This window comes from Zea mays, chromosome 5 (assembly GCF_902167145.1).
Source record: "Zea mays cultivar B73 chromosome 5, Zm-B73-REFERENCE-NAM-5.0, whole genome shotgun sequence".
In the NCBI taxonomy this organism is placed as follows: domain Eukaryota; kingdom Viridiplantae; phylum Streptophyta; class Magnoliopsida; order Poales; family Poaceae; genus Zea; species Zea mays.
The window spans coordinates 200,270,195-200,414,373 of record NC_050100.1 but is presented as its reverse complement, the minus strand read 5'-3'; positions in this window follow the sequence as shown (position 1 = coordinate 200,414,373).

Here is a 144,179-nt window from a genome sequence, read left to right as displayed (position 1 = left end):
TTGGATTTCTGGTGGAGACCATTTCTTGGACAAAAATCCGTAGGTGTTAGCCTCCGGTATTATTGAAAATGGTCGTTCATGGCTATTTTCTACAAAAATGGGGGTTGTGTGGCCATTTATCATCGACCAGTGGCTCGTACACATCACCCCACATATGTTTCCTTGCCATAGAACACATTCTTGGATTTCTGGTGGAGACTGTTTATTGGTCAAAAATCTGCAGGTGTTAACCTTCGGTATTATTGAAAATGGTCGTTCATGGCTATTTTCGACAAAAATGGGGGTTGTGTGGCCATTGATCATCGACTAGAGGCTCGTACACCTCACCCCACATATGTTTCCTTGCCATAGATCACATTCTTGGATTTCTGGTGGAGACCATTTCTTGGACAAAAATCCGTAGGTGTTAGCCTCCGGTATTATTGAAAATGGTCGTTCGTGGCTATTTTCGACAAAAATGGGGGATGTGTGGCCATTGAACATCGACCAGAGGCTCCTACACCTCACCCCACATATGTTTCGTTTCCATAGATCACATTCTTGGATTTTTGGTGGAGACCATTTCTTGGTCAAAAATCCGTAGGTGTTAGCTTTTGGTATTATTGAAAATGGTCGTTCGTGGCTATTTTCGACAAAAATGGGGGATGTGTGGCCATTGATCATCGACCAGAGGCTCGTACACCTCACCCCACATATGTTTCCTTGCCATAGATCACATTCTTGGATTTCTGGTGGAGACCATTTCTTGGTCAAAAATCCGTAGGTGTTAGCCTTCGGTATTATTGAAAATGGTCCTTCATGGCTATTTTCGATAAAAATGGGGGTTGTGTGGCCATTGATCATCGACCAGAGGCTCGTACACCTCACCCCGCATATGTTTCCTTGCCATAGATCGCATTCTTGGATTTCTGGTGGAGACCATTTCTTGGTCAAAAATCCGTACGTGTTAGCCTTCGGTATTATTGAAAATGGTCGTTCATGGCTATTTTCGATAAAAATGGCGGTTGTGTGGCCATTGATCATCGACGAGAGGCTCATACACCTCACCTCGCATATGTTTCCTTGCCATAGGTCACATTCTTGGATTTTTGGTGGAGACGATTTCTTGGTCAAAAATCTGTAGGTGTTAGCCTTCGGTATTATTGAAAATAGTCGTTCATGGCTATTTTCGATAAAAATGGGGGTTGTGTGGCCATTTATCATCGACCAAAGGCTCGTACACCTCACCCCACATATGTTTGCTTGCCATGGATCACATTCTTGGATTTCTGGTGGAGACCATTTCTTGGACAAAAATCCGTAGGTGTTAGCCTCTGGTATTATTGAAAATGGTCGTTCATGGCTAATTTCGACAAAAATGGGGGTTGTGTGGCCATTTAACATCGACCAGTGGCTCGTACACATCACCCCAAATATGTTTCCTTGCCATAGAACTCATTCTTAGATTTCTGGTGGAGACCATTCCTTGGTCAAAAATCTGCAGGTGTTAACCTTCGGTATTATTGAAAATGGTTTGTTCATGGCTATTTTCGACAAAAATGGGGGTTGTGTGGCCATTGATCATCGACCAGAGGCTCGTACACCTCACCCCACATATGTTTCCTTGCCATAGATCACATTCTTGGATTTCTGGAGGAGACCATTTCTTGGTCAGAAATCTGTAGGTGTTTGCCTTCGGTATTATTGAAAATGGTCGTTCGTGGCTATTTTCGACAAAAATGGGGGTTGTGTGGCCATTTATCATCGACCAGAAGCTCGTACACCTCACCCCACATATGTTTCCTTGCCATAGATCACATTCTTGGATTTCTGGTGGAGACCATTTCTTGGTCAAAAATCCGTAGGTGTTAGCCTTCGGTATTATTGAAAATGGTTGTTCGTGGCTATTTTCGACAAAATGGGGGTTGTGTGGCCATTGATCATCGACCAGAGGCTCGTACACCTCACCCCACATATGTTTCCTTGCGATAGATCACATTCTTGGATTTCTGGTGGAGACCATTTCTTGGTCAAAAATCTGTACGTGTTAGCCTTCTGTATTATTGAAAATGGTCGTTCATGGCTATTTTCGATAAAAATGGCGGTTGTGTGCCCATTGATCATTGACGAGAGGCTCATACACCTCACCTCGCATATGTTTCCTTGCCATAGTTCACATTCTTGGATTTTTGGTGGAGACGATTTCTTGGTCAAAAATTTGTAGGTGATAGCCTTCGGTATTATTGAAAATAGTCGTTCATGGCTATTTTCGACAAAAATGGGGGTTGTGTGGCCATGTATCATCGACCAAAGGCTCATACACCTCACCCCACATATGTTTGCTTGCCATGGATCACATTCTTGGATTTCTAGTGGAGACCATTACTTGGACAAAAATCCGTAGGTGTTAGCCTCCGGTATTATTGAAAATGGTCGTTCATGGCTATTTTCGACAAAAATGGGGGTTGTGTGGCCATTTATCATCGACCAGTGGCTCGTACACATCAGCCCACATATGTTTCCTTGCCATAGAACACATTCTTAGATTTCTGGTGGAGACCATTTCTTGGTCAAAAATCTGCAGGTGTCAACCTTCGGTATTATTGAAAATGGTCGTTCATGGCTATTTTCGACAAAAATGGGGGTTGTGTGGCCATTGATCATCGACCAGAGGCTCGTACACCTCACCCCACATATGATTCCTTGCCATATATCACATTCTTGGATTTCTGGTAGAGACCATTTCTTGGTCAAAAATCCGTAGGTGTTAGCCTTCGGTATTATTGAAAATGGTCCTTCATGGCTATTTTCGATAAAAATGGGGGTTGTGTGGCCATTGATCATCGACCAGAGGCTCATACACCTCACCCCGCATATGTTTCCTTGCCATAGATCACATTCTTGGATTTCTGGTGGAGACCATTTCTTGGTCAAAAATCCGTAGGTGTTAGCCTTCGGTATTATTGAAAATAGTCGTTCATGGCTATTTTCGATAAAAATGGCGGTTGTGTGGCCATTGATCATCGACGAGAGGCTCATACACCTCACCTCGCATATGTTTCCTTGCCATAGGTCACATTCTTGGATTTTTGGTGGAGACGATTTCTTGGTCAAAAATCTGTAGGTGTTAGCCTTCGGTATTATTGAAAATAGTCGTTCATGGCTATTTTCGACAAAAATGGGGGTTGTGTGGCCATTTATCATCGACCAAAGGCTCGTACACCTCACCCCACATATGTTTGCTTGCCATGGATCACATTCTTGGATTTCTGGTGGAGACCATTTCTTGGACAAAAATCCGTAGGTGTTAGCCTCCGGTATTATTGAAAATGGTCGTTCATGGCTAATTTCGACAAAAATGGGGGTTGTGTGGCCATTTATCATCGACCAGTGGCTCGTACACATCACCCCACATATGTTTCCTTGCCATAGAATACATTCTTAGATTTCTGGTGGAGACCATTTCTTGGTCAAAAATCTGCAGGTGTTAACCTTCGGTATTATTGAAAATGGTTTGTTCATGGCTATTTTCGACAAAAATGGGGGTTTTGTGGCCATTGATCATCGACCAGAGGCTCGTACACCTCACCCCACATATGTTTCCTTGCCATAGATCACATTCTTGGATTTCTGGAGGAGACCATTTCTTGGTCAGAAATCTGTAGGTGTTAGCCTTCGGTATTATTGAAAATGGTCGTTCGTGGCTATTTTCGACAAAAATGGGGGTTGTGTGGCCATTTATCATCGACCAGAAGCTCGTACACCTCACCCCACATATGTTTCCTTGCCATAGATCACATTCTTGGATTTCTGGTGGATACCATTTCTTGGTCAAAAATCCGTAGGTGTTAGCCTTCGGTATTATTGAAAATGGTTGTTCGTGGCTATTTTCGAGATAATGGGGGTTGTGTGGCCATTGATCATCGACCAGAGGCTCATACACCTCACCCCACATATGTTTCCTTGCGATAGATCACATTCTTGGATTTCTGGTGGAGACCATTTCTTGGTCAAAAATCTGTACGTGTTAGCCTTCGGTATTATTGAAAATGGTCGTTCATGGCTATTTTCGATAAAAATGGCGGTTGTGTGGCCATTGATCATCGACGAGAGGCTCATACACCTCACCTCGCATATGTTTCCTTGCCATAGGTCACATTCTTGGATTTTTGGTGGAGACGATTTCTTGGTCAAAAATGGGTAGGTGATAGCCTTCGGTATTATTGAAAATAGTCGTTCATGGCTATTTTCGACAAAAATGGGGGTTGTGTGGCCATGTATCATCGACCAAAGGCTCATACACCTCACCCCACATATGTTTTCTTGCCATGGATCACATTCTTGGATTTCTAGTGGAGACCATTACTTGGACAAAAATCCGTAGGTGTTAGCCTCCGGTATTATTGAAAATGGTCGTTCATGGCTATTTTCGACAAAAATGGGGGTTGTGTGGCCATTTATCATCGACCAGTGGCTCGTACACATCAGCCCACATATGTTTCCTTGCCATAGAACACATTCTTAGATTTATGGTGGAGACCATTTCTTGGTCAAAAATCTGTAGGTGTCAACCTTCGGTATTATTGAAAATGGTCGTTCATGGCTATTTTCGACAAAAATGGGGGTTGTGTGGCCATTGATCATCGACCAGAGGCTCGTACACCTCACCCCACATATGTTTCCTTGCCATATATCACATTCTTGGATTTCTGGTGGAGACCATTTCTTGGTCAAAAATCCGTAGGTGTTAGCCTTCGGTATTATTGAAAATGGTCCTTCATGGCTATTTTCGATAAAAATGGGGGTTGTGTGGCCATTGATCATCGACCAGAGGCTCATACACCTCACCCCGCATATGTTTCCTTGCCATAGATCACATTATTGGATTTCTGGTGGAGACCATTTCTTGGTCAAAAATCCGTAGGTGTTAGCCTTCGGTATTATTGAAAATAGTCGTTCATGGCTATTTTCGATAAAAATGGCGGTTGTGTGGCCATTGATCATCGACGAGAGGCTCATACACCTCACCTCGCATATGTTTCCTTGCCATAGGTCACATTCTTGGATTTTTGGTGGAGACGATTTCTTGGTCAAAAATCTGTAGATGTTAGCCTTCGGTATTATTGAAAATAGTCGTTCATGGCTATTTTCGACAAAAATGGGGGTTGTGTGGCCATTTATCATCGACCAAAGGCTCGTACACCTCACCCCACATATGTTTGCTTGCCATGGATCACATTCTTGGATTTCTGGTGGAGACCATTTCTTGGACAAAAAATCCGTAGGTGTTAGCCTCTGGTATTATTGAAAATGGTCGTTCATGGCTAATTTCGACAAAAATGGGGGTGGTGTGGCCATTTATCATCGACCAGTGGCTCGTACACATCACCCCACATATGTTTCCTTGCCATAGAACACATTCTTAGATTTCTGGTGGAGACCATTTCTTGGTCAAAAATCTGCAGGTGTTAACCTTCGGTATTATTGAAAATGGTCGTTCATGGCTATTTTCGACAAAATGGGGGTTGTGTGGCCATTGATCATCGACCAGAGGCTCGTACACCTCACCCCACATATGTTTCCTTGCCATAGATCACATTCTTGGATTTCTGGTGGAGACCATTTCTTGGTCAGAAATCTGTAGGTGTTAGCCTTCGGTATTATTGAAAATGGTCGTTCGTGGCTATTTTCGACAAAAATGGGGGTTGTGTGGCCATTTATCATCGACCAGAAGCTCGTACACCTCACCCCACATATCTTTCCTTGCCATAGATCACATTCTTGGATTTCTGGTGGAGACCATTTCTTGGTCAAAAATCCGTAGGTGTTAGCCTTCGGTATTATTGAAAATGGTTGTTCGTGGCTATTTTCGACAAAATGGGGGTTGTGTGGCCATTGATCATCGACCAGAGGCTCGTACACCTCACCCCACATATGTTTCCTTGCGATAGATCACATTCTTGGATTTCTGGTGGAGACCATTTCGTGGTCAAAAATCCGTACGTGTTAGCCTTCGGTATTATTGAAAATGGTCGTTCATGGCTATTTTCGATAAAAATGGCGGTTGTGTGGCCATTGATCATCGACGAGAGGCTCATACACCTCACCTCGCATATGTTTCCTTGCCATAGGTCACATTCTTGGATTTTTGGTGCAGACGATTTCTTGGTCAAAAATCTGTAGGTGTTAGCCTTCGGTATTATTGAAAATAGTCGTTCATGGCTATTTTCGACAAAAAATGGGGGTTGTGTGGCCATGTATCATCGACCAAAGGCTCATACACCTCACCCCACATATGTTTGCTTGCCATGGATCACATTCTTGGATTTCTAGTGGAGACCATTTCTTGGACAAAAATCCGTAGGTGTTAGCCTCCTGTATTATTGAAAATGGTCGTTCATGGCTATTTTCAACAAAAATGGGGGTTGTGTGGCCATTTATCATCGACCAGTGGCTCGTACACATCAGCCCACATATGTTTCCTTGCCATAGAACACATTCTTAGATTTCTGGTGGAGACCATTTCTTTGTCAAAAATCTGCAGGTGTCAACCTTCGGTATTATTGAAAATGGTCGTTCATGGCTATTTTCGACAAAATGGGGGTTGTGTGGCCATTGATCATCGACCAGAGGCTCGTACACCTCACCCCACATATGTTTCCTTGACATAGATTACATTCTTGGATTTCTGGTGGAGACCATTTCTTGGTCAAAAATCCGTAGGTGTTAGCCTCCGGTATTATTGAAAATGGTCGTTCATGGCTATTTTCGACAAAAATGGGGGTTGTGTGGCCATTTTTCATCGACCAGTGGCTCGTACACCTCACCCCACATATGTTTCCTTGCCATAGAACACGTTCTTGGATTTCTGGTGGAGACCATTTTTGGTCAAAAATCCGCAGGTGTTAGCCTTTGGTATTATTGAAAATGGTCGTTCATGGCTATTTTCGACAAAAATGGGGGTTGTGTGGCCATTGATCATCGACCAGAGGCTCATACTCCTCACCCCACATATGTTTCCTTGCCATAGATCACATTCTTTGATTTCTGGTGGAGACCATTTCTTGGTCAAAAATCTGTAGGTGTTAGCCTTCGGTATTATTGAAAATGGTCGTTCGTGGCTATTTTCGACAAAAATGGGGGTTGTGTGGCCATTGATAATCGACCAGAGGCTCGTACACCTCACCGCACATATGTTTCCTTGCCATAGATCACATTCTTCGATTTCTGGTGGAGACAATTTCTTGGTCAAAAATCCGTAGGTGTTAGCCTTCGGTATTATTGAAAATGGTTCTTCGTGGCTATTTTCGACAAAAATGGGGGTTGTGTGGCCATTGATCATCGACCAGAGGCTCGTACACCTCACCCCACATATGTTTCCTTGCCATAGATCACATTCTTGGATTTCTGGTGGAGACAATTTCTTTGTTAAAAATCTGTAGGTGTTAGCCTTCGGTATTATTGAAAATGGTTCTTCGTGGTTATTTTCGACAAAAATGGGGGTTGTGTGGCCATTGATCATCGACCAGAGGCTCGTACACCTCACCCCACATATGTTTCCTTGCCATAGATCACATTCTTGGATTTCTGGTGGAGACCATTTCTTGGTCAAAAATCCGTAGGTGTTAGCCATCGGTATTATTGAAAATGGTCGTTCATGGCTATTTTCGATAAAAATGGGGGTTGTGTGGCCATTGATCATCGACTAGAGGCTCATACACCTCACCCCGCATATGTTTCCTTGCCATAGATCACATTCTTGGATTTTTGGTGGAGACGATTTCTTGGTCAAAAATCCGTAGGTGTTACCCTTCGGTATTATTGAAAATAGTCGTTCATGGCTATTTTCGACAAAAATGGGGGTTGTGTGGCCACTTATCATCGACCAAAGGCTCGTACACCTCACCCCACATATGTTTCCTTGCCATGGATCACATTCTTGGATTTCTGGTGGAGACCATTTCTTGGTCAAAAATCCATAGGTGTTAGCCTCCGGTATTATTGAAAATGGTCGTTCATGGCTATTTTCGACAAAAATGGGGGTTGTGTGGCCATTTTTCATCGACCAGTGGCTCGTACACCTCACCCCACATATGTTTATTTGCCATAGAACACATTCTTGGATTTCTGGTGGAGACCATTTCTTGGTCAAAAATCCGCAGGTGTTAGCCTTTGGTGTTATTGAAAATGGTCGTTCATGGCTATTTTCGACAAAAATGGGGGTTGTGTGGCCATTGATCATCGACCAGAGGCTCATACACCTCACCCCACATATGTTTCCTTGCCATAGATCACATTCTTTGATTTCTGGTGGAGACCATTTCTTGGTCAAAAATCCGTAGGTGTTAGCCTTCGGTATTATTGAAAATGGTTCTTCGTGGCTATTTTCGACAAAAATGGGGGTTTTGTGGCCATTGATCATCGACCAGAGGCTCGTACACCTCACCCCACATATGTTTCCTTGCCATAGATCACATTCTTGGATTTCTGGTGGAGACCATTTCTTGGTCAAAAATCCATAGGTGTTAGCCATCGGTATTATTGAAAATGGTCGTTCATGGCTATTTTCGATAAAAATGGGGGTTGTGTGGCCATTGATCATCGACCAGAGGTTCGTACACCTCACCCCGCATATGTTTCCTTGCCATAGATCACATTCTTGGATTTTTGGTGGAGACGATTTCTTGGTCAAAAATCCGTAGGTGTTACCCATCGGTATTATTGAAATTAGTCGTTCATGGCTATTTTCGACAAAAATGGGGGTTGTGTGGGCATTTATCATCGACCAAAGGCTCGTACACCTCACCCCACATATGTTTCCTTGCCATGGATCACATTCTTGGATTTCTGGTGGAGACCATTTCTTGGTCAAAAATCCGTAGGTGTTAGCCTCCGGTATTATTGAAAATGGTCGTTCATGGCTATTTTCGACAAAAATGGGGGTTGTGTGGCCATTTTTCATCGACCAATGGCTCGTACACCTCACCCCACATATGTTTCCTCGCCATAGAACACGTTCTTGGATTTCTGGTGGAGACCATTTCTTGGTCAAAAATCCGCAGTTGTTAGCCTTTGGTATTATTGAAAATGGTCATTCATGGCTATTTTTGACAAAAATGGGGGTTGCGTGGCCATTGATCATCGACCAGAGGCTCGTACACCTCACCCCACATATGTTTCCTTGCCACAGATCACATTCTTGGATTTCTGGTGGAGACCATTTCTTGGTCAAAAATCCGTAGTTGTTAGCCTCCGATATTATTGAAAATGGTCGTTCATGGCTATTTTCGACAAAAATGGGGGTTGTGCGGCCATTTTTCATCGACCAGTGGCTCGTACACCTCACCCCACATATGTTTCCTTGCCATAGAACACGTTCTTGGATTTCTGGTGGAGACCATTTCTTGGTCAAAAATCTGCAGGTGTTAGCCTTTTGTATTATTGAAAATGGTCATTCATGGCTATTTTCGACAAAAATGCGGGTTGGGTGGCCATTGATCATCGACCAGAGGCTCGTACACCTCACCCCACATATGTTTCCTTGTGATAGATCAGATTCTTGGATTTCTAGTGTAGACCATTTTTTGGTCAAAAATTCGTACGTGTTAGCCTTCGGTATTATTGAAAATGGTCGTTCATGGCTATTTTTGACAAAAATGGGGGTTGTATGGCCATTGATCATCGACCAGAGGCTCGTACACCTCACCCCAAATATGTTTCCTTGCCATAGATCACATTCTTTGATTTCTGGTGGAGACCATTTCTTGGTCAAAAATCTGTAGGTGTTAGCCTTCGGTATTATTGAAAATGGTCGTCATTCGTGGCTATTTTCGACAAAAAAGGGGGTTGTGTGGCCATTGATCATCGACCAGAGGCTCGTACACCTCACCCCACATATGTTTCCTTGCCATATATCACATTCTTGGATTTCTGGTGGAGACAATTTCTTGGTCAAAAATCCGTAGGTGTTAGCCTTCGGTATTATTGAAAATGGTTCTTCTTGGCTATTTTCGACAAAAATGGGGGTTGTGTGGCCATTGATCATCGACCAGTGGCTCGTACACCTCACCCCACATATGTTTCCTTGCCATAGATCACATTCTTGGATTTCTGGTGGAGACCATTTCTTGGTCAAAAATCCGTAGGTGTTAGCCATCGGTATTATTGAAAATGGTCGTTCATGGCTATTTTTGATAAAAATGGGGGTTGTGTGGCCATTGATCATTGACCAGAGGCTCATACACCTCACTCAGCATATGTTTCCTTTCCATAGATCACATTCTTGGATTTTTGGTGGAGACGATTTCTTGGTCAAAAATCCGTAGGTGTTAGCCTTCGGTATTATTGAAAATAGTCGTTCATGGCTATTTTCGACAAAAATGGGGGTTGTGTGGCCATTTATCATCGACCAAAGGCTCATACACCTCACCCCACATATGTTTCCGTGCCATGGATCGCATTCTTGGATTTCTGGTGGAGACCATTTCTTGGTCAAAAATCCGTAGGTGTTAGCCATCGGTATTATTGGAAATGGTCATTCATGGCTATTTTCGATAAAAATGTGGGTTGTGTGGCCATTGATCATCGACCAGAGGCTCGTACACCTCACCCCACATATGTTTCCTTGCCATAGATCACATTCTTGGATTTTTGGTGGAGACGATTTCTTGGTCAAAAATCCGTAGGTGTTACCCATCGATATTATTGAAATTAGTCGTTCATGGCTATTTTCGACAAAAATGGGGGTTGTGTGGCCATTTATCATCGACCAAAGGCTCGTACACCTCACCCCACATATGTTTCCTTGCCATGGATCACATTCTTGGATTTCTGGTGGAGACCATTTCTTGGTCAAAAATCCGTAGGTGTTAGCCTCCGGTATTATTGAAAATGGTCGTTCATGGCTATTTTCGACAAAAATGGGGGTTGTGTGGCCATTTTTCATCGACCAATGGCTCGTACACCTCACCCCACATATGTTTCCTTGCCATAGAACACGTTCTTGGATTTCTGGTGGAGACCATTTCTTGGTCAAAAATCCGCAGGTGTTAGCCTTTGGTATTATTGAAAATGGTCATTCTTGGCTATTTTCGACAAAAATGGGGTTGTGTGGCCATTGATCATCAACCAGAGGCTCGTACACCTCACCCCACATATGTTTCCTTGCCATAGAACACATTCTTGGATTTCTGGTGGAGACCATTTCTTGGTCAAAAATTCGTAGGTGTTAACCTTCGGTATTATTGAAAATGGTCGTTCATGGCTATTTTCGACAAAAATGGTGGTTGTGTGGCCATTGATCAATGACTAGAGCCTCGTACACCTCACCCCACATATGTTTCCTTGCCATAGATCACATTCTTGGATTTCTGGTGGAGACCAATTCTTGGTCAAAAATCCGTAGGTGTTAGCCTTCGGTATTATTGAAAATGGTCATTCGTGGCTATTTTCGACAAAAATGGGGGTTGTGTGGCCATTGATCATCGACCAGAGGCTCGTAAACCCCACCCCACATATGTTTCCTTGCCATAGATCACATTCTTGGATTTCTGGTGGAGACCATTTCTTGGTCAAAAATCAGTACGTGTTAACCTTCGGTATTATTGAAAATGGTCATTCATGGCTATTTTCGACAAAATGGGGGTTGTCTGGCAATTGATCATCGACCAGAGGCTCGTACACCTCACCCCACATATGTTTCCTTGCCATAGATCACATTCTTGGATTTCTGGTGGAGACCAATTCTTGGGAAAAAATCCGAATGTGTTAGCCTTCGGTATTATTCAAAATGGTCATTCATCGCTGTTTTTTAAAAAATGGGGGTTGTGTGGCCATTGACCTTCGACCAGAGGCTCATACACCTCACTACACATATGTTTCCTTGCCATAGATCACATTCTTGGATTTATGGTGGAGACCATTTCTTGGTCAAAAATCCGTAGGTGTTAGCCTTCAGTGTCATTGAAAATGGTCGTTCATGACTATTTTCGACAAAAATGAGGGTTGTGTGGCCATTGATCATCGACCAGAGGCTCGTAAACCCCACCCCACATATGTTTCCTTGCCATAGATCACATTCTTGGATTTCTGGTGGGGACCATTTCTTGGTAAAGAATCAATACGTGTTAGCCTTCGGTATTATTGAAAATGGTCGTTCATGGCTATTTTCGACAAAAATGGGGGTTGTGTGGCCATTGATCATTGACCAGAGGTTCGTACACCTCACCCCACATATGTTTACTTGTGATAGATCACATTCTTGTATTTCTAGTGGAGACCATTTCTTGGTCAAAAATCCGTACGTGTTAGCCTTCATTTTTATTGAAAATGGTCATTCATGGCTGTTTTCGATAAAAATGGGGGTTGTGTGGCCATTGATCATCAACCAGAGGCTCGTACACCTCACCCCACATATGTTTCCTTGCCATAGAACACATTCTTGGATTTCTGGTGGAGACCATTTCTTGGTCAAAAATTCGTAGGTGTTAGCCTTCGGTATTATTGAAAATGGTCGTTCATGGCTATTTTCGACAAAAATGGTGGTTGTGTGGCCATTGATCAATGACTAGAGCCTCGTACACCTCACCCCACATATGTTTCCTTGCCATAGATCACATTCTTGGATTTCTGGTGGAGACCAATTCTTGGTCAAAAATCCGTAGGTGTTAGCCTTCGGTATTATTGAAAATGGTCATTCGTGGCTATTTTCGACAAAAATGGGGGTTGTGTGGCCATTGATCATCGACCAGAGGCTCGTAAACCCCACCCCACATATGTTTCCTTGCCATAGATCACATTCTTGGATTTCTGGTGGAGACCATTTCTTGGTCAAAAATCAGTACGTGTTAACCTTCGGTATTATTGAAAATGGTCATTCATGGCTATTTTCGACAAAATGGGGATTGTCTGGCAATTGATCATCGACCAGAGGCTCGTACACCTCACCCCACATATGTTTCCTTGCCATAGATCACATTCTTGGATTTCTGGTGGAGACCAATTCTTGGGAAAAAATCCGAATGTGTTAGCCTTCGGTATTATTGAAAATGGTCATTCATGGCTGTTTTTTAAAAAATGGGGGTTGTGTGGCCATTGACCTTCGACCAGAGGCTCATACACCTCACTACACATATGTTTCCTTGCCATAGATCACATTCTTGGATTTATGGTGGAGACCATTTCTTGGTCAAAAATCCGTAGGTGTTAGCCTTCAGTGTCATTGAAAATGGTCGTTCATGACTATTTTCGACAAAAATGAGGGTTGTGTGGCCATTGATCATCGACCAGAGGCTCGTAAACCCCACCCCACATATGTTTCCTTGCCATAGATCACATTCTTGGATTTATGGTGGGGACCATTTCTTGGTAAAAAATCAATAGGTGTTAGCCTTCGGTATTATTGAAAATGGTCGTTCATGGCTATTTTCGACAAAAATGGGGGTTGTGTGGCCATTGATCATTGACCAGAGGTTCGTACACCTCACCCCACATATGTTTACTTGTGATAGATCACATTCTTGTATTTCTAGTGGAGACCATTTCTTGGTCAAAAATCCGTACGTGTTAGCCTTCATTTTTATTGAAAATGGTCATTCATGGCTGTTTTTGATAAAAATGGGGGTTGTGTGGCCATTTATCATCGACTAGAAGCTCGTACACCTCACCCCACATATGTTTCCTTGCCATAGATCAAATTCTTCGATTTCTAGTGGAGACGATTTCTTGGTCAAAAATCCGTAGGTGTTAGCCTTCGGTATTATTGAAAATAGTCGTTCATGGCTGTTTTCGACAAAAATGGGGGTTGTGTGGCCATTGATCATCGACCAGAGGCTCGTACACCTCACCCCACATATGTTTCCTTGCCATGGATCACATTCTTGGATTTCTGGTGGAGACCATTTCTTGGTAAAAAATCTGTAGGTGTTAGCCTCCGGTAATATTGAAAATGGTCGTTCATGGCGATTTTCGACAAAAATGGGGGTTGTGTGGCCATTTATCATCAACCAGAGGCTCATACACCTCACCCCACATATGTTTCCTTGCCATAGAACACATTCTTGGATTTTTGGTGGAGACCATTTCTTGGTCAAAAATTCGTAGGTGTTAGCCTTCGGTATTATTGAAAATTGTCGTTCATGGCTATTTTCGACAAAAATGGTGGTTGTGTGGCCATTGATCATTTACTAGAGCCTCGTACACCTCACCCCACATATGTTTCCTTGCCATAGATCACATTCTTGGATTTCTGGTGGAGACCAATTCTTGGTCAAAAATCCGTAGGTGTTAGCCTTCGGTATTATTGAAAATGGTCATTCGTGGCTATTTTCGACAAAAATGGGGGTTGTGTGGCCATTGATCATCGACCAGAGGCTCGTAAATCCCACCCCACATATGTTTCCTTGCCATAGATCACATTCTTGGATTTCTGGTGGAGACCATTTCTTGGTCAAAAATCAGTACGTGTTAACCTTCGGTATTATTGAAAATGGTCGTTCATGGCTATTTTTGACAAAATGGGGGTTGTCTGGCAATTGATCATCGACCAGAGGCTCGTACACCTCACCCCACATATGTTTCCTTGCCATAGATCACATTCTTGGATTTCTGGTGGAGACCAATTCTTGGGAAAAAATCCGAATGTGTTAGCCTTCGGTATTATTGAAAATGGTCATTCATGGCTGTTTTTTTAAAAATGGGGGGTGTGTGGCCATTGACCTTCGACTAGAGGCTCATACACCTCACTACACATATGTTTCCTTGCCATAGATAACATTCTTGGATTTATGGTGGAGACCATTTCTTGGTCAAAATTCCGTAGGTGTTAGCCTTCAGTGTCATTGAAAATGGTCGTTCATGACTATTTTCGACAAAAATGAGGGTTGTGTGGCCATTGATCATCGACCAGAGGCTCGTAAACCCAACCCCACATATGTTTCCTTGCCATAGATCACATTCTTGGATTTCTGGTGGGGACCATTTCTTGGTAAAAAATCAATAGGTGTTAGCCTTCGGTATTATTGAAAATGGTCATTCATGGCTATTTTCGACAAAAATGGGGGTTGTGTGGCCATTGATCATTGACCAGAGGTTCGTACACCTCACCCCACATATGTTTACTTGTGATAGATCACATTCTTGTATTTCTAGTGGAGACCATTTCTTGGTCAAAAATCCGTACGTGTTAGCCTTCATTTTTATTGAAAATGGTCATTCATGGCTGTTTTTGATAAAAATGGGGGTTGTGTGGCCATTTATCATCGACTAGAGGCTCGTACACCTCACCCCACATATGTTTCCTTGCCATAGATCAAATTCTTCGATTTCTAGTGGAGACGATTTCTTGGTCAAAAATCCGTAGGTGTTAGCCTTCGGTATTATTGAAAATAGTTGTTCATGGCTGTTTTCGACAAAAATGGGGGTTGTGTGGCCATTGATCATCGACCAGAGGCTCGTACACCTCACCCCACATATGTTTCCTTGCCATGGATCACATTCTTGGATTTCTGGTGGAGACCATTTCTTGGTAAAAAATCTGTAGGTGTTAGCCTCCGGTAATATTGAAAATGGTCGTTCATGGCGATTTTCGACAAAAATGGGGGTTGTGTGGCCATTTATCATCAACTAGAGGCTCATACACCTCACCCCACATATGTTTCCTTGCCATAGAACACATTCTTGGATTTTTGGTGGAGACCATTTCTTGGTCAAAAATTCGTAGGTGTTAGCCTTCGGTATTATTGAAAATTGTCGTTCATGGCTATTTTCGACAAAAATGGTGGTTGTGTGGCCATTGATCATTTACTAGAGCCTCGTACACCTCACCCCACATATGTTTCCTTGCCATAGATCACATTCTTGGATTTCTGGTGGAGACCAATTCTTGGTCAAAAATCCGTAGGTGTTAGCCTTCGGTATTATTGAAAATGGTCATTCGTGGCTATTTTCGACAAAAATGGGGGTTGTGTGGCCATTGATCATCGACCAGAGGCTCGTAAACCCCACCCCACATATGTTTCCTTGCCATAGATCACATTCTTGGATTTCTGGTGGAGACCATTTCTTGGTCAAAAATCAGTACGTGTTAACCTTCGGTATTATTGAAAATGGTCGTTCATGGCTATTTTCGACAAAATGGGGGTTGTCTGGCAATTGATCATCGACCAGAGGCTCATACACCTCACCCCACATATGTTTCCTTGCCATAGATCACATTCTTGGATTTCTGGTGGAGACCATTTCTTGGGCAAAAATCCGAATGTGTTAGCCTTCGGTATTATTGAAAATGGTCATTCATGGCTGTTTTTTAAAAAATGGGGGTTGTGTGGCCATTGACCTTCGACCAGAGGCTCATATACCTCACTACACATATGTTTCCTTGCCATGGATCACATTCTTGGATTTCTGGTAGAGACCATTTCTTTGGCAAAAATCCGAATGTGTTAGCCTTCGGTATTATTGATAATGGTCATTCATGGCTATTTTCGACAAAAATGGGGGTTGTGTGGCCATTGATCTTCGACCAGAAGCTCATACACCTCACTACACATATGTTTCCTTGCCATAGATCACATTCTTGGATTTATGGTGGAGACCATTTGTTGGTCAAATATCCGTATGTGTTAGCCTCCAGTGTCATTGAAAATGGTCGTTCACGGCTATTTTCGACAAAAATGGGTGTTGAGTGGCCATTGATCATCGACTAGAGGCTCGTACACCTCACCCCACATATGTTTCCTTGTGATAGATCACATTCTTGGATTTCTAGTTGAGACCATTTCTTGGACAAAAATCCGTACGTGTTAGCCTTCGGTATTATTGAAAATGGTCGTTCCTGGCTATTTTCGATAAAAATGGGGGTTGTGTGGCCATTGATCATCGACCAGAGGCTCGTACACCTCACCCCACATATGTTTCCTTGCCATAGATCACATTCTTGGATTTCTAGTGGAGACCATTTCTTGGTCAAAAATCTCTACGTGTTAGCCTTCGGTATTATTGAAAATGGTCATTCATGGCTATTTTCGACAAAAATTGGGTTTGTGTGGCCATTGATCATCGACCAGAGGCTTGTAAACCTCACCCCACATATGTTTCCTTGCCATAGATCACATTCTTTGATTTTTGGTGGAGACCATTTATTGGTAAAAAATACGTAGGTGTTAGCCTTCGGTATTATTGAAAATGGTCGTTCATGGATATTTTCGACAAAAATGGGGGTTGTGTGGCCTTCGATCATTGACCAAAGGCTTGTACACCTCACCCGACATATGTTTCCTTGCCATAGATCACATTCTTGGATTTATGGTGGAGACCATTTCTTGGTCAAAAATCCGTAGGTGTTAGCCTTCGGAATTATTGAAAATGTTCGTTCATGGCTATTTTCGACAAAAATGGGGGTTGTGTGGCCATTGATCATCGACCAGAGGCTCGTACACCTCGCCGCACATATGTTTCCTTGCCATAGATCACATTCTTGGATTTCTGGTGGAGACGATTTCTTGGTCAAAAATCCGTAGGTGTTAGCCTTCAGTATTATTGAAAATGGCCATTCATGGCTATTTTTGACAAAAATGGGGGTTGTGTGGCCATTGATCATCGACCAGAGGCTCGTACACCTCACCCCACATATGTTTCCTTGCCATAGATCACATTCTTCGGTTTCTTGTGGAGACCATTTCTCGGTCGAAAATCCGTACGTGTTAGCCTTCGGTATTATTGAAAATGTTCGTTCATGGCTATTTTCGACAAAAATGGGGGTTGTGTGGACATTGATCATCGACCAGAGGCTCGTACACCTCACCCCACATATGTTTCCTTGCCATAGATCATATTCTTGGATTTCTTGTGGAGACCATTGCTTGGTTAAAAATCCGTACGTGTTAACCTTCGGTATTATTGAAAATGGTCGTTCATGGCTATTTTCGACAAAATGAGGGTTGTGTGGCCATTGATCATCGACCAGAGGCTCGTACACCTCACCCCACATATGTTTCCATGCCATAGATCACATTCTTGGATTTCTGGTGGAGACCATTTCTTTGCCAAAAATCCGAATGTGTTAGCCTTCGGTATTTTTGAAAATGGTCATTCATGGCTATTTTCGACAAAAATGGGGATTGTGTGGCCATTGATCTTCGACCAGAGGCTCATACACCTCACTACACATATGTTTTTTGCCATAGATCACATTCTTGGATTTATGGTGGAGACCATTTCTTGGTCAAAAATTCGTATGTGTTAGCCTCTAGAGTCATTGAAAATGGTCGTTCATGGCTATTTTCGACAAAAATGGGGGTTGTGTGGCCATTGATCATCGACCAAAGGCTCGTACACCTCACCCCACATATGTTTCCTTGTGATAGATCACATTCTAGGATTTCTAGTGGAGACCATTTCTTGGACAAAAATCTGTACGTGTTAGCCTTCGGTATTATTGAAAATGGTCGTTCATGGCTATTTTCGACAAAAATGGGGGTTGTGTGGCCATTGATCATCGACCAGAGGCTCGTACACCTCACCCCACATATGTTTCCTTGCCATAGATCACATTCTTGGATTTCTGGTGGAGACCATTTCTTGGTCAAAAATCCATAGGTTAGCCTTCGGTATTATTGAAAATGGCCATTCATCGCTATTTTTGACAAAAATGGGGGTTGTGTGGCCATTGATCATCGACCAGAGGCTCGTACACCTCACCCCACATATGTTTCCTTGCCATAGATCATATCCTTGGATTTCTGGTGGAGACCATTTCTTGGCCAAAAATCCGTACGTGTTAACCTTCGGTATTATTGAAAATGGTCGTTCATGGCTATTTTCGACAAAATGAGGGTTGTGTGGCCATTGATCATAGACCGGAGGTTCGTACCCTCACCCCAAATATGTTTCCTTGCCATAGATCACATTCTTCGATTTCTGGTGGAGACCATTTCTTGGGCAAAAATCCGAATGTGTTAGCCTTCGGTATTATTGAAAATGGTCATTCATGGCTATTTTCGACAAAAATGGGGGTTGTGTGGCCATTGATCTTCGACCAGAGGCTCATACAACTCACTACACATATGTTTCCTTGTCATAGATCACATTCTTGGATTTATGGTGGAGACCATTTCTTGGTCAAAAATTCGTATGTGTTAGCCTTCAGTGTCATTGAAAATGGTCGTTCATAGGAATTTTCGACAAAAATGGGGGTTGTGTGGCCATTGATCATCGACCAGAGGCTCGTACACATCACCCACATATGTTTCCTTGTGATAGATCAGATTCTTGGATTTCTAGTGTAGACCATTTTTTGGTCAAAAATTCGTACGTGTTAGCCTTCGGTATTATTGAAAATGGTCGTTCATGGCTATTTTCGACAAAAATGGGGGTTGTGTGGCCATTGATCATCGACCAGAGGCTCGTACACCTCACTCCACATATGTTTCCTTGCCATAGATCACATTCTTGGATTTCTGGTGGAGACGATTTCTTGGTCAAAAATCCGTAGGTGTTAGCCTTCGGTATTATTGAAATGGTCATTCATGGCTATTTTCGACAAAAATGGGGGTTGTGTGGCCATTGATCATCGACCAGAGGCTCGTACACCTCACCCCACATATGTTTCATTTCCACATATCACATTCTTGGATTTCTGGTGGAGACCATTTCTCGGTCAAAAATCCGTAGGTGTTAGCCTTCGGTATTATTGAAAATGGTCGTTCATTGTTATTTTTGACAAAAATGGGGGTTGTGTGGCCATTGATCATCGACCAGAGGCTCGTACACCTCACCCACATATGTTTCCTTGTGATAGATCAGATTCTTGGATTTCTAGTGGAGACCATTTCTTGGTCAAAAATCCGTACGTGTTAGCCTTCGGTATTATTGAAAATGGTCGTTCATGGCTATTTTCGACAAAAATGGGGGTTGTGTGGCCATTGATCATCGACCAGAGGATCGTACACCTCACCCCACATATGTTTCCTTGCCATAGATCACATTCTTGGATTTCTAGTGGAGACCATTTCTTGGTCAAAAATCCGTAGGTGTTAGCCTTCGGCATTATTGAAAATGGTCGTTCATGGCTATTTTCGACAAAAATGGGGGTTGTGTGGCCATTGATCATCGACCAGAGGCTTGTACACCTCACCCCACATATGTTTCCTTTCCATAGATCACATTCGCGGATTTCTGGTGGAGACCATTTCTTGGTCAAAATTCCATACGTGTTAGCCTTCGATATTATTGAAAATGGTCGTTCATGGCTATTTTCGACAAAAATGGGGGTTGTGTGGCCACTGATCATCGACCAGAGGCTCGTACACCTCACCCCACATATGTTTCCTGGCCATAGATCACATTCTTGGATTTATGGTGGAGACCGTTTCTTGGTCAAAAATCTGTAGGTGCTAGCCATCAGAATTATTGAAATGGTCGTTCATGGCTATTTTCGACAAAAATGGGGGTTGTGTGGCCATTTATCATCGACCAGAGGCTCGTACACCTCACCCACATATGTTTCCTTGCCATAGATCACATTCTTGGATTTCTGGTGGAGACCATTTCTTGGTCAAAAATCCGTACGTGTTAGCCTTCGGTATTGTAACGCCCTGAATTTGGGGGTAGAATTTTTTTCTTCTTTTCTCTCACCAAATTTGGGCGTTACTCTCTTTTCTCTTCCTGTTTCGCTCCTTCTTCCTAATTTCAAACAAGTATAGTGATGGGTGTCCGTGTCGTGTACAAATCAAAACCTAAGTGTCATGGGTGTTGCATCATGCCAAAGCACATTTCTTTGTCCGATGTCGAGTGTTCGTCTCGTTCCGTTTCAGATTTTGGTTTGCGATTTAATTCCGTTTGATGGTCGTGCGTGTCGCGGGTTTCGATCCGCGAAGTGGCCCAACCCAACCCAACCCAACCCAACCCAGCCCGGCCCGGTCTGGCCCGGCCCAGCCCTGCGCGCCCTTGGCGCCCCACACCCCCCCATGCGCCTACTCCTCCTCTCCCTCTCTCATTTGGATTTCCCGCGCAGCAACCTCTCCTTTTTCCACCTCTCTCTCCCTTCCCATGGTGCCCTAGGATTTGGAGTCGAGATCGCTGGAATTGGAGTCCCGTAGGTGAGTTTTTCCCTCCCCTTCCCTTTTCTCTCTCCCTCCCCCTCCCCTTTCTTTTTTTCTCTTTCTTTTCCTGGTCGCGCGCGCCCACCCAAGCCCTAGCGCTGCGCCGCCCTGGCCCCCGCGCCGCCTCGGCTCGCGCGCCCTCGCTCTGCGCGCTCGGCGAGCCGCGCCGCCACCCCGCCCCCCGCTGCCTCGGCCCGCGCGCCCGGCGAGCCGCGCCACCACCCCCCCCCCCCCGCGTCCGGCCGAGCCCCTGCCCCGGCGAACCCCGCGCCCTGGCCGCGCGCCGACGGCCGCGTCGCGCGCCCCGTGCCCCGCGCCCTCGGCCGAGCCCCTGCCCGCGCCCGTGTCCCGGCGACTCGCGTCCCGCGCGCCTGCGCAGTTCGCGTGCCCTCGGCACGCGTAGCGCGCCCTCGCGCGTGCGACCTTAGTCGCACTGCGCTTAACCCCGTTTTAATCGATGCTAAATTGTGTAGTCGACGTGCTGCGTCGCGCGCTTCGTCGCACGACGATTCAATTTAAGTTCATATTTATCAATGTGTTGCGTCGCGTATTTCGTCGCGCGACGACTCAATTTAAATTTGTGTTTATTAATATGCTTCGTCGCGCGACGATTCGTTTAGTTTATATTTATTAAAGTGTCGTGTCGCACGCTTCGTCGCGCGACGATCTATTTTAATTTCAGGTTGTTTAAGGTGCGATGTCTCGCGTCCAGACGCGCGACGTTCCACTTTATACTCAGCTCTGTTGGCGTATGTTGTCGTGCGCTTCGTCGCGCGATGCTTAACGTCTCTTTATAATTAGTGCAAGTGTCTCGTGGTGCACTCTGTCGCGCGGCGAGTCATTTACTTCTTAATTCAATCTAAATGTCGTGTCATATGTCTCGACGTGCGACCACTCCCTTTCATTCGTCTTCAATTGTTTATAATAATTAAATGTGGAACTTGACTTTACTTTAGGCTAAAACGTAGTATCCAAATTAATTCCTTTCCATTAAGCGAGTAGTTTGATTTATAATCTTGTAACGTGGTCGTTTCTCGACTGTCTTTTTCTCTTTCTCTCTTAGCCTTAATTGCGAACCCGCGTGGAACGTCTGTTTATTTACTGCATTCTATTGTATGGCGTATTGTTCTTTTGTATTAAATGTGTGGATGTATGTGTGTTTGCGCTCGCATAGAGAACGATCCGGTTGAAGAACCCGAAGAACTCGCAGGAGAAACCCCTGAGCAGTAGTCGGTTGGTGGAGGCAAGTGTGCCTTGACCTATCTTTGTCCTATTCATTCTTTAATTCACCTCCCGCATTGCACATTTATACCTAAGGATTGACTAGCTTTTGTTATCCATATCCTTGTTTACCTATTTGGGTTGGATTATTATTGCTTAGTCTTATGCTATTGCTCAACTCTAAACAATGAACATGATGAGAATGATCAATGATACGTTGTTTTCCCCCTTCTTATTATGAAGTTACACTTGTGGCCTTTAAGGGGGCTCGAGCGGTTTCTCGAGTGCCTCTCCGTAAGGACCTGTTCGTTGGATGACCGCCCGGGAAAACAGTGCAACCCTGAGGGTGGAATGGGGTGCCCTTAGCTGAATAATTACAGGATCCGGGGTGTAGTTCGCTTAGCCGTTGTGCCGTCAATGGGGCTCGGTATATGCGGCTCGCTCTGCCAAGTTTGGGTTCGCCCCTTGGGGAGGAGTGTGGTGCATTTAGGAAACCTAACGGGCGGCTACAGCCCCGGGAATCTTTGTAAAGGCTACGTAGTGATGCCCTGCTAGGCCACCTAGGTAGTGGTCAATGGGGAGTAGCTCTCTCCGGGCAGAAAGGGAATCACGGCTTGTGGGTAAAGTGCACAACCTCTGCAGAGTGTTTGAAAACTGATATATCAGCCGTGCTCGCGGTTTTGAGCGACCAAGGGAGCTCCAGTGATTAGTGGTACTTGATCAGAGATGTTCGGATTGCAGGTGGCAATGAGATTGATGGTTCTTGGTATTGACTCTGGTAATGGTAAGTGGTACTCTTTCCGTTTGGAAAGGAGTACGTTTGGGTTAATAACGTGGGTTAATCCTAAAACTTGGCTTTCTCTACTAGTAATAATAATCTGACCAACTAAAAGCAACTGCTTGACTTATCCCCCACATAAAGCTAGTCCACTACAACTAGACAGGACACTTGCTGAGTATGTTGATGTGTACTCACCCTTGCTCTACACACCAAACCCCCCCATCCCCAGGTTGTCAGCATTGCAACCCCTGCTCAGGAGAAGGTGAAGCCGTTGAAGGAGACTTCCAGGAGTTCCAAGACTACGACGAGTTCTAGGCGTGGGTTAGCGGCAACCCCTAGTCGGCTGCCTGTGATGGCCGCATTTATCTACGTTTCTTTTCCGCACTTTGATTTATTGTAAAGACTGTGTGGATGTCTCATACTTATGATGTAATCGACTATTATTCCCTTTTTTAATACTATTTGAGCACTGTGTGATGATGTCCATGTTATGTAACTGCTGTGTACGTGAATTGCTGATCCTAGCACGTACATGGTTCGCATTCGGTTTGCCTTCTAAAACCGGGTGTGACATAAGTGGTATCAAAGCCCGTGCTGACTGTAGGACCACTAACCTAGAGTAGAATGGTCGTTCTAAGGATTATAGACCTCTGTCCCTGCCTTGACTTTTGTATCCCTTCAAAAGTTGGTCATATCGACCAAAACCTATGTTCTACTGTATATTATACCTTGCTGAAAATTGTGTTTTATTCTAATCCTTCATTTGTTTATGGTTCATTACTTGCTAGTCATACTAGTTTTGTTCTCACTCTTTTGCTTGCGGTGTCTTTTGTAGATGGCTCGTCTTAGACACACCGCACGGAAGTCTGTCATCCCCTTCTTACCCTCTCGTCTCGCGAAGCGTCCGCTTCGCCGTCCCGTGGCCGATCAGTCCAGTCACATGGAGAGGCTGCACCACCGCTTGCATGAGGAGCAGGAGCGTCGACGACAGGAGCAGCAGGGCTCTTCTTTCTCGCTCCAGCAGGAGATAGAGTCTGTGAGGAGCTGCTCCCCTGTGCTTCCCCTGGAGGCGCCCCCAGCACCACCACTGGACGCCCCAGCCTCTGGAGTAGCTGCTGGAGGAGACCCGGACGATGGAGGTGGCGACGACAGCTCGAGCCACGACACCGACTTTTCTGCTGACCAGGAGCCGGAAGGATGGGTTGCTCGACCCATCACTCACGACGCTGCTCGCGGGTGTCACTTCCACGATGCGCTCGACACCCTGCTACGTCGGGCACTTAACCGGCGTACTTGGTCTATCGAGTATCGCTGTGTGGTCTACCAGCATAGTCGCGGAGTCTACCCGGACCGCTGGGAGGCGACCTGCTTGGTGCGCCGTCCGGAGAACAGTCTCCAGGGTGCTGAGGTCTGCTCAGAGCACTATTCCATCTCTGAGCGGGACTCAGCTGAGGCGGCCATGCAAGATGCCGCACGGCGTGCGCTTTCGCACTACTGCTCAGTTCTCGGCGGGGTAGCTGACGGTCTCAACCTGAAGTTTTACCCCCGCCGTCCATCTGGCAGCATAGGAGGCGTGATTGTCTCACCTGTTGGTGAGGACAATCCTAGGTTGAGCAGCACAGTCAACCTAGCCGCCGTGCTAAACACGGAGCTGGACCATGCGCTAGACGAGCTGAGTAGGGCTCGTGCTGAGATCGCCCTGCTGCAGGCTGAGCGCGCGGAACGTCGTCACCTGGATGATGGTTCCTCCACTCCCGTCGGGACTCAACACCCGTACCGCTCACCTCGGCGTGGACGCCAGTCTTATGACAATCCCGACTGCAAGACCAAGATAAATCTAGAACCATAGATCGTTAGAGTCGGATCTTGTCATTAATACGAAATATATACGTAGTAGCTACAGTCCTATCGTTGGTCTCGCTCTTAGTTAGTCTTAGTTAGACATGATAGTTTGCTATATCCTGTGCATTTATGTTTGTCATGATGAACTTTGTTTGGTTTGGACCTTTGTAATGACTGTCACCAGAGTGCGGGTATCCTCTGCATTTTGGTTTACCTGTTATGTTAATGGAGTTAGTTATCTAGTTGGGAAGCATTTTATTCCACTTTCCTCTTTATCTAAGAAGCTGTGTTGGTCTGTGTTGGAGATCAGTGAAGATGCTCATCTGGTCAGGGTTGTTGAAGAATTATATACTCTTTTCTTATGCTGCAAGATTTGCAAGATTAGTTCTGATGTGTGATTGCATTCTGCAGATGTCAGAGAACAGGCGCAGAGGAGGAAGGCGTGCTCAGCAGGAGCAAGCCGCTAAGCAGGATGAGGTGCCTCAGCAACAGCAACTGCCGCCCCCACCCCCGATGTCCATCGAGCAGATGTTCCTGATGCAGACTCAGGCAGTTCAAGCCATCGGTCAGACTCTGGCCGCCATTCAGCAGCAGCAACAGCAGCAGGCCCCACCTCAGCCTTAGATGCCTCAGATGCCCAGGGACAAGCGTGCTGAATTCATGAGAGGTTATCCACCAACGTTTGCTCATTATTCTGACCCCATGGATGCTGAAGACTGGCTGCGCACTATGGAGCGGGTGTTGCATACCGCTCAGTGTGACGACAGTGAGAAAGTCATGTATGGTCCCCGTCTGTTTAGAGGAGCAACTCAGTCATGGTGGGAGTCTTATCTCGCCACCCATGCCAACCCCGACACCATCACCTGGGAAGAGTTCAGAGGTAGCTTTCGTCAGTACCATGTTCCTGCAGGTCTGATGACAGTGAAGAAGGAGGAGTTCCTGGCCCTCAAGCAAGGGTCATCGTCTGTTAGCGAGTACCGGGACAGGTTTCTGCAGTTGTCTCGCTATGCTCCTGAAGATGTCAACACCGACGCCAAGCGACAGTATCGTTTCCTGAGAGGCTTGGTCGACCCTTTTCAGTACCAACTGATGAATCATACCTTCCCGACATTCCAGCACCTGATTGACAGGGCAATCATGACAGAGAGGAAGCATAAGGAGATGGAGGATCGTAAGCGCAAGATAAGTGGACCCCAGCCTGGAAGCGGCAATCGTCCTCGTTTCTCAGGCAATCAACCTCAGCAGTTCAAGCAGAACCAGCGTCCAACTCAGCATCAGCAGTTCCAAAGGCAGTATCCTCAGCACCAGTATCAGAATCGTCAGTACAATCAGTCAGGAGGAGGTTAGTTCCAGAGGCAGAATCAGCAGGCACCTTGTCTTCCTGCCCTAGCACCCCAGCAGAACAGTCAGGCAGCACCAGCTCAGGTCGGAAATAGAGCATGTTTCCACTTTGGAGAGCAAGGCCATTGGGTGATGTAATGTTCGAAGAAGGCAGCCCAGCAGCAGTCAGGCCCCAATGCCCCAGCAATGCAGAATGGGTCTCAGCCTGGAGCAGGCAACCGCTCTCAGCCGCGTTATAATCATGGGAGACTGAATCACTTGGAGGCTGAAGCAGTTCAGGAGACCCCCGACATGATAGTAGGTATGTTCCCAGTCGACTCTCATATTGCAGAAGTGTTATTTGATACTGGAGCAACACATTATTTCATTACTGCATCATGGGTAAAAGCACATAATCTTCCAATTACTACCATGTCAACCCCCATTCAAATTGACTCAGCTGGTGGTAGAATTCGAGCCGATAGCATTTGTTTGAATGTATGTGTGGAAATAAGGGGGATAGTGTTTCCCGCTAACCTCATAGTAATGGGTACTCAGGGAATAGATGTCATCCTAGGGATGAATTGGCTAGATAAGTATCAGGCAGTTATCAGTTGTGATAAGAGGACAATTAAGTTGGTGTCCCCACTAGGAGAGGAAGTGGTGACCAAGTTAGTCCCGCCTGAGCCGAAGAAAGGAAGTTGTTATCAGATGGCTGTGGATAGCAGTGAAGCGGACCCAATTGAGAGTATCAAGGTTGTGTTCGAGTTCCCAGATGTGTTTCCAAAGGATCTACCAGGTATGCCACTAGAACTGAAAGTTGAGTACGCTATAGAGCTTCTTCCTGGAACCGCCCCTATCTTTAAGAGAGCTTACAGATTATCTGGACCAGAGTTGGTTGAGCTTAAGAAGCAGATTGATGAGCTGTCAGAGAAAGGTTACATCCGGCCAAGCACCTCGCCTTGGGCCGCCCCTGTCCTATTTGTGGAGAAGAAAGATGGCACCAAAAGGATGTGTATCAATTATCGAGCTCTGAATGAAGTCACAATTAAGAACAAGTACCCCTTGCCAAGAATAGAAGATCTGTTCGACCAGTTGAGAGGAGCCAGTGTGTTCTCCAAGATTGATCTGAGGTCAGGTTATCATCAGCTCAGGATTCGATCTTTGGACATTCCGAAGACGACATTCATTAACAAGTATGAGTTGTATGAGTTCACTGTGATGTCTTTCGGTCTAACAAATGCACCAGCCTTCTTTATGAACTTGATGAACAGTGTATTCATGGATTATCTTGATAAGTTTGTGGTTGTATTTATTAATGACATTCTAATATACTCTCAAAGCGAAGAAGAGCATGCGGACCATTTGAGGATGGTATTGCAAAGATTGCGAGAGCACCAGTTGTATGCAAAGTTGAGCACATGCGAGTTCTGGATCAGTGAAGTCCTGTTCTTGGGTCATATAATCAACAAAGAAGGATTGGATGTGGATCCGAAGAAAGTGGCAGACATTCTGAACTGGAAAGCGCCAACTGATGCCCGAGGAATCAAGAGTTTCATTGGAATGGCCAGATATTATCGGCGATTCATTGAAGGGTTTTCGAAGATTGCGAAACCAATGACAGCGTTGTTAGGCAAAAAAGTTCAGTTCAAGTGGACCCAGAAATGTCAAGAGGCCTTCGAAGCGCTGAAAGAGAAGTTGACTACAGTGCCTGTCTTAGTCTTGCCTGATGCGCACAAGCCCTTCTCGGTGTATTGTGATGCTTGTTACACTGGTTTGGGATGTGTGTTGATGCAAGAGGGAAGAGTTGTGGCTTACCCGTCCCGACAGCTGAAAATTCATGAGAAGAATTACCCAATCCATGATCTAGAGTTGGCAGCAGTGGTTCACGCACTGAAGACATGGAGGCACTATCTGTATGGACAGAAATGTGATGTTTACACAGATCACAAGAGTCTGAAGTACATATTCACTCAGTCAGAGTTGAATATGAGGCAGCGAAGATGGTTAGAGCTGATCAAAGACTATGAGTTGGAGATCCATTACCATCCAGGCAAAGCGAACGTAGTGGCAGATGCTTTGAGCAGGAAGAGTCAAGTCAATCTTATGGTCGCTCGTCCGATGCCTTATGAGTTGGCCAAGAAGTTTGACAGGTTGAGTCTCGGATTTCTGAACAATTCGCGAGGAGTCACAATTGAGTTGGAACCTACCTTGGAGCGGGAAATCAAAGAAGCGCAGAAGAACGATGAGAAGATCGATGAGATCCGGCGACTGATTCTAGATGGCAGAGGCAAAGATTTTCGAGAAGATGCAGAAGGTGTGATATGGTTCAAAGACCGCTTGTGTGTTCCCAATGTCCAGTCTATTCGGAAGTTGATCCTCAAGGAAGCTCATGAGACAGCCTATTCGATTCACCCTGGTAGTGAGAAGATGTATCAGGATCTGAAGAAGAAATTCTGGTGGTACGGAATGAAGAGGGAAATCGCAGAGCATGTGGCTATGTGCGATAGTTGTCGAAGGATCAAGGCAGAGCACCAGAGACCAGCCGGATTGTTGCAACCATTGCAAATTCCTCATTGGAAATGGGATGAAATCGGCATGGATTTCATAGTCGGATTGCCTCGCACTCGAGCCGGCTACGATTCCATTTGGGTAGTGGTGGACCGCTTAACCAAGTCAGCCCATTTCATACCCGTCAAGACCAACTACAGCAGTGCAGTATTGGCAGAGTTGTACATGTCTCGGATCGTCTGTCTTCACGGTGTGCCAAAGAAGATAGTGTCAGACCGAGGAACGCAGTTCACCTCTCATTTCTGGCATTAGTTGCATGAAGCCTTGGGCACACATCTGAATTTCAGTTCAGCGTATCATCCGCAGACAGATGGCCGGACCGAAAGGACCAATCAAATTCTTGAAGACATGTTGAGAGCCTGTGCTTTGCAAGATCAGTCCGGATGGGACAAGCGATTGCCTTATGTTCTCCTATAACAACAGTTATCAGGCCAGCTTGAAGATGTCACCTTTTCAGGCGCTCTATGGGAGGAGTTGTAGAACTCCGTTGCAATGGGATCAGCCTGGAGAGAAGCAAGTGTTTGGGCCAGATATTCTGCTTGAAGCTGAAGAGAACATCAAGATGGTTCGAGAGAATCTGAAGACAGCGCAATCAAGGCAGCGAAGCTATGCAGACACAAGAAGAAGAGAGCTGAGTTTCGAGGTTGGAGATTTCGTCTATCTGAAGGTGTCACCGATCAGAGGAGTCAGAAGATTCGGAGTCAAAGGTAAGCTAGCACCCCGCTACATTGGTCCGTATCAGATTCTCGCAAGGCGTGGAGAAGTGGCCTATCAGCTCAGTCTGCCACAAAATTTGTCTGTTGTGCATGATGTCTTTCATGTGTCTCAGTTGAAGAAGTGTCTGCGAGTGCCAGAAGAGCAATTGCCAGTTGAAGGTCTTGAAGTCCAGGAGGACTTGACCTACGTTGAGAAGCCAACGCAAATCCTTGAGATGGCAGACAGAGTCACCCGAAGGAAGACCATCAGAATGTGCAAGGTCAGATGGAATCATCACTCAGAGGAAGAAGCAAATTGGGAGCGCGAAGACGATCTGAAGGCTAATTACCCTGAGCTCTTTGCTAGCCAACCCTGAATCTCGAGGGCGAGATTCTTTTAAGGGGGATAGGTTTGTAACGCCCTGAATTTGGGGGTAGATTTTTTTTCTTCTTTTCTCTCACCAAATTCGGGCGTTACTCTCTTTTCTCTTCCTGGTTCGCTCCTTCTTCCTAATTTCAAACCAGTATAGTGACGGGTGTCCGTGTCGTGTACAAATCAAAACCTAAGTGCCATGGGTGTTGCATCATGCCGAAGCGCATTTCTTTGTCCGATGTCGCGTGTTCGTCTCGTTCCGTTTCGGATTTCTGTTCGCGATTTAGTTCCGTTTGATGGTCGTGCGAGTCGCAGGTTTCGATCCGCGAAGTGGCCCAACCCAATCCAACCCAACCCAACCCAGCCCAGCCCTGCGCGCCCCTGGCGCCCCACACTCCCCCCCATGCGCCTACTCCTCCTCTCCCTCTCTCATTTGGATTTCCCGCGTAGCAATCTCTCCTTCTTCCACCTCTCTCTCCCTCCCCATGGTGCCCTAGGGTTCGGAGTCGAGATCGCCAGAATTGGAGTCCCGTAGGTGAGTTTTTCCCTCCCCTTCCCTTTTCTCTCTCCCTCCCCCTCCCCTTTCTTTTTTTTCTCTTTCTCTTTCTTTTCCTGGTCGCGCGCGCCCACCCGAGCCCTAGCGCCGCGCCGCCCTGGCCCCCGCGCCGCCTTGGCTCGCGCGCCCCCCGCCGCCTCTGCCCGCGCGCCCGCGCCCGGCGAGCCGCGCCGCCACCCCCGCCCCCCGCCGCCTCGGCCCGCGCCCTGCGCGCCCAGCGAGCCACGCCGCCACCCCGCCCCCGCCGCCTCGGCCCACGTCCCGGCGCCCCGGTGAGCTCCCGCGGTCGCGCCCTCGCCGTCCCGGCGGCCCGCGCCCGGCCGCGCCCTCCCTGTCTCGCGCGCCGGCGAGCCCGGCCGCGCCCTTCCCGCACCCTGCGTGCCCCAGCGAGCCCCCCCCCCCCCCCCCCCCCCCCCGCGTCCGGCCGAGCCCCTGCCCCGGCGAACCCCACGCCCTGGTAGCGCGCCGACGGCCGTGTCGCGTGCCCCGTGCCCTCGGTCGAGCCCCTGCCCGTGTCCCGGCGACTCGCGTCCCGTGCGCCTGCGCAGTTCGTGTGCCCTCGGCACGCGTAGCGCGCCCTCGCGCGTGCGACTGTAGTCGCACTGCGCTTAACCCCGTTTTAATCGATGCTAAATTGTGTAGTCGACGTGCTGCGTCGTGCGCTTCGTCGCACGACGATTCAATTTAAGTTCATATTTATCAATGAAGCGCGCGACGACTCAATTTAAATTTGTGTTTATTAATATGCTTCGTCTCGCGACGATTCATTTAGTTTATATTTATTAAAGTGTCGTGTCGCGCGCTTCGTCGCGCGACGATCTATTTTAATTTCAGGTTGTTTAAGGTGCGATGTCGCGCGTCCAGACGCGCGATGTTCCACTTTAAACTCAGCTCTGTTGGCGTATGTCGTCGTGCGCTTCGTCGCGCGATGCTTAACGTCTCTTTATATTTAGTGCAAGTGTCTCGTGGTGCACTCTGTCGCGCAGCGAGTCGTTTACTTCTTAATTCAATCTAAATGTCGTATCATATGTCTCGACGTGCGACCACTCGCTTTCATTCGTCTTCAATTGTTTATAATAATTAAATGTGGAACTTGACTTTACTTTAGGCTAAAACGTAGTATCCAACTTAATTCCTTTCCATTAAGCGAGTAGTTTGATTTATAATCTTGTAACGTGATCGTTTCTCGACTGTCTTTTTCTCTTTCTCTCTTAGCCTTAATTGCGAACCCGCGTGGAACGTCTGTTTATTTACTGCATTCTATTGTATGGCGTATTGTTCTTTTGTATTAAATGTGTGGATGTATGTGTGTTTGCGCTCGCATAGAGAACGATACGGTTGAAGAACCCGAAGAACTCGCAGGAGAAACCCCTGAGCAGCAGTCGGTTGGTGGAGGCAAGTGTCCCTTGACCTATCTTTGTCCTATTCATTCTTTAATTCACCTCCCGCATTGCACATTTATACCTAAGGATTGACTAGCATTTGTTATCCATATCCTTGTTTACCTATTTGGGTTGGATTATTATTGCTTAGTCTTATGCTATTGCTCAACTCTAAACAATGAACATGATGAGAATGATCAATGATACGCTGTTTTCCCCCTTCTTATTATGAAGTTACACTTGTGGCCTTTAAGGGGGCTCGAGCGGTTTCTCGAGTGCCTCTCCGTAAGGACCTGTTCGTTGGATGACCGCTTGGGAAAATAGTGCAACCATGAGGGTGGAATGGGGTGCCCTTAGCTGAATAATTAGAGGATCCGGGGTGTAGTTCGCTTAGCCGTTGTGCCGTCAATGGGGCTTGGTGTATGCGGCTCGCTCTGCCAAGTTTGGGTTCGCCCCTTGGGGAGGAGTGCGGTGCATTTAGGAAACCTAACGGGCGGCTACAACCCCGGGGAATCTTTGTAAAGGCTACGTAGTGATGCCCTGCTAGGCCACCTAGGTAGTGGTCAATGGGGAGTAGCTCTCTCCGGGCAGAAAGGGAATCACGGCTTTTGGGTAAAGTGCACAACCTCTACAGAGTGTTTGAAAACTGATATATCAGCCGTGCTCGCGGTTATGAGCGGCCAAGGGAGCTCCAGTGATTAGTTGTACTTGATCAGAGATGTTCGGATTGAAGGTGGCAATGAGATTGATGGTTCTTGGTATTGACTCTGGTAATGGTAAGTGGTACTCTTTCCGTTTGGAAAGGAGTACGTTTGGGTTAATAACGTGGGTTAATCCTAAAACTTGGCTTTCTCTACTAGTAATAATAATCTGACCAACTAAAAGCAACTGCTTGACTTATCCCCCACATAATGCTAGTCCACTACAACCAGACAGGACACTTGCTGAGTATGTTGATGTGTACTCACCCTTGCTCTACACACCAAACCCCCCCCCATCCCCAGGTTGTCAGCATTGCAACCCCTTCTCAGGAGAAGGCGAAGCCGTGGAAAGAGACTTCCAGGAATTCCAAGACTACGACGAGTTCTAGGCGTGGGTTAGCGGCAACCCCCAGTCGGCTGCCTGTGATGGCCGCGTTTATCTACGTTTCTTTTCCGCACTTTGATTTATTGTAAAGAATATGTGGATGTCTCAGACTTATGATGTAATCGACTATTATTCCCTTTTTTAATACTATTTGAGCACTGTGTGATGATGTCCATGTTATGTAACTGCTGTGTACGTGAATTGCTGATCCTAGCACGTACATGGTTCGCATTCGGTTTGCCTTCTAAAACCGGGTGTGACAGGTATTATGCAAAATGGTCATTCATGGCTCTTTCCAACAAAAATGGGGGTTGTGTGGCCATTGATCATCAACCAGAGGCTCATAAAACCTCACCCCACATATGTTTCCTTGCCATAGATCACATTCTTTGATTTTTGGTGGAGACCATTTCTTGGTCAAAAATCCGAATGTGCTAGCCTTCGGTATTATTGAAAATGGTCGTTCATGCCTATTTTCGACAAAAATGGGGGTTGTGTGGCCATTGATATTCGACCAGAGGCTCGTAAACCTCACTACACATATGTTTCATTGCCATAGATCACATTCTTGGATTTATGGTGGAGACCATTTCTTGGTCAAAAATCCGTAGGTGTTAGCCTTCGGTATCATTGAAAATGGTCATTCATGGCTATTTTCGACAAAAATGGGGGTTGTGTGGCCATTGATCATCGACCAGAGGCTCGTACACCTCACACCAAATATGTTTCATTGCCATAGATCACATTCTTGGATTTCTGGTGGAGACCATTTCTTGGTCAAAAATCCGTAGGTGTTAGCCTTCGGTATTATTGAAAATGGTCGTTCATGGCTATTTTTGACAAAAATGGGGGTTGTGTGGCCATTGATCATCGACTAGAGGCTCGTACACCTCACCCCACATATGTTTCCTTGCCATAGATCACATTCTTGGATTTCTGGTGGAGACCAATTCTTGGTCAAAAATCTATACGTGTTAGCCTTCGGAATTATTGAAAATGGTCGTTCATGGCTATTTTCGAACAAAATGGGGGTTGTGTGGCCATTGATCATCGACCAGAGGCTCGTACACCTCACCCCACATATGTTTCCTTGCCATAGATCACATTCTTGGATTTCTAGTGGAGACCGTTTCTTGGTCAAAAATCCGTAGGTGTTAGCCTTCGGTATTATTGAAAATGGTCGTTCATGGCTATTTTCGACAAAAATGGGGGTTGTGTGGCCATTGATCATCGACCAAAGGCTCGTACCCCTCACCCACATATGTTTCCTAGCCATAGATCACATTCTTGGATTTCTGGTGGAGACCATTTCTTGGTCAAAAATCCGTAGGTGTTAGCCTTCGGTATTATTGAAAATGGTCGTTCATGTCTATTTTCAACAAAAATGGGGGCTGTGTGGCCATTGATTTTCGACTAGAGACTCGTTCACCTCACCCCACATATGTTTCCTTGCCATATATCACATTCTTGGATTTCTGGTGGAGACCATTTGTTAGTCAAAAGTCCGTACGTGTTAGCCTTCAGTATTATTGAAAATGGTCGTTCATGGATATTTTCAACAAAATGGGGGTTGTGTGGCCACTGATGATCGACCAGAGGCTCGTACACCTCACCCCACATATGTTTCTTTGCCTTAGATCACATTCTTGGATTTCTAGTGGTGACCATTTCTTGGTCAAAAATCCGTAGGTGTTAGCCTTCGGAATTATTGAAAATGGTCGTTATGGCTATTTTCGACAAAAATGGGGGTTGTGTGGCCATTGATCATCGACAAGAGGCTCGTACACCTCACCCCACATATGTTTCCTTGTGGTAGATGACATTCTTGGATTTCTAGTGGAGACCATTTCTTGGTCAAAAATACGTACGTGTTAGCCTTCGGTATTATTGAAAACTGTCGTTCACGGCCATTTTCGACAAAAATGGGGGTTATGTGGCCATTGATCATCGACCAGAGGCTCGTACACCTCACCCCACATATGTTTCCTTGCCATAGTTCACATTCTTGGATTTCTGGTGGAGACGATTTCCTGGTCAAAAATCCGTAGGTGTTAGCCTTCGGTATTATTGAAAATGGTCGTATTGGCTATTTTCGACAAAAATACGGGGTTGTGTGGCCATTGATCATCGACTTGAGGCTCGTACACCTCACCCCACATATTTTTCCTTGCCATAGATCATATTCTTGGATTTCTGGTGGAGACCATTTCTTGGTCAAAAATCCGTACGTGTTAACCTTCGGTATTATTGAAAATGGTCGTTCATGGCTATTTTCGACAAAATTGGGGTTGTGTGGCCATTGATCATCGACCAGAGGCTCGTACACCTCACCCCACATATGTTTCCTTGCCATAGATCACATTCTTGGATTTCTGGTGGAGACCATTTCTTGGGCAAAAATCCGAATGTGTTAGCCTTCGGTAATATTGAAAATGGTCATTCATGGCTATTTTTAACAAAAATGGGGGTTGTGTGGCCATTGATCTTCGACCAGAGGCTCATACACCTCACTACACATATGTTTCCTTGCTATTGATCACATTCTTGGATTTATGGTGTAGACCATTTCTTGGTCAAAAATCCGTAGGTGTTAGCCTTCAGTGTCATTGAAAATGGTCATTCATGGCTATTTTCGACAAAAATGGGGGTTGTGTGGCCATTGATCATCGACCAAAGGCTCGTACACCTCACCCCACATATGTTTCCTTGTGATAGATCACATTCTTGAATTTCTAGTGGAGACAATTTCTTGGTCAAAAATCCGTACGTGTTAGCCTTCGGTATTATTGAAAATGGTCGTTCATGGCTATTTTCAACAAAAAATGGGGGTTGTGTGGCCATTGATCATCGACCAGAGGCTCGTACACCTCACCCCACATATGTTTCCTTGCCATAGATCACATTCTTGGATTTCTGGTGGAGACAATTTCTTGGTCAAAAATCCATAGGTGTTAGCCTTCGGTATTATTGAAAATGGTCATTCATGGCTATTTTCGACAAAAATGGGGGTTGTGAGGCCATTGATCATCGACCAGAGGCTCGTACACCTCACCCCACATATGTTTCCTTGCCATAGATGACATTCTTGGATTTTTGGTGGAGACCATTTCTTGGGCAAAAATCCGAATGTGTTAGCCTTCGGTATTATTGAAAAAGGTCATTCATGGCTATTTTTCAACAAAAATGAGGGTTGTGTGGCCATTGATCATCGACCAGAGGTTCATACACCTCACTACACATGTCTCCTTGCCATAGATCACATTCTTGGATTTATGGTGGAGACCATTTCTTGGTCAAAAATCTGTAGGTGTTAGCCTTCAATGTCATTGAAAATGGTCGTTCATGGCTATTTTGGACAAAAATGGGGGTTGTGTGGCCATTGATCATCGACCAGAGGCTCGTACACCTCACCCCACATATGTTTCCTTTTGATAGATCACATTCTTGGATTTCTAGTGGAGACCATTTCTTGGTCAATAATCCGTACATGTTAGCCTTCGGTATTATTGAAAATGGTCGTTCATGGCTATTTTTGACAAAAATGGGGGTTGTGTGGCCATTGATCATCGACCAGAGGCTTGTACACCTCACCCCACATATGTTTCCTTGCCATAGATCACATTCTTGGATTTCTGGTGGAGACGATTTCTTGGTCAAAAATCCGTAGGTGTTAGGCTTTGGTATTATTGAAAATGGTCATTCATGGCTATTTTCGACAAAAATGGGGTTGTGTGGCCATTGATCATCGACCAGAGGCTCGTACACCTCACCCCACATATGTTTCCTTGCCATATATCAAATTCTTGGATTTCTGGTGGAGACGATTTCTTGGTCAAAAATCCGTAGGTGTTAGCCTTCGGTATTATTGAAAATGGCCATTCATGGCTATTTTCGAGAAAAATGGGGGTTGTGTGGCCATTGATCATCGACCAGAAGCTCGTACACCTCACCCCACATATGTTTCCTTGCCATATATCATATTCTTGGATTTCTGGTGGAGACCATTTCTTGGTCAAAAATCCGTACGTGTTAACCTTCGGTATTATTGAAAATGGTCGTTCATGGCTATTTTCGACAATAGGGGTTGTGTGGCCATTGATCATCGACCAGAGGCTCGTACACCTCACCCCACATATGTTTCCTTGCCATAGATCACATTCTTGGAATTCTGGTGGAGACCATTTCTTGGGCAAATATCTGAATGTGTTAGCCTTCGGTAATATTGAAAATGGTCATTCATGGCTATTTTTGACAAAAATGGGGTTGTGTGGCCATTGATCTTCGACCAGAGGCTCATACACCTCACTACACATATGTTTCCTTGCCATTTATCACATTCTTGGATTTATGGTGTATACCATTTTTGGTCAAAAATCCGTAGGTGTTAGCCTTCAGTGTCATTGAAAATGGTCGTTCATGGCTATTTTCGACAAAAATGGGGGTTGTGTGGCCATTGATCATTGACCAGAGGCTCGTACACCTCACCCCACATATGTTTCCTTGCCATAGATCACATTCTTGAATTTCTAGTGGAGACCATTTCATGGTCAAAAATCCGTACGTGTTAGCCTTTGGTATTATTGAAAATGGTCGTTCATGGCTATTTTCAACAAAAATGGGGGTTGTGTGGCCATTAATCATCGACCAGAGGCTCATACACCTCACCCCACATATGTTTCCTTGCCATAGATAACATTCTTGGATTTCTGGTGGAGACGATTTCTTGGTCAAAAATTCGTAGGTGTTAGCCTTCGGTATTATTGAAAATGGTCATTCATGGCTATTTTCTACAAAAAAAGGTTGGTTGTGTGGCCATTGATCATCGACCAGAGGCTCGTACACCTCACCCCACATATGTTTCCTTGCCATAGATCATATTTTTGGATTTCTGGTGGAGACCATTTCTTGGTCAAAAATCCGTACGTCTTAACCTTCGGTATTATTGAAAATGGTCGTTCATGGCTATTTTCGACAAAATGGGGGTTGTGTGGCCATTGATCATCGACCAGAGGCTCGTACACCTCACCCCACATATGTTTCCTTGCCATAGATCACATTTTTGGATTTCTGGTGGAGACCATTTCTTGGCCAAAAATCCGAATGTGTTAGCCTTCGATATTATTGAAAATGGTCATTCATGGCTATTTTTAACAAAAATGGGGGTTGTTTGGCCATTGATCTTCGACCAGAGGTTCATACACCTCACTACACATATGTCTCCTTGCCATAGATCACATTCTTGGATTTATCGTGGAGACCATTTCTTGGTCAAAAATCCATAGGTGTTAGCCTTCAGTGTCATTGAAAATGGTCGTTCATGGCTATTTTCGACAAAAATGGGGGTTGTGTGGCCATTGATCATTGACCAGAGGCTCGTACACCTCACCCCACATATGTTTCCTTGTGATAGATCACATTCTTGGATTTCTAGTGGAGACCATTTCTTGGTCAAAAATCCGTACGTGTTAGCCTTCGGTATTATTGAAAATGGTCGTTCATGGCTATTTTCGACAAAAATAGGGGTTGTGTGGCCATTGATCATCGACCAGAGGCTTGTACACCCCACCCCGCATATGTTTCCTTGCCATAGACCACATTCTTGGATTTCTGGTGGAGACGATTTCTTGGTCAAAAATCCGTAGGTGTTAGCCTTTGGTATTATTGAAAATGGTCATTCATGGCTATTTTCGACAAAAATGGGGGTTGTGTGGCCATTGATCATCGACCAGAGGCTCGTACACCTCACCCCACATATGTTTCCTTGCCATAGATCACATTCTTGGGTTTCTGGTGGAGACCATTTCTCGGTCGAAAATCCGTACGTGTTAGCCTTCGGTATCATTGAAAATGGTCGTTCATGGCTATTTTCGACAAAAATGGGGGTTGTGTGGCCATTGATCATCGACTAGAGGCTCGTACACCTGACCCCACATATGTTTCCTTGCCATAGATCATATTCTTGGATTTCTGGTGGAGACCATTTCTTGGTCAAAAATCCGTACGTGTTAACCTTCGGTATTATTGAAAATGGTCGTTCATGGCTATTTTCGACAAAATGGGGGTTGTGTGGCCATTGATCATCAACCAGAGGCTCGTACACCTCACCCCACATATGTGTCCTTGCCATAGATCACATTCTTGGATTTCTGGTGGAGACCATTTCTTGGGCAAAAATCCAAATGTGTTAGCCTTCGGTATTATTGAAAATGGTCATTCATGGCTATTTTTGACAAAAATGGGGGTTGTGTGGCCATTGATCTTCGACCAGAGGCTCATACACCTCACTACTCACATGTTTCTTTGCCATTGATCACATTCTTGGATTTATGGTGCAGACCATTTCTTGGTCAAAAATCCGTTGGTGTTAGCCTTTAGTGTAATTGAAAATGGTCGTTCATGGCTATTTTCGACAAAAATGGGGGTTGTGTGGCCATTGATCATCGACTAGAGGCTCGCACACCTCACCCCACATTTGTTTCCTTCTGATAGATCACATTCTTGGATTTCTGGTGGAGGCGATTTCTTGGTCAAAAATCCGTACGTGTTAGCCTTCAGTATTATTGAAAATGGTCGTTCATGGCTTTTTTTGACAAAAATGGGGGTTGTGTGGCCATTGATCATGGACCAGAGGCTCGTACACCGCACCCCACATATGTTTCCTTGCCATAGATCATATTCTTGGATTTCTGGTGGAGACCATTTCTTGGTCAAAAATCGGTACGTGTTAACCTTCGGTATTATTGAAAATGGTTGTTCATGGCTATTTTCGACAAAATGGGGGTTGTGTGGCCATTGATCATCAACAAGAGGCTCGTACACCTCACCCCACATATGTTTCCTTACCATAGATCACATTCTTGGATTTCTGGTGGAGACCATTTCTTGGGCAAAAATCCGAATGTGTTACCCTTCGGTATTATTGAAAATGGTCATTCAGAGCTATTTTCGACAAAAATGGGGGTTGTGTGGCCATTGATCTTCGACCAGAGGCTCATACACCTCACTACACATATGTTTCCTTGGCATAGATCACATTATTGGATTTATGGTGGAGACCATTTCTTGGTGAAAAATCCGTAGGTGTTAGCCTTCAGTGTCATTGAAAATGGTCGTTCATGGCTATTTTCGACAAAAATGGGGGTTGTGTGGCCATTGATCATCGACCAGAGACTCGTACACCTCACCCCACATATGATTCCTTGCCATAGATCACATTCTTGGATTTCTGGTGGCGACCATTTCTCCTTCAAAAATCCGTAGGCGTTAGCCTTCGGTATTATTGAAAATGGTCGTTCATAGCTATTTTCGACAAAAATGGGGGTTGTGTGGCCATTGATCATCGACCAGAGGCTCGTAAACCTCACTCCACATATGTTTCCTTGCCATAGATCATATTCTTATATTTCTGGTGGAGACCATTTCTTGGTCAAAAATCTGTACGTGTTAACCTTCGGTATAATTGAAAATGGTCCTTCATGGCTATTTTCGACAAAATGGGGGTTGTGTGGCCATTGATCATCGACCGGAGGCTCCTACACCTCACCCCACATATGTTTCCTTGCTATAGATCACATTCTTGGATTTCTGGTGGAGACCATTTCTTGGTCAAAAATCCGAATGTGTTAGCCTTCGGTATTATTGAAAATGGTCATTCAAGGCTATTTTCGACAAAAACGGGGGTTGTGTGGCCATTGATCTTTGACCAGAGGCTCATACACCTCACTACACATATGTTTACTTCACATAGATCACATTCTTGGATTTATGGTGGAGACCATTTCTTGGTCAAAAATCCGTATGTGTTAGCCTTTAGTGTCATTGAAAATGGTCGTTCATGGCTATTTTCGACAAAAAATGGGGGTTGTGTGTCCATTGATCATTGACCAGAGGCTCATACACCTCGCCTCACATATGTTTCCTTGCCATAGATCACATTCTTGGATTTCTGGTGGAGACCATTTCTTGGTCAAAAATCCGTAGGTGCTAGCCTTCGGCATTATTGAAAATGGTCGTTCATGGCTATTTTCGATAAAAATGGGGGTTGTGTGGCCATTGATCATCGACCAGAGGCTTGTACACCTCACCCCACATATGTTTCCTTGCCATAGATCACATTCTTGAATTTCTGGTGAAGACCATTTCTTGGTCAAAAATCCGTACGTGTTAGCCTTCGATATTATTGAAAATGGTCGTTCATGGCTATTTTCGACAAAAATGGGGGTTGTGTGGCCACTGATCATCGACCAGAGGATCGTACACCTCACCCCACATATGTTTCCTGGCCATAGATCATATTCTTGGATTTCTGGTGGAGACTGTTTCTTGGTCAAAAATCTGTAGGTGCTAGCCATCGAAATTATTGAAATGGTCGTTCATGGCTATTTTCGAAAAAATAGGGTTTGTGTGGCCATTTATCATCGACCAGAGGCTCGTACACCTCACCAACATAAGTTTCCTTGCCATAGATCACATTCTTGGATTTCTGGTGGAGACCATTTCTCGGTCAAAAATCCATAGGAGTTAGCCTTCGGTATTATTGAAAATGGTCGTTCATAGCTATTTTCGACAAAAATGGGGGTTGTGTGGCCATTGATCTTCGACCAGAGGCTCATACACCTCACTACACATATGTTTCCTTGCCATAGATCACATTCTTGGATTTATGGTGGAGACCATTTCTTGGTCAAAAATTCGTAGGTGTTAGCCTTCAGTGTCATTTAAAATGGTCGTTCATGGCTATTTTCGACAAAAATGGGGGTTGTGTGGCCATTGATCATCGACCAGAGGCTCGTACACCTCACCCACATATGTTTCCTTGTGATAGATCAGATTCTTGGATTTCTAGTGGAGACCATTTCTTGGTCAAAAATTCGTACGTGTTAGCCTTCGGTATTATTGAAAATGGTCGTTCATGGCAATTTTCAACAAAAAATGGGGGTTGTGTGGCCATTGATCATTGACCAGAGGCTCGTACACCTCACCCCACATATGTTTCCTTGCCATAGATCACATTCTAGGATTTCTGGTGGAGACGATTTCTTGGTCAAAAATCCGTAGGTGTTAGCCTTCGGTATTATTGAAAATGGTCATTCATGGCTATTTTCGACAAAAATGGGGGTTGTGTGGCCATTGATCATCGACCAGAGGCTCGTACACCTCACCCCACATATGTTTCCTTGCCATAGATCACATTCTTGGATTTCTGGTGGAGACCATTTCTCGTTCAAAAATCCGTAGTTGTTAGCCTTCGATATTATTGAAAATGGTCGTTCATAGCTATTTTCGACAAAAATGGGGGTTGTGTGGCCATTGATCATCTACCAGAGGCTCGTAATCTTCACTCCACATTTGTTTCCTTGCCATACATCATATTCTTGGATTTCTGGTGGAGACCATTTCTTGGTCAAAAATCCGTACGTGTTAACCTTCGGTATTATTGAAAATGGTCGTTCATGGCTATTTTCGACAAAATGGGGGTTGTGTGGCCATTGATCATCGACCAGAGGCTCGTACACCTCACCCCACATATGTTTTCTTGCCATAGATCACATTCTTGGATTTCTGGTGGAGACCATTTCTTGGTCAAAAATCCAAATGTGTTAGCCTTCGGTATTATTGAAAATGGTCATTCATGGCTATTTACGACAAAAACGGGGGTTGTGTGGCCATTGATCTTCGACCAGAGGCTCATACACCTCAGTACACATATGTTTCCTTGCCATAGATCACATTCTTGGATTTATGGTGGAGACCATTTCTTGTTCAAAAATCCATAGGTGTTAGCCTTCAGTGTCATTGAAAATGGTCGTTCATGGCTATTTTCGAGAAAAATGGGGGTTGTGTGTCCATTGATCGTCGACCAGAGGCTCATACACCTCACCCCACATATGTTTCCTTGCCATAGATCACATTCTTGGATTTCTGGTGGAGACCATTTCTTGGTAAAAAATTCGTAGGTGTTAGCCTTCGACATTATTGAAAATGGTCGTTCATGGCTATTTTCGACAAAAATGGGGGTTGTGTGGCCATTGATCATCGACGGAGGCTTGTACACCTCACCCCACATATGTTTCCTTGCCATAGATCACATTCTTGGATTTCTAGTGGAGACCATTTCTTGGTCAAAAATCCGTACGTGTTAGCCTACGATATTATTGAAAATGGTCGTTCATGGCTATTTTCGACAAAAATGAGGGTTCTGTGGCCACTGATCATCGACCAGAGGCTCGTACACCTCACCCCACATATGTTTCCTGGCCATAGATCACATTCTTGGTTTCTGGTGGAGACTTTTTCTTGGTCAAAAATCTGTAGGTGCTAGCCATCGGAATTATTGAAATGGTCGTTCATGGCTATTTTCGACAAAAATGGGGGTTGTGTGGCCATTTATCATCGAGCAGAGGCTCGTACACCTCACCCACATATGTTTCCTTGCCATAGATCACATTCTTGGATTTCTGGTGGAGACCATTTCTTGGTCAAAAATCTGTACGTGTTAGCCTTCGGTATTATGCAAAATGGTCATTCATGGCTCTTTCCAACAAAAATGGGGGTTGTGTGGCCATTGATCATCGACCAGAGGCTCATAAACCTCACCCCACATATGTTTCCTTGCCATAGATCACATTCTTTGATTTTTGGTGGAGACCATTTCTTGGTCAAAAATCCGAATGTGCTAGCCTTCGGTATTATTGAAAATTGTCGTTCATGGCTATTTTCGACAAAAATGGGGATTGTGTGGCCATTGATATTCGACCAGAGGCTCGTAAACCTCACTACACATATGTTTCATTCCCATAGATCACATTCTTGGATTTATGGTGGAGACCATTTCTTGGTCAAAAATCCGTAGGTGTTAGCCTTCGGTGTCATCGAAAATGGTCGTTTATGGCTATTTTCGACAAAAATGGGGGTTGTGTGGCCATTGATCATCGACCAGAGGCTCGTACACCTCACCCCAAATATGTTTCCTTGCCATAGATCACATTCTTGGATTTCTGGTGGAGACCATTTCTTGGTCAAAAATCCGTAGGTGTTAGCCTTCGGTATTATTGAAAATAGTCGTTCATGGCTATTTTTGACAAAAATGGGGGTTGTGTGGCCATTGATCATCGACCAGAGGCTCGTACACCTCACCCCACATATGTGTCCTTGCCATAGATCACATTCTTTGATTTCTGGTGGAGACCAATTCTTGGTCAAAAATCTGTACGTGTTAGCCTTCGGAAATATTGAAAATGGTCGTTCATGGCTAATTTCGACAAAAATGGGGGTTGTGTGGCCATTGATCATCAACCAGAGGCTCGTACACCTCACCCCACATATGTTTCCTTGCCATAGATCACATTCTTGGATTTCTAGTGGAGACCGTTTCTTGGCCAAAAATTCGTAGGTGTTAGCCTTCGGTATTATTGAAAATGGTCGTTCATGGCTATTTTCGACAAAAATGGGGGTTGTGTGGCCATTGATCATCGACCAGAGGCTCGTACCCCTCACCCACATATGTTTCCTAGCCATAGATCACATTCTTGGATTTCTGGTGGAGACCATTTCTTGTTCAAAAATCCATAGGTGTTAGCCTTCGGTATTATTGAAAACCGTCGTTCATGGCTATTTTGGACAAAAATGGGGGCTGTGTGGCCATTGATCTTCGACCAGAGACTCGTTCACCTCACCCCACTTATGTTCCTTGCCATAGATCACATTCTTGGATTTCTGGTGGAGACCATTTGTTGGTCAAAAGTCTGTACGTGTTAGCCTTCGGTATTATTGAAAATGGTCGTTCATGGCTATTTTCAACAAAATGGGGGTTGTGTGGCCACTGATGATCGACCAGAGGCTCGTACACCTCACCCCACATATGTTTCTTTGCCATAGATCACATTCTTGGATTTCTGATGGTGACCATTTCTTGGTCAAAAATCCGTAAATGTTAGCCTTCGGAATTATTGAAAATGGTCGTTATGGCTATTTTCGACAAAAATGGGGGTTGTGTGGCCATCGATCATCGACAAGAGGCTCGTACACCTCACCCCACATATGTTTCCTTGCGGTAGATCACATTCTTGGATTTCTAATGGAGACCATTTCTTGGTCAAAAATCCGTACGTGTTAGCCTTTGGTATTATTGAAAACGGTCAATCACGGCCATTTTCGACAAAAATGGGGGTTGTGTGGCCATTGATCATCGACCAGAGGCTCATACACCTCACCCCACATATGTTTCCTTGCCATAGATCACATTCTTGGATTTCTGATGGAGACGATTTCTTGGTCAAAAATCCGTAGGTGTTAGCCTTCAGTATTATTGAAAATGGTCATTCATGGCTATTTTCGACAAAAATGGGTGTTGTGTGGCCATTGATCATCGACCAGAGGCTCGTACACCTCACCCCCACATATGTTTCCTTTCCATAGATCACATTCTTGGGTTTATGGTGGAGACCATTTCTCGGTCGAAAATCTGTACGTGTTAGCCTTCGGTATTATTGAAAATGGTCGTTCATGGCTATTTTCGACAAAAATGGGGGTTGTGTGGCCATTGATCATCGACTAGATGCTCGTACACCTCACCCCACATATGTTTCCTTGCTATAGATCATATTCTTGGATTTCTGGTGGAGACCATTTCTTGGTCAAAAATCCGTACGTGTTAACCTTCGGTATTATTGAAAATGGTCGTTCATGGCTATTTTCGACTAAATTGGGGTTGTGTGGCCATTGATCATCGACCAGAGGCTCGTACACCTCACCCCACATATGTTTCCTTGCCATAGATCACATTCTTGGATCTGGTGGAGACCATTTCTTGGGCAAAAATCCGAATGTGTTAGCCTTCGGTATTATTGAAAATGGTCATTCATGGCTATTTTTGACAAAAATGGGGGTTGTGTGGCCATTGATCTTTGACTAGAGGCTCATACACCTCACTACACATATGTTTCCTTGCCATTGATCACATTCTTGGATTTATGGTGTACACCATTTCTTGATCAAAAATCCGTAGGTGTTAGCCTTCAGTGTCATTGAAAATGGTCGTTCATGGCTATTTTCGACAAAAATGGGGGTTGTGTGGCCCTTGATCATCGACCAGAGGCTCGTACACCACACCCCACATATGTTTCCTTGTGATAGATCACATTCTTGAATTTCTAGTGGAGACCATTTCTTGGTCAAAAATCCATACGTGTTAGCCTTCGGTATTATTGAAAATGGTCGTTCATGGCTATTTTCAACAAAAATGGGGGTTGTGTGGCCATTGAATATCGACCAGAGGCTCGTACACCTCACCCCACATATGTTTCCTTGCCATAGATCACATTCTTGGATTTCTGGTCCAGACAATTTCTTGGTCAAAAATCCGTAGGTGTTAGCCTTCGGTATTATTGAAAATGGTCATTCATGGCTATTTTCGACAAAAAATGGGGGTTGTGTGGCCATTGATCATCGACCAGAGGCTCGTACACCTCACCCCACATATGTTTCCTTGCCATAGATCATATTTTTGGATTTCTGGTGGAGACCTTTTCTTGGTCAAAAATCTGTACGTGTTAACCTTCGGTATTATTGAAAATGGTCATTCATGGCTATTTTCGACAAAATGGGGTTGTGTGGCCATTGATCATCGACCAAAGGCTCGTACACCTCACCCCACATATGTTTCCTTGCCATAGATCACATTCTTGGATTTCTGGTGGAGACCATTTCTTGGGCAAAAATCCGAATGTGTTAGCCTTCGGTATTATTGAAAATGGTCATTCATGGCTATTTTCAACAAAAATGGGGGTTGTGTGGCCATTGATCTTCGACCAGAGGTTCATACACCTCACTACACATATGTCTCCTTGCCATAGATCACATTCTTGGATTTATGGTGGAGACCATTTCTTGGTCAAAAATCCGTAGGTGTTAGCCTTCAGTATCATTGAAAATGGTCGTTCATGGCTATTTTTGACCAAAATGGGGGTTGTGTGGCCATTGATCATCGACCAGATGCTCATACACCTAACCCAACATATGTTTCCTTGTGATAGATCACATTCTTGGATTTCTAGTGGAGACCATTTCTTGGTCAAAAATCCGTACGTGTTAGCCTTCGGTATTATTGAAAATGGTCGTTCATGGCTATTTTCGACAAAAATGGGGGTTGTGTGGCCATTGATCATCGATCAGAGGGTTGTACACGTCACGCCACATATGTTTCCTTGCCATAGATCACATTCCTGGATTTTCTGGTGGAGACGATTTCTTGGTCAAAAATCCGTAGGTGTTAGCCTTCCGTATTATTGAAAATGGTCATTCATGGCTATTTTCGACAAAAATGGGGGTTGTGTGGCCATTGATCATCAACCAGAGGCTCATACACCTCACCCCACATATGTTTCCTTGCCATAGATCACATTCTTGGGTTTCTGGTGGAGACCATTTCTCAGTCGAAAATCCGTACGTGTTAGCCTTCGGTATTATTGAAAATGGTCGTTCATGGCTATTTTCGACAAAAATGGGGGTTGTGTGGCCATTGATCATCGACTAGAGGCTCGTACACCTCACCCCACATATGTTTCCTTGCCATAGATCATATTATTGGATTTCTGGTGGAGACCATTTCTTGGTCAAAAATCTGTACGTGTTAACCTTCGGTATTATTGAAAATGGTCGTTCATGGCTATTTTCGACAAAATGGGGGTTGTGTGGCCATTGATCATCGACCAGAGGCTCGTACACCTTACCCCACATATGTTTCCTTGCCATAGATCACATTCTTGGATTTCTGGTGGAGACCATTTCTTGGGCAAAAATCCGAATGTGTTAGCCTTCGGTATTATTGAAAATGGTCATTCATGGCTATTTTTGACAAAAATGGGGGTTGTGTGGCCATTGATCTTCGACCAGAGGCTCATACACCTCACTACACATATGTTTCCTTGCCATTGATCACATTCTTGGATTTATAGTGCAGACCATTTCTTGGTCAAAAATCCGTTGGTGTTAGCCTTCAGTGTCATTGAAAATGGTCGTTCATGGCTATTTTCGACAAAAATGGGGGTTGTGTGGCCATTGATCATCGACTAGAGGCTCGTACACCTCACCCCACATATGTTTCCTTGCCATAGATCATATTCTTGGATTTCTGGTGGAGACCATTTCTTGGTCAAAAATCCGTACGTGTTAACCTTCGGTATTATTGAAAATGGTCGTTCATGGCTATTTTCGACAAAATTGGGGTTGTGTGGCCATTGATCATCGACTAGACGCTCGTACACCTCACCCCACATATGTTTCCTTGCCATAGATCACATTCTTGGATTTCTGGTGGAGACCATTTCTTGGTCAAAAATCTGTAGGTGCTAGCCATCGGAATTATTGAAATGGTCGTTCATGGCTATTTTCGAAACAAATGGGGGTTGTGTGGCCATTTATCATCGACCAGAGGCTCATACACCTCAACCACATAAGTTTCCTTGCCATAGATCACATTCTTGGATTTCTGGTATAGACCATTTCTCGGTCAAAAATCCATAGGAGTTAGCCTTCGGTATTATTGAAAATGGTCGTTCATAGCTATTTTCGACAAAAATGGGTGTTGTGTGGCCATTGATCTTCGACCAGAGGCTCATACACCTCACTACACATATGTTTCCTTGCCATAGATCACATTCTTGGATTTATGGTGGAGACCATTTCTTGGTCAAAAATTCGTAGGTGTTAGCCTTCAGTGTCATTGAAAATGGTCGTTCATGGCTATTTTCGACAAAAATGGGGGTTGTGTGGCCATTGATCATCGACCAGAGGCTCGTACACCTCACCCACATATGTTTCCTTGTGATAGATCAGATTCTTGGATTTCTAGTGGAGACCATTTTTGGTCAAAAATCCGTACGTGTTAGCCTTCGGTATTATTGAAAATGGTCGTTCATGGCAATTTTCAACAAAAAATGGGGGTTGTGTGGCCATTGATCATCGACCAGAGGCTCGTACACCTCACCCCACATATGTTTCCTTGCCATAGATCACATTCTTGGATTTCTGGTGGAGACGATTTCTTGGTCAAAAATCCATAGGTGTTAGCCTTCGGTATTATTGAAAATGGTCATTCATGGCTATTTTCGACAAAAATGGGGGTTGTGTGGCCATTGATCATCGACCAGAGGCTTGTACACGTCACCCCACATATGTTTCCTTGCCATAGATCACATTCCTGGATTTCTGGTGGAGACGATTTCTTGGTCAAAAATCCGTAGGTGTTAGCCTTCGGTATTATTGAAAATGGTCATTCATGGCTATTTTCGACAAAAATGGGGGTTGTGTGGCCATTGATCATCAACCAGAGGCTCGTACACCTCACCCCACATATGTTTCCTTGCCATAGATCACATTCTTGGGTTTCTGGTGGAGACCATTTCTCAGTCGAAAATCCGTACGTGTTAGCCTTCGGTATTATTGAAAATGGTCGTTCATGGCTATTTTCGACAACAATGGGGGTTGTGTGGCCATTGATCATCGACTAGAGGCTCGTACACCTCACCCCACATATGTTTCCTTGCCATTGATCACATTCTTGGATTTATGGTGTACACCATTTCTTGGTCAAAAATCCGTAGCTGTTAGCCTTCAGTGTCATTGAAAATGGTCGTTCATGGCTATTTTCGACAAAAATGGGGGTTGTGTGGCCCTTGATCATCGACAAGAGGCTCGTACACCACACCCCACATATGTTTCCTTGTGATAGATCACATTCTTGAATTTCTAGTGGAGACCATTTCTTGGTCAAAAATCCATACGTGTTAGCCTTCGGTATTATTGAAAATGGTCGTTCATGGCTATTTTCAACAAAAATGGGGGTTGTGTGGCCATTGAATATCGACCAGAGGCTCGTACACCTCACCCCACATATGTTTCCTTGCCATAGATCACATTCTTGGATTTCTGGTGGAGACGATTTCTTGGTCAAAAATCCGTAGGTGTTAGCCTTCGGTATTATTGAAAATGGTCATTCATGGCTATTTTCGACAAAAAATGGGGGTTGTGTGGCCATTGATCATCGACCAGAGGCTCGTACACCTCACCCCACATATGTTTCCTTGCCATAGATCATATTTTTGGATTTCTGGTGGAGACCTTTTCTTGGTCAAAAATCTGTACGTGTTAACCTTCGGTATTATTGAAAATGGTCATTCATGGCTATTTTCGACAAAATGGGGTTGTGTGGCCATTGATCATCGACCAGAGGCTCGTACACCTCACCCCACATATGTTTCCTTGCCATAGATCACATTCTTGGATTTCTGGTGGAGACCATTTCTTGGGCAAAAATCCGAATGTGTTAGCCTTCGGTATTATTGAAAATGGTCATTCATGGCTATTTTCAACAAAAATGGGGGTTCTGTGGCCATTGATCTTCGACCAGAGGTTCATACACCTCACTACACATATGTCTCCTTGCCATAGATCACATTCTTGGATTTATGGTGGAGACCATTTCTTGGTCAAAAATCCGTAGGTGTTAGCCTTCAGTATCATTGAAAATGGTCGTTCATGGCTATTTTTGACAAAAATGGGGGTTGTGTGGCCATTGATCATCGACCAGATGCTCATACACCTAACCCAACATATGTTTCCTTGTGATAGATCACATTCTTGGATTTCTAGTGGAGACCATTTCTTGGTCAAAAATCCGTACGTGTTAGCCTTCGGTATTATTGAAAATGGTCGTTCATGGCTATTTTCGACAAAAATGGGGGTTGTGTGGCCATTGATCATCGACCAGAGGCTTGTACACGTCACGCCACATATGTTTCCTTGCCATAGATCACATTCCTGGATTTCTGGTGGAGACGATTTCTTGGTCAAAAAACCGTAGGTGTTAGCCTTCCGTATTATTGAAAATGGTCATTCATGGCTATTTTCGATAAAAATGGGGGTTGTGTGGCCATTGATCATCAACCAGAGGCTCGTACACCTCACCCCACATATGTTTCCTTGCCATAGATCACATTCTTGGGTTTCTAGTGGAGACCATTTCTTAGTCGAAAATCCATACGTGTTAGCCTTCGGTATTATTGAAAATGGTCGTTCATGGCTATTTTCGACAAAAACGGGGGTTGTGTGGCCATTGATCATCGACTAGAGGCTCGTACACCTCACCCCACATATGTTTCCTTGCCATAGATCATATTATTGGATTTCTGGTGGAGACCATTTCTTGGTCAAAAATCCGTACGTGTTAACCTTCGGTATTATTGAAAATGGTCGTTCATGGCTATTTTCGACAAAATGGGGGTTGTGTGGCCATTGATCATCGACCAGAGGCTCGTACACCTTACCCCACATATGTTTCCTTGCCATAGATCACATTCTTGGATTTCTGGTGGACACCATTTCTTGGGCAAAAATCCGAATGTGTTAGCCTTCGGTATTATTGAAAATGGTCATTCATGGCTATTTTTGACAAAAATGGGGGTTGTGTGGCCATTGATCTTCGACCAGAGGCTCATACACCTCACTACACATATGTTTCCTTGCCATTGATCACATTCTTGGATTTATAGTGCAGACCATTTCTTGGTCAAAAATCCGTTGGTGTTAGCCTTCAGTGTCATTGAAAATGGTCGTTCATGGCTATTTTCGACAAAAATGGGGGTTGTGTGGCCATTGATCATCGACTAGAGGATCGTACACCTCACCCCACATATGTTTCCTTGCCATAGATCATATTCTTGGATTTCTGGTGGAGACCATTTCTTGGTCAAAAATCCGTACGTGTTAACCTTCGGTATTATTGAAAATGGTCGTTCATGGCTATTTTCGACAAAATTGGGGTTGTGTGGCCATTGATCATCGACTAGACGCTCGTACACCTCACCCCACATATGTTTCCTTGCCATAGATCACATTCTTGGATTTCTGGTGGAGACCATTTCTTGGTCAAAAATCTGTAGGTGCTAGCCATCGGAATTATTGAAATGGTCGTTCATGGCTATTTTCGAAACAAATGGGGGTTGTGTGGCCATTTATCATCGACCAGAGGCTCATACACCTCAACCACATAAGTTTCCTTGCCATAGATCACATTCTTGGATTTCTGGTATAGACCATTTCTCGGTCAAAAATCCATAGGAGTTAGCCTTCGGTATTATTGAAAATGGTCGTTCATAGCTATTTTCGACAAAAATGGGTGTTGTGTGGCCATTGATCTTCGACCAGAGGCTCATACACCTCACTACACATATGTTTCCTTGCCATAGATCACATTCTTGGATTTATGGTGGAGACCATTTCTTGGTCAAAAATCCGTAGGTGTTAGCCTTCAGTGTCATTGAAAATGGTCGTTCATGGCTATTTTCGACAAAAATGGGGGTTGTGTGGCCATTGATCATCGACCAGAGGCTCGTACACCTCACCCACATATGTTTCCTTGTGATAGATCAGATTCTTGGATTTCTAGTGGAGACCATTTTTGGTCAAAAATCCGTACGTGTTAGCCTTCGGTATTATTGAAAATGGTCGTTCATGGCAATTTTCAACAAAAAATGGGGGTTGTGTGGCCATTGATCATCGACCAGAGGCTCGTACACCTCACCCCACATATGTTTCCTTGCCATAGATCACATTCTTGGATTTCTGGTGGAGACGATTTCTTGGTCAAAAATCCATAGGTGTTAGCCTTCGGTATTATTGAAAATGGTCATTCATGGCTATTTTCGACAAAAATGGGGGTTGTGTGGCCATTGATCATCGACCAGAGGCTTGTACACGTCACCCCACATATGTTTCCTTGCCATAGATCACATTCCTGGATTTCTGGTGGAGACGATTTCTTGGTCAAAAATCCGTAGGTGTTAGCCTTCGGTATTATTGAAAATGGTCATTCATGGCTATTTTCGACAAAAATGGGGGTTGTGTGGCCATTGATCATCAACCAGAGGCTCGTACACCTCACCCCACATATGTTTCCTTGCCATAGATCACATTCTTGGGTTTCTGGTGGAGACCATTTCTCAGTCGAAAATCCGTACGTGTTAGCCTTCGGTATTATTGAAAATGGTCGTTCATGGCTATTTTCGACAAAAATGGGGGTTGTGTGGCCATTGATCATCGACTAGAGGCTCGTACACCTCACCCCACATATGTTTCCTTGCCATAGATCATATTCTTGGATTTCTGGTGGAGACCATTTCTTGGTCAAAAATCCGTACATGTTAACCTTCGGTATTATTGAAAATGGTCGTTCATGGCTATTTTCGACAAAATGGGGGTTGTGTGGCCATTGATCATCGACCAGAGGCTCGTACACCTTACCCCACATATGTTTCCTTGCCATAGATCACATTCTTGGATTTCTGGTGGAGACCATTTCTTGGGCAAAAATCCGAATGTGTTAGCCTTCGGTATTATTGAAAATGGTCATTCATGGCTATTTTTGACAAAAATGGGGGTTGTGTGGCCATTGATCTTCGACCAGAGGCTCATACACCTCACTACACATATGTTTCCTTCCCATTGATCACATTCTTGGATTTATAGTGCAGACCATTTCTTGGTCAAAAATCCGTTGGTGTTAGCCTTCAGTGTCATTGAAAATGGTCGTTCATGGCTATTTTCGACAAAAATGGGGGTTGTGTGGCCATTGATCATCGACTAGAGGCTCGTACACCTCACCCCACATATGTTTCCTTGCCATAGATCATATTCTTGGATTTCTGGTGGAGACCATTTCTTGGTAAAAAATCCGTACGTGTTAACCTTCGGTATTATTGAAAATGGTCGTTCATGGCTATTTTCGACAAAATTGGGGTTGTGTGGCCATTGATCATCGACTAGACGCTCGTACACCTCACCCCACATATGTTTCCTTGCCATAGATCACATTCTTGGATTTCTGGTGGAGACCATTTCTTGGTCAAAAATCTGTAGGTGCTAGCCATCGGAATTATTGAAATGGTCGTTCATGGCTATTTTCAAAACAAATGGGGGTTGTGTGGCCATTTATCATCGACCAGAGGCTCATACTCCTCAAGCACATAAGTTTCCTTGCCATAGATCACATTCTTGGATTTCTGGTATAGAACATTTCTCGGTCAAAAATCCATAGGAGTTAGCCTTCGGTATTATTGAAAATAGTCGTTCATAGCTATTTTCGACAAAAATGGGTGTTGTGTGGCCATTGATCTTCGACCAGAGGCTCATACACCTCACTACACATATGTTTCCTTGCCATAGATCACATTCTTGGATTTATGGTGGAGACCATTTCTTGGTCAAAAATTCGTAGGTGTTAGCCTTCAGTGTCATTGAAAATGGTCGTTCATGGCTATTTTCGACAAAAATGGGGGTTGTGTGGCCATTGATCATCGACCAGAGGCCCGTACACCTCACCCACATATGTTTCCTTGTGATAGATCAGATTCTTGGATTTCTAGTGGAGACCATTTTTGGTCAAAAATCCGTACGTGTTAGCCTTCGGTATTATTGAAAATGGTCGTTCATGGCAATTTTCAACAAAAAATGGGGGTTGTGTGGCCATTGATCATCGACCAGAGGCTCGTACACCTCACCCCACATATGTTTCCTTGCCATAGATCACATTCTTGGATTTCTGGTGGAGACGATTTCTTGGTCAAAAATCTGTAGGTGTTAGCCTTCGGTATTATTGAAAATGGTCATTCATGGCTATTTTCGACAAAAATGGGGGTTGTGTGGCCATTGATCATCGACCAGAGGCTTGTACACGTCACCCCACATATGTTTCCTTGCCATAGATCACATTCCTGGATTTCTGGTGGAGACGATTTCTTGGTCAAAAATCCGTAGGTGTTAGCCTTCGGTATTATTGAAAATGGTCATTCATGGCTATTTTCGACAAAAATGGGGGTTGTGTGGCCATTGATCATCAACCAGAGGCTCGTACACCTCACCCCACATATGTTTCCTTGCCATAGATCACATTCTTGGGTTTCTGGTGGAGACCATTTCTCAGTCGAAAATCCGTACGTGTTAGCCTTCGGTATTATTGAAAATGGTCGTTCATGGCTATTTTCGACAAAAATGGGGGTTGTGTGGCCATTGATCATCGACTAGAGGCTAGTACACCTCACCCCACATATGTTTCCTTGCCATAGATCATATTCTTGGATTTCTGGTGGAGACCATTTCTTGGTCAAAAATCTGTACGTGTTAACCTTCGGTATTATTGAAAATGGTCGTTCATGGCTATTTTCGACAAAATGGGGGTTGTGTGGCCATTGATCATCGACCAGAGGCTCGTACACCTCACCCCACATATGTTTCCTTGCCATAGATCACATTCTTGGATTTCTGGTGGAGACTATTTCTTGGGCAAAAATCCGAATGTGTTAGCCTTCGGTATTATTGAAAATGGTCATTCATGGCTATTTTTGACAAAAATGGGGGTTGTGTGGCCATTGATCTTCGACTAGAGGCTCATACACCTCACTACACATATGTTTCCTTGCCATTGATCACATTCTTGGATTTATGGTGCAGACCATTTCTTGGTCAAAAATCCGTTGGTGTTAGCCTTCAGTGTCATTGAAAATGATCATTCATGGCTATTTTCGACAAAAATGGGGGTTGTGTGGCCATTGATCATCGACTAGAGGCTCGTACACCTCACCCCACATATGTTTCCTTGCCATAGATCATATTCTTGGATTTCTGGTGGAGACCATTTCTTGGTCAAAAATCCGTACGTGTTAACCTTCGGTATTATTGAAAATGGTCGTTCATGGCTATTTTCGACAAAATTGGGGTTGTGTGGCCATTGATCATCGACTAGACGCTCGTACACCTCACCCCACATATGTTTCCTTGCCATAGATCACATTCTTGGATTTCTGGTGGAGACCATTTCTTGGTCAAAAATCTGTAGGTGCTAGCCATCGGAATTATTGAAATGGTCGTTCATGGCTATTTTCGAAACAAATGGGGGTTGTGTGGCCATTTATCATCGACCAGAGGCTCATACACCTCAACCACATAAGTTTCCTTGCCATAGTTCACATTCTTGGATTTCTGGTGGAGACCATTTCTCGGTCAAAAATCAATAGGAGTTAGCCTTCGATATTATTGAAAATGGTCGTTCATAGCTATTTTCGACAAAAATGGGTGTTGTGTGGCCATTGATCTTCGACCAGAGGCTCATACACCTCACTACACATATGTTTCCTTGCCATAGATCACATTCTTGGATTTATGGTGGAGACCATTTCTTGGTCAAAAATTCGTAGGTGTTAGCCTTCAGTGTCATTGAAAATGGTCGTGCATGGCTATTTTCGACAAAAATGGGGGTTGTGTGGCCATTGATCATCGACCAGAGGCTCGTACACCTCACCCACATATGTTTCCTTGTGATGGATCAGATTCTTGGATTTCTAGTGGAGACCATTTTTGGTCAAAAATCCGTACGTGTTAGCCTTCGGTATTATTGAAAATGGTCGTTCATGGCTATTTTCAACAAAAAATGGGGGTTGTGTGGCCATTGATCATCGACCAGAGGCTCGTACACCTCAGCCCACATATGTTTCCTTGCCATAGATCACATTCTTGGATTTCTGGTGGAGACGATTTCTTGGTCAAAAATCCGTAGGTGTTAGCCTTCGGTATTATTGAAAATGGTCATTCATGGCTATTTTCGACAAAAATGGGGGTTGTGTGGTCATTGATCATCGACCAGAGGCTCGTACACCTCACCCCCACATATGTTTCCTTGCCATAGATCACATTCTTGGATTTCTGGTGGAGACCATTGCTTGGTCAAAAATCCAAATGTGTTAGCCTTCGGTATTATTGAAAATGGTCATTCATGGCTATTTTCGACAAAAACGGGGGTTGTGTGGCCATTGATCTTCGACCAGAGGCTCATACACCTCACTACACATATGTTTCCTTGCCATAGATCACATTCTTGGATTTATGGTGGAGACCATTTCTTGTTCAAAAATCCGTAGGTGTTAGCCTTCAGTGTCATTGAAAATGGTCGTTCATGGCTATTTTCGAGAAAAATGGGGGTTGTGTGCACATTGATCGTTGACCAGAGGCTCATACACCTCACCCCACATATGTTTCCTTGCCATAGATCACATTCTTGGATTTCTGGTGGAGACCATTTCTTGGTAAAAAAATCCGTAGGTGTTAGCCTTCGACATTATTAAAAATGGTCGTTCATGGCTATTTTCGACAAAAATGGGGGTTATGTGGCCATTGATCATCGACAGAGGCTTGTACACCTCACCCCACATATGTTTCCTTGCCATAGATCACATTCTTGGATTTCTGGTGGAGACCATTTCTTGGTCAAAAATCCGTATGTGTTAGCCTTCGATATTATTGAAAATGGTCGTTCATGGCTATTTTTGACAAAAATGAGGGTTGTGTGGCCACTGATCATCGACCAGAGGCTCGTACACCTCACCCCACATATGTTTCCTGGCCATAGATCACATTCTTGGATTTCTGGTGGAGACCGTTTCTTGGTCAAAAATCTGTAGGTGCTTGCCATCGGAATTATTGAAATGATCGTTCATGGCTATTTTCGACAAAAATGGGGGTTGTGTGGCCATTTATCATCGACCAGAGGCTCGTAGACCTCACCCACATATGTTTCCTTGCCATAGATCACATTCTTGGATTTCTGGTGGACACCATTTCTTGGTCAAAAATCCGTACGTGTTAGCCTTCGGTATTATGCAAAATGGTCATTCATGGCTCTTTCCAACAAAAATGGGGGTTGTGTGGCCACTGATCATCGACCAAAGGCTCATAAACCTCACTACACATATGTTTCATTGCCATAGATCACATTTTTGGATTTATGGTGGAGACCATTTCTTGGTCAAAAATCCGAATGTTCTAGCCTTCGATATTATTGAAAATGGTCGTTCATGGCTCTTTCCAACAAAAATGGGGGTTGTGTGGCCATTAATATTCAACTAGAGGCTCGTAAACCTCACTACACATATGTTTCATTGCCATAGATCACATTTTTGGATTTATGGTGGAGATCATTTCTTGGTCAAAAATCTGTAGGTGTTAGCCTTCGGTGTCATTGAAAATGGTCGTTCATGGCTATTTTCGACAAAAATGGGGGTTGTGTGGCCATTGATCATCGACCAGAGGCTCGTACACCTCACCCCAAATATGTTTCCTTGCCATAGATCACATTCTTGGATTTCTGGTGGAGACGATTTCTTGGTCAAAAATCCGTAGGTGTTAGCCTTCGGTATTATTGAAAATGGTCATTCATGGCTATTTTCGACAAAAATGGGGGTTGTGTGGCCATTGATCATCGACCAGAGGCTCGTACACCTCACCCCACATATGTTTCCTTGCCATAGATCACATTCTTTGATTTCTGGTGGAGACCAATTCTTGGTCAAAAATCAGTACGTGCTAGCCTTCAGAATTATTGAAAATGGTCGTTCACGGCTAATTTCGACAAAAATGGGGGTTGTGTGGCCATTGATCATCGACCAGAGGCTCGTACACCTCACCCTACATTTGTTTCCTTGCCATAGATCACATTCTTTGATTTCTATTGGAGACCGTTTCTTGGTCAAAAATCCGTAGGTGTTAGCCTTCGGTATTATTGAAAATGGTCGTTCATGGCTATTTTCGACAAAAATGGGGGTTTTGTGGCCATTGATCATCGATCAGAGGCTCGTACCCCTCACCCACATATGTTTCCTAGCCATAGATCACATTCTTGTATTTCTGGTGGAGACCATTTCTTGGTCAAAAATCCGTCGGTGTTAGCCTTCAATATTATTGAAAACGGTCGTTCATGGCTATTTTGGACAAAAATGGGGGCTGTGTGGCCATTGATCTTCGACCAGAGACTCGTTCACCTCACCCCACATATGTTTCCTTGCCATAGATCACATTCTTGTATTTCTGGTGGAGACCATTTGTTGGTCAAAAGTCCGTACGTGTTAGCCTTCGGTATTATTGAAAATGGTCGTTCATGGCTATTTTCAACAAAATGGGGGTTGTGTGGCCACTGATGATCGACCAGAGGCTCGTACACCTCACCCCACATATGTTTCTTTGCCATAGATCACATTCTTGGATTTCTAGTGGTGACCATTTCTTGGTCAAAAATCCGTAGGTGTTAGCCTTCGGAATTATTGAAAATGGTCGTTATGGCTATTTTCGACAAAAATGGGGGTTGTGTGGCCATTGATCATCGACAAGAGGCTCGTACACCTCACCCCACATATGATTCCTTGCGGTAGATCACATTCTTGGATTTCTAGTGGAGACCATTTCTTGGTCAAAAATCCGTACGTGTTAGCCTTCGGTATTATTGAAAACGGTCGTTCACGGCCATTTTCGACAAAAATGGGGGTTGTGTGGCCATTGATCATCGACCAGAGGCTCATACACCTCACCCCACATATGTTTCCTTGCCATAGATCACATTCTTGGATTTCTGATGGAGACGATTTCTTGGTCAAAAATCCGTACGTGTTAACCTTCGGTATTATTGAAAATGGTCGTTCATGGCTATTTTCGACAAAATTGGGGTTGTGTGGCCATTGATCATCGATGAGAGGCTCGTACACCTCACCCCACATATGTTTCCTTGCCATAGATCACATTCTTGGATTTCTGGTGGAGACCATTTCTTGGGCAAAAATCCGAATGTGTTAGGCTTCGGTATTATTGAAAATGGTCATTCATGGCTATTTTTGACAAAAATGGGGGTTGTGTGGCCATTGATCTTTGACCAAAGGCTCATACACCTCACTACACATATGTTTCCTTGCCATTGATCACATTCTTGGATTTATGGTGTAGACCATTTCTTGGTCAAAAATCCGTAGGAGTTAGCCTTCAGTGTCATTGAAAATGGTCGTTCATGGCTATTTTCGACAAAATTGGGGGTTGTGTGGCCATTGATCATCGACCAGAGGCTCGTACACCTCACCCCACATATGTTTCCTTGCCATAGATCACATTCTTTGATTTCTGGTGGAGACCAATTCTTGGTCAAAAATCTGTACGTGTTAGCCTTCGGAATTATTGAAAATGATCGTTCATGGCTAATTTCGACAAAAATGGGGGTTGTGTGGTCATTGATCATCGACCAGAGGCTCGTACACCTCACCCTACATTTGTTTCCTTGCCATAGATCACATTCTTTGATTTCTAGTGGAGACCGTTTCTTGGTCAAAAATCCGTAGGTGTTAGCCTTCGGTATTATTGAAAATGGTCGTTCATGGCTATTTTCGACAAAAATGGGGGTTGTGTGGCCATTGATCATCGATCAGAGGCTCGTACCCCTCACCCACATATGTTTCCTAGCCATAGATCACATTCTTGTATTTCTGGTGGAGACCATTTCTTGGTCAAAAATCCATCGGTGTTAGCCTTCGGTATTATTGAAAACGGTCGTTCATGGCTATTTTGGACAAAAATGGGGGCTGTGTGGCCATTGATCTTCGACCAGAGACTCGTTCACCTCACCCCACATATGTTTCCTTGCCATAGATCACATTCTTGGATTTCTGGTGGAGACCATTTGTTGGTCAAAAGTTCGTACGTGTTAGCCTTCGGTATTATTGAAAATGGTCGTTCATGGCTATTTTCAACAAAATGGGGGTTGTGTGGCCACTGATGATCGACCAGAGGCTCGTACACCTCACCCCACATATGTTTCTTTGCCATAGATCACATTCTTGGATTTCTAGTGGTGACCATTTCTTGGTCAAAAATCCGTAGGTGTTAGCCTTCGGAATTATTGAAAATGGTCGTTATGGCTATTTTCGACAAAAATGGGGGTTGTGTGGCCATTGATCATCGACAAGAGGCTCGTACACCTCACCCCACATATGATTCCTTGCGGTAGATCACATTCTTGGATTTCTAGTGGAGACCATTTCTTGGTCAAAAATCCGTACGTGTTAGCCTTCGGTATTATTGAAAACGGTCGTTCACGGCCATTTTCGACAAAAATGGGGGTTGTGTGGCCATTGATCATCGACCAGAGGCTCATACACCTCACCCCACATATGTTTCCTTGCCATAGATCACATTCTTGGATTTCTGATGGAGACGATTTCTTGGTCAAAAATCCGTACGTGTTAACCTTCGGTATTATTGAAAATGGTCGTTCATGGCTATTTTCGACAAAATTGGGGTTGTGTGGCCATTGATCATCGATGAGAGGCTCGTACACCTCACCCCACATATGTTTCCTTGCCATAGATCACATTCTTGGATTTCTGGTGGAGACCATTTCTTGGGCAAAAATCCGAATGTGTTAGGCTTCGGTATTATTGAAAATGGTCATTCATGGCTATTTTTGACAAAAATGGGGGTTGTGTGGCCATTGATCTTTGACCAGAGGCTCATACACCTCACTACACATATGTTTCCTTGCCATTGATCACATTCTTGGATTTATGGTGTAGACCATTTCTTGGTCAAAAATCCGTAGGAGTTAGCCTTCAGTGTCATTGAAAATGGTCGTTCATGGCTATTTTCGACAAAATTGGGGGTTGTGTGGCCATTGATCATCGACCAGAGGCTCGTACACCTCACCCCACATATGTTTCCTTGCCATAGATCACATTCTTTGATTTCTGGTGGAGACCAATTCTTGGTCAAAAATCTGTACGTGTTAGCCTTCGGAATTATTGAAAATGATCGTTCATGGCTAATTTCGACAAAAATGGGGGTTGTGTGGCCATTGATCATCGACCAGAGGCTCGTACACCTCACCCTACATTTGTTTCCTTGCCATAGATCACATTCTTTGATTTCTAGTGGAGACCGTTTCTTGGTCAAAAATCCGTAGGTGTTAGCCTTCGGTATTATTGAAAATGGTCGTTCATGGCTATTTTCGACAAAAATGGGGGTTGTGTGGCCATTGATCATCGATCAGAGGCTCGTACCCCTCACCCACATATGTTTCCTAGCCATAGATCACATTCTTGTATTTCTGGTGGAGACCATTTCTTGGTCAAAAATCCGTCGGTGTTAGCCTTCGGTATTATTGAAAACGGTCGTTCATGGCTATTTTGGACAAAAATGGGGGCTGTGTGGCCATTGATCTTCGACCAGAGACTCGTTCACCTCACCCCACATATGTTTCCTTGCCATAGATCACATTCTTGGATTTCTGGTGGAGACCATTTGTTGGTCAAAAGTTCGTACGTGTTAGCCTTCGGTATTATTGAAAATGGTCGTTCATGGCTATTTTCAACAAAATGGGGGTTGTGTGGCCACTGATGATCGACCAGAGGCTCGTACACCTCACCCCACATATGTTTCTTTGCCATAGATCACATTCTTGGATTTCTAGTGGTGACCATTTCTTGGTCAAAAATCCGTAGGTGTTAGCCTTCGGAATTATTGAAAATGGTCGTTATGGCTATTTTCGACAAAAATGGGGGTTGTGTGGCCATTGATCATCGACAAGAGGCTCGTACACCTCACCCCACATATGATTCCTTGCGGTAGATCACATTCTTGGATTTCTAGTGGAGACCATTTCTTGGTCAAAAATCCGTACGTGTTAGCCTTCGGTATTATTGAAAACGGTCGTTCACGGCCATTTTCGACAAAAATGGGGGTTGTGTGGCCATTGATCATCGACCAGAGGCTCATACACCTCACCCCACATATGTTTCCTTGCCATAGATCACATTCTTGGATTTCTGATGGAGACGATTTCTTGGTCAAAAATCCGTACGTGTTAACCTTCGGTATTATTGAAAATGGTCGTTCATGGCTATTTTCGACAAAATTGGGGTTGTGTGGCCATTGATCATCGATGAGAGGCTCGTACACCTCACCCCACATATGTTTCCTTGCCATAGATCACATTCTTGGATTTCTGGTGGAGACCATTTCTTGGGCAAAAATCCGAATGTGTTAGGCTTCGGTATTATTGAAAATGGTCATTCATGGCTATTTTTGACAAAAATGGGGGTTGTGTGGCCATTGATCTTTGACCAGAGGCTCATACACCTCACTACACATATGTTTCCTTGCCATTGATCACATTCTTGGATTTATGGTGTAGACCATTTCTTGGTCAAAAATCCGTAGGAGTTAGCCTTCAGTGTCATTGAAAATGGTCGTTCATGGCTATTTTCGACAAAATTGGGGGTTGTGTGGCCATTGATCATCGACTAGAGGCTCGTACACCTCACCCCACATATGTTTCCTTGCCATAGATCACATTCTTTGATTTCTGGTGGAGACCAATTCTTGGTCAAAAATCTGTACGTGTTAGCCTTCGGAATTATTGAAAATGATCGTTCATGGCTAATTTCGACAAAAATGGGGGTTGTGTGGCCATTGATCATCGACCAGAGGCTCGTACACCTCACCCTACATTTGTTTCCTTGCCATAGATCACATTCTTTAATTTCTAGTGGAGACCGTTTTTTGGTCAAAAATCCGTAGGTGTTAGCCTTCGGTATTATTGAAAATGGTCGTTCATGGCTATTTTCGACAAAAATGGGGGTTGTGTGGCCATTGATCATCGATCAGAGGCTCGTACCCCTCACCCACATATGTTTCCTAGCCATAGATCACATTCTTGTATTTCTGGTGGAGACCATTTCTTGGTCAAAAATCCGTCGGTGTTAGCCTTCGGTATTATTGAAAACGGTCGTTCATGGCTATTTTGGACAAAAATGGGGGCTGTGTGGCCATTGATCTTCGACCAGAGACTCGTTCACCTCACCCCACATATGTTTCCTTGCCATAGATCACATTCTTGGATTTCTGGTGGAGACCATTTGTTGGTCAAAAGTTCGTACGTGTTAGCCTTCGGTATTATTGAAAATGGTCGTTCATGGCTATTTTCAACAAAATGGGGGTTGTGTGGCCACTGATGATCGACCAGAGGCTCGTACACCTCACCCCACATATGTTTCTTTGCCATAGATCACATTCTTGGATTTCTAGTGGTGACCATTTCTTGGTCAAAAATCCGTAGGTGTTAGCCTTCGGAATTATTGAAAATGGTCGTTATGGCTATTTTCGACAAAAATGGGGGTTGTGTGGCCATTGATCATCGACAAGAGGCTCGTACACCTCACCCCACATATGATTCCTTGCGGTAGATCACATTCTTGGATTTCTAGTGGAGACCATTTCTTGGTCAAAAATCCGTACGTGTTAGCCTTCGGTATTATTGAAAACGGTCGTTCACGGCCATTTTCGACAAAAATGGGGGTTGTGTGGCCATTGATCATCGACCAGAGGCTCATACACCTCACCCCACATATGTTTCCTTGCCATAGATCACATTCTTGGATTTCTGATGGAGACGATTTCTTGGTCAAAAATCCGTACGTGTTAACCTTCGGTATTATTGAAAATGGTCGTTCATGGCTATTTTCGACAAAATTGGGGTTGTGTGGCCATTGATCATCGATGAGAGGCTCGTACACCTCACCCCACATATGTTTCCTTGCCATAGATCACATTCTTGGATTTCTGGTGGAGACCATTTCTTGGGCAAAAATCCGAATGTGTTAGGCTTTGGTATTATTGAAAATGGTCATTCATGGCTATTTTTGACAAAAATGGGGGTTGTGTGGCCATTGATCTTTGACCAGAGGCTCATACACCTCACTACACATATGTTTCCTTGCCATTGATCACATTCTTGGATTTATGGTGTAGACCATTTCTTGGTCAAAAATCCGTAGGTGTTAGCCTTCAGTGTCATTGAAAATGGTCGTTCATGGCTATTTTCGACAAAAATGGGGGTTGTGTGGCCATTGATCATCGACCAGAGGCTCGTACACCTCACCCCACATATGTTTCCTTGTTATAGATCACATTCTTGAATTTCTAGTGGAGACCATTTCTTGGTCAAAAATCCATACGTGTTAGCCTTCGGTATTATTGAAAATGGTCGTTCATGGCTATTTTCAACAAAAATGGGGGTTGTGTGGCCATTGATCATCGACCAGAGGCTCGTACACCTCACCCCACATATGTTTCCTTGCCATAGATCACATTCTTGGATTTCTGGTGGAGATGATTTCTTGGACAAAAATCCGTAGGTGTTAGCCTTCGGTATTATTGAAAATGGTCATTCATGGCTATTTTCGACAAAAAATGGGGGTTGTGTGGCCATTGATCATCGACCAGAGGCTCGTACACCTCACCCCACATATGTTTCCTTGCCATAGATCATATTTTTGGATTTCTGGTGGAGACCATTTCTTGGTGAATAATCCATACGTGTTAACCTTCGATATTATTGAAAATGGTCATTCATGGCTATTTTCGACAAAATGGGGGTTGTGTGGCCATTGATCATCGACCAGAGGCTCGTACACCTCACCCCACATATGTTTCCTTGCCATAGATCACATTCTTGGATTTCTGGTGGAGACCATTTCTTGGGCAAAAATCCGAATGTGTTAGCCTTCGGTATTATTGAAAATGGTCATTCAAGGCTATTTCCAACAAAAATGGGGGTTGTGTGGCCATTGATCTTCGACCAGAGGTTCATACACCTCACTACACATATGTCTCCTTGCCATAGATCACATTCTTGGATTTATGGTGGAGACCATTTCTTGGTCAAAAATCCGTAGGTGTTTGCCTTCAGTGTCATTGAAAATGGTCGTTCATGGCTATTTTCGACAAAAATGGGGGTTGTGTGGCCATTGATCATCGACCAAATGTTTCCTTGTGATAGATCACATTCTTGGATTTCTAGTGGAGACCATTTCTTGGTCAAAAATCCGTACGTGTTAGCCTTCGGTATTATTGAAAATGGTCGTTCATGGCTATTTTCGACAAAAATGGGGGTTGTGTGGCCATTGATCATCGACCAGAGGCTTGTACACGTCACCCCACATATGTTTCCTTGCCATAGATCACATTCCTGGATTTCTGGTGGAGACGATTTCTTGGTCAAAAATCCGTAGGTGTTAGCCTTCGGTATTATTGAAAATGGTCATTCATGGCTATTTTCGACAAAAATGGGGGTTGTGTGGCCATTGATCATCGACCAGAGGCTCGTACACCTCACCCCACATATGTTTCCTTGCCATAGATCACATTCTTGGGTTTCTGGTGGAGACCATTTCTCAGTCGAAAATCCGTACGTGTTAGCCTTCGGTATTATTGAAAATAGTCGTTCATGGCTATTTTCGACAAAAATGGGGGTTGTGTGGCCATTGATCATCGACTAGAGGCTCGTACACCTCACCCCACATATGTTTCATTGCAATAGATCATATTCTTGGATTTCTGGTGGAGACCATTTCTTGGTCAAAAATCCGTACGTGTTAACCTTTGGTATTATTGAAAATGGTCGTTCAAGGCTATTTTCGACAAAATGGGGGTTGTGTGGCCATTGATCATCGACCAGAGGCTCGTACACCTCACCCCACATATGTTTCCTTTCCATAGATCACATTCTTGGATTTCTGGTGGAGACCATTTCTTGGGCAAAAATCCGAATGTGTTAGCCTTCGGTATTAATGAAAATGGTCATTCATGGCTATTTTTGACAAAAATGGGGGTTGTGTGGCCATTGATCTTCGACCAGAAGCTCATACACCTCACTACACATATGTTTCCTTGCCATTGATCACATTCTTGGATTTATGGTGCAGACCATTTCTTGGTCAAAAATCCGTTGGTGTTAGCCTTCAGTGTCATTGAAAATGGTCGTTCATGGCTATTTTCGACAAAATGGGGGTTGTGTGGCCATTGATCATCGACCAGAGGCTCGTACACCTCACCCCACATATGTTTCCTTGTGATAGATCACATTCTTGGATTTCTAGTGGAGACCATTTCTTGGTCAAAAATCCGTACGTGTTAGCCTTAAGTATTATTGAAAATGTTCGTTCATGGCTTTTTTTGACAAAAATGGGGGTTGTGTGGCCATTGATCATCGACCAGAGGCTCGTACACCTCAACCCACATATGTTTCCTTGCCATATATCACATTCTTGGATTTCTGGTGGAGACGATTTCTTGGTCAAAAATCCGTAGGTGTTAGCCTTCGGTATTATTGAAAATGGTCATTCATGGCTATTTTCAACAAAAATGGGGGTTGTGTGGCCATTGATCATCGACCAGAAGCGCGTACACCTCACCCTACATATGTTTCCTTGCCATAGATCATATTCTTGGATTTCTGGTGGAGACCATTTCTTGGTCAAAAATCCGTACGTGTTAACCTTCGGTATTATTGAAAATGGTCGTTCATAGCTATTTTCGACAAAATGGGGGTTGTGTGGCCATTGATCATCGACCAGAGGCTCGTACACCTCACCCCACATATGTTTCCTTGCCATAGAACACATTCTTGGATTTCTGGTGGAGACCATTTCTTGGGCAAAAATTCGAATGTGTTACCCTTCGGTATTATTGAAAATGGTCATTCAGAGCTATTTTCGACAAAAATGGGGGTTGTGTGGCCATTGATCTTCGACCAGAGGCTCATACACCTCACTACACATATGTTTCCTTGGCATAGATCACATTCTTGGATTTATGGTGGAGACCATTTCTTGGTCAAAAATCCATAGGTGTTAGCCTTCAGTGTCATTGAAAATGGTCGTTCATGGCTATTTTCGACAAAAATGGGGGTTGTGTGGCCATTGATCATCGACCAGAGGCTCATACACCTCACCCCACATATGTTTCCTTGTGATAGATGACATTCTTGGATTTCTAGTGGAGACCATTTCTTGGTCAAAAATCCGTACGTGTTAGCCTTCGGTATTATTGAAAATGGCCGTTCATGGCTATTTTCGACAAAAATGGGGGTTGTGTGGCCATTGATCATCGACCAGAGGCTCGTACACCTCACCCCACATATGTTTCCTTGCCATAGATCATATTCTTGGATTTTTGGTGGAGACGATTTCTTGGTCAAAAATCCGTAGGTGTTCGCCTTCGGTATTATTGAAAATGGTCATTCATGGCTATTTTCGACAAAAATGGGGGTTGTGTGGCCATTGATCTTCGACCAGAGGCTCGTACACCTCACCCCACATATGTTTCCTTTCCATAGATCACATTCTTGGATTTCTTGTGGAGACAATTTCTTGGTCAAAAATCCGTAGGTGTTAGGCTTCGGTATTATTGAAAATGGTCGTTCATGGCAATTTTCTACAAAAATGGGGTTTGTGTGGCCATTTATCATCAACTAGAGGCTCGTACACCTCACCCCACATATGTTTCCTTGCCATAGATCACATTCTTGGATTTCTGGTGGAGACCATTTCTTGGTCAAAAATCCGTAGGTGTTAGCCTTCGGAATTATTGAAAATTGTCATTCATGGCTATTTTCGACAAAAATGGGGGTTGTGTGGCCATTGATCATCGACCAGAGGCTCATATACCTCACCCCACATATGTTTCCTTGCCATAGATCACATTCTTTGATTTCTGGTGGAGACCATTTCTTGGTCAAAAATCTGAATGTGTTAGCCTTCGGTATTATTGAAAATGGTCGTTCATGGCTATTTTCGACAAAAATGGGGGTTGTGTGGCCATTGATATTCGACCAGAGGCTCATACACCTCACTACACATATGTTTCCTTGCCATAGATCACATTCTTGGATTTATGGTGGAGACCATTTCTTGGTTAAAAATCCGTAGGTGTTAGCCTTCTGTATCATTGAAAATGGTCGTTCATGGCTATTTTCGACAAAAATGGGGGTTGTGTGGCCATAGATCATCGACCAGAGGCCCGTACACCTCACCCCACATATGTTTCCTTGCCATAGATCACATTCTTGGATTTCTGGTGGAGACCATTTCTTGATCAAAAATCCGTAGGTGTTAGCCTTCGGTATTATTGAAAATTGTCGTTCATGGCTATTTTCGACAAAAATGGGGGTTGTGTGGCCATTGATCATCGACCAGAGGCTCGTACACCTCACCCCACATATGTTTCCTAGCCATAGATCACATTCTTGGATTTCTGGTGGAGACCATTTCTTGGTAAAAAAATCCGTACGTGTTAGCCTTCAGTATTATTGAAAATGGTCATTCATAGCTATTTTCGGCAAAAATGGGGGTTGTGTGGCCACTGATCATCGACCAGAGGCTCGTACACCTCACCCCACATATGTTTCCTTGCCATAGATCACATTCTTGGATTTCCGGTGGAGACCATTTCTTGGTCAAAAATCCGTACGTGTTAGCATTCGGTATTATTGAAAATGGTCATTCATGACTCTTTTCGACAAAAATGGGGGTTGTGTGGCCATTGATCATCGACCAAAGGCTCAAAAACCTCATCCCACATATGTTTCCTTGCCATAGATCACATTCTTTGATTTCTGGTGGAGACCATTTCTTGGTCAAAAATCCGAATGTGTTAGCCTTCGGTATTATTGAAAATGGTCGTTCATGGCTATTTTCGACAAAAATGGGGGTTGTCTGGCCATTGATATTCGACCAGAGGCTCATACACCTCACTACACATATGTTTCCTTGCCATAGATCACATTCTTGGATTTATGGTGGAGACCATTTCTTGGTCAAAAATCCGTAGGTGTTAGCCTTCTGTATCATTGAAAATGATCGTTCATGGCTATTTTCGACAAAAATGGGGGTTGTGTGGCCATTGATCATCGTCCAGAGGCTCGTACACCTCACCCCACATATGTTTCCTTGCCATAGATCACATTCTTGGATTTCTGGTGGAGACCATTTCTTGGTCAAAAATCTGTACGTGTTAGCCTTCGGTATTATTGAAAATGGTCGTTCATGGCTATTTTCGACAAAAATGGGGGTTGTGTGGCCATTGATCACTGACCAAAGGCTCGTACACCTCACCCCACATATGTTTCCTTTCCATAGATCACATTCTTGGATTTCTGGTGGAGACTATTTCTTGGTCAAAAATCCGTTGGTGTTAGCCTTCGGTATTATTGAAAATGGTCGTTCATGGCTATTTTCGACAAAAATGTGGGTTGTGTGGCCAATGATCATTGACCAGAGGCTCGTACACCTCACCCCACATATGTTTCCTTGCCATAGATCACATTCTTGGATTTCTGGTGGAGGCCATTTCTTGGTCGAAAATCCGTAGGTGTTAGCCTTCGGTATTATTGAAAATGGTCGTTCATGGCTATTTTCGACAAAAATGGTGGTTTTGTGGCCATTAATCATCGACTAGAGGCTCATACACCTCACCCCAAATATGTTTCCTTGCCATAGATCACATTCTTGGAATTCTGGTGGAGACCATTTCTTGGTCAAAAATCCATAGGTGTTAGCCTTCGGTATTATTGAAAATGGTCGTTCATGGCTATTTTCGACAAAAATGGGGGTTGTGTTGCCACTGATCATCGACCAGAGGCTCGTACACCTCTCCCCACATTCTTGGATTTCTGGTGGAGACCATTTCTTGGTCAAAAATCCGTAGGTGTTAGCCTTCGGTATTACTGAAAATGGTCATCCATGTCTATTTTCGACAAAAATGGGGGTTGTGTGGCCATTGATCATCGACCAGAGGCTCGTACACCTCACCCCACATATGTTTCCTTGCCATAGATCACATTCTTGGATCTCTGGTGGAGACGATTTCTTGGTCAAAAATTCGTAGGTGTTAGCCTTCGGTATTATTGAAAATGGTCGTTCATGGCTATTTTCGACAAAAATGGGGGTTGTGTGGCCATTGATCATTGACCAGAGGCTCGTACACCTCACCCCACATATGTTTCCATGCCATAGATCACATTGTTGGATTTCTGGTGGAGACCATTTCTTCTTCAAAAATCTGGACGTGTTAGCCTTCGGTATTATTGAAAATGGTCGTTCATGGCTATTTGCGACAAAAATGGGGGTTGTGTGGCCATTGATCATTGACCAAAGGCTCGTACACCTCACCCCACATATGTTTCCTTGCCATAGATCACATTCTTGAATTTCTGGTGGAGACCATTTCTTGGTCAAAAATCCGTAGGTGTTAGCCTTCGGTATTATTGAAAATGGTCGTTCATGGCTATTTTCGACAAAAATGGGGGTTGTGTGGCCATTGATCATCGACCAGAGGCTCGTACACCGCACTCCACATATGTTTCCTTGCCATAGATCACATTCTTGGATTTCTGGTGGAGACCATTTCTTGGTAAAAAATCCGTACGTGTTAGCCTTCGGTATTATTGAAAATGGTCATTCATGGCTCTTTTCGACAAAAATGGGGGTTGTGTGGCCATTGATCATCGACCAAAGGCTAAAAAACCTCACCCCACATATGTTTCCTTGCCATAGATCACATTCTTGGATTTCTGGTGGAGACCATTTCTTGGTCAAAAATCCGTAGGTGTTAGCCTTCGGTATTATTGAAAATGGTCGTTCATGGCTATTTTCGACAAAAATAGGGGTTGTGTGGCCATTGATCATAGACCAGAGGCTCGTACACCTCACCCCACATATGTTTCCTAGCCATAGATCACATTCTTGGATTTCTGGTGGAGACCATTTCTTGGTCAAAAATCTGTACGTGTTAGTCTTCGGTATTATTGAAAATGGTCGTTCATGGCTATTTTCGGCAAAAATGGGGGTTGTGTGGCCATTGATCACTGACCAAAGGCTCGTACACCTCACCCCACATATGTTTCCTTGCCATAGATCACATTCTTGGATTTCTGGTGGAGACTATTTCTTGGTCAAAAATTCGTTGGTGTTAGCCTTCGGTATTATTGAAAATGGTCGTTCATGGCTATTTTCGACAAAAATGTGGGTTGTGTGGCCATTGATCATTGACCAGAGGCTCGTACACCTCACCCCAAATATGTTTCCTTGCAATAGATCACATTCTTGGATTTCTGGTGGAGGCCATTTCTTGGTCAAAAAATCGTAGGTGTTAGCCTTCGGTATTATTGAAAATGGTCGTTCATGGCTATTTTCGACAAAAATGGTGGTTTTGTGGCCATTGATCATCGACCAGAGGCTCATACACCTCACCCCACATATGTTTCCTTGCCATAGATCACATTCTTGGATTTCTGGTGGAGACCATTTCTTGGTCAAAAATCCATAGGTGTTAGCCTTCGGTATTATTGAAAATGGTCGTTCATGGCTATTTTCGACAAAAATGGGGTTTGTGTTGCCACTGATCATCGACCAGAGGCTCGTACACCTCTCCCCACATATGTTTTCTTTCCATAGATCGCATTCTTAGATTTCTGGTGGAGACCATTTCTTGATCAAAAATCCGTAGGTGTTAGCTTTCGATATTATTGAAAATGGTCATTCATAGCTATTTTCGGCAAAAATGGGGGTCGTGTGGCCACTGATCATCGACCAGAGGCTCGTACACCTCACCCCACATATGTTTCCTTGCCATAGATCACATTCTTGGATTTCTGGTGGAGACCATTTCTTGGTCAAAAATTCGTACGTGTTAGCCTTCGGTATTATTGAAAATGGTCATTCATGGCTCTTTTCGACAAAAATGGGGGTTGTGTGGCCATTGATCATCGACCAAAGGCTAAAAAAACCTCACCCCACATATGTTTCCTTGCCATAGATCACATTCTTGGATTTCTGGTGGAGACCATTTCTTGGTCAAAAATCCGTAGGTGTTAGCCTTCGGTATTATTGAAAATGGTCGTTCATGGCTATTTTCGACAAAAATGGGGGTTGTGTGGCCATTGATCATAGACCAGAGGCTCGTACTCCTTACCCCACATATGTTTCCTAGCCATAGATCACATTCTTGGATTTCTGGAGGAGACCATTTCTTGGTCAAAAATCTGTACGTGTTAGCCTTCGGTATTATTGAAAATGGTCGTTCATGGCTATTTTCGACAAAAATGGGGGTTGTGTGGCCATTGATCACTGACCAAAGGCTCGTACACCTCACCCCACATATGTTTCCTTGCCATAGATCACATTCTTGGATTTCTGGTGGAGACTATTTCTTGGTAAAAAATTCGTTGGTGTTAGCCTTCGGTATTATTGAAAATGGTCGTTCATGGCTATTTTCGACAAAAATGTGGGTTGTGTGGCCATTGATCATTGACCAGAGGCTCGTACACCTCACCCCACATATGTTTCCTTGCCATAGATCACATTCTTGGATTTCTGGTGGAGGCCATTTCTTGGTCAAAAATCCGTAGGTGTTAGCCTTCGGTATTATTGAAAATGGTCGTTCATGGCTATTTTCGACAAAAATGGTGGTTTTGTGGCCATTGATCATCGACCAGAGGCTCATACACCTCACCCCACATATGTTTCCTTGCCATAGATCACATTCTTGGATTTCTGGTGGAGACCATTTCTTGGTCAAAAATCCATAGGTGTTAGCCTTCGGTATTATTGAAAATGGTCGTTCATGGCTATTTTCGACAAAAATGGGGGTTGTGTTGCCACTGATCATCGACCAGAGGCTCGTACACCTCTCCCCACATATGTTTTCTTGCCATAGATCGCATTCTTAGATTTCTGGTGGAGACCATTTCTTGGTCAAAAATCTGTAGGTGTTAGCCTTCGGTATTACTGAAAATGGTCATTCATGGCTATTTTCGACAAAAATGGGGGTTGTGTGGCCATTAATCATCGACCAGAGGCTCGTACACCTCACCCCACATATGTTTCCTTGCCATAGATCACATTCTTGGATCTCTTGTGGAGACGATTTCTTGGTCAAAAATTTGTAGGTGTTAGCCTTCGGTATTATTGAAAATGGTCGTTCATGGCTATTTTCGACAAAAATGGGGGTTGTGTGGCCATTGATCATTGACCAGAGGCTCGTACACCTCACCCACATATGTTTCCTTGCCATAGATCACATTGTTGGATTTCTGGTGGAGACCATTTCTTGTTCAAAAATCTGGACGTGTTAGCCTTCGGTATTATTGAAAATGGTCGTTCATGGCTATTTTCGACAAAAATGGGGGTTGTGTGGCCATTGATCATTGACCAAAGGCTCGTACACCTCACCCCACATATGTTTCCTTGCCATAGATCACATTCTTGGATTTCTGGTGGAGACCATTTCTTGGTCAAAAATCCGTAGGTGTTAGCCTTCGGTATTATTGAAAATGGTCGTTCATGGCTATTTTCGACAAAAATGGGGGTTGTGTGGCCATTGATCATCGACCAGAGGCTCGTACACCTAACCCCACATATGTTTCCTAGCCATAGATCACATTCTTGGATTTCTGGTGGAGACGATTTCTTGGTAAAAAATCTGTACGTGTTAGTCTTCGATAATATTGAAAATGGTCGTTCATGGCCATTTTCGACAAAAATGGGGGTTGTGTGTCCATTTATCATCGACCAGAGGCTCGTACACCTCACCCCACATATGTTTCCTTGCCATAGATCACATTCTTGGATTTCTGGTGGAGGCCATTTCTTGGTCGAAAATCCGTAGGTGTTAGCCTTCGATATTATTGAAAATGGTCGTTCATGGCTATTTTCGACAAAAAGGGGGTTTTGTGGCCATTGATCAATGACCAGAGGCTCATACACCTCACCCCACATATGTTTCCTTTCCATAGATCACATTCTTGGATTTCGGGTGGAGACCATTTCTTGGTCAATAATCTGTACGTGTTACCCTTCGGTATTATTGAAAATGGTCGTTCATGGCTATTTTTTGACAAAAATGGGGGTTGTGTGGCCATTGATCATCGACCAGAGGCTCGTACACCTCACCCCTCATATGTTTCCTTGGCATAGATCATATTCTTGGATTACTGGTGGAGACCATTTCTTGGTCAAAAATCCGTAGGTGTTAGCCTTCGGTATTATTGAAAATGGTTGTTCATGGCTATTTTCGACAAAAATGGGGGTTGTGTTGCCACTGATCATCGACTAGAGGCTCGTACACCTCTCCCCACATATGTTTTCTTGCCATAGATCGCATTCTTGGATTTCTGGTGGAGACCATTTCTTGGTCAAAAATCTGTAGGTGTTAGCCTTCGGTATTACTGAAAATGGTCGTTCATGGCTATTTTCGACAAAAATGGGGGTTGTGTGGCCATTGATCACTGACCAAAGGCTCGTACACCTCACCCCACATATGTTTCCTTGCCATAGATCACATTCTTGGATTTCTGGTGGAGACTATTTCTTGGTCAAAAATCCGTTGGTGTTAGCCTTCGGTATTATTGAAAATGGTCGTTCATGGCTATTTTCGACAAAAATGTGGGTTGTGTGGCCATTGATCATTGACCAGAGGCTCGTACACCTCACCCCAAATATGTTTCCTTGCCATAGATCACTGTTGGGGACTTGTTCTCAAATGCTATGAGTTAAGAACAAGGCAACACAGAAAATGTTAATCGGTAAAGTCCTTCGTCCTTCGAAGCATTATTTCCCTTAGGATATAATGATTTTCGGACGAAGGTTATGAAGGGCGTACCTTCATAAACACAGCATACAATGACGAAGGATGAATCATGAAGAATGTAAAAGAAAACACGAACAATCATTTATTATTATTGAGCATAAACAAAAATATTATTGAACTACAAGTGTACCTTCAATCGGAAGGAAATGACAGTACAAGCGTGACGCAAAAAGCGAATGCCAAATCAGCGTGAACAGTACGGGGATACTGTTCACCTATTTATAGACACGGGACACAGCCCTTACAAAATTACATTCATGCCCTTTACATTTGATAATAACTCTATAGTAGTCTATTGAGGTCTGAATAGCCTTTTCATCTTTAAGTCGGTTCCACTCTTTGCTGTCGCGCCGAAGCCTTCCTGCTCGCACCTTCGGCTCTGAGTCAACCTTCGTATTATTCCGGTCCACTGCAATGCCGACTTTAGTCCGAGGATACCTGTTTACACTTTGTACTGCAGGAATACTGTTAAATCCTGTTTTTGAGGACCTTCGGACGCCGAAGGTCCCCAACAGTCGCCCCTCGCAATATTAATTTGTTCGAAATAATAAATTTAGATTGCGATATGGACGAAGGCTTTACGCCGAAGGTCCGAAAAAACACCTTCCCTTTGCTAGAATAGCAACATTCAATGACAAGTGGGGTCTTTCAGCTTTCAACGTATCGAGCGTATAAATACGGCCATACCGCAAACTCATTTTGCACGCTTTCTGGCCAACCACTCTCGCTCACTCAATTTTTAGCTCTTGTGCACTGTGATTTGCTAAGCTTTTAGCTTTGAAGCTTCGGCTTTGAAAACAGTTTTTTAGTGTTTCCGAAGATGTCTGAAGCTGCTAAGAAAGCTGCTGCTGAGATGAAGCTGAGTCTTGATGAAGAGAAGAACTTAGGGTTTCTTATAGCGATGTCGAAGACCAACACAGAAAAAATCACCAAGGAGATTCTGGAAGGGCTGTCTGAAGATACTGGTGACAGTGAAAGTTATGATGTGGACAGCGGTGGCGAAGACTCCGAAGATCGCCCCTGGCGACCAAGCCATTCAGTTTATGGTAAATCAACTATCAAAGAGAATCATCTTGTTAACATGAGAGGAAGGTATTTCCGGGATCTGTCCGTTGTGAGGGCCGACGAAGGGGAGAAGACTTGTCCACACCCCGAAGAGAATGAAGTCGTAGTGTTCCGAAGCTTTTTGAAGGCTGGGCTGCGATTGCCCTTGAGCAGCTTCGTCGTGGAGGTGCTGAAGATCTTTGAAGTCTATCTTCACCAACTTACCCCCGAGGCAATCATAAGGCTGAATATCTTCGTGTGGGCCGTGCGAAGCCAAGGTCTGAAGCCTGATGCAAAAAGTTTCTGCAATATGCACGAATTATCATACGAGACAATACCTTGGGGTAAGGAACAGTATCACAATAACTTTGGCTGCTACAATTTTGTTTCTCGGTCTGGGTCAAGCTGCCCCGTGCCAACTTTTCGGAAAAGATGGCCCAGCGGCTGGATGACAGAATGGTTCTATGTAAAAAATGATCTGAAAGCACGAGAAGACATCAAGGGTATAATTATGCGCCCTATCTGGCAAAGCTTCGGCCTTCGCAGGCCGAAGGTTGAAATAAATGAAGCTGCCGAAGAATGCCAGAGAGCCTTCGGCATTGTCTGTTCTTTTATAGGAACAAGGGACTTAGTACAAGAGCATATCGCCTTCAGGGTGTGGCCGCTTGCGGAGAAATGGGAAATGCCACAAGAAACCATTAAAGAGGCCGACGAAGGTGGACTTATCAGATTTAAGTACACTTTTAAATTTGGAGATAAATTTATTGAGCCAGATGATGAGTGGTTGAAAAGCATTGATAATTTAAGTGATGAGCTGCTTGGGACCTACTCGAAGGCTGAAGATACTGCAATGTCAGCAGCCTTCGGAGGCCGAAAAAAGAAGAGGCTGAATCGGGTATTTGATGCCATTGGGTTCGTCTACCCTGACTATTGCTATCCTACTCGAAGGCAGAAGAGAAAAAACACAAGCTCTGCAAAAGAAGAAACTGCAGCTGCTCCTAGCGAGCCAGAACCGAAAAGGAAGAAGATAAAGGTTCTTACACATCGGCCGCGCTATATTGAACCAGCTTCAGTGCCTGAATTTACCGGAGAAACTTCTTCGGTCCCCGAAGCTGAAAAACCAGCCGAGCCAACTTTGCTGCCAGAAGTCGCAGAAACGGCCGAAATGCCAACGAAGACAAAATTGGAGCAATCAAAGATATTGTTACCAGAAACGAAAGAGAAGGCCGAAGCGCCATTCACAGAAAAAATGGAAGAGGTAAAAGAAGCAACTGAGGGCTCCAAAACATCAGAAGTTTTGAGTCCTACAGCAATTATTGGGACAGCAAAAAATGAAAAAGTGCCAGCCGTAACTCCGAAGAGAAAGAGAATGGCTAATGTGCTAGATGTACTGGAAACGATCATATCTTCGAGCACACCTCCGAAGAAGGCTGCTGTTACTTCTGAAACAACAGCTGAAATTTCTGGTTCTACAGCTCCAGAGCAAGAAATTGAAGCCGAAGCTGGGCCCTCAGAGCCCGCAAAGGCAAAAGCCTTGGAAAGTGAGGCAGAAAAAATAACAAAGCCAACTTTTGTTGAGGAAACTGGTGTTGTTACCCCCGAAACATCCCCCAAAATTCGTGATTATATTTTTCGTCATGCTTCGGGGAAAAAATTATCAGAAAAAGAAGAACAAGAGGCCCAGCACTATGCCCAAAAGTTGAAATATCCAAAGGGGGCGTTGATATTTAATGGCAGTGGAGAAGAAGATTTCTTGTATTGTCTCCCCGACAGCAAGGAAATTTCTGTCTGTCGGGAGATGAGCAGAAGCTTCGGATTCCCAACTTTAGAAGACGGACTTTCGGTGCTGTCAAAGAACGATCTGGCTGACAGCCTAGCTTACAACAGTTTAAAGGTGCGACAAATGGAATTCTTGTATTTTTTGTTGAGTTCAAAATTTTTCGTTTGTTTAAAACTATTGACACAGACATATTCCTGTTTGCAGGGCCTGATACTCAGCAATGCCCTCAGGGCACAGAAAGATGCTGAGGACGAAGGATGTACTATAGCCCTGAGCAACCTTCGTTCCGAAGTAATTGAACTGAGGAACGAAGGTCTTGAAAAAGATAAAATATTATACTCATTGATAAATAAAATAAAGGAAGACGAAGCTACTTTTAAAAGTCAAGCTGAAGGTCAGAAGCGTGAAATTGAAGACCTTCGGAAACAGCTGGCCAGAGCCAAGGAAGAACGCGTACTTGAAGAGACAAAGCGTGAACTGAGCGATCAATGGGCAGATCACCTAGAAGTGACCGTTGAAGAGCTTCGTTCGTCCAAAAAGAGATGCTACAACAAATCTATAGATTGCGTTAAGAAATTAAAGGCTAGCTTCGCCAAGGTCGGCGCATTCTCAAGTGAGGAAAACTTTTCGAGAGGCAATCCCGAAGGTGTTATTGAATGGATTGACCACGAAGCTGAAGCCTTCGAAGAAATTTTAAATAGCCGAGGAGATATATGTGCCTTCTCTGGCGCCAGAGGGATTGCCACCATCTTAGAGAAGAAGGGCTGCGAACATGTAAAAATTCTAGCACAGTCCGAAGCTGCCTTGTCCTTTGAAGATACAAGAGATCCTTCGGCCGAAGCTAGCATAATTGGTGGAAAGTTTTTTACCGATATCTGGGATAATGGTGGCCGAGAAATGGCCGGAGAAATTATTCGAAGAAGTGAGAAGGGCATTCACGATGCTAGAGAAGTAGCTGAGGCTGCTGACAAGAGCGCGGAAGCCGAAGGTCAATTAGGTACTAAATAATAGTTTTTATCGTGTTGTAATCTTTAGGCTTTAAGATCTGTTTGCGATTTGTAATAGCAATGTAGCCGTGTCCTGCTTCAGATCCGACTAAAGCGCCTTCGGACCCTCAGCCGAAGGGGGACGACGAAATTAAAAAGATGGCCGAAGATATTATGGACGAAGTCGTCAATCGGCTCCTGAATGAGGCTGCAGAAGTCGTTTTGAGAGAGGATTAAACATTTTTGTAAAAAACTTCTGAAATGTAATATAGTGTAACATTTTGTAACCCCGAATGTAATATATCTATTTTTGTTACTCAATTCTTTACGATGCATGAAACTTTACACACGTACCGTTTTTGAGTCTTTGGCGAAAAAACACCTTCCCTTCTTTTCATGCTTCGTGAAGAAGAATTACCATTTATCACAACAATATCCGAAGTATCCTGAAAGAGTGTTGAAGCTTCGTAGAAACATGCTTCAAGGCTATACTTCAGAAATCAATATTGTTGCTCCTTGTGACTTGGCATGATTTGCCCCTTTTTCAAAGCGTTTTCCCGAAGATTGATATCATATTTCTTTCTTATGCCACATGCAGTATGATGTATGATGCTTATGTTATGCAAAGATGATGTGATGATGTTATGCTATGTAAGGTGATATTCCGAAGATACACGCATATCTGCGCGATAAAACACATAATCTTTTTGTGAATCAGCGTTGACTTTTCGCTATAAGCCTCCCTTAGGAGCTTCTTCGCCTTTTACTTCAGCGGAATCAGCGTTGACTTTTCGCTGTAAGCTCTGCATTCCCTTAGGAACGTCTTTGGAGCTTCTTCGCCTTTTACTTAGGCGGTATCAGCGTTGACTTTTCGCTGTATGCTCTGCATTCCTTTTGGAACGACTTTGGAGCAGAAAACTTACACTGCGCTCCCTTCGGAGCGGCTTTTTGTGACTTCGTCAAACTTACTCTGCGTTCGTTAGAACGACTTTTTGTTGCTTCGAAGAATTTTTGATAGTTCGAAGGTCCTTCTTATTATCACAAGTCTTTGAATTTCGATCAATTTAAGCCTGTGGAGAAAACAACATATTTTTTGCAGGAATTAACGAAACTAATTACACGAAACCTAAACAATGTCCTTTATTACAGAAAATAAAACTGAATGAAAAAGATTGCTATTAAGGTAGGATATTTGTCAATAGATGTGCTTTGACTCTGGCACAGTGCTATTGACTGTACGAGCTTCGGACTGCTCTCTGAAGTCCCTCTGGTGTGGAGTATACTGGCTCCCTTCTGGCTACTGGCCTTGTTGCAACGGAGGTGGAGGCGGAGGCTGTTGCCAGGAAGCTTGAGGCTGACTCGCCGAAGCAACAGAAACTGCAGGATGATTACCCACATATTCTGGGATGTAGGGCGAATGATACGAAGCTGTATGCATGACCTGCTTCGGCTGAGCCTGTTGTGCTGCTGCTTCAGCTATTTCCTTTTGCTTCTGAATAGTAACGTGGCACATCCTGGTAGTATGGCCTTTGTTCTCACCGCAGAATAAGCAAAAGATTCTTCTCGGTTGGTCGCCAAATCTTCCTCCGAAGCCCCTGGCGCCTCTGCCTCTTGGAGCTGGAGGTCGGAAGGAGCTTTGCTGTTGTCCAGAAGCCTGTGAGGAGCATTGCGGCCTTTGCTGTTGGCTTCCTCTGTCATCATTTTGTGTAGAATTGTGAATTGATCTTACATGCCTCGGGTAAAACCTCCCTCCGAAGCCCCTGGTCATTTCAGAAAACCTGAAAGCCTCCTCCCTTCTTTGGCGAAAATCATTGTCGGCCCGAATGTATTCATCCATTTTCTGGAGAAGCTTCTCCAAAGTTTGAGGAGGCTTCCTGGCGAAGTACTGAGCTGACGGACCTAGCCGAAGCCCCTTGATCATGGCCTCGATGACAATTTCATTGGGCACCGTTGGTGCCTGTGCCCTTAAACGCAAGAACCTTCGGACATATGCCTGAAGGTATTCTTCGTGATCCTGAGTGCACTGGAACAGAGCCTGAGCTGTGACCGGCTTCGTCTGAAATCCTTGAAAGCTGGTTAACAACAAATCCTTCAGCTTCTGCCATGAAGTGATCGTTCCTGGTCGAAGGGAGGAATACCAGGTTTGAGCAACACTTCTGACAGCCATAACGAAAGATTTGGCCATGACTGAAGCATTGCCACCATACGAAGACACTGTTGCTTCGTAGCTCATCAAAAACTGCTTCGGATCTGAGTGGCCATCAAATACGGGGAGCTGAGGCGGCTTGTAGGACGGAGGCCAAGGTGTAGCCTGCAGCTCAGCGGACAGGGGAGAAGCATCATCAAAAACAAAATTCCCATGATGGAAATTGTCATACCAGTCATCTTCGTTGGGAAAGCCCTCCTGATGAAGGTCTTGATGCTGAGGCCTTCGGTGTTGCTCATCCTGAGCAAGATGACGAACTTCTTCAGAGGCTTCGTCTATCTGCCTCTGCAGTTCAGCTAGCCTGGCCATCTTCTCCTTCTTGCGTTGAACCTGCTGCTGAAGGATTTCCAGATTTTGAATCTCCTGATCTAGATCATCCTCCGGAGGTGTTGGACTGGTAGCCTTCCTCTTCTGGCTTCGTGCCTCTCTAAGAGAAAGGACGTCTTGATTGGGGTCCAGCGGCTGCAGCGTGCCAGCCCCTGGTGCTGAAGCCTTCTTCGGCGGCATGACGAAGGTGATGCTTGCCGAAGGTGTTGAAAAGCTCAAGAAATGGAAGTGAGTTCACCGGAGGTGGGCGCCAATGTTGGGGACTTGTTCTCAAATGCTATGAGTTAAGAACAAGGCAACACAGAAAATGTTAATCGGTAAAGTCCTTCGTCCTTCGAAGCATTATTTCCCTTAGGATATAATGATTTTCGGACGAAGGTTATGAAGGGCGTACCTTCATAAACACAGCATACAATGACGAAGGATGAATCATGAAGAATGTAAAAGAAAACACGAACAATCATTTATTATTATTGAGCATAAACAAAAATATTATTGAACTACAAGTGTACCTTCAATCGGAAGGAAATGACAGTACAAGCGTGACGCAAAAAGCGAATGCCAAATCAGCGTGAACAGTACGGGGATACTGTTCACCTATTTATAGACACGGGACACAGCCCTTACAAAATTACATTCATGCCCTTTACATTTGATAATAACTCTATAGTAGTCTATTGAGGTCTGAATAGCCTTTTCATCTTTAAGTCGGTTCCACTCTTTGCTGTCGCGCCGAAGCCTTCCTGCTCGCACCTTCGGCTCTGAGTCAACCTTCGTATTATTCCGGTCCACTGCAATGCCGACTTTAGTCCGAGGATACCTGTTTACACTTTGTACTGCAGGAATACTGTTAAATCCTGTTTTTGAGGACCTTCGGACGCCGAAGGTCCCCAACAATCACATTCTTGGATTTCTGGTGGAGGCCATTTCTTGGTCAAAAATCCGTAGGTGTTAGCCTTCGGTATTATTGAAAATGGTCGTTCATGGCTATTTTCGACAAAAATGGTGGTTTTGTGGCCATTGATCATCGACCAGAGGCTCATACACCTCACCCCACATATGTTTCCTTGCCATAGATCACATTCTTGGATTTCTGGTGGAGACCTATTCTTGGTCAAAAATCCATAGGTGTTAGCCTTCGGTATTATTGAAAATGGTCGTTCATGGCTATTTTCGACAAAAATGGGGTTGTGTTGCCACTGATCATCGACCAGAGGCTCGTACACCTCTCCCCACATATGTTTTCTTGCCATAGATCGCATTCTTAGATTTCTAGTGGAGACCATTTCTTGATCAAAAATCCGTAGGTGTTAGCCTTCGGTATTATTGAAAATGGTCATTCATAGCTATTTTCGGCAAAAATGGGGGTTGTGTGGCCACTGATCATCGACCAGAGGCTCGTACACCTCACCCCACATATGTTTCCTTGCCATAGATCACATTCTTGGATTTCTGGTGGAGACCATTTCTTGGTCAAAAATCCGTACGTGTTAGCCTTCGGTATTATTGAAAATGGTCATTCATGGCTCTTTTCGACAAAAATGGGGGTTGTGTGGCCATTGATCATCGACCAAAGGCTAAAAAACCTCACCCCACATATGTTTCCTTGCCATAGATCACATTCTTGGATTTCTGGTGGAGACCATTTCTTGGTCAAAAATCCGTAGGTGTTAGCCTTCGGTATTATTGAAAATGGTCGTTCATGGCTATTTTCGACAAAAATGGGGGTTGTGTGGCCATTGATCATAGACCAGAGGCTCGTACACCTCACCCCACATATGTTTCCTAGCCCTAGATCACATTCTTGGATTTCTGGTGGAGACCATTTCTTGGTCAAAAATCTGTACGTGTTAGCCTTCGGTATTATTGAAAATGGTCGTTCATGGCTATTTTCGACAAAAATGGGGGCTGTGTGGCCATTGATCACTGACCAAAGGCTCGTACACCTCACCCCACATATGTTTCCTTCCCATAGATCACATTCTTGGATTTCTGGTGGAGACTATTTCTTGGTAAAAAATCCGTTGGTGTTAGCCTTCGGTATTATTGAAAATGGTCGTTCATGGCTATTTTCGACAAAAATGTGGGTTGTGTGGCCATTGATCATTGACCAGAGGCTCGTACACCTCACCCCACATATGTTTCCTTGCCATAGATCACATTCTTGGATTTCTGGTGGAGGCCATTTCTTGGTCAAAAATCCGTAGGTGTTAGCCTTCGGTATTATTGAAAATGGTCGTTCATGGCTATTTTCGACAAAAATGGTGGTTTTGTGGCCATTGATCATCGACCAGAGGCTCATACACCTCACCCCACATATGTTACCTTGCCATAGATCACATTCTAGGATTTCTGGTGGAGACCATTTCTTGGTCAAAAATCCATAGGTGTTAGCCTTCGGTATTATTGAAAATGGTCGTTAATGGCTATTTTCGACAAAAATGGGGGTTGTGTTGCCACTGATCATCGACCAGAGGCTCGTACACCTCTCCCCACATATGTTTTCTTGCCATAGATCGCATTCTTAGATTTCTGGTGGAGACCATTTCTTGGTCAAAAATCCGTAGGTGTTAGCCTTCGGTATTACTGAAAATGGTCATTCATGGCTATTTTCGACAAAAATGGGGGTTGTGTGGCCATTAATCATCGACCAGAGGCTCGTACACCTCACCCCACATATGTTTCCTTGCCATAGATCACATTCTTGGATCTCTGGTGGAGACGATTTCTTGGTCAAAAATCCGTAGGTGTTAGCCTTCGGTATTATTGAAAATGGTCGTTCATGGCTATTTTCGACAAAAATGGGGGTTGTGTGGCCATTGATCATTGACCAGAGGCTCGTACACCTCACCCACATATGTTTCCTTGCCATATGTCACATTGTTGGATTTCTGGTGGAGACCATTTCTTGTTCAAAAATCTGGACGTGTTAGCCTTCGGTATTATTGAAAATGGTCGTTCATGGCTATTTTCGACAAAAATGGGGGTTGTGTGGCCATTGATCATTGACCAAAGGCTCGTACACCTCACCCCACATATGTTTCCTTGCCATAGATCACATTCTTGGATTTCTGGTGGAGACCATTTCTTGGTCAAAAATCCGTAGGTGTTAGCCTTCGGTATTATTCAAAATGGTCGTTCATGGCTATTTTCGACAAAAATGGGGGTTGTGTGGCCATTGATCATCGACCAGAGGCTCGTACACCTAACCCCACATATGTTTCCTAGCCATAGATCACATTCTTGGATTTCTGGTGGAGACGATTTCTTGGTCAAAAAACTGTACGTGTTAGTCTTCGATAATATTGAAAATGGTCGTTCATGGCTATTTTCGACAAAAATGGGGGTTGTGTGTCCATTTATCATCGACCAGAGGCTCGTACACCTCACCCCACATATGTTTCCTTGCCATAGATCACATTCTTGGATTTCTGGTGGAGGCCATTTCTTGGTCGAAAATCCGTAGGTGTTAGCCTTCGATATTATTGAAAATGGTCGTTCATGGCTATTTTCGACAAAAAAGGGGGTTTTGTGGCCATTGATCAATGACCAGAGGCTCATACACCTCACCCCACATATGTTTCCTTTCCATAGATCACATTCTTGGATTTCGGGTGGAGACCATTTCTTGGTCAATAATCTGTACGTGTTACCCTTCGGTATTATTGAAAATGGTCTTTCATGGCTATTTTTTGACAAAAATGGGGGTTGTGTGGCCATTGATCATCGACCAGAGGCTCGTACACCTCACCCCTCATATGTTTCCTTGGCATAGATCATATTCTTGAATTACCGGTGGAGACCATTTCTTGGTCAAAAATCCGTAGGTGTTAGCCTTCGGTATTATTGAAAATAGTTGTTCATGGCTATTTTCGACAAAAATGGGGGTTGTGTTGCCACTGATCATCGACTAGAGGCTCGTACACCTCTCCCCACATATGTTTTCTTGCCATAGATCGCATTCTTGGATTTCTGGTGGAGACCATTTCTTGGTCAAAAATCCGTAGGTGTTAGCCTTCGGTATTACTGAAAATGGTCGTTCATGGCTATTTTCGACAAAAATGGGGGTTGTGTGGCCATTGATCATCAACATGAGGCTCGTACACCTCACCCCACATATGTTTCCTTGCCATATATCACATTCTTGGATTTCTGGTGGAGACGATTTCTTGGTCAAAAATCTGTAGGTGTTAGCCTTCGATATTATTAAAATGGTTGTTCATGGCTATTTTTGAAAAAAATTGGGTTGTGTGGCCATTGATCATCGACCAGAGGCTCGTACACCTCACCCCACATATGTTTCCTTGCCATAGATAACATTGTTGGATTTCTGGTGGAGACCATTTCTTGTTCAAAAATCTGGACGTGTTAGCCTTCGGTATTATTGAAAATGGTCGTTCATGGCTATTTTCGAAAAAAATGGGGGTTGTGTGGCCATTGATCATTGATCAAAGGCTCGTACACCTCACCCCACATATGTTTCCTTGCCATAGATCACATTCTAGGATTTCTGGTGGAGACCATTTCTTGGTCAAAAATCCGTAGGTGTTAGCCTTCGGTATTATTGAAAATGGTCGTTCATGGCTATTTTCGACAAAAATGGGGGTTGTGTGGCCATTGATCATCGACCAGAGGCTCGTACACCTCACCCCACATATGTTTCCTTGCCATAGATCACATTCTTGGATTTCTGGTGGAGACCATTTCTTGGTAAAAAAAATCCGTACGTGTTAGCCTTCGGTATTATTGAAAATGGTCATTCATAGCTATTTTCGGCAAAAATGGGGGTTGTGTGGCCACTGATCATCGACCAGAGGCTCGTACACCTCACCCCACATATGTTTCCTTGCCATAGATCACATTCTTGGATTTCTGGTGGAGACCATTTCTTGGTCAAAAATCCGTACGTGTTAGCCTTCGGTATTATTGAAAATGGTCATTCATGGCTCTTTTCGACAAAAATGGGGGTTGTGTGGCCATTGATCATCGACCAAAGGCTAAAAAACCTCACCCCACATATGTTTCCTTGCCATAGATCACATTCTTGGATTTCTGGTGGAGACCATTTCTTGGTCAAAAATCCGTAGGTGTTAGCCTTCGGTATTATTGAAAATGGTCGTTCATGGCTATTTTCGACAAAAATGGGGGTTGTGTGGCCATTGATCATAGACCAGAGGCTCGTACACCTCACCCCACATATGTTTCCTAGCCATAGATCACATTCTTGGATTTCTGGTGGAGACCATTTCTTGGTCAAAAATCTGTACGTGTTAGCCTTCGGTATTATTGAAAATGGTCGTTCATGGCTATTTTCGACAAAAATGGGGGTTGTGTGGCCATTGATCACTGACCAAAGGCTCGTACACCCCACCCCACATATGTTTCCTTGCCATAGATCACATTCTTGGATTTCTGGTGGAGACTATTTATTGGTCAAAAATCCGTTGGTGTTAGCCTTCGGTATTATTGAAAATGGTCGTTCATGGCTGTTTTCGACAAAAATGTGGGTTGTGTGGCCATTGATCATTGACCAGAGGCTCGTACACCTCACCCCACATATGTTTCCTTGCCATAGATCACATTCTTGGATTTCTGGTGGAGGCAATTTCTTGGTCAAAAATTCGTAGGTGTTAGCCTTCGGTATTATTGAAATTGGTCGTTCATGGCTATTTTCGACAAAAATGGTGGTTTTGTGGCCATTGATCATCGACCAGAGGCTCATACACCTCACCCCACATATGTTTCCTTGCCATAGATCACATTCTTGGATTACTGGTGGAGACCATTTCTTGGTCAAAAATTCGTAGGTGTTAGCCTTCGGTATTATTGAAAATGGTTGTTCATGGCTATTTTCGACAAAAATGGGGGTTGTGTTGCCACTGATCATCGACTAGAGGCTCGTACACCTCTCCCCACATATGTTTTCTTGCCATAGATCGCATTCTTAGATTTCTGATGGAGACCATTTCTTGGTCAAAAATCCGTAGGTGTTAGCCTTCGGTATTACTGAAAATGGTCGTTCATGGCTATTTTCGACAAAAATGGGGGTTGTGTGGCCATTAATCATCGACCAGAGGCTCGTACACCTCACCCCACATATGTTTCCTTGCCATAGATCACATTCTTGGATTTCTGGTGGAGACGATTTCTTGGTCAAAAATCCGTTGGTGTTAGCCTTCGGTATTATTGAAAATGGTCGTTCATGGCTATTTTCGACAAAAATGTGGGTTGTGTGGCCATTGATCATTGACCAGAGGCTCGTACACCTCACCCCACATATGTTTCCTTGCCATAGATCACATTGTTGGATTTCTGGTGGAGACCATTTCTTGTTCAAAAATCTGGACGTGTGTGGCAGAACCACCCGAATTATTCCAGCTTAAGTGCCTAAGTCACGCCCCAGGGGTCGTAACACACTTAAATCGGAATAACCCGTCAGTCCCTCAGATCTAGTCTGATAGAGCCACTTAACCAGGATCAAATTCCACAATCTCACTCGAAGGTGAGTCACAGAAGAAATACAATAAAACAGGAAACCTCAAATTAAGTACTGAGTTATTACATAAATCAGAGTTTTTGAGTAGCAAATAAAGTTCACAAAATAAAGTGCAGCGGATAATCGATGTCGTCGGTAATGAGGAAATGGGCAAGGCCTAGCCCACTACTCCTCAGGCTCCTCTCCTGCCGGAGCAACATCCCACTCGACCGTCCAACCCGGTGGCAGGGTGGTAGGCCAAGTCACACCATCAACCAATTCCTGCATGGTACCTGCAAAAATTGTGCCACAAGCAAGGCTGAGTATACTAATACTCAGCTAGACTTAACCGGTGTGAGGAGTCTACTCCTCTACCTCTAGACTATGCAGCTGTTTGGCTGAGGGGTTTGGTTTGCCAAAAGCACTAGCTGTTTCTAAAATCAATTTTTTTTAGCTTTTCAAATTCTACCATCATCAACTTAGCTAGATTTGCTCCTTCTAAGCATTCATGGTAACAATCAATTAGTTCAATCAACAAGTTATCTCATATAACCACATTTCACTTCTTACTCGATGTAGTACAAGGAATCAAGCAGTCTCATTAGCTGCGAGAAGCAGACGATTCGAATCGAGTTTTTACCTTGCAAGGTAAACCTAAACACACGGCATGTCAGGGTACTCCGACCCCGCACATGACAACCGTCCCCATCGATTCCCCGTTCGCGTCCAGGCCTCACCGCCTTGACATACAATGCTCCACTGACCCCGGCTGCCACCGTGCAGTGACCGCACTTGTACCCACCATAGCTAGCATGGGAGACCCAGTCTCAGGTCGCATGAGGGATAAAGTCCGCGCCCGGCTTCACTCAGGTACTAGGTTTACCGGTTACCATTTTTCCCGGCATGTGCTTAGTACGTTCAAAAGCTTGACTCAGATATCCACACATTAATCCTTAATTCATTTTTCTTGTCTCATGGATAAGGCATCCTCCCTGGATCCAAATCCATAGACTAACATATATCCCATTATCAAGATGAATACAATCAATTCCTGACCTCGCGCGAGTGCTAGAAAAATCACTCGACTTCTACCGAGATCCTGATTAGCAAGCAGCTACTCGACCTAGCATACTAGTATTCATCTCAAAAAGGAATCCTAAGTTCATGCAACTAGAGGTTTCAAGCAACTCATACACTTAAGTGCACATTGCAATCCTACAAGCATTAAGTGTAGTAAAGTAGCATATAATAACATGGTTATGCATAAAACCGGGGCTTGCCTTCAATTGCTGGGGCTGCGGGGAGATCCTCAATAGCAGCCTCTGAAGCCTGCTCCTGGTCCTCTTCTTGGACAGGTCCTTGCTCGGGGATGAGCACGTACTCTCCGTCGGCAAGATTGCAATCTAATGAATGCAATGCGTAAGATATATGCATGATATGATATGTGCTTTTTAGAAATTACAACTTAAAGGTATATGATCTTCTTGAGTTAAACAAGGTTAACTTTGCTTATGTAAGACCCTTGGGTGGTATACTTGGTAAATTGGGTTAAACTTAGCTAAGGTAAGTGGTAGGTTTATTTTTGGGTTTCCACTGAATTATTTTTAAGTCTTAGGGAGAATTGATAAGTTCTCAAGTTAGACTTATTGGGATGAGGTTTATTCCTTCTTTCCTTTTCTTTTATTCTTTTAATGTTTTGGAGTGGGTTTGAACTACAAGTTGCTTTTATAAAATTCTAAAAATTCTGCAAAAATTACAGTGGCTGGGTACTGGTGTATGTTTCTCTGTCTCAAAATTTGGGGGTCAGAAAGTGAATGGTTTTCTCTGGACAAAATTACCAAATTTTAGGGCAGAAGGGGTGCTTTGAACTACAACTATTATTTAACCGTGGGTAATTCTCTAAAACTTATTTTTGCTGACTTTTAGGTGTCATAACATGACTTGATACAAATTTCTAGTCATTAATGCCTCTTAATTAATTTTCTATGGCTTTCTCAAGTTTCTAGCCAAATGGGTGTTTTCTAATACCACTATATTTGAAAAACATCAAACAACAGAGTTCTTATTTTTCTTGGTTATTATTTTGTGCAAGAGCAATCATTCTGAAGTTTGGCCTCTTTTTGCTTAAGGGAAGGGGTGGTTTGCATTATTTGAATTAAATGGCCTTTCTCATAAATTACTAGCAAAAGGTATGGGTTTACTTCTTTTTCATGGGTTTGCATTTTTCTCAGGTAGTTTACCTCATCATGGACTTAGCAAATTTTTGGTTGCCCATTATCACATTAAAAGGGGTTGTTCATGATTTATTGGAAAAATGCCTTATTATCACTCTGTATTTATTTTCCCTACTTAAAAAGTTGGGCTGGGGTGCTCTGTATTTTTGTAGTGGGGCTCTGGTGGTTGTAAGTCCACTGGATTTTTATTATTCATTTTGGTTATAGTTTTGCCTATTTAATAATTGATTTTCAGTCTATATAAGGCTAAACAAATCATATTAATTTAAAACTGGTCCAAATTAATGGTCTCTGTATTTTTCCTAGGTTCTCTGTTGCATAAGTAAACTAGGAAAAATATTATTGATCACTGTTCATTAATTTCTAATGCCTTTCTGATTTTCTCTAAGTTTTGGACAAAATAGCTTTAAATGAATAACTACATCATAATTTCCAATGCTGGGGTTCCTACTATTTTTAAATAGTGTCTAAATAAGGTTGGAACATCTACAAATTTTCTTAAGTTCAACATAGAAGAAAAACTAATTTTCCTTAATTAAACAGGGTTTAGTGGGTTACTGTTTTTAAATTTAAACTCTAAGATTTTGAGCATGAAGCATGGGGTTTACTATTTTTAAATGATAGATCATAATATTCAAGAGCTAGCAAAATTGGTTTGACAGCTTTTTATTAAGATTTCATCAAGTTATGGTTTTTCTAAGTTCTCTGGTCATTTAAAAAGAATAACAGAATTGGTTTAAATGGAAATCCACTTTGCACTGGGGTCCCTGGCGGGTTTTCTAAGTTTTCTTCGCGAATTAGTCCTTAAGCTACTATTCACATGAGTCACTGACGTTACAGAAAACCCCTCGGGTTCTACAAATCCTAACCCGAGGTCCTTCTTCTACCTTAAACAGTAACCGCGGCGGAAGAAAGGGCGGAGGGGCTTACCGGCGGCGAGATTGCTCCGGTGAAGTGGTCGAGGACGAAGGGGAGGTCGCGGGGATCACAACGGTGTGCGGAACGCCGTCGGAGATGGCCGGAGTCGGTCGGTCCACGCGCGCAGGCGGGGATGCTCGTCGGCGGCGAGGAGACCGGCCTGGTCACGGCGAGATGGTTCAATCAAATGGGTCAGGGAGGTCCACGAAATGCCAGAGAAGATATGAGCGCAAGGAATTGGGCGGGGACTCACTGGATAGCTCGGTCCACGCGCGGCGGCGGAAGACCGAAGTCCGGTGAGGTCGATCTCGGGCCTCCGTTGAAGTCCGGCCGGGTCCGAGGGCTTGGCAAGCTTCACGGGCTACTGGCGGAGCTAGCCGAAGCACTGGCTTGCCCAGAGGATGGCTGGAGTGGGCTGGCCACGGCGGCCGAAGCTCTGGCGGCAATGACGGGCGGAAATAAGCTCGCCGGAGCTAAGGAAAAGTGGTCGGCCGGTGAGGGTGAGTGCGGGGCGAAGTGGGGCGCGCCTGGGAAGGCTTTATAGGCACGGCGCGGTGCACGGGCGGTCGTGGACCGGCGAGTGCGCGCGGGCGTGCACTGGGAGGCGCGGTGCGCGAACGGGCGTGAACCGGGGGTGTCAGCCACGGTCGAACACGTGTTCCCGTTGCCTCTGCCCCTGTTCAAGCGTTGATTGGGAGCAAATCTTCGCGAATTTGGGCAAGATCGCTGTGAAGGATTTGTTCACCAGACCAAGCTTTGTCTTTTGTGTATGGACGACGTGCGGTTTTAGGCTAGGGACAGGGAGTTATAGCGTCACCAAGGTGCCAGTGTCAGAATGCCTGGTCCCGAGGTTAAGCTGCGCCAAAACCATGCCAAACGAATTTGGTTTGAGTTCAAACTTTCCCAGAATGTGTTCAAGGGAATTTGGCACGACTTTGATATTTGGATCTCCTGGCTTTGAGTTTTGAAAAGCAGAGAACGCAGATGATCTTTGGGAAGAGGGCTGAAATTCAGAAATTCAGAAATCTGAATTTCTCCAAGGGTTCATAGATCAAGGGCTGATTTGGGGATTTATTTAAGTTAATTTGGCTAAGCCTTCTCAATCTTTCTTGTTGCTTAATAAACATACTTTAATTTTTATAATTGGCTCAACTCGAAATTTTAAACTTTTCATTCCCTTTTTCTTATTTTCTTGAGTTTTGCTCATGGGGCTCACTTAGGGTTTTTAATTAGGGTTGCAAAATTTTATCTTTTAAAAGACTCAATTGTTTTGATCATGACACTTTTAAATATATACTTGGTGAATTCTTTCTCACTTATATTAATTTGATGCTCATGCTTACTTTAGCTCACATAAAATAATGATTTCTTGGGTTGGTACTTGAGAGAAACCCTAGGTGACACTGGGGTGTCACATCCTTCCCCCCTTAAAGGAATCTCGTCCCGAGATTCGGGCCAGAGTCCTCCCGGGGTGAAGCGAAGGGTGAGACTGATAGGAAAAAGGGTGATGATTGTTATCATTAGGATAAACTGCTCTTCGAATGTCATTCTCTTTGCAACTTCAGAAGGAAGTCCTTTTAAGTTTTATCTTATAGTTACTTCATTCTGAATTAAGATCATATTCTTGGAAATTAGATTCGAAAGGCAGGAGGAGGGGTTGGGGGTGATTACGTACCAGCTTCCTTAGGTAGGTAATCGGGAAAGTTGGATCTCAGGAATTCCTCGGTTTCCCAAGTAGCTTCCTCCTCTGAGTGATTACTCCACTGGACCTTGAACATCTTGATCGATTTAGCCCGAGTTGATCTTTTTTTGCAACCCAGAATCTTGGAGGGGTACTCTTGGTACGATAGATCTGGCTCTATCTCCAATTCCGGCTCTGCTATGATCTCAGTCGGCAATCGAACACACTTCTTCAGCTGAGATACATGGAATACACTGTGAATGGCAGACATCTTTGAAGGTAACTTCAGCTTGTATGCCACGGGTCCACATGCTTCTATGATCTCATAAGGTCCAATGTAACGAGGGGCTAGCTTGCCTTTGATCCCAAACCTCTGCACTCCTTTGGTGGGTGATACCTTGAGGTATACAAAACTTCCCACCTCGAACTGGAGAGGTTTCCTTCTTTTGTCATGATAGCTCTTCTGCCTGGCCTGAGCAGCTTCTAGATTCTTCCTGATTAGCTTGACCTTCCTTTCGGCTTCAGCCACTAAGTCAGGTCCAAAAACTTCTCTTTCACCAGGTTGAGACCAATTGAGTGGTGTCCTGCACCTTCTTCCATAGAGAGCTTCAAAAGGTGCCATCTTTAGGCTGGATTGATAACTATTGTTATAAGCAAACTCTGCCAAGGAGAGGTGCTTATCCCAGTTCTTGCCACAATCGATCGCACAAGCTCTCAGCATATCCTCAAGGATTTGGTTTACCCTTTCCGTCTGACCATCAGTCTGTGGGTGGTAAGCTGAACTCCTGATTAGCTTGGTTCCCAAAGACTCTTGCAATTGTTCCCAAAATCTGGCAACAAATTGGGCTCCTCGGTCAGAAACAATGGTCCGAGGTAATCCGTGCAAACACACGATCCGGTCAATATACAATTCTGCATATTTCTGAGCCTTATCAGTGGTGTGCACATGAAGAAAATGTGCCACTTTCGTCAATCGGTCCACAATAACCCAAATCGAATCATGATGACGAGAGGTGTTGGGCAGACCCACAATGAAATCCATGCTGATGTCGTCCCACTTCCACGAAGGTACGGACAGTGGTTGCAAAGCTCCAGCGGACTTCAAGTGGCTTGCCTTTATCCTCTGACAGGTGTCACACTCTGATACATACTGGGCTATCTCCCTCTTCATTCTGGTCCACCAGTACAAAGGCTTCAGATCATGGTACATCTTGGTGCTTCCCGGGTGCATAGAGAATTTGGAGAGATGAGCCTCATCCAAAATTTTCCTCTTGAGATCCCGGTCTTTAGGAATTACCAATCTGCTTTTGAACCATAATACACCCTTCTCATCCTGGCGGAAACAATTATACTTCTCAACCTTCTGATGGAGATTCTTCTTGATAATCTGCACTCCCTTGTCACTGAGCTGGGCCATGATGATCTGGTCTTGCAAAGCTGGCTCAACAGAAATGTGAGACAAAGAACCAGAAGGAATCACTTCAATTTGCATCTTGCTCAACTCATCACACAAGGTGTTAATGCGAGAATCCATCAGAATACAGTTGCACTGCAACTTCCGACTCAAGGCATCTGCTACCACATTAGCTTTTCCTGGGTGATAATGTACCTCCAGGTCATAATCCTTGATCAGCTCTAGCCATCTTCTCTGCCTCATGTTGAGATCAGCCTGAGTAAAAATGTACTTAAGGCTCTTATGATCAGTGAAGATGTTGCAGTGGGTTCCCATTAGATAGTGCCTCCACATTTTCAATGCATGAACCACTGCTGCTAACTCGAGGTCATGAGTGGGATAATTTTGCTCATGAGGCCTGAGTGCTCTTGAGGCATAAGCAATGACTCGGTTGTCTTGCATCAAGACACAACCTAGCCCGGTGCCAGAGGCATCGCAATATACATCAAAAGGCTTGCTGCTGTCGGGTTGCGCCAATACTGGTGCTGTGGTCAGATGCTGCCTTAATGCATGGAAGGCATCTTCGCACTTCTGACTCCACACAAACTTGACTTCTTTCTTTAGCAACTCAGTAATAGGCTTCGCAATTCGGGAGAAGTTCGGAATAAATCTTCGGTAATAACCAGCTAATCCCAGAAAACTCCAAATCTGGCGAACAGTTGTTGGTGGCCTCCAGTTCATCACTTCTTGCACTTTATCAGGATCAACAGCTATTCCAGCCTGAGAGATAGTGTGACCCAAGAATTTGATTTCCTTTAGCCAAAAATCACACTTGGATAACTTGGCATAAAGGTGGTGCTCTCGCAGACGTTGAAGCACTACATGCAAATGCCCGACATGTTCTTCTTCGTTCTTTGAGTACACCAGAATATCATCGATGAAAACCACCACGAACTTGTCCAATTCCGGCATGAAAACAGAATTCATCAGATACATGAAATATGCTGGTGCATTTGTCAGCCCGAATGACATCACCAAGAATTCATATAGCCCATATCTGGTTGAGAATGTCGTCTTTGGAATATCACTTGCTCGTATTTTGATCTGATGGTAGCCAGAGCGAAGGTCTATCTTGGAAAACACCTTGGCCCCGACCAACTGGTCAAAAAGAACATCAATACGAGGCAAAGGATACTTGTTCTTGATAGTTACCGCATTAAGAGGGCGGTAATCTATACACAGCCTCAAGCTTTCATCCTTCTTCTTCACAAATAGTGCTGGACATCCCCAAGGCAAAGTGCTTGGGCGAATGAATCCCTTATCCAGCAACTCTTGCAACTGCTTCTTCAACTCGGCCAACTCAGCGGGTGGCATTCGGTAGGGCCTCTTAGAAATTGGGGCCGTTCCCGGTTGCAACTCGATGGCGAATTCAATATCCCGGTCCTGTGGCATTCCCGGCAATTCATCAGGAAAGACATCTGCATACTCACAGACCACTGGGATCTTCTTCAGAGGTAACTCCGTCATAGAGAAAGTACATGACTGAGAAGAACCCTGACTAGGCAGAATCAAAGTGAAATTCCCGCAGAACGGAGAATTAACTTCCACGGTACGACTGGCTATATCGAGCACAACTTGGTGCAAGGTCATCCAATTTGCCCCTAGAATAATGTCCACATTTTCCAATCCCAACACAAGAAGAGTGGTTTTGACAATGTGGCTTCCCAGTTGAATAGGCACACTTTGGTTTAATTGATTAGTTGCAATTTTACCTCCAGGTGTGACTATCATGAATGACCCTTTTGAGTGAGAGAATGGCAGTTTGCAATTAGCACTGAACTTTTGGCTAATGAAACTATGAGATGCACCAGAATCAAACAAAATTAAAGCAGGTTGATTATAAACTGAAAAGATACTGGTCATGATAGGAGCTCCTTCTGGTACTTCCTCCAGAGCAGTGAAGTTGAGCTTCCCTTGCCTGACTTGCACCTTCTGCTTTCTTCCCTTGTCTTGACTGGGTGTTGGCATCTGCCTCTGCTGGTTCCTGGGACAATTCTTGGCATAGTGGACCACATTGCCACAAGTGAAACACTTGTTCCCATTGCCCTGGCGGAACTGCTGCTGCTGCGGAGGCTGACTGTTCCTTGGGGCGGGAGCTGGGTAGTGGTTGGGTGCCGGCTGCTGCTGCTGAGGTGGCCTGATCACCCATCTGCCTGCCTGCTGCTGAAAACCCCTGCTCTGATTGTGAGAAACAATCCGGAACCTCTGAGCCTGAGCGGATGGTGCTGCCATTGGTGCCTTCCTCTTCTTCTCTGCCCGGTGAGCAACAATGCAATCCTCCTGAGAGATGGCCATATTGACCAACTCATTGAAGCTATCAGCCCGGACAGTGTTGAGTCGTTCCCGCAGCTTGATATTGAGACCCCTGCGGAAGCGATCCCTCTTCTTTTCATCAGAATCAGCATGATACCCTGCATACTGGCATAAGTCGTTGAAGGCTTGCGCATACTGCAGTACCGTGCGGGTTCCTTGATTGAGGGCTAGAAATTCATTCAACTTCCGATCAAGAATGCCAGCTGGGATGTGGTGTCCTCTGAAGGCAGTCTTGAATTCCTCCCAAGATACCTCACGATCAGCGAGGAGCATAGCACGGAAGTGGTCCCACCAAGTCCGAGCAGGGCCGCGAAGCTGCTGTGCGGCGAAGCGAGCCTTGGCCTCATCAGGGCAGTCTCCTGTGAGGAGGGGAAACTTGGACTCGACGACGCGAAGCCACACGTCGGCGTCCAACGGATCCTCTGCCTTGGTGAACAAGGGCGGCTGCGTGCTCAGAAACTCCTGGTATGTTGCCATAGCCGGAGGTCGCTGATGCTGGCCTCCACCATGCTGCTGAGGGTGGGGCTGGCGCTGCAAGAGCTGTCGCAGAATCTCATTCTGCTGGGCCATCAGCTCCTGCACTGTGGGAGCTGGAGGAGGTGGCGGGGGAACCTGCTCGTTCTGCCCGCGACGCTGCCTAGCTGCCATCTGAAAACAGAGATTGTCTCCATCGTTATCCCAACTCACAGTTTCGAACGACAAGATATCATCTCATATGGAAGGAAAAATGCCATAATCATAATATTGGGTTCGAAATGAAGATAACACGGTGACAAAGATCCCACAGATATCAAAAGTTTACAGGGTTACATTAATCAGGGGAAGGTACCCATAAGCCTAGTCCAAAATGATACTACTAAGCTCGCATAGGTTTCTATCCGCCAAAAATGTCAAAGCTACTGCTTAACCCTGAGCGGTAGAAGCGACACTGGATACGGGTGAAGGAGGCATCGCGGAGGTAGTCCCATTGGCACCAGGGGCTGGTCCTAGCTCCTCGGGAGCCTCTTCTCCCTCGCTTCCTGCTTCATTGGCCTCCATCTCCAGGTGGTGCATGTCCAAGTGGTCATTGGCTTCCTCGAGTTCCCTCTGCACATCGTGAAGCTGGTTCTCCAAGACATCAATAGTGTTGTCTCGGATCTCCACTTGCTGCTCCAGGGTGGTAATACGCTGGCTCAGCCTTTCCACTTGCAGATCCTTCTCCACCAACTCTGTGGATAGGTCGACCACAAAATCTTCCCGACTGTCGAGAGTGAGCTTGGCAGTCTAAGCGATGTTAGCAAGAAGTGCCATAGCATCGCTCTGAAGGGCCTGAAGGCGGTACAGCGCACTCATGCACTGAACAGTGATCCTCCCAACCAAGTCAGGATACATTGCCCACACATCCTTCACATGGCTCACGCGGTTACACCACATGGGATCATCCTTCTTCTCAGCAGGGAAGAGTCCCAAGGGGTGCATCACCATCTCCAGGGGAGGGTAGCCACAGAAAGTCGTCAGAGTCTTCATGGCTGCTGCCTCAACGGTGTCGTCCGTCCTGAGTCCAATCGTCTCAGAGTCAAGAGAACGCCAACCCGGCTGAAGGGGATGAGCCTCCAAAGTCAGCCAGATCCGACAACGAGGTACCCGATGCTCCTCATACAACTGCACCGTGTACAAAGGGGGCGTAGGGTAACCGGCGGAGTTAAGCACTTCCCACAAGATGGAAGGAAAACCATCACGAGAAAGGAAGTCAGAACTGAAACGAGAGTCTCCTCCACTGGTAGGGGTGGGTGAATTCATCTGCGGAAGGGAATCAAAGATAAAGATTATGGCGGAAGAAAAAAGAAAAAGTGAGCCCGGATGGTTCTAAAGAAAAGGGGGTTAGCTCAATTTTTAATTCCTCTTGGTGTTTTATAATGCATGCATGCTGGAAGAAACGTTGCCTCTCAAAGGAAAATAGGGTGCCTTTTTAGGGCATCCTAAAAATATAAGTATTGGCCCACGGGGCCTAATTAATTAGCCACCTATTCCTCCCTCTATTCCTAAAGCCTTTCGTCCTAGGTCTAGCGGTCTAGTCCTGTCGATCCGTAGTAGTTTCTAGGCAAGTTTTAGATTTTGAAAATCGGTATTCATGGTTTATTGTCCTTCTCTGTGGTGGAATTTGCTCCGATACCAGCTGTGGCAGAACCACCCGAATTATTCCAGCTTAAGTGCCTAAGTCACGCCCTAGGGGTCGTAACACACTTAAATCGGAATAACCCGTCAGTCCCTCAGATCTAGTCTGATAGAGCCACTTAACCAGGATCAAATTCCACAATCTCACTCGAAGGTGAGTCACAGAAGAAATACAATAAAACAGGAAACCTCAAATTAAGTACTGAGTTATTACATAAATCGGAGTTTTTGAGTAGCAAATAAAGTTCACAAAATAAAGTGCAGCGGATAATCGATGTCGTCGGTAATGAGGAAATGGGCAAGGCCTAGCCCACTACTCCTCAGGCTCCTCTCATGCCGGAGCAACATCCCACTCGACCGTCCAACCCGGTGGCAGGGTGGTAGGCCAAGTCACACCATCAACCAATTCCTGCATGGTACCTGCAAAAATTGTGCCACAAGCAAGGCTGAGTATACTAATACTCAGCTAGACTTAACCGGTGTGAGGAGTCTACTCCTCTACCTCTAGACTATGCAACTGTTTGGCTGAGGGGTTTGGTTTGCCAAAAGCACTAGCTGTTTCTAAAATCAATTTTTTTAGCTTTTCAAATTCTACCATCATCAACTTAGCTAGATTTGCTCCTTCTAAGCATTCATGGTAACAATCAATTAGTTCAATCAACAAGTTATCTCATATAACCACATTTCACTTCTTACTCGATGCAGTACAAGGAATCAAGCAGTCTCATTAGCTGCGAGAAGCAGACGATTCGAATCGAGTTTTAACCTTGCAAGGTAAACCTAAACACACGGCATGTCAGGGTACTCCGACCCCGCACATGACAACCGTCCCCATCGATTCCCCGTTCGCGTCCAGGCCTCACCGCCTTGGCATACAATGCTCCACTTACCCCGGCTACCACCGTGCAGTAACCGCACTTGTACCCACCATAGCTAGCATGGGAGACCCAGTCTCAGGTCGCATGAGGGATAAAGTCCGCGCCCGGCTTCACTCAGGTACTAGGTTTACCGGTTACCATTTTTCCCGGCATGTGCTTAGTACGTTCAAAAGCTTGACTCAGGTATCCACACATTAATCCTTAATTCATTTTTCCCGTCTCATGGATAAGGCATCCTCCCTGGATCCAAATCCATAGACTAACATATATCCCATTATCAAGATGAATACAATCAATTCCTGACCTCGCGCGAGTGCTAGAAAAATCACTCGACTTCTACCGAGATCCTGATTAGCAAGCAGCTACTCGACCTAGCATACTAGTATTCATCTCAAAAAGGAATCCTAAGTTCATGCAACTAGAGGTTTCAAGCAACTCCTACACTTAAGTGCACATTGCAATCCTACAAGCATTAAGTGTAGTAAAGTAGCATATAATAACATGGTTATGCATAAAATCAGGGCTTGCCTTCAATTGCTGGGGCTGCGGGGAGATCCTCAATAGCAGCCTCTGAAGCCTGCTCCTGGTCCTCTTCTTGGACAGGTCCTTGCTCGGGGATGAGCACGTACTCTCCGTCGGCAAGATTGCAATCTAATGAATGCAATGCGTAAGATATATGCATGATATGATATGTGCTTTTTAGAAATTACAACTTAAAGGTGTATGATCTTCTTGAGTTAAACAAGGTTAACTTTGCTTATGTAAGACCCTTGGGTGGTATACTTGGTAAATTGGGTTAAACTTAGCTAAGGTAAGTGGTAGGTTTATTTTTGGGTTTCCACTGAATTATTTTTAAGTCTTAGGGAGAATTGATAAGTTCTCAAGTTAGACTTATTGGGATGAGGTTTATTCCTTCTTTCCTTTTCTTTTATTCTTTTAATGTTTTGGAGTGGGTTTGAACTACAAGTTGCTTTTATAGAATTCTAAAAATTCTGCAAAAATTACAGTGGCTGGGTACTGGTGTATGTTTTTCTGTCTCAAAATTTGGGGGTCAGAAAGTGAATGGTTTTCTCTGGACAAAATTACCAAATTTTAGGGCAGAAGGGGTGCTTTGAACTACAACTATTATTTAACCGTGGGTAATTCTCTAAAACTTATTTTTGCTGACTTTTAGGTGTCATAACATGACTTGATACAAATTTCTAGTCATTAATGCCTCTTAATTAATTTTCTATGGCTTTCTCAAGTTTCTAGCCAAATGGGTGCTTTCTAATACCACTATATTTGAAAAACATCAAACAACAGAGTTCTTATTTTTCTTGGTTATTATTTTGTGCAAGAGCAATCATTCTGAAGTTTGGCCTCTTTTTGCTTAAGGGAAGGGGTGGTTTGCATTATTTGAATTAAATGGCCTTTCTCATAAATTACTAGCAAAAGGTATGGGTTTACTTCTTTTTCATGGGTTTGCATTTTTCTCGGGTAGTTTACCTCATCATGGACTTAGCAAATTTTTCGTTGCCCATTATCACATTAAAAGGGGTTGTTCATGATTTATTGGAAAAATGCCTTATTATCACTCTGTATTTATTTTCCCTACTTAAAAAGTTGGGCTGGGGTGCTCTGTATTTTTGTAGTGGGGCTCTGGTGGTTGTAAGTCCACTGGATTTTTATTATTCATTTTGGTTATAGTTTTGCCTATTTAATAATTCATTTTCAGTCTATATAAGGCTAAACAAATCATCTTAATTTAAAACTGGTCCAAATTAATGGTCTCTGTATTTTTCCTAGGTTCTCTGTTGCATAAGTAAACTAGGAAAAATATTATTGATCACTGTTCATTAATTTCTAATGCCTTTCTGATTTTCTCTAAGTTTTGGACAAAATAGCTTTAAATGAATAACTACATCATAATTTCCAATGCTGGGGTTCCTACTATTTTTAAACAGTGTCTAAATAAGGTTTGAACATCTACAAATTTTCTTAAGTTCAACACAGAAGAAAAACTAATTTTCCTTAATTAAACAGGGTTTAGTGGGTTACTGTTTTTAAATTTAAACTCTAAGATTTTGAACAGAAAGCATGGGGTTTACTATTTTTAAATGATAGATCATAATATTCAAGAGCTAGCAAAATTGGTTTGACAACTTTTTATTAAGATTTCATCAAGTTATGGTTTTTCTAAGTTCTCTGGTCATTTAAAAAGAATAACAGAATTGGTTTAAATGGAAATCCACTTTGCACTGGGGTCCCTGGCGGGTTTTCTAAGTTTTCTTCGCGAATTAGTCCTTAAGCTACTATTCACATGAGTCACTGACGTTACAGAAAACCCCTCGGGTTCTACAAATCCTAACCCGAGGTCCTTCTTCTACCTTAAACAGTAACCGCGGCGGAAGAAAGGGCGGAGGGGCTTACCGGCGGCGAGATTGCTCCGGTGAAGTGGTCGAGGACGAAGGGGAGGTCGCGGGGATCATAACGGTGTGCGGAACGCCGTCGGAGATGGCCGGAGTCGGTCGGTCCACGCGCGCAGGCGGGGATGCTCGTCGGCGGCGAGGAGACCGGCCTGGTCACGGCGAGATGGTTCAATCAAATGGGTCAGGGAGGTCCACGAAATGCCAGAGAAGATATGAGCGCAAGGAATTGGGCGGGGACTCACTGGATAGCTCGGTCCACGCGCGGCGGCGGAAGACCGAAGTCCGGTGAGGTCGATCTAGGGCCTCCGGTGAAGTCCGGCCGGGTCCGAGGGCTTGGCAAGCTTCACGGGCTACTGGCGGAGCTAGCCGAAGCACTGGCTTGCCCAGAGGATGGCTGGAGTTGGCTGGCCACGGCGGCCGAAGCTCTGGCGGCAATGGCGGGCGGAAATAAGCTCGCTGGAGCTAAGGAAAAGTGGTCGGCCGGTGAGGGTGAGTGCGGGGCGAAGTAGGGCGCGCCTGGGAAGGCTTTCTAGGCACGGCACGGTGCACGGGCGGTCGTGGACCGGCGAGTGCGCGCGGGCGTGCACTGGGAGGCGCGGTGCGCGAAAGGGCGTGAACCGGGGGTGTCAGCCACGGTCGAACACGTGTTCCCGTTGCCTCTGCCCCTGTTCAAGCGCCGATTGGGAGCAAATCTTCGCGAATTTGGGCAAGATCGCTGTTAAGGATTTGTTCACCAGACCAAGCTTTGTCTTTTGTGTATGGACGACGTGCGGTTTTAGGCTAGGGACAGGGAGTTGTAGCGTCACCAAGGTGCCAGTGTCAGAATGCCTGGTCCCGAGGTTAAGCTGCGCCAAAACCATGCCAAACGAATTTGGTTTGAGTTCAAACTTTCCCAGAATGTGTTCAAGGGAATTTGGCACGACTTTGATATTTGGATCTCCTGGCTTTGAGTTTTGAAAAGCAGAGAACGCAGATGATCTTTGGGAAGAGGGCTGAAATTCAGAAATTCAGAAATCTGAATTTCTCCAAGGGTTCATAGATCAAGGGCTGATTTGGGGATTTATTTAAGTTAATTTGGCTAAGCCTTCTCAATCTTTCTTGTTGCTTAATAAACATACTTTAATTTTTATAATTGGCTCAACTCAAAATTTTAAACTTTTCATTCCCTTTTTTCTTATTTTCTTGAGTTTTGCTCATGGGGCTCACTTAGGGTTTTTAATTAGGGTTGCAAAATTTTATCTTTTAAAAGACTCAATTGTTTTGATCATGACACTTTTAAATATATACTTGGTGAATTCTTTCTCACTTATATTAATTTGATGCTCATGCTTACTTTAGCTCACATAAAATAATGATTTCTTGGGTTGGTACTTGAGAGAAACCCTAGGTGACATTGGGGTGTCACAACGTGTTAGCCTTCGGTATTATTGAAAATGGTCGTTCATGGCTATTTTCGACAAAAATGGGGGTTGTGTGGCCATTGATCATTGACCAAAGGCTCGTACACCTCACCCCACATATGTTTCCTTGCTATAGATCACATTCTTGGATTTCTGGTGGAGACCATTTCTTGGTCAAAAATCCGTAGGTGTTAGCCTTCGGTATTATTGAAAATGGTCGTTCATGGCTATTTTCGACAAAAATGGGGGTTGTGTGGCCATTAATCATCGACCAGAGGCTCGTACACCTCACCCCACATATGTTTCCTAGCCATAGATCACATTCTTGGATTTCTGGTGGAGACCATTTCTTGGTCAAAAATCTGTACGTGTTAGCCTTCGGTATTATTGAAAATGGTCGTTCATGGCTATTTTCGACAAAAATGGGGGTTGTGTGGCCATTGATCACTGACCAAAGGCTCGTACACCTCACCCCACATATGTTTCCTTGCTATATATCACATTCTTGGATTTCTGGTGGAGATGATTTCTTGGTCAAAAATCCGTAGGTGTTAGCCTTCGATATTATTGAAAATGGTCGTTCATGGCTATTTTCGACAAAAATGGGGGTTGTGTGTCCATTGATCATCGACCAGAGGCCTATACACCTCACCCCACATATGTTTCCTTGCCATAGATCACATTCTTGGATTTCTAGTGGAGGCCATTTCTTGGTCGAAAATCCGTAGGTGTTAGCCTTCGATATTATTGAAAATGGTCGTTCATGGCTATTTTCGACAAAAATGGGGGTTTTGTGGCCATTGATCAATGACCAGAGGCTCATACACCTCACCCCACATATGTTTCCTTTCGATAGATCACATTCTTGGATTTTGGGTGGAGACCATTTCTTGGTCAAAAATCCGTACGTGTTACCCTTTGGTATTATTGAAAATGGTCGTTCATGGCTATTTTTTTGACAAAAATGGGGGTTGTGTGGCCATTGATCATCGACCAGAGGCTCGTACACCTCACCCCTCATATGTTTCCTTGGCATAGATCATATTCTTGGATTACTGGTGAAGATCATTTCTTGGTCAAAAATCCGTAGGTGTTAGCCTTCGGTATTATTGAAAATGGTCGTTCATGGATATTTTCGACAAAAATGGGGGTTGTGTTGCCACTGATCATCGACTAGAGGCTCGTACACCTCTCCCCACATATGTTTTCTTGCCATAGATCGCATTCTTGGATTTCTGGTGGAGACCATTTCTTGCTAAAAAATCCGTAGGTGTTAGCCTTCGGTATTACTGAAAATGGTCGTTCATGGCTATTTTCGACAAAAATGGGGGTTGTGTGGCCATTGATCATCGACCTGAGGCTCGTACACCTCATCCCACATATGTTTCCTTGCCATAGATCACATTCTTGGATTTCTCGTGGAGTCCATTTCTTGGTCAAAAATCCGTACATGTTAGCCTTCGGTATTATTGAAAATGATCGTTCATGGCTATTTTCGACAAAAATGGGGGTTGTGTGGCCATTGATCATCGACCAGAGGCTTGTACACCTCACCCCACATATGTTTCCTTGCCATATATCACATTCTTGGATTTCTGGTGGAGACAATTTCTTGGTCAAAAATCCGTAGGTGTTAGCCTTCGTTATTATTGAAAATGGTCGTTCATGGCTATTTTCGACAAAAAATGGGGGTTGTGTGGCCATTGATCATCGACCAGAGGCTCGTACACCTCACCCCACATATGTTTCCTTGCAATAGATCACATTCTTGGATTTCTGGTGGTGACCATTTCTTGGGCAAAAATCAGAATCTGTTAGCCTTCGGTATTATTGAAAATGGTCGTTCATGGCTATTTTCGACAAAAGTAGGGGTTGTGTGGCCATTGATCTTCGACCAGAGGCTCGTACACCTCACCCCACATATGTTTCCTTGTCATAGATCATATTCTTGGATTTCTGGTGGAGACTGGTTCTTGGTCAAAAATCCATACGTGTTAGCTTTCGGTATTATTGAAAATGGTTGTTCATGGCTATTTTCGACAAAAATGGGGGTTGTGTGGCCATTGATCATCGACTAGAGGCTCGTACACCTCACCCCACATATTTTTCCTTGCCATAGATCACATTCTTTGATTTCTGGTGGAGACCATTTCTTGGTCAAAAATCCGAATGTGTTAGCCTTCGGTATTATTGAAAATGGTCGTTCATGGCTATTTTCGACAAAAATGGGGGTTGTGGCCATTGATCATCGACCAGAGGCTCGTACACCTCACCCCACATATGTTTCCTTGCCATAGATCACATTGTTGGTTTTCTGGTGGAGACCATTTCTTGGTCAAAAATCCATACGTGTTAGCCTTCGGTATGATTGAAAATTGTCGTTCATGGCTATTTTTGACAAAAATGGGGGTTGTTTGGCCATTGATCATCGACCAGAGGCTCATACACCTCACTACACATATGTTTCCTTGCCATAGATCACATTCTTGGATATATGGTGGAGACCATTTTGTTGGTCAAAAATCCGTAGGTTTTAGCCTTCGGTGTCATTGAAAATGGTCGTTCATGGCTATTTTCGACAAAAATGGGGGTTGTGTTGCCATTGATCATCGACGAGAGGCTCGTACACCTCACCCCACATATGTTTCCTTGCCATGGATCACATTCTGGATTTCTGGTGGAGACTATTTCTTGGTCAAAAATCCGTAGGTGTTAGCCTTCGGTATTATTGAAAATGGTCGTTCATGGCTATTTTCGACAAAAATGGGGGTTCTGGCCATTGATCATCGACCAGAGGCTCGAACACCTCACCCCACATTTGTTTCCTTGCCATAGATCACATTGTTGGTTTTCTGGTGGAGACCATTTCTTGGTCAAAAATCCATATGTGTTGGCCTTCGGTATGATTGAAAATGGTCGTTCATGGCTATTTTTGACAAAAATGGGGGTTGTGTGGCCATTGATCATCGACCAGAGGCTCGTACACCTCACCCGATATATGTTTCCTAGCCATAGATCAAATTCTTCGATTTCTAGTGGAGACCATTTCTTGGTCAATAATCCGTACGTGTTAGCCTTCGGTATTATTGAAAATGGTCGTTCATGGCTATTTTCGACAAAAATGGGGGTTGTGTGGCCATAGATCATCGACCAGAGGCTCGTACACCTCACCCCACATATGTTTCCTTGCCACAGATAACATTCTTGGATTTCTGGTGGAGGCCATTTCTTGGTCAAAAATCTGTAGGTGTTAGCCTTCGGTATTGTTGGGGGTATGCTTCGTAGCCGAAGATCCTAAAGAAAGAGAACACCTTCGGAAGATCTTCTCAGGAGCAAGCACCGAAGCTATTACTTATAGAGCTTCGGCACAATGAGAGATCTCAAGATGAAGGGCCGAACCGACTTAAAGATGGATTGACTTAAAGACCCGTGATGTTTTGTGTCATTATTGTAGTCGATTGTAAAGGACATAAATGTAATTTTACGCAGGTTGCACCCTGTGCCTATAATTAGGTGAACAGTACCCCGTCACTGTTCACGCAATCCTGTAATCGCTGGCACATTACGCTTGAATTATTGCTTTCCGCCAAGGCGAAGGTATAAATGTGCCCAAATACTATGTTTTAATATTTATATTCATATAATAAAATATGTGAATAATATTATTTGTTTTTGGTACATTTTTCCCCTAAATGTTCTATACTTCATATTTCATTTTTCATGTTCATTGTTTTACAAGTCTGATCACGAAGGTGAGATCTTCGTGATATTTTACTCATGACCTTCGTCCGAAGCTCATTAAATCATTAGGGAGATAATGCTTCGGCGGACGAAGGGCATTAATACTTAACATTTTTGTGTTGCCTTGTTCTTAATTCATAGCATTTGAGAACAAGTCCCCAACATTGGCGCTCACCTCCGGTGAACTCACTTCCACTTTTTTGAACTGATGGCTTCGTTCGACAACCAAGCTGGAGCTGCTTCGGCTCCGAAGCTAGTACTCCCGATAACAAGCGGTTCATGCTCAGAGCCAGCCAACAAGAAGCAGAAGAAGGAGGCACAGAGAAGGGTACAGCATGTCGGGGTGCAAGGACCCTTCATCAAGTCAAGATGGTCCCACATCCCGATTACCTTCTCCCAAGAGGACCTTCAGCTCAAGGATTACCCTCACAACGATGCTATGGTTATTTCTTGTGTTATCAAAAGATTTCTGGTACACAATGTTTTGGTTGACACAGGCAGTGCAACGGATATTATATTTGCTAAGGCCTTCAGACAGATGCAAGAGCCCGAAGATAAGATCCATGATGCTACACATCCCCTTTGTGGCTTCGGAGGAAGGCAGATTGTAGCACTCGGCAAGATCACGATGCCAGTAAGTTTCGGATTTATTAACAATACAAGGACTGAACAAGTTGTGTTTGATATTGTTGACATGGAATACCCTTATAATGCAATCATTGGTCGTGGAACACTCAATGCGTTCGAAGCAATTCTTCACCCAGCATATCTTTGCATGAAGATACCTTCGGATCAAGGGCCTATTGCTATTCATGGAAGTCAGGAAGCTACCAGAAAGGCCAAAGGAAATTGGACAGATTCAAAAGCAATCCATAACATAGATGGAGCAGAAGCTTGTGAGCAATACAAGTACAGAAGGGAGAAGGCTGCTTCGGCTGACCAACCGAAGCCCATGCTCTTATGTGACGATATAGTAGAGCAGAAGGTGCTATTGGGATCTCAATTGTCTGAAGAGCAGGAGAAAACCCTAATAAGGTTCCTGTTCAACAACAAAGATGTCTTTGCATGATCATCTAATGATCTCTGTGGTGTCAACAGGGATGTTATTGAACACTCGCTCAATGTTGATCCATCCTTCAAACCCAGAAAGCAGAGGCTTCAGAAGATGTCTGATGACAAAGCTGAAGGTGCTCGTAATGAAGTGAAAAGACTCCTTAGCGCTGGAGTCATCAGAGACGTAAAATACCCAGAATGGCTAGCTAACACTGTTACGGTGAAGAAAGCCAATGGTAAATGGAGAATGTGCATTGATTTTACTGATCTCAACAAGGCTTGTCCAAAGGATGAATTTCCATTACCAAGGATAGATTCTCTGGTAGACGCAGCAGCTTCGTCAGAGCTCATGAGTTTACTAGATTTTTATTCAGGCTACCATCAAATCTGGATGAAGAAGGAAGACGAGCCAAAAACCTACTTCATCACCCCTAGTGGTACATATTGTTACCTTCGGATGCCTGAGGGCCTCAAGAATGCTGGAGGAGCTTCAGCAGAATGACAGCAAAGGTCCTTCATTCTCAGATAGGCAGAAACGTGTTAACATATGTTGATGATATCATAGTAAAAAGCACGAAGCAAGAAAATCACATTGCTGATCTGTAGGAGACATTCACTAATTTTAGGCAAGCTGGTCTGAAGCTGAATCCGGAAAAATGTGTCTTCAGGGTAAAGAAGGGGAAATTCCTTGGTTGTTTGGTTTCAACAAAAGGGATCGATGCTAATCCAAATAAAATTGGAGCTATCCTTCGGATGGAGCCGCCAAGCACAAAGAAAGGGGCTCAACGGCTAACAGGAAGATTGGCATCTTTGAATCGATTTATATCCAGATCAGCAGAGAGAAATTTACCATTCTTTGAAGTGCTGAAGTCAGCCGAAGTTTTTCAATGGGGATCAACTCAGCAAAAAGCCTTCGATGAATTGAAACAGTATTTGATAGATTTAACAACTCTAACTCCACCAGCGCCAGGGGCTCCTCTGCTGCTGTATGTGGCAGCTTTGCACTCTGCAGTAAGTGCGGTGCTTGTTCAGGAGAAGCTTGAAGGGCAATTGAAAAATCAGGCTCCAGTATACTTTGTTTCCAAAGTTCTCAGTTTATCAAAGAAAAACTATACAAAATTGGAGAAGGTGTTGTATGTTGTTTTAATGGCCTCTAGAAAGCTTCGACATTATTTTCAAGCATACCATATAATTGTTCCTTCATCACAGCCTTTGAAGGATATTATGAGAAACAGAGAAGCTACTGGAAGGATTGGAAAGTGGGCTGTGGAACTCAATGAGTTCAGCATTGATTATTTGCATAGATCTTCGATTCAGTCCCAGGCGCTAGCATATTTCATCGCCGACTGGACGCCAGGGGCTCATGAGGAAGAAGCAAGTAAAGATGCCGAAGCTTGGACAGTATTCTGCGATGGTTCCTGGGGAACCTTCGGGGCAGGTGCAGCTGCCGTTTTAATTGCACCTTCCAAAATCAGAACATGCTACGCAGTGAAACTTGATTTCAGTAGTACAAATAATATTGCTGAATACGAAGCTTTGCTTTTGGGTCTTCGGAAGTTGAAGGCAATGGGGATAAGAAGGGCGGTTCTAAAAACTGATTCCCATGTTATTTCTGGCCATGTTGACAAAAGTTGCAAAGCAAGAGATCCGAAGCTTGAGAAATATTTGGATACAGTTCGAAGACTTAAAGCTTCCTTCGAAGGGTTTTCTGTCAAGAACATTCCACGAGGAGAAAATGAGCACGCTGATCTACTAGCCAAGTCAGCGGCACAGGGGCTGCCCTTACCTTCAGAAGTATTCTTTGAAACAATAAAAGCACCTTCGATTGACCTTCTTGAAAGAGCAGTGCTCAATATATCTCCTGTCTATAGCGAAGATTGGAGAACTGAGATCATGTCTTTACTTCAGGGCAATTTCCTTTCAGATGACGATGCTTATCATAAGAGAATAGCGGCAAGAGCCCGTCCATATGTAATAATAGAAGGGGAGTTATATAAGCATGGAGTCTATTCTCCTTTACTCAAATGTTTATCCAGAGCTGAAGGTATAGAGCTAATGAAAGAAATACATGCAGGCCTATGTGGATTTCACATTGGATCTAGGCCTTTGTTGGGTAAAGTTTTTTGTCAAGGATTTTATTGGCTGAAGGCAGCTTCGGATGCAGCAGAATTAGTCCAAAAATGCGAAGGTTGTCAAAAATGTGCAAGAGATCAAAAACAACCTTCGTCTCTAACTCAATTAATACAACCCACTTGGCCATTGCAAAGGTGGGGCCTTGATTTGCTAGGCTCACTTCCACCAGCACAAGGGAATTTAAGATTTGTTGTAGTGGCAGTAGAATATTTTTCTAAGTGGATTGAGGCGAAGCCTTTGGCCACAATAACTTCGATAACTGTTCAAAATTTTTTCTGGCAAAATATTGTGTGTCGCTTCGGAGTGCCGAAGACCATCACCGTGGATAATGGAACACAGTTTGATGCCGAAGCTTTCAGAGAGTTTTGTGAACAAATTGGCACGAAGATCCATTTTGCATCGGTTTGGCATCCGGAGTCAAATGGACTTGTCGAAAGAGCTAATGGCATTATAATGACAGGAATAATGAAGTTAATCTTCAACTAGCCCAGGGGGAAGTGGCCAGACGAATTAATCAAAGTGGTGTGGAGCCACAACACAACAATGTCAATGTCAACAGGTTTTACACCATTCAAATTGCTGTTTGGTGGCGAAGCAATAACCCCAGAAGAAGCTAAAACAGGATCAATAAGAACAGTGGCTTCGGCAGAGGACGAAGTTGATTATTCTGTGGCAAAGGATGCTATAGAAGGGATCAGGCTTCAGGCTGTGGAGAATATCAATAAATATCAAGCCGAAACAATAAAATGGCGTGACAGAAAGGTTCGGTTAAAAAATATTAAGCCAGGACACTTGGTACTTCGGAGAGTTGCCAACCCAGATACAGTAGGCAAGCTACAGTTGAAGTGGGAAGGACCTTTCCTGGTAGTATCTTAGTCAAGACTCGGTTCCTACAGGTTGAAGGATATGGACGGCAACGACATTCCTAGATCTTGGAATGCGGATGAGCTTCGGCGGTATTATGTGTAACCTGATGTAATCTTTTTTATTCTTTCCTATGGCACCCTTTTCCTTTCCAAAGGGGGAGAAAGGTTTTTAATGGGGCCATAGCATGTAATTTCTCTTTTTCTTATATCAGCTCTACAAGAGCAATATCCCCCGAAGATTTAAATGTAAAAACTGGGCATACACCATCGAGTGCAAAGAGAAAAAGGATAAACAGGGAGAAGCTCGAAAGACGTCCCTAAGGGGATGCAGAGCACGACGAAGCTACAAAAAGCCGTTCCTAAGGGAGCACAGCGTAAGTTTTCTGCTCAAAAGTCGTTCCTAAGGGAACGCAGAGCTTATAGCGAAAAGTCAACGCTGATTCCGCCGAAATATAAGGCGAAGCGTGAAAAGTCAACGTGAATACCGCTGAAATAAAAGGCGAAGAAGCTCCTAAGGGAGGCTTACAGCGAAAAGTCAGCGTTGATAAACCGAAAAATAAGAGGTGAAGCCGAAAAATAAACGGCAAAAAATTGTTATTCCTAAGGGAATAAGAGTTGTGATTATAGTTTCGTATGTGTCTTTGAACATTCATTTGCACGATACATTACATCATACATTTGCATTCATAAACATTCACTTAGACATACATAGGATCATCATCATAACATACACACTTGCTTCGGCTTTGAAAGAGAAAGCTTCGGAAAAAAGGGAAAAAGATGCAATTTTATGCTTCGCTGTGTACGCAAAGAAGGGAAGGTGTTTTTCGCCTTCGGCTCAAAAATATTAATTTTGTCCACACCAAAGCACTTTATACATTGACGGAAAGGTAAGATTATATTACAAGGTATGGATAAAGTTCACAAAGTGAGATTTAATTACATCATACTTTATACAAGTTATCATAGGAGTTTTTTGAGCTATTTCTACAGACTACTCGAGCTTCGTCAGCATTTATGGAGCTTCGTCTTTCTACTTCGTAGCTTTAGCTTCGTCTTGGTCATCCTATATGTAAGTATTATAAGATAAATTCTAAATTCAAAAGAAAAGGTAAGCATAAGGTATGATTTTGTTACCGGCTTAAGGTGGCTTCGAGCTTCATCACCAGCTTTGCTCCGTCCACCCTTTGACCATACTAATTTTATAAATCTATTCGCAATACTTTGGGCCAGGTTGGGAATGTTATCTAAGTCTGCTGATGACAAGCTGAAGTTGGGTCTATTGACAACTTTTCCGTGTTCACAGCCAGACTTCAAAAAAGCAACAGTTGTGCCCCGAGAAGCAACCAGGGCACAGAAGTCACCATGCCCAGCTATGACTTCGTCAAGATCATTAATTTCACCTTCAATATGCTCGAAGGCACCAGGCTGGTCTTCAGCCGAAGGAATGAAAATCTCGCTGCTGGCTCCAACAAAATAGAACACCTGCTTCAGCTGTTGAACGCATCGATTGCTGAACTCCAGGCATTTATTCTGAAGGCGTGTCAAAGATTCTTTCAGCTCCGAACTTTTTTGGATTTCGGCCTCAAGTTTTGCATCAAGCTTCAGCTTTTATTGTTCGAAATTTTCTGATTGAGAAAGAAGCTTCGAATTTAATTCTGTTATTTTGGCTTCAGCATTCGCTAATAAGCCTTCGGCTATTTGAAGCTCGAAGTTTTTCTTTTCGATGGCAACTGATTGCTCTTTTATCATGTTCTCCAAGTTCTCAATTATAACTTCGTGCTTTTTATCCTCTAAGTCCTGTTGCATTTTTAAAGCCTTGCTCAAAAGCATACTCTGCGGACAGATAACATTCGTTAGAAAACATTTTTGATATTACAAATAATAAAGGTTAGACAAAAGTTGTTTACCTTAAAATTGGAATAAAACAAACTGCCGACAATGTATTGTCGTCGGTAGCGGCTGATATCTGTTTCGAGCTTCGGGAAACCGATACTCTTTGATAGAGTACTGATAACCTCCGCACCAGTCTGATCTCGTATGCAGCCTAACCTTTCGTCATCAATGCCACCGAATGGTCATTCATGGCTATTTTCGACAAAAATGGGGGTTTTGTGGCCATTAATCATCGACCAGAGGCTCGTACACCTCACCCCACATATGTTTCCTTGCCATAGATTACATTCTTTGATTTTTGGTGGAGACCATTTCTTGGTCAAAAATCCGAATGTGTTAGCCTTCGGTATTATTGAAAATGGTCGTTCATGGCTATTTTCGACAAAAATGGGGGTTGTGTGGCCATTGATCATCGACCAGAGGCTCGTTGACAGCACCTAGAGGGGGGGTGAATAGGTGATCCTGTAAAAACTTAACACTTAAGGCCACAAAACTTGATTAAGAGTTAGCACAATGAAATCAAGTGGTTATAGGAGATCTCTTGTGAAATACAATAGACACAGTGAGAACAAGCACAAGAGACACGAGGATTTATCCCGTGGTTCAGCCAAGTACAAAACTTGCCTACTCCACGTTGTGGCGTCCCAACGGACGAGGGTTGCACTCAACCCCTCTCAAGTGATTCAATGATCGACTTGAATACCACGGTGTTCTTCTTTCTTTACTCTTTCCCGCTTGTGATGAATCTCCACAACTTGGAGTCTCTCACCCTTACAATAAGAATCAAAGTGAAAGCACTAGAGTAAGGGAGGGAAGCAACACACTCAAATCCACTGCAAATACGCACACACACAGCCAAGAATTGAGCTCAAATGAGTATCACAAAGTTCACCACTAGAACGGAGCTCAAATCACTAAGAATGTCAAACGAGTGCGCAAAGTCGGAGTGAGAATGATCAAGAATGCTCAAAGTGTGCTTGGTGTCCTCCTCCATGCGCCTAGGGGTCCCTTTTATAGCTCCAAGGCAGCTAGGAGCCATTGAGAGCATTCCAGGAAGGCAATTCTTGCCTTCTGTTGACTGGCGCACCGGACAGTCCAGTGCACCACCGGACACTGTCCGGTGCGGATTTCTTTCCTATTCTGGCGCAGCCGATCGTTGAAGATTTGGAGCCGTTGGCGCACCGGACACTGTCCGGTGCCCCCTTCAGACAGTTGGCCCGGCCACGCGTCACGCGTGGATTGCACGGCCGACCGTTGGCCCAGCCGACCGTTGGCTCACCGGACAGTCCGGTGCACACCAGATAGTCCGGTGAATTTTAGCCGTACGCCGCCGACGAATTCCCGAGAGCGGCCTTTTCACCAGAGCCAGCCTGGCGCACCCAGACTAAGCAGAGTCTTGGCTGCTTGAGCCCAGTCTTTTCCAATTGTCTTTTCTCTGATTCTAGCACTTAGACAAATATGTTAGTACACAAAAACCAATGTACTAAGTCTAGAATCATACCTTTGTATTGATTTGCACTTTGTCCACCATTTGGCATATACTCATTCCCTTAATTTGTGTTGGGCACTTAATCACCAAAATCTTATAGAAATGGCCCAAGGGCACATTTCCCTTTCACTCGTACACCTCACCCCACATATGTTTCTTTGCCATAGATGACATTCTTGGATTTCTGGTGGTGACCATTTCTTGGGCAAAAATCCGAATCTGTTAGCCTTAGGTATTATTGAAAATGGTCGTTCATGGCTATTTTCGACAAAAATAGGGGTTGTGTGGCCATTGATCTTCAACCAGAGGCTTGCACACCTCTCTCCACATATGTTTCCTTGTCATAGATCACATTCTTGGATTTCTGGTGGAGACCGTTTCTTGGTCAAAAATCCGTACGTGTTAGCCTTCGGTATTATTGAAAATGGTCGTTCATGGCTATTTTCGACAAAAATGGGGGTTATGTGGCCATTGATCATCGACCAGAGGCTCGTACACCTCACCCCACATATGTTTCCTTGCCATAGATCACATTCTTTGATTTCTGGTGGAGACCATTTCTTGGTCAAAAAATCTGAATGTGTTAGCCTTCGGTATTATTGAAAATGGTCGTTCATGGTTATTTTCGACAAAAATGGGGGTTGTGTGGCCATTGATATTCGACCAGAGGCTCATACACCTCACTACACATATGTTTCCTTGCCATAGATCATATTCTTGGATTTATGGTGGAGACCATTTCTTGGTAAAAAAATCCGTAGATGTTAGCCTCCGGTGTCATTAAAAATGGTCGTTCATGGCTATTTTCGACAAATATGGGGGTTGTGTGGCCATTGATCATCGAACAGAGGCTCGTACACCTCACCCCACATATGTTTCCTTGCCATAGATCACATTCTTAAATTTCTGGTGGAGACGATTTGTTGGTCAAAAATCCGTAGGTGTTAGCCTTCGGTATAATTGAAAATGGTCGTTCATGGCTATTTTCGACAAAAATGGGGATTGTGTGGCCATTGATCATCGACCAGAGGCTCGTACACCTCACCCACATATGTTTCCTTGCCATAGACCACATTGTTGGATTTCTAGTGGAGACCATTTCTTGGTCAAAAATCCGTACGTGTTAGCCTTCGGTATTATTGAAAATGGTCGTTCATGGCTATTTTCGACAAAAATGGGAGTTGTGTGGCCATTGATCACTGACCAAAGGCTCGTACACCTCACCCCACATATGTTTCCTTGCCATAGATCACATTCTAAGATTTCTGGTGGCGACCATTTCTTGGTCAAAAATCCGTACGTGTTAGCCTTCGGTATTATTGAGAATGGTCGTTCATGGCTATTTTCGACAAAAATGGGGGTTGTGTGGCCATTGATCATCGACCAGAGGCTGGTACACCTCACCCCACATATGTTTCCTTGCCATAGATCACATTCTTGGATTTCTGGTGGAGGCCATTTCTAGGTCAAAAATCCGTACGTGTTACCCTTCGGTATTATTGAAAATGGTCGTTCATGGCTATTTTTGACAAAAATGGGGGTTGTGTGGCCATTGATATTCGACCAGAGGCTCATACACCTCACTACACATATGTTTCCTTGCCATAGATCATATTCTTGGATTTCTGGTGGAGACCATTTCTTGGTCAAAAATACGTAGGTGTTAGCCTTCTGTATTATTGAAAATGGTCGTTCATGGCTATTTTCGACAAAAATGGGGGTTGTGTTGCCATTGATCATGGACCAGAGGCTCGTACACCTCACACCACATATGTTTCCTTGCCATATATCACATTCTTTGATTTTTGGTGGAGACCATTTCTTGGTCAAAAATTCGAATGTGTTAGCCTTCGGTATTATTGAAAATGGTCGTTCATGGCTATTTTCGACAAAAATGGGGTTGTGTGGCCATTGATATTTGACAATAGGCTCATACACCTCAGTACACATATGTTTCCTTGCCATAGATCACATTCTTGGATTTATGGTGGAGACCATTTCTTGGTCAAAAATCCGTAGATGTTAGCCTCCGGTGTCATTGAAAATGGTCGTTCATGGCTATTTTCGACAAAAATGGGGGTTGTGTGGCCATTGATCATCGACCAGAGGCTCGTACACCTCACCCCACATATGTTTCCTTGCCATAGATCACATTCTTTGATTTCTGGTGGAGACCATTTCTTGGTCAAAAAATCCGAATGTGTTAGCCTTCGGTATTATTGAAAATGGTCGTTCATGGTTATTTTCGACAAAAATGGGGGTTGTGTGGCCATTGATATTCGACCAGAGGCTCATACACCTCACTACACATATGTTTCCTTGCCATAGATCATATTCTTGGATTTATGGTGGAGACCATTTCTTGGTAAAAAATCCGTAGATGTTAGCCTCCGGTGTCATTAAAAATGGTCGTTCATGGCTATTTTCGACAAATATGGGGGTTGTGTGGCCATTGATCATCGAACAGAGGCTCGTACACCCCACCCCACATATGTTTCCTTGCCATAGATCACATTCTTAAATTTATGGTGGAGACCATTTCTTTGTCAAAAATCCGTAGGTGTTAGCCTTCGGTATAATTGAAAATGGTCGTTCATGGCTATTTTCGATAAAAATGGGGATTGTGTGGCCATTGATCATCGACCAGAGGCTCGTACACCTCACCCACATATGTTTCCTTGCCATAGATCACATTGTTGGATTTCTAGTGGAGACCATTTCTTGGTCAAAAATCCGTACGTGTTAGCCTTCGGTATTATTGAAAATGGTCGTTCATGGCTATTTTCGACAAAAATGGGAGTTGTGTGGCCATTGATCACTGACCAAAGGCTCGTACACCTCACCCCACATATGTTTCCTTGCCATAGATCACATTCTAGGATTTCTGGTGGCGACCATTTCTTGGTCAAAAATCCGTACGTGTTAGCCTTCGGTATTATTGAGAATGGTCGTTCATGGCTATTTTCGACAAAAATGGGGGTTGTGTGGCCATTGATCATCGACCAGAGGCTGGTACACCTCACCCCACATATGTTTCCTTGCCATAGATCACATTCTTGGATTTCTGGTGGAGGCCATTTCTTGGTCAAAAATCCGTACGTGTTACCCTTCGGTATTATTGAAAATGGTCGTTCATGGCTATTTTTGACAAAAATGGGGGTTGTGTGGCCATTGATATTCGACTAGAGGCTCATACACCTCACTACACATATGTTTCCTTGCCATAGATCATATTCTTGGATTTCTGGTGGAGACCATTTCTTGGTTAAAAATACGTAGGTGTTAGCCTTCGGTATTATTGAAAATGGTCGTTCATGGCTATTTTCGACAAAAATGGGGGTTGTGTTGCCATTGATCATGGACCAGAGGCTCGTACACCTCACACCACATATGTTTCCTTGCCATATATCACATTCTTTGATTTTTGGTGGAGACCATTTCTTGGTCAAAAATTCGAATGTGTTAGCCTTCGGTATTATTGAAAATGGTCGTTCATGGCTATTTTCGACAAAAATGGGGGTTGTGTGGCCATTGATATTTGACAATAGGCTCATACACCTCAGTACACATATGTTTCCTTGCCATAGATCACATTCTTGGATTTTTGGTGGAGACCATTTCTTGGTCAAAAATCCGTACGTGTTACCCTTCGGTATTATTGAAAATGGTCGTTCATGGCTATTTTTAACAAAAATGGGGGTTGTGTGGCCATTGATCAAAACCCAGAGGCTCGTACACCTCACCCCACATATGTTCCTTGCTATAGATCACATTCTTGGATTTCTGGTGGAGGCCATTTCTTGGTCAAAAATCCGTAGGTGTTAGCCTTCGATATTATTGAAAATGGTCGTTCATGGCTATTTTCGACAAAAATGGGGGGTTTTGTGTCCATTGATCATTGACCAAAGGCTCATACACCTCACCCCACATATGTTTCCTTGCCATAGATCACATTCTTGGATTTCTGGTGGAGGCCATTTCTTGGTCAAAAATCCGTACGTGTTACCCTTCGGTATTATTGAAAATGGTCGTTCATGGCTATTTTTGACAAAAATGGGGGTTGTGTGGCCATTGATCATCGACCAGAGGCTCGTACACCTCACCTCACATATGTTTCCTTGCCATAGATCATATTCTTGGATTTCTGGTGGAGACCATTACTTGGTCAAAAATCCGTAGGTGTTAGCATTCAGTATTATTGACAATGGTCGTTCATGGCTATTTTCGACAAAAATGGGGGTTGTGTTGCCATTGATCATCGACTAGAGGCTCGTACACCTCACCCCACATATGTTTCCTTGCCATAGATCACATTCTTTGATTTCTAGTGGAGACCATTTTTTGGTCAAAAATCCTAATGTGTTAGCCTTCGGTATTATTGAAAATGGTCGTTCATGGCTATTTTCGACAAAAATGGGGTTGTGTGGCCATTGATATGTGACTAGAGGCTCATACACCTCACTACACATATGTTTCCTTGTCATAGATCACATTCTTGGATTTATGGTGGAGGCCATTTCTTGGTCAAAAATCCGTAGGTGTTAGCCATTAGTGTCATTGAAAATGGTCGTTCATGGCTATTTTCGACAAAAATGAGGGTTGTGTGGCCATTGATCATCGACTATAGGCTCGTACACCTCACCCCACATATGTTTCCTTGCCATAGATCACATTCTTGGATTTCTGGTGGTGACCATTTCTTGGGAAAAAATCTGAATCTGTTACCTTCGGTATTATTTAAAATGGTCGTTCATGGCTATTTTTGACAAAAATGGGTGTTGTGTGGCCATTGATCATCGACCAGAGGCTCATACACCTCACCCCACATATGTTTCCTTGCCATAGATCACACTCTTGGATTTCTTGTGGTGACCATTTCTTGCGCAAAAATCCGAATCTGTTAGCCTTCGATATTATTGAAATTGGTCGTTCATGGCTATTTTCGACAAAAATAGGAGTTGTGTGGCCATTGATCTTCAACCAGAGGCTTGTACACCTCTCCCCACATATGTTTCCTTGCCATAGATCACATTCTTGGATTTCTGGTGGAGACCGTTTCTTCGTCAAAAATCCGTACGTGTTAGCCTTCGATATTATTGAAAATGGCCGTTCATGGCTATTTTCGACAATAATGGGGGTTATGTGGCCATTGATCATCGACCAGAGGCTCGTACACCTCACCCCACATATGTTTCCTTGCCATAGATCACATTCTTTGATTTCTGGTGGAGACCATTTCTTGGTCAAAAATCCGAATGTGTTTACCTTTGCTATTATTAAAAATGGTCGTTCATGGCTATTTTCGACAAAAATGGGGGTTGTGTGGCCATTGATCATTGGCCAGAGGCTCATATACCTCACCCCACATTTGTTTCCTTTCCATAGATCACATTCTTGGATTTATGGTGGAGACCATTTCTTGGTCAAAAATCCGTAGGTGTTAGCCTTCAGTGTCATTGAAAATGGTCGTTCATGGCTATTTTCGACAAAAATGGGGGTTGTGTGGCCATTGATCATCGACCAGATGCTCATACACCTCACCCAACATATGTTTCCTTGCCATATATCACATTCTTGGATTTCTGGTGGTGACCATTTCTTGGTCAAAAATCCGTAGGTGTTAGCCTTCGGTATTATTGAAAATGGTTGTTCATGGCTATTTTCATCAAAAATGGCGGTTGTGTGGCCATTTATTATCGACCAGAGGCTCGTACACCTCACCCCACATAAGTTTCCTTGCCATAGATCACATTCTTGGATTTTTGGTGGAGTCCATTTCTTGGTCAAAAATCCGTACGTGTTAGCCTTCGGTATTATTGAAAATGGTCATTCATGGCTATTTTCGACAAAAATGGGGGTTGTGTGGCCATTGATCATCGACCAGAGGCTCGTACACCTAACCCCACATATGTTTCCTTGCCATAGATCACATTCTTGGATCTCTAGTGGAGACCATTTCTTAGGCAAAAATCCGAATGTGTTAGCCTACGGTATTATTGAAAATGGTCATTAATGGCTATTTTCGACAAAAATGGGGGTTGCGTGGCCATTGATCTTCGACCAGAGGCTCATACACCTCACTACACATATGTTTCCTTGCCATAGATTACATTCTTGGATTTATGGTGGAGACCATTTCTTGGTCAAAAATCCATAGGTGTTAGCCTTTAGTGTCATTGAAAATGGTCGTTCATGACTATTTTCGACAAAAATGGGGGTTGTGTGACCATTGATCATCGACCAGAGGCTTGTACACTTCACCCCACATATGTTTTCTTGCCATAGATCACATTCTTGGATTTCTGGTGGATACCATTTCTTTGTCAAAAATCCGTTGGAGTTAGCCTTCAGTATTATTGAAAATGGTCATTCATGGCTATTTTCGACTAAAATGGGGGTTGTGTGGCCATTTATCATCGACCAGAGGCTTGTACACCTCACCCCACAAATGTTTCCTTGCCATAGATCGCATTCTTGGAGTTCTGGTGGAGACCATTTCTTGGTCAAAAATCCGAATGTGTTAGCCTTCGGTACTATTGAAAATGGTCGTTCATGGCTATTTTCGACAAAAAGGGGGTTGTGTGGCCATTGATATTCGACCTGAGGCTCATACACCTCACTACACATATGTTTCCTTGCCATAGATCACATTCTAGGATTTATGGTGGAGACCATTTCTTGGTCAAAAATCCGTTGGGGTTAGCCTTCAGTGTCATTGAAAATGGTCGTTCATGGCTATTTTCGACAAAAATGGGGGTTGTGTGGCTATTGATCATCGACCAGAGGGTCATACACCTCACCCCACATATGTTTCCTTCCCATAGATCACATTCTTGGATTTCTGGTGGAGACCATTTCTTGGTCAAAAATCCGTATGTGTTAGCCTTCGGTATTATTGAAAATGGTTGTTCATGGCTATTTTCATCAAAAATGGGGGTTGTGTGGCCATTTATCATCGACCAGAGGCTCGTACACCTCACCCCACATATGTTTCCTTGCCATAGATCACATTCTTTGATTTCTGGTGGAGACCATTTCTTGGTCAAAAATCTGTATGTGTTAGCCTTCGGTACTATTGAAAATGGTCGTTCATGGCTATTTTCGACCAAAATGGGTGTTGTGTGGCCATTTATCATCGGCCAGAGGCTCGTTCACCTCACCCCACATATGTTGCAATAGATCACAATCTGGGATTTCTGGTGTAGACCATTGCTTGGTCAAAAATCCGTTGGAGTTTGTGACAGCCCTCCCAAGTTATCAGGCCCACATGCACCAATCCTTGCCTTAATGGCCTCAGATGGCTGTGCACGTGTACCGGGTAACTTAACAAGGCTATCGAGTTCGCCAACTGGAACTCATCATCCCAAGGATCTCCCACATAACAGGTATATTACAGTAATCACATTTGATACACACACATTGGAGATAGAGCGGAAGACTTTTACGAAGTACACTTTACATTCCAAAACTCAAGTTTTACATGGTAGAAAGAGATGTATTTATTACAAGTCCTGATAGTACTCGAAGTGCATAACTTATTACAATAATTGGAAGGGTGAAGCCTTTCCATAAAATATATACATAAACATTCTAAGCTTCAAGTCATCCACATGAAGTAACTAACCCAAAGATAAGGGAATAAACCTTCTCCTACAAAAACAACAAGGGATAAAACACTGAGTACGCAATTACTCAGCAAGACTTACCCGACTAAAGGAAAGACTCTCAAGGGTATGCTGGCTTTTGGGAATCAAGGTAAAGCTCATCAAAGTTCAAGGACTCATTTTGCAGAAAAACTTACTAGAAGTGGGTCCTTAAGCCAAGTTTTATTTCACAAGTTAGTTTATTACCTGAATCTTCTAGCTTGAATCTAGCATTTTCCTAATCTAGATCATTCACTTGACCTACACTAGGTTGCTTTTACAATCCAAATTTTGTTTCTCTTGTTATCTACGATGAAGGGCAACGATCCAGTCTTCATATCCGAGAAGTAACGGCGATCCGAATCGATTAATACCCAGCTGGGGATCTCCAACCACACGACATATGCCTCCCTTAACTGTTTTGCACATGTCTACCATTCCCACGGATCCTCCACCACATGAACAGGTCCGCGCCACCCGAGAGCACACCACCCCTTTTAGGCGGTCCTTTGCCAGGAGGGTACGTGCCACTCTCGCCATCTCTCCACTCTCAGTGCGCGATTGTCTTTTCATGTATGGAATAGCCGGGTTCAGGCTTGCCCATGACGAGGTATGTGGCCAGATAAAAGGTCCTAGATCATCAGGCCAACAATCGGTACAGTCCTTAATCGACACAGACGGGCGACCTTTCCTGCTCAACGTCTGGTCCCATTTTAAACTATTTCAAAACTTTGGCGCCTGACAGAGGGGCCATGCCTGGATAATGAATTTATCAACGTCTTGATGCCTTCATTATCCCAAGCCCATTTTCTTTTTGTAAAAACATGAGTCACAGATCAAAAAAATATTTTTTTTCTTAGTCTATCAGCATGACTAAGCATCTCTAGTTTTTATAAAACAGGTGACAAGGTGTGGTAATCAACCTTTCAAGGATGGTAATGCATCAAGAGTTTAATCAATCAACTCCTATAACCTAATGCAGCATATAAGTGATAAAAAATTTGTAAACACAAGGAATGTGGCAAATGCACCGGGGCTTGCCTTATTGCAGGAGAAGATCCCAAAATTATTCTACTTTGGTAAGTAGTTAGATGAAACTCCACCACTGGATCAACAGACACTGAAGTGAACTCCTTCTTCAGACACCACTTCTTCTGGGTGTTCTACAAGTCAATTACATGTAGATGAATGTTTACTATGATATGGAAATGCATTTCATAAAGAAGGTACTCGGCTATTATTTTCCAACTGAAAAGAATTCGACGACAAACCGGCAAGCTATACCACGGCGAGACGATGAAGCTTGTGAACGTAGGCAGGGAGAGGACGCTGCGGGACTTGACGGACACAGGGCGCTGTGCAGTGGAGCACGCAGAGGTGAGCGCGAGCTGAACGCAAACAACGCTGGCGTTCAACAGCCTAAGGCCACCACGCAAGGACGTAGGGAGACTTCTAGGTGCTGTCATGTGCTAGAAGCGTGGAGAGGGCCCTGGCTTCGATGGCTTGAGAAACACAGGAGGATAGAACATTTCCAGAGACTTATACGTATTCTAGATAGGACAAACAAAAACAACATGCAGATAAGGAGAGGTGACGTGAGGGAGTTGGCCTAGGATAGGATTGAAGACGTCCTGATGAGCCCCCGAGAGCAGCTGTTGTGATCCAAGTTTCACCTGCGCTGAGCCGAACTCAAAGAAACTGCCAGCACCTGCTTGGTTGGGCCACGTCGTGGGGGACACGCCAGCACGCAAGAGACAGCACAGAGACACCAATCAAAGCGATGGCGGCGTCCTTATCCAAAGTTTCACTGAACTGAAACTAAAGTTCAGTAGCCTGACTGACAGCCCAGATTCGAAAAATATTTACTCCCTCGTATGTGAAGCAACTTGCAACCAGCCTTAACTAAATTTGTGCACTGATCAACGCCCTATCACTTTGGCAAAATGACTACAGTGAAAACCCCATGGATCAAGCACGTGAAAGCGTTAAATTTGGCTAAATATAACTGAAACACGACTTCAGTTACAAGAGACCGGCAACTGTACTCAACACGCCTGACAGTAAGAGTTTGGACACAGCTTACTCCAATTCTCGTGAGCACCAAGTCAAACTTGCTTAAGGAAAGTTGTTCACTATTAGATGATCTTCAACTTTTCTATAAGAATCACTAATAAACTCACAATGAATTTCAACCGAGAGCATTGCAAAGTTGACCAAGCAACACTGAACCCGATTTCCAGTTTGCTGAAACTATGGGCAGAGAACTCATGTTTGACAGTAGGTTTTTAGGCACCTTTTTCTCCCAGTTCTAAACAAGTTCAGGGGGATCCACCTCAATGAAAATTACTCCCCACACTACCCTCTAACACTTTTCTATAAATAGTATAGGCTATAACTTCATGGATCAAAAGTTATAGTGCTACAAGGTGGGGTGAAAACTCTAAAATTCGGCTGCATCTAACTGAACTTACTGCCCGCTGTCCAAACTGCATCCCATCTATTATCCTCTTGGAACTCACAGTTTCTAACCTCTTGGATCTCACAGTTTCTAACAGCAATAGGGAAACCAAACTTAAGGAGAATTGTTCATAAAACCACCCTCTAATACTTTACTACAGAGGTCTTAACTTAAAACTCCTTAGATCAGACAGAAGAGAACTCCAATGCCTGACAAAAGAAACAGTAAATCTGGTTTCAACTACTGAACTGGATCAAAACACCTTCCTCCATTCTGCTCCACTGATAGAGGAATTTTTGGGGTATTTTACTCCCTTCTCCATGTAGAACCACACCACCTTCATCACACAAAACTTACACACTAGTATATGGTCTTCCTCTTTGTTATTAATAACTTAGTCCAAAACTCCACAGATTTGCCACCCAAGGACCACAAAGTGGAGTAAACTCACTACAATTCAAATTCAGCTAACTGAAACAAAAATTCAATCAGCGCAAGCTGACAGTCCATTTTTGGGCAATTTTTACTCTACTTTCCATACATCACCAAGCCAAACCTACTTAAGGAGATTTGTTCACCAATATATGGTCTTCAATTATTCTATAGAAACCACAGTCCAAAACTTCCAAGATTAGTCACAAGAAAGCTCCAAAGTTGAGCAAAACTAACTAAAATTCAGTTTTAGTAAGCTGCACTAAGTCTGAAATCCAAATCTGTCAGCTCCACTTTGGACAACTTTTTCTCCTAGTTCCAAGCAGTTTTAAGGGCATGTCCCTTACTATGGATTACTCTCCCAACATTGGTCTCTAGGTTTGCTACAGAAACTACAGCCTAAAAGCACATGGATTGACCACCGAGGAGCTCCAAACTAAGCACTAAAATACTGATTTCAGACTTGGGCTATTATTCAAAATCTGAAAACTCAGAATTCAAACAGCTCTACTTGAGTCACTTTTACTCCAAGTTGCATATGGTTTTAGGGGCATCCCACCTAATACAGTATGTTCTCCTATGTTCATGCTACAGGTTTGCTGCAGTGACTATCATCCAAAAGTTCATGAAACAAAAGTTGTAAAGGTCCAAAGTTGGCTCAGTGACACTGATTCGCAGTATTTCCAAACTGAACCAAATTCAGTTAAGTTCACAACCTGACAGTCCATCTTTGGCAAACTTTACACATAGTTCCAAATGGTTTTAGGGCTACTACACTTAATAAAGGTTGTTCTCCTATAGTTACTCTACAAGTTTGTTATAAAAACTGTTTCCAAAATACTCATGAATTAAAAGTTACAGGGATTCAAAAACAAATAAACAAAACTGTTTTGGGCTGATTCCAACTGACCCAAATCTGAATTTTTGCAAATTACTTCAAATTCTCCCACATCACTTGGAGAGCTCCAAATATGAAAATTGTTCACTTTTCCAAGCTCCACAATTTTGATATATGAACTTTTAGCAAAACATAGCTAGATCTTAAAATCCACTTTTGGGCTAGTTTAGAGTTGAAATTGAAATTTTGGACCTAGTAAAATGTATTCTAGATGTATCAAGGAAGATGATGCTAATGCATATGATGACATGTCAAAGTTTTAGTTCTCGTAACACCAGGGGTGTTACATTCTTTCCCCCTAAAAAGGAATCTCGTCCCGAGATTAAAACTCCAGGCTAAGGAATGGAAAAGGAAACGCGTCACGATCTTATTCTACCTTTGTTCTTACAAGGCAGAGGTGTGCCCCTGTTGGTTTACATCAAAGACAAATTACGCAAGGCCTAAGTTTTACAGGAATCTAAAAACTAAGGAAAATGCTCCATTAGATAGTCTTTTGATTCCCAAGTAGCCTCATCTTCGGAATGTTGGTTCCATTGTACTTTATAAAATTTGATGATTTTTCTTCGTGTGACTCTGTCTTTCTGGTCCAGCACCCGGATAGGATGCTCAGAGTAAGTCAGATCAGGCTCGAGGTTGACATCTGAAACATCTACTACTTGTTTGGGGAGTCGGAGACATTTCTTCAGCTGAGATACGTGAAACACGTTGTGCACAGCTGAAAGACTTTCTAGCAGTTGCACCTTGTAAGCCACAAGTCCACACCGCTCAAGCACTGAAAATGGACCAACATAGCGAGGTGCGAGTTTTCCTTTGACACCAAATCGAGTTACGCCTTTCATAGGTGACACCTTTAGATACACATGATCACCAACATGGAAAATCAAAGACCGACGTCTCTTATCGGCATAACTCTTTTGACGAGATTGTGCCATTTGCAAATTCCGTTGGATCACTTGAACTTTTTCTTCAGCATCCTTTACAAGATCAGGCCCAAAGAAGTATTTCTCTCCTGGTTCTGACCAATTTAACGGTGTTCTACACCTTCGACCATAAAGGGCTTCAAAAGGTGCCATCTTAATACTTTCTTGATAGCTATTATTATACGAGAACTCAGCCAAAGGCAAGCATTCATCCCACTTAGCGGAGTAAGCGAGAACACAAGCTCTTAACATATCTTCTAGGATCTGATTCACCCTCTCAGTTTGACCACTGGTTTGCGGATGATAAGCTAAACTGTGAATCAGCTTGGTACCCAAAGATTTGTGCAACTCTGCCCAAAACTTAGCAACAAATTGCGGACCCCGATCCGACACGATGGTCTTGGGTACACCATGCAAACTCAGAATACGAGCAATATACAACTTAGCATATGCAAGTACAGAGTTGCTTTTGTTTACTGGCAGGAAATGAGCCAACTTGGTGAGACGATCCACAATCACCCAGATAGAATCATACCCTTTTGATGTTTTCGGTAAACCAACAATGAAGTCCATGCTGATATCTTCCCATTTCCAGGCTGGAATGGGCAAAGGTTGTAATGGCCCGGCAGATTTCAAATGAACGGCTTTCACACGTTGACAAATGTCACACTTAGCCACATACCGAGCAATTTCTATTTTCATCTTAGTCCACCAAAACCTTTGCTTCAGATCTTGATACATCTTATTACTTCCTAGGTGAATGGAATACCGAGACAAATGAGCTTCGTCTAGTATTTGTTGACGCAATTCAGGTACTTTTGGAACTACCAAACGGTTTTGGAACCAAAGAACACCATCTTCATCAATTCTAAAACATGTAGCCTTTTCTGCTTCAACCCGTTCTTTAATATGGGCTATACCCTTATTCACTTTTTGAGCATCAATAATTTGGCTCTGGATAGCTGATTCAAGAACAAGATTGGCTATGGTTCCATGCTGAATTATTCCCAAATTCATCCTTTCCATTTCCTGACACAAGGTGACAGTTAAAGGTTCTGCCAAAAGACAATTACACTGAGATTTTCGACTTAGAGCATCTGCCACCACATTAGCTTTGCCAGGATGGTAATGAACCTCGAGATCATAGTCCTTTATCAACTCTAACCATCTTCGTTGCCTCATATTCAGCTCGGATTGGGTGAAGATATACTTTAAACTTTTATGGTCCGTGTATATATGACATGTATTACCCAGCAGATAATGGCGCCAGATCTTGAGTGCATGAACAACAGCAGCCAATTCAAGATCATGGGTTGGGTAATGCTCTTCATGACATTTGAGTTGCCGAGATGCATAGGCAATCACCCGCCCCTCTTGCATAAGTACACACCCTATGCCAATGCCCAAAGCATCGCAATAAACATCAAATGATTTCTCAATATCGGGTTGAGCCAATACTGGTGCTGAAGTCAACAACTTCTTTAGCTCTTCAAAAGCTTTGTTGCACTCGGATGACCACACAAACTTGACATGATTCTTGAGCAACTCAGTAATAGGCTTAGCTATCTTAGAGAAATCTGGAATAAAACGACGGTAATATCCCGCCATTCCAAGGAAACTTCGGACCTCATGCACTGTAGTAGGTGGTTTCCATTGCAAAATGTCCTTGACTTTACTTGGGTCGACCGCAACACCTTCGGCAGACAAGATATGACCCAAGAACGGAATTGTGTCCAACCAAAATTCGCATTTACTAAACTTGGCATATAGTTGATGTTCTCTTAACCTTGTCAGAACAATACGCAAGTGCTCTGCGTGATCTTCTTTGGTCTTGGAGTATATCAAGATGTCATCAATAAAGACCACCACAAACTTGTCAAGCTCGGGCATGAACACCGAGTTCATTAAGTACATGAAATGTGCTGGAGCATTGGTCAGACCAAAAGACATAACCAAATATTCATACAAACCATATCGGGTAGTAAAAGCAGTCTTAGGAACATCTTCAGGACGGATTCTTATCTGGTGATAACCCGATCTAAGGTCAATCTTAGAAAATACTTTGGCTCCAGAAAGTTGATCAAACAACAAATCAATACGAGGGAGAGGATATTTGTTCTTAATGGTCACCTCGTTAAGTGGCCGGTAATCAACACATAACCGGAGTGTTTGATCTTTCTTCTTCACAAAAATGGCAGGACAGCCCCAAGGTGATGAACTTGGGCGAATGAACCCTTTGTTGAGCAAGTCCTGCAATTGAGTCTTTAGTTCTGCTAACTCCTTAGGTGCCATTCTGTATGACCTTCTAGATATAGGTGCAGTACCTGGCTGCAATTCGATCACGAATTCAACGTCCCTTTCTGGAGGCAAACCAGGTAAATCTTCAGGAAATACATCAGGAAATTCTCTGACAACAGGTATATCTTTCACCTCTTTAACGGTAGCAGCACATACTCTTTCTACTGCTCTCCTTGGTGTCGATACTTGGATCAACAACTTATACTTACCATTAGGTGAGTCCAACTGTATTGTCCGTTGCAATGCATCGATCACCGCCCCATGCTGACGAAGCCAATTCATACCAAGAATCACATCTATATATTGATTTTGAAGAACTAGCATGTTGGTAGGGAACATGTGACCAACCAACTTTATGGGTATCTGATATACCATCTCTTTAGTATGCAAGAGTCCTCCAGGAGATTGTATACAATACCCAGTATTCACCACTTCCATAGGCAACTGGTGCTTCAACACAAATGTCCGATTTATGAAGGTGTGTGAGGCACCAGAATCAAATAAAATACTTGCCAAATGATTGGCAACCGGAAAAGCACCCATCATAACTGGTTCACCCTCAGGAATAGCTTTGATTTTGGTATAATGGACCTGACCCAGTTTAAGAACAATCTTATTCTTCCTTGCTTTTTGCTGGCTACTTCGAGGGGGATTCACAAGTGATTGCCGCGCATCCACTAGCTTAGAGAAGCGACAATCCTGAGTAGAGTGTCCTGACTTACCACACTTCTCACATGGTTTGGCATTGGATGGAATATTTTTAGAACGGATGTCTAGGACATCCGGCTTAGGTGGAATGAAAGGGATAACAACCTGCCTTTCGCATGACTGCGGTGAGCTAGGCAGCTGGAGTGGAGAAGAAAGAGGATAATAAACAGGTTGATAAACAACCCTCCGGTACCGTTTGACTTTACCAGAGGATTCCTCCGCAAATTTCTTTCTTTTAGACTCTTGATGAAGCCGAATCTTGTTATCACCCAAAACAGCCTGACTGACCACTTCATTATATTTTTCAGCCAAACTGGTTGCCATCAAGCACTGGAGCTTCTCATTAAGGCCACGCAGGAAGTAGAACTTTTTCTTCTCATTGGTATTCACAAAATCCAAAACATATTGGGATAACCGGGTAAACCTCTCAAAATATTCCATTACACTCTCTTCTTCCCCTTGCTTCAAATCTAAGAACTCATTGAATTTGATTTCCATCAGGGCTTTCGGAATATAACGTGTCCGGAATACTTCCTGGAATTCGGCCCAAGAAATTTGATGCCCGTCTGGCTGTAGCGCAAGGTATTCTGCCCACCAGGCTCCAGCTTGACCCTGAAGTTGTTGTGCTGCGCATTGAGTTTTCTGAACATCATCACAACAGATGAGTCCCAATTTCTGTTCAATGGTTCGAACCCAATCTTCTGCCTCCAACGGATCTTCCGCTTTGGAGAATACCGGTGGTTGCGTGCTGAGAAACTCTTTATAGAGGATAGCAGCATCAGAACCATGATAACCATATGGAGTTGATGTTGTAGGCTGAGCTATTTGCTGTAGAACAGCACTCACATTCGCAAGTTGAGCCACAACATAACCCAAAGTTGATGCCGGAGGTGGATTGGGTGCATTGGCATTCCTCTGGGAAGCACCATGATCCTTTCCAGAACGAGTCCTCATTCTGCCAATTAAAAAGGCAACTTAGCTTCCAACCTTCACGAATAGGAAAGGCAGGATAGAAAAGTAAAGACAGGTAGCATGAACAAGGTGGATAAAACACGCACTAAGTCAGTTACACTGGGGTTTAACTTAAAAGTTATATGTCATGATGCATGCTCGGCCTATTCGTCCTCACAATTCTTGCCAACTCAGTGGCTATCATGTTCTATGGCGGTGGCATACCTACTCACTCCGTCATTGATCGCTAGTCGCACTTTCCTATTGTTTAGTTAGTGTACATGCAGAAAATTGCATTATAGTTGTGGGTTAGTGGTTAGCATCCTAAACTAAGCCACCTTATAGTCATTAGTTTTAACCACATACTATTTGCACTTCTACTATCAGGCTTTGCTTATCCATTATTAAGTTTTCCAAAGTAATTTGGACTCAAAATCATTTTGAAGTTTATCAAAGGATTACTTTAATATCCATGCTAATGGGGGATCGCTCCGATACCACGCTGTGACAGCCCTCCCAAGTTATCAGGCCCACATGCACCAATCCTTGCCTTAATGGCCTCAGATGGCTGTGCACGTGTACCGGGTAACTTAACAAGGCTATCGAGTTCGCCAACTGGAACTCATCATCCCAAGGATCTCCCACATAACAGGTATATTACAGTAATCACATTTCATACACACACATTGGAGATAGAGCGGAAGACTTTTACGAAGTACACTTTACATTCCAAAACTCAAGTTTTACATGGTAGAAAGAGATGTATTTATTACAAGTCCTGATAGTACTCGAAGTGCATAACTTATTACAATAATTGGAAGGGTGAAGCCTTTCCATAAAATATATACATAAACATTCTAAGCTTCAAGTCATCCACATGAAGTAACTAACCCAAAGATAAGGGAATAAACCTTCTCCTACAAAAACAACAAGGGATAAAACCCTGAGTACGCAATTACTCAGCAAGACTTACCCGACTAAAGGAAAGACTCTCAAGGGTATGCTGGCTTTTGGGAATCAAGGTAAAGCTCATCAAAGTTCAAGGACTCATTTTGCAGAAAAACTTACTAGAAGTGGGTCCTTAAGCCAAGTTTTATTTCACAAGTTAGTTTATTACCTGAATCTTCTAGCTTGAATCTAGCATTTTCCTAATCTAGATCATTCACTTGACCTACACTAGGTTGCTTTTACAATCCAAATTTTGTTTCTCTTGTTATCTACGATGAAGGGCAGCGATCCAGTCTTCATATCCGAGAAGTAACGGCGATCCGAATCGATTAATACCCAGCTGGGGATCTCCAACCACACGACATATGCCTCCCTTAACTGTTTTGCACATGTCTACCATTCCCACGGATCCTCCACCACATGAACAGGTCCGCGCCACCCGAGAGCACACCACCCCTTTTAGGCGGTCCTTTGCCAGGAGGGTACGTGCCACTCTCGCCATCTCTCCACTCTCAGTGCGCGATTGTCTTTTCATGTATGGAATAGCCGGGTTCAGGCTTGCCCATGACGAGGTATGTGGCCAGATAAAAGGTCCTAGATCATCAGGCCAACAATCGATACAGTCCTTAATCGACACAGACGGGTGACCTTTCCTGCTCAACGTCTGGTCCCATTTTAAACTATTTCAAAACTTTGGCGCCTGACAGAGGGGCCATGCCTGGATAATGAATTTATCAACGTCTTGATGCCTTCATTATCCCAAGCCCATTTTCTTTTTGTAAAAACATGAGTCACAGATCAAAAAAATATTTTTTTTCTTAGTCTATCAGCATGACTAAGCATCTCTAGTTTTTATAAAACAGGTGACAAGGTGTGGTAATCAACCTTTCAAGGATGGTAATGCATCAAGAGTTTAATCAATCAACTCCTATAACCTAATGCAGCATATAAGTGATAAAAATTTGTAAACACAAGGAATGTGGCAAATGCACCGGGGCTTGCCTTATTGCAGGAGAAGGTCCCAAAATTATTCTACTTTGGTAAGTAGTTAGATGAAACTCCACCACTGGATCAACAGACACTGAAGTGAACTCCTTCTTCAGACACCACTTCTTCTGGGTGTTCTACAAGTCAATTACATGTAGATGAATGTTTACTATGATATGGAAATGCATTTCATAAAGAAGGTACTCGGCTATTATTTTCCAACTGAAAAGAATTCGACGACAAACCGGCAAGCTATACCACGGCGAGACGATGAAGCTTGTGAACGTAGGCAGGGAGAGGACGCTGCGGGACTTGACGGACACAGGGCGCTGTGCAGTGGAGCACGCAGAGGTGAGCGCGAGCTGAACGCAAACAACGCTGGCGTTCAACAGCCTAAGGCCACCACGCAAGGACGTAGGGAGACTTCTAGGTGCTGTCATGTGCTAGAAGCGTGGAGAGGGCCCTGGCTTCGATGGCTTGAGAAACACAGGAGGATAGAACATTTCCAGAGACTTATACGTATTCTAGATAGGACAAACAAAAACAACATGCAGATAAGGAGAGGTGACGTGAGGGAGTTGGCCTAGGATAGGATTGAAGACGTCCTGATGAGCCCCCGAGAGCAGCTGTTGTGATCCAAGTTTCACCTGCGCTGAGCCGAACTCAAAGAAACTGCCAGCACCTGCTTGGTTGGGCCACGTCGTGGGGGACACGCCAGCACGCAAGAGACAGCACAGAGACACCAATCAAAGCGCTGGCGGCGTCCTTATCCAAAGTTTCACTGAACTGAAACTAAAGTTCAGTAGCCTGACTGACAGCCCAGATTCGAAAAATATTTACTCCCTCGTATGTGAAGCAACTTGCAACCAGCCTTAACTAAATTTGTGCACTGATCAACGCCCTATCACTTTGGCAAAATGACTACAGTGAAAACCCCATGGATCAAGCACGTGAAAGCGTTAAATTTGGCTAAATATAACTGAAACACGACTTTCAGTTACAAGAGACCGGCAACTGTACTCAACACGCCTGACAGTAAGAGTTTGGACACAGCTTACTCCAATTCTCGTGAGCACCAAGTCAAACTTGCTTAAGGAAAGTTTTCACTTTACATGATCTTACGCCTTTCATAGGTGACACCTTTAGATACACATGATCACCAACATGGAAAATCAAAGACCGACGTCTCTTATCGGCATAACTCTTTTGACGAGATTGTGCCATTTGCAAATTCCGTTGGATCACTTGAACTTTTTCTTCAGCATCCTTTACAAGATCAGGCCCAAAGAAGTATTTCTCTCCTGGTTCTGACCAATTTAACGGTGTTCTACACCTTCGACCATAAAGGGCTTCAAAAGGTGCCATCTTAATACTTTCTTGATAGCTATTATTATACGAGAACTCAGCCAAAGGCAAGCATTCATCCCACTTAGCGGAGTAAGCGAGAACACAAGCTCTTAACATATCTTCTAGGATCTGATTCACCCTCTCAGTTTGACCACTGGTTTGCGGATGATAAGCTGAACTGTGAATCAGCTTGGTACCCAAAGATTTGTGCAACTCTGCCCAAAACTTAGCAACAAATTGCGGACCCCGATCCGACACGATGGTCTTGGGTACACCATGCAAACTCAGAATACGAGCAATATACAACTTAGCATATGCAAGTACAGAGTTGCTTTTGTTTACTGGCAGGAAATGAGCCAACTTGGTGAGACGATCCACAATCACCCAGATAGAATCATACCCTTTTGATGTTTTCGGTAAACCAACAATGAAGTCCATGCTGATATCTTCCCATTTCCAGGCTGGAATGGGCAAAGGTTGTAATGGCCCGGCAGATTTCAAATGAACGGCTTTCACACGTTGACAAATGTCACACTTAGCCACATACCGAGCAATTTCTATTTTCATCTTAGTCCACCAAAACCTTTGCTTCAGATCTTGATACATCTTATTACTTCCTAGGTGAATGGAATACCGAGACAAATGAGCTTCGTCTAGTATTTGTTGACGCAATTCAGGTACTTTTGGAACTACCAAACGGTTTTGGAACCAAAGAACACCATCTTCATCAATTCTAAAACATGTAGCCTTTTCTGCTTCAACCCGTTCTTTAATATGGGCTATACCCTTATTCACTTTTTGAGCATCAATAATTTGGCTCTGGATAGCTGATTCAAGAACAAGATTGGCTATGGTTCCATGCTGAATTATTCCCAAATTCATCCTTTCCATTTCTTGACACAAGGTGACAGTTAAAGGTTCTGCCAAAAGACAATTACACTGAGATTTTCGACTTAGAGCATCTGCCACCACATTAGCTTTGCCAGGATGGTAATGAACCTCGAGATCATAGTCCTTTATCAACTCTAACCATCTTCGTTGCCTCATATTCAGCTCGGATTGGGTGAAGATATACTTTAAACTTTTATGGTCCGTGTATATATGACATGTATTACCCAGCAGATAATGGCGCCAGATCTTGAGTGCATGAACAACAGCAGCCAATTCAAGATCATGGGTTGGGTAATGCTCTTCATGACATTTGAGTTGCCGAGATGCATAGGCAATCACCCGCCCCTCTTGCATAAGTACACACCCTATGCCAATGCCCAAAGCATCGCAATAAACATCAAATGATTTCTCAATATCGGGTTGAGCCAATACTGGTGCTGAAGTCAACAACTTCTTTAGCTCTTCAAAAGCTTTGTTGCACTCGGATGACCACACAAACTTGACATGATTCTTGAGCAACTCAGTAATAGGCTTAGCTATCTTAGAGAAATCTGGAATAAAACGACGGTAATATCCCACCATTCCAAGGAAACTTCGGACCTCATGCACTGTAGTAGGTGGTTTCCATTGCAAAATGTCCTTGACTTTACTTGGGTCGACCGCAACACCTTCGGCAGACAAGATATGACCCAAGAACGGAATTGTGTCCAACCAAAATTCGCATTTACTAAACTTGGCATATAGTTGATGTTCTCTTAACCTTGTCAGAACAATACGCAAGTGCTCTGCGTGATCTTCTTTGGTCTTGGAGTATATCAAGATGTCATCAATAAAGACCACCACAAACTTGTCAAGCTCGGGCATGAACACCGAGTTCATTAAGTACATGAAATGTGCTGGAGCATTGGTCAGACCAAAAGACATAACCAAATATTCATACAAACCATATCGGGTAGTAAAAGCAGTCTTAGGAACATCTTCAGGACGGATTCTTATCTGGTGATAACCCGATCTAAGGTCAATCTTAAAAAATACTTTGGCTCCAGAAAGTTGATCAAACAACAAATCAATACGAGGGAGAGGATATTTGTTCTTAATGGTCACCTCGTTAAGTGGCCGGTAATCAACACATAACCGGAGTGTTTGATCTTTCTTCTTCACAAAAATGGCAGGACAGCCCCAAGGTGATGAACTTGGGCGAATGAACCCTTTGTTGAGCAAGTCCTGCAATTGAGTCTTTAGTTCTGCTAACTCCTTAGGTGCCATTCTGTATGACCTTCTAGATATAGGTGCAGTACCTGGCTGCAATTCGATCACGAATTCAACGTCCCTTTCTGGAGGCAAACTAGGTAAATCTTCAGGAAATACATCAGGAAATTCTCTGACAACAGGTATATCTTTCACCTCTTTAACGGTAGCAGCACATACTCTTTCTACTGCTCTCCTTGGTGTCGATACCTGGATCAACAACTTATACTTACCATTAGGTGAGTCCAACTGTATTGTCCGTTGCAATGCATCGATCACCGCCCCATGCTGACGAAGCCAATTCATACCAAGAATCACATCTATATCTTGATTTTGAAGAACTAGCATGTTGGTAGGGAACATGTGACCAACCAACTTTATGGGTATCTGATATACCATCTCTTTAGTATGCAAGAGTCCTCCAGGAGATTGTATACAATACCCAGTATTCACCACTTCCATAGGCAACTGGTGCTTCAACACAAATGTCCGATTTATGAAGGTGTGTGAGGCACCAGAATCAAATAAAATACTTGCCAAATGATTGGCAACCGGAAAAGCACCCATCATAACTGGTTCACCCTCAGGAATAGCTTTGATTTTGGTATAATGGACCTGACCCAGTTTAAGAACAATCTTATTCTTCCTTGCTTTTTGCTGGCTACTTCGAGGGGGATACACAAGTGATTGCCGCACATCCACTAGCTTAGAGAAGCGACAATCCTGAGTAGAGTGTCCTGACTTACCACACTTCTCACATGGTTTGGCATTGGATGGAATATTTTTAGAACGGATGTCTAGGACATCCGGCTTAGGTGGAATGAAAGGGATAACAACCTGCCTTTCGCATGACTGCGGTGAGCTAGGCAGCTGGAGTGGAGAAGAAAGAGGATAATAAACAGGTTGATAAACAACCCTCCGGTACCGTTTGACTTTACCAGAGGATTCCTCCGCAAATTTCTTTCTTTTAGACTCTTGATGAAGCCGAATCTTGTTATCACCCAAAACAGCCTGACTGACCACTTCATTATATTTTTCAGCCAAACTGGTTGCCATCAAGCACTGGAGCTTCTCATTAAGGCCACGCAGGAAGTAGAACTTTTTCTTCTCATTGGTATTCACAAAATCCAAAACATATTGGGATAACCGGGTAAACCTCTCAAAATATTCCATTACACTCTCTTCTTCCCCTTGCTTCAAATCTAAGAACTCATTGAATTTGATTTCCATCAGGGCTTTCGGAATATAACGTGTCCGGAATACTTCCTGGAATTCGGCCCAAGAAATTTGATGCCCGTCTGGCTGTAGCGCAAGGTATTCTGCCCACCAGGCTCCAGCTTGACCCTGAAGTTGTTGTGCTGCGCATTGAGTTTTCTGAACATCATCACAACAGATGAGTCCCAATTTCTGTTCAATGGTTCGAACCCAATCTTCTGCCTCCAACGGATCTTCCGCTTTGGAGAATACCGGTGGTTGCGTGCTGAGAAACTCTTTATAGAGGATAGCAGCATCAGAACCATGATAACCATATGGAGTTGATGTTGTAGGCTGAGCTATTTGCTGTAGAACAGCACTCACATTCGCAAGTTGAGCCACAACATAACCCAAAGTTGATGCCGGAGGTGGATTGGGTGCATTGGCATTCCTCTGGGAAGCACCATGATCCTTTCCAGAACGAGTCCTCATTCTGCCAATTAAAAAGGCAACTTAGCTTCCAACCTTCACGAATAGGAAAGGCAGGATAGAAAAGTAAAGACAGGTAGCATGAACAAGGTGGATAAAACACGCACTAAGTCAGTTACACTGGGGTTTAACTTAAAAGTTATATGTCATGATGCATGCTCGGCCTATTCGTCCTCACAATTCTTGCCAACTCAGTGGCTATCATGTTCTATGGCGGTGGCATACCTACTCACTCCGTCATTGATCGCTAGTCGCACTTTCCTATTGTTTAGTTAGTGTACCTGCAGAAAATTGCATTATAGTTGTGGGTTAGTGGTTAGCATCCTAAACTAAGCCACCTTATAGTCATTAGTTTTAACCACATACTATTTGCACTTCTACTATCAGGCTTTGCTTATCCATTATTAAGTTTTCCAAAGTAATTTGGACTCAAAATCATTTTGAAGTTTATCAAAGGATTACTTTAATATCCATGCTAATGGGGGATCGCTCCGATACCACGCTGTGACAGCCCTCCCAAGTTATCAGGCCCACATGCACCAATCCTTGCCTTAATGGCCTCAGATGGCTGTGCACGTGTACCGGGTAACTTAACAAGGCTATCGAGTTCGCCAACTGGAACTCATCATCCCAAGGATCTCCCACATAACAGGTATATTACAGTAATCACATTTCATACACACACATTGGAGATAGAGCGGAAGACTTTTACGAAGTACACTTTACATTCCAAAACTCAAGTTTTACATGGTAGAAAGAGATGTATTTATTACAAGTCCTGATAGTACTCGAAGTGCATAACTTATTACAATAATTGGAAGGGTGAAGCCTTTCCATAAAATATATACATAAACATTCTAAGCTTCAAGTCATCCACATGAAGTAACTAACCCAAAGATAAGGGAATAAACCTTCTCCTACAAAAACAACAAGGGATAAAACCCTGAGTACGCAATTACTCAGCAAGACTTACCCGACTAAAGGAAAGACTCTCAAGGGTATGCTGGCTTTTGGGAATCAAGGTAAAGCTCATCAAAGTTCAAGGACTCATTTTGCAGAAAAACTTACTAGAAGTGGGTCCTTAAGCCAAGTTTTATTTCACAAGTTAGTTTATTACCTGAATCTTCTAGCTTGAATCTAGCATTTTCCTAATCTAGATCATTCACTTGACCTACACTAGGTTGCTTTTACAATCCAAATTTTGTTTCTCTTGTTATCTACGATGAAGGGCAGCGATCCAGTCTTCATATCCGAGAAGTAACGGCGATCCGAATCGATTAATACCCAGCTGGGGATCTCCAACCACACGACATATGCCTCCTTAACTGTTTTGCACATGTCTACCATTCCCACGGATCCTCCACCACATGAACAGGTCCGCGCCACCCGAGAGCACACCACCCCTTTTAGGCGGTCCTTTGCCAGGAGGGTACGTGCCACTCTCGCCATCTCTCCACTCTCAGTGCGCGATTGTCTTTTCATGTATGGAATAGCCGGGTTCAGGCTTGCCCATGACGAGGTATGTGGCCAGATAAAAGGTCCTAGATCATCAGGCCAACAATCGGTACAGTCCTTAATCGACACAGACGGGCGACCTTTCCTGCTCAACGTCTGGTCCCATTTTAAACTATTTCAAAACTTTGGCGCCTGACAGAGGGGCCATGCCTGGATAATGAATTTATCAACGTCTTGATGCCTTCATTATCCCAAGCCCATTTTCTTTTTGTAAAAACATGAGTCACAGATCAAAAAAATATTTTTTTTCTTAGTCTATCAGCATGACTAAGCATCTCTAGTTTTTATAAAACAGGTGACAAGGTGTGGTAATCAACCTTTCAAGGATGGTAATGCATCAAGAGTTTAATCAATCAACTCCTATAACTTAATGCAGCATATAAGTGATAAAAATTTGTAAACACAAGGAATGTGGCAAATGCACCGGGGCTTGCCTTATTGCAGGAGAAGATCCCAAAATTATTCTACTTTGGTAAGTAGTTAGATGAAACTCCACCACTGGATCAACAGACACTGAAGTGAACTCCTTCTTCAGACACCACTTCTTCTGGGTGTTCTACAAGTCAATTACATGTAGATGAATGTTTACTATGATATGGAAATGCATTTCATAAAGAAGGTACTCGGCTATTATTTTCCAACTGAAAAGAATTCGACGACAAACCGGCAAGCTATACCACGGCGAGACGATGAAGCTTGTGAACGTAGGCAGGGAGAGGACGCTGCAGGACTTGACGGACACAGGGCGCTGTGCAGTGGAGCACGCAGAGGTGAGCGCGAGCTGAACGCAAACAACGCTGGCGTTCAACAGCCTAAGGCCACCACGCAAGGACGTAGGGAGACTTCTAGGTGCTGTCATGTGCTAGAAGCGTGGAGAGGGCCCTGGCTTCGATGGCTTGAGAAACACAGGAGGATAGAACATTTCCAGAGACTTATACGTATTCTAGATAGGACAAACAAAAACAACATGCAGATAAGGAGAGGTGACGTGAGGGAGTTGGCCTAGGATAGGATTGAAGACGTCCTGATGAGCCCCCGAGAGCAGCTGTTGTGATCCAAGTTTCACCTGCGCTGAGCCGAACTCAAAGAAACTGCCAGCACCTGCTTGGTTGGGCCACGTCGTGGGGGACACGCCAGCACGCAAGAGACAGCACAGAGACACCAATCAAAGCGATGGCGGCGTCCTTATCCAAAGTTTCACTGAACTGAAACTAAAGTCCAGTAGCCTGACTGACAGCCCAGATTCGAAAAATATTTACTCCCTCGTATGTGAAGCAACTTGCAACCAGCCTTAACTAAATTTGTGCACTGATCAACGCCCTATCACTTTGGCAAAATGACTACAGTGAAAACCCCATGGATCAAGCACGTGAAAGCGTTAAATTTGGCTAAATATAACTGAAACACGACTTTCAGTTACAAGAGACCGGCAACTGTACTCAACACGCCTGACAGTAAGAGTTTGGACACAGCTTACTCCAATTCTCGTGAGCACCAAGTCAAACTTGCTTAAGGAAAGTTGTTCACTATTAGATGATCTTCAACTTTTCTATAAGAATCACTAATAAACTCACAATGAATTTCAACCGAGAGCATTGCAAAGTTGACCAAGCAACACTGAACCCGATTTCCAGTTTGCTGAAACTATGGGCAGAGAACTCATGTTTGACAGTAGGTTTTTAGGCACCTTTTTCTCCCAGTTCTAAACAAGTTCAGGGGGATCCACCTCAATGAAAATTACTCCCCACACTACCCTCTAACACTTTTCTATAAATAGTATAGGCTATAACTTCATGGATCAAAAGTTATAGTGCTACAAGGTGGGGTGAAAACTCTAAAATTCGGCTGCATCTAACTGAACTTACTGCCCGCTGTCCAAACTGCATCCCATCTATTATCCTCTTGGAACTCACAGTTTCTAACCTCTTGGATCTCACAGTTTCTAACAGCAATAGGGAAACCAAACTTAAGGAGAATTGTTCATAAAACCACCCTATAATACTTTACTACAGAGGTCTTAACTTAAAACTCCTTAGATCAGACAGAAGAGAACTCCAATGCCTGACAAAAGAAACAGTAAATCTGGTTTCAGCTACTGAACTGGATCAAAACACCTTCCTCCATTCTGCTCCACTGATAGAGGAATTTTTGGGGTATTTTACTCCCTTCTCCATGTAGAACCACACCACCTTCATCACACAAAACTTACACACTAGCATATGGTCTTCCTCTTTGTTATTAATAACTTAGTCCAAAACTCCACAGATTTGCCACCCAAGGACCACAAAGTGGAGTAAACTCACTACAATTCAAATTCAGCTAACTGAAACAAAAATTCAATCAGCGCAAGCTGACAGTCCATTTTTGGGCAATTTTTACTCTACTTTCCATACATCACCAAGCCAAACCTACTTAAGGAGATTTGTTCACCAATATATGGTCTTCAATTATTCTATAGAAACCACAGTCCAAAACTTCCAAGATTAGTCACAAGAAAGCTCCAAAGTTGAGCAAAACTCACTAAAATTCAGTTTTAGTAAGCTGCACTAAGTCTGAAATCCAAATCTGTCAGCTCCACTTTGGACAACTTTTTCTCCTAGTTCCAAGCAGTTTTAAGGGCATGTCCCTTACTATGGATTACTCTCCCAACATTGGTCTCTAGGTTTGCTACAGAAACTACAGCCTAAAAGCACATGGATTGACCACCGAGGAGCTCCAAACTAAGCACTAAAATACTGATTTCAGACTTGGGCTATTATTCAAAATCTGAAAACTCAGAATTCAAACAGCTCTACTTGAGTCACTTTTACTCCAAGTTGCATATGGTTTTAGGGGCATCCCACCTAATACAGTATGTTCTCCTATGTTCATGCTACAGGTTTGCTGCAGTGACTATCATCCAAAAGTTCATGAAACAAAAGTTGTAAAGGTCCAAAGTTGGCTCAGTGACACTGATTCGCAGTATTTCCAAACTGAACCAAATTCAGCTAAGTTCACAACCTGACAGTCCATCTTTGGCAAACTTTACACATAGTTCCAAATGGTTTTAGGGCTACTACACTTAATAAAGGTTGTTCTCCTATAGTTACTCTACAAGTTTGTTATAAAAACTGTTTCCAAAATACTCATGAATTAAAAGTTACAGGGATTCAAAAACAAATAAACAAAACTGTTTTGGGCTGATTCCAACTGACCCAAATCTGAATTTTTGCAAATTACTTCAAATTCTCCCACATCACTTGGAGAGCTCCAAATATGAAAATTGTTCACTTTTCCAAGCTCCACAATTTTGATATATGAACTTTTAGCAAAACATAGCTAGATCTTAAAATCCACTTTTGGGCTAGTTTAGAGTTGAAATTGAAATTTTGGACCTAGTAAAATGTATTCTAGATGTATCAAGGAAGATGATGCTAATGCATATGATGACATGTCAAAGTTTTAGTTCTCGTAACACCAGGGGTGTTACAGAGTTAGCCTTCGGTATTATTGAAAATGGTCGTTCATGGCTATTTTCGACTAAAATGGGGGTTGTGTGACCATTGATCATCGACCAGAGGCTCGAACACCTCACCCCACATATGTTTCCTTGCCATAGATCACATTCTTGGATTTCTGGTGGAGACCATTTCTTGGTCAAAAATCCGTAGGTGTTAGCCTTCGCTATTATTGAAAATGGTCGTTCATGGCTATTTTCAACAAAAATGGGGGTTGTGTGGCCATTGATCATCGACTAGAAGCTCATACACCTCCCCCCACATATGTTTCCTTGCCATAGATCACATTCTTGGATTTCTGGTGGAGACCATTTCTTGGTCAAAAATCTGTAGGTCTTAGCCTTCGGTATTATTGAAAATGGTCGTTCATGGCTATTTTCATCAAAAATGGGGGTTGTGTGGCCATTTATCATCAACCAGAGGCTCGTACACCTCACCCCACATATATTTCCTTGCCATAGATCAGATTCTTGGATTTCTGGTGGAGACCATTTCTTGGTCAAAAATTCGTACGTGTTAGCCTTCAGTATTATTGAAAATGGTCGTTCATGGCTATTTTCGACAAAATGGGGGTTGTGTGGCCATTGATCATCGACTAGAGGCTCATACACCTCACCCCACATATGTTTCCTTGCCATAGATCACATTCTTGGATTTCTGGTGGAGACCATTTCTTGGGCAAAAATCTGAATGTGTTAGCCTTCGGTATTATTGAAAATGGTCATTCATGGCTATTTTCGACAAAAATGGGGGTTGTGTGGCCATTGATCTTCGACCAGAGGCTCATACACCCCACTACACAAATGTTTCCTTGCCATAGACCACATTCTTGGATTTATGGTGGAGACCATTTCTTGGTAAAAAATCCGTAGGTGTTAGCCTTCAGTGTCATTGAAAATGGTCGTTCATGGCTATTTTTGACAAAAATGGGGGTTGTGTGGCCATTGATCATCGAACAGAGGGTCATACACCTCACCCCACATATGTTTCCTTTCCATAGATCACATTCTTGGATTTTTGGTGGTGTCCATTTCTTGGTCAAAAATCCGTACGTGTTAGCCTTCGGTATTATTG